Source organism: Xiphias gladius, chromosome 21, assembly GCF_016859285.1.
Source record: "Xiphias gladius isolate SHS-SW01 ecotype Sanya breed wild chromosome 21, ASM1685928v1, whole genome shotgun sequence".
Taxonomy (NCBI): Eukaryota; Metazoa; Chordata; class Actinopteri; order Istiophoriformes; family Xiphiidae; genus Xiphias; species Xiphias gladius.
In genome coordinates, this window is record NC_053420.1 from 24,560,523 (window position 1) to 24,704,092 (window position 143,570).

General features: G+C 41.3%; 4 protein-coding genes, 6 non-coding genes and 1 pseudogene across 18 annotated transcripts; 7 read left to right on the forward strand and 4 right to left on the reverse strand.

Annotated features, from left to right (window-relative positions):
• The first annotated feature begins 19,326 nt into the window (after window positions 1–19,326).
• On the forward strand, window positions 19,327–29,360 carry LOC120783373 (protein kinase C delta type-like). Of its 3 annotated transcripts, none has more exons than XM_040116330.1 (16): window positions 19,327–19,452; window positions 19,696–19,968; window positions 22,527–22,695; window positions 23,743–23,774; window positions 23,879–23,964; window positions 24,248–24,377; window positions 24,522–24,622; window positions 24,768–24,852; window positions 25,073–25,200; window positions 26,129–26,302; window positions 26,515–26,606; window positions 26,739–26,801; window positions 26,977–27,115; window positions 27,441–27,629; window positions 27,805–27,933; window positions 28,082–29,360. In XM_040116330.1, the coding sequence occupies exons 1-16, from the start codon at window positions 19,344–19,346 to the stop codon at window positions 28,238–28,240; spliced, it is 2,058 nt and encodes a 685-aa protein (XP_039972264.1). In that variant the 5' UTR covers window positions 19,327–19,343; the 3' UTR covers window positions 28,241–29,360. The 3 variants fall into 3 exon arrangements, with proteins under 3 accessions (XP_039972264.1, XP_039972265.1, XP_039972266.1); XM_040116331.1 differs by having other exon boundaries at window positions 22,530–22,695; XM_040116332.1 differs by having other exon boundaries at window positions 27,535–27,629; window positions 28,082–28,197.
• Window positions 20,393–20,464, reverse strand: trnae-cuc. The gene has a single exon. It is a non-coding gene; the product is annotated as a tRNA-Glu (tRNA).
• Window positions 29,361–31,247: 1,887 nt separating the features above from the next.
• sfmbt1 (Scm like with four mbt domains 1) lies at window positions 31,248–50,546 on the forward strand. 3 transcript variants are annotated; one of them, XM_040116188.1, is made up of 21 exons: window positions 31,248–31,426; window positions 35,608–35,665; window positions 35,811–35,905; window positions 36,417–36,660; window positions 37,389–37,477; window positions 38,578–38,830; window positions 40,046–40,143; window positions 40,334–40,435; window positions 40,787–40,946; window positions 41,151–41,233; window positions 42,173–42,299; window positions 42,766–42,879; window positions 43,088–43,130; window positions 43,234–43,301; window positions 43,403–43,542; window positions 44,171–44,280; window positions 44,703–44,878; window positions 45,645–45,823; window positions 45,968–46,192; window positions 48,270–48,398; window positions 48,590–50,546. In XM_040116188.1, exons 2-21 carry the CDS (start codon window positions 35,641–35,643, stop codon window positions 48,728–48,730), a joined length of 2,601 nt encoding a protein of 866 aa, XP_039972122.1. In that variant the 5' UTR covers window positions 31,248–31,426; window positions 35,608–35,640; the 3' UTR covers window positions 48,731–50,546. The 3 variants fall into 3 exon arrangements, with proteins under 3 accessions (XP_039972122.1, XP_039972125.1, XP_039972124.1); XM_040116191.1 differs by having other exon boundaries at window positions 43,237–43,301; XM_040116190.1 differs by lacking the exon at window positions 31,248–31,426 and adding an exon at window positions 31,507–31,873.
• A 114-nt stretch (window positions 50,547–50,660) lies between these two features.
• LOC120783300 (store-operated calcium entry regulator STIMATE-like) lies at window positions 50,661–72,146 on the forward strand. Of its 2 annotated transcripts, XM_040116193.1 has the most exons (10): window positions 50,661–51,701; window positions 54,165–54,213; window positions 54,304–54,399; window positions 54,594–54,715; window positions 54,967–55,079; window positions 57,611–57,688; window positions 57,910–58,053; window positions 64,603–64,710; window positions 69,000–69,123; window positions 71,659–72,146. In XM_040116193.1, the coding sequence occupies exons 1-10, from the start codon at window positions 51,476–51,478 to the stop codon at window positions 71,772–71,774; spliced, it is 1,176 nt and encodes a 391-aa protein (XP_039972127.1). In that variant the 5' UTR covers window positions 50,661–51,475; the 3' UTR covers window positions 71,775–72,146. The 2 variants fall into 2 exon arrangements, with proteins under 2 accessions (XP_039972127.1, XP_039972126.1); XM_040116192.1 differs by lacking the exons at window positions 50,661–51,701; window positions 54,165–54,213; window positions 54,304–54,399; ... (3 more) ...; window positions 57,910–58,053; window positions 64,603–64,710 and adding an exon at window positions 68,728–68,863.
• Window positions 61,889–61,960, reverse strand: trnae-cuc. Its single transcript has one exon. It is a non-coding gene; the product is annotated as a tRNA-Glu (tRNA).
• On the forward strand, window positions 63,098–63,170 carry trnar-acg. Its single transcript has one exon. It is a non-coding gene; the product is annotated as a tRNA-Arg (tRNA).
• Window positions 63,959–64,031, forward strand: trnar-acg. Its single transcript has one exon. It is a non-coding gene; the product is annotated as a tRNA-Arg (tRNA).
• On the reverse strand, window positions 66,660–66,731 carry trnae-cuc. The gene has a single exon. It is a non-coding gene; the product is annotated as a tRNA-Glu (tRNA).
• trnae-cuc lies at window positions 69,856–69,927 on the reverse strand. The gene has a single exon. It is a non-coding gene; the product is annotated as a tRNA-Glu (tRNA).
• A 2,536-nt stretch (window positions 72,147–74,682) lies between the features above and the next one.
• Window positions 74,683–83,160, forward strand: LOC120783297 (inter-alpha-trypsin inhibitor heavy chain H3-like). Of its 4 annotated transcripts, none has more exons than XM_040116184.1 (23): window positions 74,683–74,755; window positions 74,858–75,023; window positions 75,385–75,459; window positions 75,753–75,776; window positions 76,608–76,762; window positions 76,953–77,057; window positions 77,214–77,376; window positions 77,578–77,688; window positions 77,786–77,914; window positions 78,114–78,230; window positions 78,312–78,480; window positions 78,602–78,727; window positions 78,856–79,037; window positions 79,478–79,663; window positions 79,782–79,921; window positions 80,140–80,300; window positions 80,550–80,576; window positions 80,682–80,753; window positions 81,204–81,317; window positions 81,511–81,712; window positions 81,812–81,984; window positions 82,214–82,325; window positions 82,470–83,160. In XM_040116184.1, the coding sequence occupies exons 2-23, from the start codon at window positions 74,910–74,912 to the stop codon at window positions 82,606–82,608; spliced, it is 2,796 nt and encodes a 931-aa protein (XP_039972118.1). In that variant the 5' UTR covers window positions 74,683–74,755; window positions 74,858–74,909; the 3' UTR covers window positions 82,609–83,160. The 4 variants fall into 4 exon arrangements, with proteins under 4 accessions (XP_039972118.1, XP_039972120.1, XP_039972119.1 ...); XM_040116186.1 differs by having other exon boundaries at window positions 75,385–75,414; XM_040116185.1 differs by lacking the exon at window positions 74,683–74,755 and having other exon boundaries at window positions 74,800–75,023.
• Window positions 83,161–88,345: 5,185 nt separating this feature from the next.
• Window positions 88,346–93,027, forward strand: LOC120807283 (annotated as a pseudogene).
• The last annotated feature ends 50,543 nt before the right edge of the window (window positions 93,028–143,570 follow it).

Below are 143,570 nucleotides of genomic sequence, written 5' to 3' on the forward strand. Positions count from 1 at the left end.
GTCAACCAGTTCTGAAGTGCCAATTGATTTCTTCCAGTTGAATGCAGTGCAACTTGCAATGGATGATGAATGTGCCTGAAATCAAGTTGTACTCCTCATTTGTCTTTATGTTATCACAGTACTGTACTACTGTAATGTCTCCACAAGAGACCATGATAACATTTGCTTTTTATCTAGTCTTATATACACCGATCAGCCACAACATAAAAACCACCTGCCTAATACTGTGTTGGTCCCTCTCGTGCCGCCAAAAAAGCTCTGATCTGTTGCATGGACCCTCCAGGTCTTCTGAAGGTGTCCTCTGTATCAGGCACCAAGACATTAGCATCAGATCCTTTAAGTCCAGTAAGTTGTGAGGTGGGGCCTCCATGGATCGCACATGTTTTTCCAGCACATCCCGCAGATGCTTGAACGAAATGAGATCTGGGGAATTAGGAGGCCAAGGCAACACCTTGAACTCTTGTTCATGTTCCTCAAACCATTCCTGAACAATTTTTGCAGTGTGGCAGGGCACATTATCCTGCAGAAAGAGGCCGCTGCCATCAGGGAATACCGATGCATTGAATGGGGTGTACTTGATCTGCAACAATGTTTGGGTAGATGGTACGTGTCAAAGTAACATCCACAGACTGCCACAAACCAAAGCTTTCTCGGCAGAACATAGCCCAGAAGATCACACTGCCTGCCTTCTTCCCATTGTACATCCTGCTGCCGTCTCTTCCCCAGGTAGACAACACACATGCACCCGGCTGTCCACACAAAGTAAAAGCAAACGTGACCCATCAGACCAGGCCACCCTTTTCCAGTGATCCCTGGTCCAGTTCTGACGCTCACATGCCCATTTTCGGTTGCTTTCAGCGATGGACAGGGGTTAACATCTGCACTCTGACCGGTCTACAGTTCTGCAGCCCCATACGCAGCAAGCTGCGATGTACTGGTTGTTCTGACAGCCTTCTGTCATAGCCAGCATTAAGGTTTTCAGCATTTTGTGCTGTTGCTCTTCTGGGGGATTGGACCACACGGGCCAGCCTTCAAGGTGCACACATATCAATGAGCCTTAGGTGCCCATGACCCTGTTGCCAGTTCACCGGTTGTCCTTCCTTGGACCACTTTTGGTAGGTACTGACCACTGCACACCGGGAACACCGAACAAGACCTGCAGTTTTGGAAATGCTCTGACCCAGTCCTCTAGCCGTCACAATTTGTCCCTTGTCAAAGTCTCTCAGACCCTTTCGCTTGTCCAGTTTTCCAGCTTCCAATGCATCAATTTCAAGAAGTGATTGTTCTCTTGCTGCCTAATATATTTCACCGCTTGACAGGTGCCTTTGTGAAAAGGTAATCAGTGTTATTCACTTCACCTCTTGGTGGTTTTAACGTGGTGGCTGATCGGTACTTTAACCTTCTAGTATTTTGAACAGTTCAGTTACTATTCAGTAACATAAGAATATACTCTTGTGCCATTTCTATTAATGCCTTTTCCATGCTGTATATACACTGCTGGATGTAATTACAATTTAATCACTTGGACATAATGGAAACTGCTGAAAAAAAGCCCCTGTCGAACTACCTATAACCTTTCGTTGTTAGAGTCATCTGAGCCGCTCGTGTCTTCAGCAGTAGGAAAGACAATGAAGTTTCTCTCCTCGCCACTGTTTCTAACATAATCAGACATCCATAGTTTCTCTTAAATAACCCACCTACAGGAATGATTTTCTCCATTCAGAATGCAGCTGTACTACATGTGATCCTTCACTCCGTCAAACTGCATTGTTTCTGAAGCACACCATTGTTCATCAAGTACTGTTCAGCTTTTCTACCTGTTTCTTATGGGCCATACCTATAGTGTTATTATGGATTGTACCTATTGCATATAGTGCATTGTAAATGTTTATGTATATAGTTACATATAAAAATAAACTCCTTTAAAACGTTTATTTAATGTGCTTTCATAGTGTGGTGCACTGACAGTTTTTACACACGAATCTGTTTCTTTATCATAAGTTTAAAAATATTAACTGGTTGGGCCCAATAACACGAACATCTGTATAATAATACCCGTTCCAATGCAGTAGTCCATGTATAAATACTGCCTTTGTGAAGCAAAATGTTCCTTTTTTGTTGAAAATATGTTGACCTGTATGGTACATTTAAGTCTTTATACTCATGCGCAATTTAATGAAAGGTTCATATGAATTTCATATTATTCTGTCTCCCTGTCTGACCCCTGTTTTCTGCTTGTATAAGGAGTGATCAAAATATCTAAACATCTTTATATTGATGGAGTCTAGTACAACCACACATTTGAATCAAATCCTGACTGATTTTATCTCAGTAACAATACTTATGAGCCTCGCAAATACATTACCTATTGAATCCTTGTTGCTATGCATCATATTGCTTTGAACGGGTGTTCATGTTGCGCTTATGCTCTGCTGGTGATGAATACTGGTTTGTTGGTGGAATAAGTACATGCCGTACCCATGTGTGTCCATTGTGATATCGGCAACAGCAGTTTGGTTGAATGTCTCTTTTATCCAGCAGTGGGCAGCAGTACACCATGCGAAATAGATCTCATTTTGAACTGAATCAGACATGCTGATGACTGAAAACTTCAGAGTTTCTCTTGCATGTCTGTTTGTTCACCAGAATGTAATTGGTGTTTGATTTTACAGAGTTCAGAGCAGATGAATAAGATACAACAAACAATTACAAAAGTTGAATCTACACTAGCAAATTTATTTGTGCATGGCATGTATTCAGGGGGGGGCTTTTTCAAAAAAAATGTATTTTCATTTTTAATTGAAAATTTGTAGAAACCTGAAATACCAGTATTGTATTGAAAACAGTTATTGCTTTATACAGAAAACTAAAACAGGACAGAGAGAGAGAAGGAAAGACTACAATATCATTATTTGCTAAGGAGTTTGATCATCTACCAGGGATCCCTCTTTATGCCACAGGTATACTAAGAACCTCTACAGACATACACTTAACAGATGATTAAGATATCTTAGGCTAAATCATAATTTTTTTCCTCCATACTGTGAATAGTTTTGCCTGCTGGGAATAACTTCAGTGAAGGTAAGAACGTCATTTCAAAGCGTAGTGCCGATGCACGCTGTGCCAACCACCACTTCACACTTTTCTAAGACTCTACTCGGGAACACCTTTACTCTTTTTTTTTTTCCCTTACTCACTTTTTTTGATGGTGTGATGAGGTTATCTAGTGGAAAAGTTAAGGCTTCAAGCAATCAGAAATTCCCAGTTTACATCCTGCTACAATCACTTTTGTGTCAATTAACAGCCACATGCCCTTGGCGTACATCATCCACTAAGAGTGTCAGCCAAACATGACTGCGATGTCCTGAGGTCTCGGAGTTTCCTGTCAGCATCTATATATATTATTTCAAAGTACTAAAAGGCCCCAACTAAAAACAAGAAATATTTGTATAGCCTCTTCGAGTACATCAGTCATGCTACATCAGAAATTGGCAGTACTGCCCTTCAATCAATTTTCACTACACAGATTGATCCCAAGGGAGACACTCTAATTTTAGGTCAGATTAAAGTGACATATTTGTCTAGCCGAGAGGGAATACCCATAATTATTGTTAAATGTGGCTTTACTGTAGATGTAATTTGGTCAGTAAAATACACATCCCCATTCCACTGCCAGTACAGTCTATAATCAGCATTTCTTTTTCCCAGACTTTTCACTTCCCAGCCCCAGCCAGGCTGTAGGGTAATACACGTCCTCCCAGCTAAGCTAGTTATGCCAAAGAATCCCACGGAGCCAAAACAACCAAGTCAGACAGCGGTGAACCACGACCAGGAAAGCAGCGGCTAGCATAAATATTTAAAGACAAAGAAACAGCAAAAAAAATTTTGGCCTATTTCTTTTTCATCATCTGCAATATTAATGACTGCAAGTTAACCAGAGCAAGCCCAGTGTGAGACAAAAAGGATGTGGCTTTAATCTATCGGCCAGCACAATGCTTTGATAATTCAAAACTGCCATTTGATATGCTCATTAATAATTTTAAAAGGCTGTGTTACAGACAGTAAGGAAAGAGGGAACGGAGAGTGTTTGCTGAGAGCGCTGGTACTGGATACAGAGATCAAGACCAAAAGATCATTTCCAATTAGATGATTAAAGATGAAGTGATTGTATGTCAGTCAGAAAGTAGGCAGAACAGAAAATAGGAAGATTGGGGTTGCTCTAGATACATGATCCCAGGAGTGCCAGTGACCCAATACTTACTTGAAATAACAAATGAGAGAGAGAGAGAAGTGAAAAAAGCATTGAAAGCAGGGAAAGTTGTTCAATTGCTTTGAGCACCTTAAAGTTATAGACACCTTGCTCCACTTCTCGTTTTTACGGGAGCATGAACTCAGTCACATGCTCTTTCACACACATACAAACACATTCACAAAACCTTTCGCTTAGTAGCCGGGGAACCAGAGATGCAGAAAGTGATTAGGTAACTGCCTGCATGCTTGAATCAATAGCCCTCAGTTTCTGTGGTCTCTGCACATTGTAAGAAAAGGACAACTAAAAATAGTATAAAGGACAGCTTCTCCTTGTACACACTCGAAAAGTCTCAAATCCTCATCGGGGAGGCCAATAATAAGTCAAAAATTCAACAGAGGGACCCTGTAAAGCATTGCCAAAACAACAATCTTTTGCAGGCAAAAAGGTTCGGATTCAAAAACAGAGAAGACCTTTAATTGGTGTAAAAAGCTGGAGAATAAGTTGATATATAATTGAAAAAAACAGACCAGTGTTGTAATTATGTTTGAAGATCAGACCGTGACGTATGTTGGAATACCAAAGAGACTGGCTGAGTAGCTTGCATTGACACCAGTATAAACCAGCAAATTTTCCATGCTGTAATCTGAAAATCTTGTTCCAATGCAATACTGTAGACATACCTGACGAAACTTTGAAGTAAGGACTTTTTGAAGAGGAAACGTTCCATCTGGTCTAATGCTCCTGTTCACAAGAGTATTAATATAGAACATGTTACACAATAGAGGCTAAGTATGAATGACGGTATAAAGTCAGCAGCTGAGCGAATGTACACGACAGAATGTATCAAAGCCGGCTTGATATTCAGGCTGTGTGTCATCCGCTGCGGTGACTTGTACAAGATTTTAAACCAGAAAACAACATAAGCACTTGTAGATGTGCTTCTGGTGTTCTTATTACAGTTTGAGAGGGAAGTCACTTCAGCAGTGGTAAAAACAGGAAAGCAAGGTTACGGTGCTTTTAGAGATAATCCAACCTCTAACGCAATGTTTTACCAACCACGTGTTTCATGTCGCCATGGATGGGCTCAGACAGCCTTATTTCTTTTTAAAAACTGGTTTGGTTTACCTCAAGGCCATTTGAATGAAGCAACAGTTGAACTCTGCTTTGTCTACAAATATGCAGCGCTCAGCCTTAAAGCATGAAATAGGCGTAAAGCAAAGAAGAGGGGACGAGAGACCGTGTAAGGCAAAGAACTGAGAAGCTGAAGAGAGTCACATTGAGAAGGAAAAGCGGACAGATAGATTAAGGCAGATTTAGTCTGTGGCATGTCTCTTGATGAAAGGACCATTTCTCTCCTTTTTTAGGGATTGTTTTTTCATTCCTCCCTGCCTCCCCCTCTCCCTCCCTCTGTCTGTTCCTCTTATTACTCACTCTCATGTTTGCCCTTGCACTCCTGGGATGGCAGAAATGGCCATCACAACAGGCATCGTCTTGGTCCCCTGCCCCAGACATAAGTCTAACCTCACACTGCAGATATGATGCCGGTACTTTCATACAATACATAATGTGTCATGTCATATTATTAGCGTTTTTAATCCTAAAATTACATAACCCACAGAGACCCAACAACAGTCAGGTTTATCCCTTTTGAAGTGTACAAACCAGTAAAACTTTAACACGATGCTGTGTTAAAGCTGCAAGGGGCCCCCGGTCGTTAGCAAGACATTAACTTCATGACCAACCCTCATGGCAGCCCTCTGACCCACACTGCTTTCGTCAGAGGGTGGTGATGGTGAGAAAAAATGTTTTGCCTGCGGGTGTCGAGGAGCAAATCTTGCTTCCCCAATTTGATGTTGTTCCTGTTGTACCAGAACGCTGGCCCGGGCAAAACACAGAGAGGGATCACTCAAATGCATGTCCACTGGATATCAGTTGGGAAAGCCAGAGGAAGGCCTTATTTAATGGGAGGGGCAGGCAAAGGTGACTGATCAAAAGTCTGTGCTGGTTTTATTGGGGGGAAATTACTTTTTATGACCACTAGTGCAGCATGAGGTCATCGATGAAGATAGATAGTCTTGCAGAAAGTGAAAGAAATGGAAAAAGTCACGTTTCCCTGCCTTAGGACTTTGCGTTTTTACGGTTGTTGCCTTGTGTTAAAGAAGATTTCAGTGACTACACCGGACAGCCGGCGACCATGATGAACCTCTGAAATTAGTGAGGTTATTTTCTTCATCACAACCACAAATTATAGTTTAGAGAGATTTTACTAAATTGAAATATGGGCTTGGCGGCAAATTTGTGTCCAGGTGCCAATGTTCTCTGTGTGTTGTAGATATTTTTTTGTTTTGAAAACTACTGTCCTGCATTCCAGGTGTTTGTGGTTGTGATGAGTAACTCCAGGCTTACTCAGTAATCTCTATCAGCATTCAGCCCTGGTTACCTATTCAATACATCATTGTTATATCCTTTTTAGAGCTACAAATACCCCCTCTAGGAGCTGAGACAGGCTGTCTAAATTTACCAGCCCATTTTCTCTTATACTCATACAGTATTGGTGGGTGGGGGTTGATGACTCAGCACCACGTGGATCTCTGTGCTTTGTGTAGGAGAGGAGGAGTGGGAGTGTGGACTTGCTGTGGGCAGGGCCAATATGGAAATTCATGGCTGTTTGGATCGGCCCATAAACTGTATTCTCTCTAAACCTGTTTTGTGTGTGTGTGTGTGTGTGTGTGTGTGTGTGTATGTGTTTGTGTGCGCGGGAGTGCTTGTGTGTGCGTGGGTGTGTGTGTGTGTGTGTGTGTGTGTAACAGAGACGGATGGAAAGAGAGATAGACCAGACCAGTTGTGTATCTGAGCATACACATTGCTTTGATTTCCTGATTTGATGGTTCTCCTGCCAAATTCACATTTTTCACTGGAGGGAAAAAATTGTTGGGGGACATTAACATTAACGACAAAACTTCTCACTCACTTCCTTGTTTTGCTTTTCAACACTGATGTTTTTGTGATACAGTGTCGGGCTCAGGGCAAGGCGGTACAAGAAAAACGGAGTCCTGAGAAGACACTGCCTCACTCCTGATACAGCGGCTGGGGGAGGCAGATCTCCCAATGTAAAAATGTCAGGTTTCCGGTGTTGTCGGTCCAGTTCTGCCAGTGCCAAAGCCTGAAGTGTAAATACGGAGCATGTAACAATAACCCTCGACCCCATTGTATAACTGCACGACTTGTGCGTTTACCGCACGCACGCACGCACCGCGCGGCCATGTAGTCTCACTTCTGCGTGCGCGTGACTTTGGGAATTCACCTGGTTGACGTCACACATTGACTGCTTCTGCACCGCGCGCTGCCACAGAGAGCCTCAGTACAGTGCCGGGCAGCCCGAGAAGCAGAGGCAGCCCCCGGAACGAGCAGCAGCCGACTCGAACACTTCCTTAAACCCCGCTCAAGAGTTTGAAGCGGGACCTCGAAAGAAAACCGCGCTCCCGGCGCCCAACTCGCCACGAACGAGACTTTTTTTTTTTTTTTTTTTTGCAGCTCAGCGGAAGAGGTAGGTCACAGTTTCACGTGAAGTTGGTTGTGGCTGGGGAAAAAAACAAAAAACAAAACTTGAGCTCGGTGTGTGACAGCTGGGACAACAGCACTTGCTTTGCGGGCTTTGCAGGGTACTGGGTGTCAAGAGTCGACCGTCTTTGCTTTGACTCCCCGGCTTTGGCTCGTGTTTTTGTCTCACAGTGAAACGCACAGCTCGACTTGCAAACTCCGGCTGACATCAGGAGGAGTAGTAAAGGGACTGTCTGGCTTTGGGAATGAGAGGAGTTGCTGTCGCGGAATGTCTCCCTCTCTCGCCCTGTTCACCGTTGTAGTTACGTTAGTTAAGTTGAGCCATGTTTTAGTGCTTTCGGGTCCAGTCAGTGTGACAAAACTTGACACGTCTCCGCTGATACCGGAGAAACAAGCGTCCAATACACCGGGGGGACAGAAATTCCTCCGGCGAGGTGTTGTATCCTATGGCAACAGAGGAGTCTGCTCCGGCCGTCTGGCTAGCTAACTTGGTGGAAAAATAAAAGCGGAGCTAGGTTAAACGGTGGAGTTTAGGTTGATACTGGTGCTAACAACCACAAATATGACCCACAGCCGGAAAAGCATCAATTAAAGCGCTTTAAACAAGTACACGACGGTTTTTGTCTCATAGTAGTAGATTAGGGGACATACTTCCCTTTAAAAAAAAAAACCTTAATTGCCCCTTTTAACAGTTGGCTGACAGAAGCAACATACATTTTTTTTTACATGTTAACTTTTATTATATTAAGGCTTAAAGTTGTTTTCATCCCATAAAGTGACTTATTTCAGTGCTTTTAAGTACATCAAGGGGTTGATTTAGTGAATCTAAATAGTAACTAATACAGTCCATATACACTGTTATATTCTGCAGATTGCGTACACTCAGCAACTATGCTGTATATTCTATCTAGGTTATACCAAAATGATTCATAGTGCATCAATCGCAAAATGTGGATATATACCCTAAGTCCTTCAAGTACAAGGCTGGATTAGAGGAGTTTTGGTGGACTGTACTTCCATTAAATCCCAGATTCCTCTTTGGTTTCTGGTCTGGTTTGACAGAGAGCTGCTAGTGTCATGGTCATTGAGAAGACAAAACAGACAATGAACAGCACTTGGATCATTGTGGTCTAACTTGTACTGGAGCCAGTTTGCATTGCGCAGTTGAGACTGAAGTCCACGAGCCTGAAATGTCCAAGCTCTTTCTCTCATTGCCCTCGATTTAGCAACTGGAGTTGCATTCAGTCAGCATCCTACTAACATTTTTAGTTCTTTTTGTTTTGTTTTTTTGTATGCCACAAGTACATTGTCCCCATTGTGTCGTACATGTGGCCTGTTTCTCAACAGTTGACTTCAGCCAGAAAAGATGGTGAAGGATGGTAAGGGAGTTATGCGATGGCAGTGTTTAGTTTAAGGGAAAGGTCTGTGTGGAGATTACCCAGCACCCATGTGGCTGTAAACAACTCGGCCTTCTGAATCCAAAGTAGCTGACATTACTTGCCAGCTCCATAGGTTCACTAAACACATTGGCCTCTTTTGAAATACTCCTTCCGTTGTTTAAGTCTTGTGTCACACACTATAACACAATGCAGAATTTGTGGCAAGACTCTGTATCCTTTTGTTATCTTCTGGAGGCAGTGCAGCTTTGTGAGCGCAGGTAACACTATCTGCCTGCAGTTACAGGTGTTTCAATATTGGCTTGTGGCATCATGAGCTGCTCAGAGGACACGGCTAGGACATCTACTCAGTCAAGAGTTGCCCATGCAGTGCTAATGCCTCAGTAGTACAGGACACACATAAACATATCACTGACTCATTCAAATCATATTTTGAATTATATCAAACTGTTTATGTACGTATGAATTATTAATTTGGATACAGGATGGCGGAGTCGGATAAGCTTGAATAGGTGCATCAAATGAAAAGTCAAAAACCATCAACTAGTCACTTACAGCAGCATATTGAACCAGTATACTTTTTAAGTACCAACTAATGTGTGCCGGAAACACCCAGCATCAGAGCAGTAAAGTACGGAAAGTTGACATCAGTAATTAGTCTAGTTTATCTATTTTAATGAGATAATATCTGATTTAAATCATAATTTTCTTAATTTTCTGATTTACCCTTTAGAAGGCAAAGTTGTACTGCTCTCTGTGATATAAAAAGTACATTTTTGTATCACTATGAAACTCCGATATCATTGTGGCAATAATATAACAAAATTGACAACATTATCTAGCTTCAATATCATCAAAACCGTGTGTACACTTTGTTTTATGTACCATAGAATATGAAACGAGGCCTACATGCCACCAGTATCTGCACTACAACACTTTATCATGATGAACAGTATAAGACATGAATCTGCTTAAGAGAACACCTGCTGTTATGTATTATACACAACCATTCAAACACACACACAAACAAATTTGACACAAGTTTGCCAAATAAGCATGGGTTGATGATAGTTTTGCTCATTACTTGCCCTTGGTCTCGTCACTACTCTCTCTGTCCAACACACACACACACACACACACACACACACACACACACACACACAACACACACACACACACACACACACACACACGCTCACACATGCACTACACATCATGGTATCCTGCTTGGTTCTCTTTGCCTGGATTCTACCTGTCTGTCTTCACCGAGGCTTTGTGAACTGTGAGCGGGGCAGAAATGGACACCGCTCTTAATGCGTGTGTAGACACACACACTCTCACTCATACACACACACACACACACACACACACACACACACACACACACACACAGTGGCAGGATTCATTCCATGCCGGTATAGCAGGTTTGACGCCGTGCCAAAGAGCTCAGGTGATACTCAGGAAGAAGGGAGAGGAAATCAGAAAAGGTTATCACTCCATAACAGTTACGCTGAAGTTTGTGTACATCCTTACATCCAAGAGGCTTGTAATAACAACTTGTGTTGATTGGTCTAGGGTCACTTCAAGGCACAAAGTGAAATTTTAACAGTCAGCATCACTAGAATAAATGTATCACAACACCCAGTCATTGACTTTGACCTCGAACCAGCAACCTCAGCTCTGGTCTCATTCTTCTTCAAACCTCACTCGCTTTTCTTTCCTGTCCTACTTTGACGTAATCGCTGTGTGTCTGTGTGTGTCTGTGTGTGTGTGTGTGTGTGTGTGTGTGTGTGTGTGTGTGTGTGTGTGTGTGTGTGTGTGTGTGTGTCTGTCATAGGCTACTTTTGGGGATTTCAGACTAAAGACCTGTTAATTGGGGACAGCTTGTTCAATTGAGGACAAAAGCCATGTCCCTAGTTGAGAAAAAGCAGATTTTTGGGTCAGTGGTTAAGGTTAGGTTGAGGTTTAGGTTGAGGTTTAGGTTGAGGTTAGGGTTGGGGTAAGTGTCCAGGAAATGAATGCAAGTCTTTGTAATTTCCCCAAAATTGACTTAAATCAACAGGTGTGTGAATGTGAGTGAAAGAGAGAGAGAGACGGAGAATTTAACATCACAGAAAGGAAGTTAAATGCATTTTCATGCTTTTTGCCTTAGGGTGTTGGCATCTCCCCAGACAGCATCTGTAGCATGTCTGTTGACATAACCTCTGTGTGTGTGTGTGTGTGTGTGTGTGTGTGTGTGTGTGTGTGTGTGTGTGTGTGTGTGTGTGTGTGTGTGTGTGTGTGTGTGTGTGTGTGTGTGTGTGTGTGTGTGTGTGTGTGAGACTGAGTGTGTGAGACTGAGTGTGTGTGTGTGTGTGTGTGTGTGTGTGTGTGTGTGACTGAGTGTGTGTGTGTGTGTGTGTGTGTGTATGACTGAGTGTGTGTGAGTGTGTGACTGAGTGAGTGTGTGAGCGCGCGTGTGTGGTTGGTTAAAGAGGTGTTAGACATCAACCTTGGTTAGTGAAAGAAAGGAAGGCTTTGATTCTTTCAAGCCAGTCTCCACTGAAATTCATTAAAGGCTGCTTTGTTCAAGGTTATTAGAGTGTGTGTGCACACAAGTACACTTATGTGCTTTTGTGACAGGGTTAATGCGGTAATAATACATGCCTCGATGAAAGACTTGTGGATTAAGGAAAGTTTTGTGAGAATTACGCTGTTTTGCATGAATTTTTCTGTCAAAACTGGGAGTAAAAAAGAAATTCTGGTGACTGATTGGGCTCAACAGTTACCCTATCTCATGTTATTATCTCCACTAAGGAGGTTATATTTTTGTCCTTTGTGTCCCTACATATTTGTATAGGTAGCTTGTTTTCAACAAATATAAAATATGTTACATATTTGGTTGACTTCAAAAGAAAAGTAATTAAATTATTATTTTGATATTCCATACCATTTCTGGTATGGAATATCAGTAGCTGGTTGCTGAATTCTTGTAGACATGGGCAATATGACTTTTTTGCTACAGTTCTTATAGGCATTGTGCACTTGTAAAGCACTTATGAAGCCATGTGCACATCAGTTCCACTCCTGCAAAATTTAGTTGCTAAAGGACTAAAGCAATGTCATTATTTGAAATGATCTAATCTCAGCAGTCTTGATTCCGACTCACATTATATTGTGCACAGTTCACCCGAACAAAGCCCTAATATTCACAGGATTTAGGTATTATCCAAAAATCTGCATTATTATTTTTCACTGTGTGTATTTGGATGCAGATCTGGATCCATATGAAAGTGGAAAACTTTTAAAAGAGTTCTGTCATTGAAAGAGCAAATTTAGATGATTGTGTAGACTTGGCAGAGGTACAGTCTGTAATCTCGGAGTTCTTTCTAGTTAATGTATGGGAAGCTAGGAAAACAATATGCAAGCAGCAGTTGCCTACTGTACAATCAACAGTGATATCACAGTTAGGAACAGCCTTTTTCCATGGTCACTGTTTAATTTCCAATGTGGAGGGACTGTTTTTCATTGAGCTATCATAACGAGCAGTTTCATGATGCAATAGATCTTTACACACACCACCACACACCAAATTATTAGCTTTAGGCGCGAGTGTGGACTGCCTGACTCTGACCGTGCTTGTTCAGGTTCATTATAATCGTGTGGAGCATGTTTGTTCAGCTCTAATTTGCTAGGCCACCGACTGGCCCAGGTTTATCCAGCCAAGCTATTCCAGGTCTGTTGTGGACTTTGGTGTCACTCACTCAGCTTTGCACTCTCCCCGTCTCTGGCTGTAATTATGTGTTCACAGCATGATCTCTTGAAGTAACTGTAGAAGGAAAGTGGGAGGACAGGGAGACAAAAGTTTGCTTTATTCTTTAACTAAAAAATGTTTTGATCATGTGGGATGAAAGCATGGGCCACATTTCCTTAACTTTCTTCCTTCACATTTTACAGTTTTTCCTACAAAATATAGTATGGTATACAATACAGGAATGTGTCAGATACTTCCTGTTTTTGCTTGACAGCACCTACAGGGCAGCAACATCCAAACCTGATTTTCTCTCACAGTGGTTTGTTTGATATCAACTGACAGCTCTATTTTAGCGATGTTAGGTAATTTTGAAATTGCTTTGACATGTATTTGTTAAGTCTTGCAAGCCTTTCAGAACAGGTTCATCTCCGACCTGTGTCCTACTTCATCTTCTGGCATTATTTACCATCCTGTCACTGAGGCTGACATAATTATCATCTACTACAAGAATTAAGTTCATTGAAATAGAGCAACTTGAATATAGCTTTTGCATATTGTGTTTTCAGAATTAAATATTTCAGTGCAATAAATGAATTGGTATTAAATTTCAACACTAATTATTCGTAGTAATTGAATTTCAAAATTTGGTGTTCAGTTGCTCTTATAATTGAAATTATAATGGCAGTGCTTTGCTTTCATACTCTCACAGCACCATTTCACCCTTTCTTAGTAGACAAACACAAGCTAACTCAGTACTAATGTACTAATGTACTGAAAATATATTTTATAATATAAAATATTCAGTCAGTCAGGTCAAAAAATATCAAAATACTAAGTCAAAGGATACTGGATGAACTACTGGTCTTGAAGACATTTCTCATCCAAGTGAGTTTAATCAGTTGTACCGGCCTTTTTCACTTCAGACTTTTTGACATGTCATAGTAGAAAAAAAGCACAGGTGTAATTAACAATATCACTAATGGCTACATTACATTTAGCTGGGACAGTTTCAGGGTCCTGGTGATGTGCACGCAGGCTCACTAGAATAGCTTAATGACATTTATTGTAGCTGAGTTATCGTAATAGCTGTTAGTAACAACAGTGCATTTCCTGCTATGACAAGTTAATATGCCTTGTTGCCCATGTTTGGGTTTAAGTGAATTTAATCTTAAATGGCTTTAATATTTGAAAAAAGAGCACTGTTGCCTTTGTTGGCCTAGTATTTCAACAACCACGAACAATGTTGGAACTGTAGCCCTTTTAATACATACTCTCTCAATTTGAGGGGACAGAATTTAATTAAATAAGTTACCATAAACTTAATGGAAGTCATCAAATTTTATATCTATTTCCTTTGCAATCAGTGACTGAAGTCTACAACCCATAGACATAGACAATGGCAGATACTTGGGATGCTTCATATTCACTTCTTGCTTCTTTGGAGGTTTTTTGCCTCCAGTCTGGAAGTGAAACACATTTTCAGTGGGCTCGAGGTCAGTTAACTGACTTCAGTGTCCAGACAAGAACATTCCACTGTTTGGCCATAATAAAAAAAAGAAAAAAGAAAAAACTATTTGGTTGTCTTGTCTACCTGTTCAGAGATCTGTGTTATGTTGCATTGTACTAAAATTGTGGGACTATGTATAGTATAAAAACTTCAAGTCTTACATTGTTAAATAAATAAATGTGGATGTAAACACCCACAATGCACGCTCATTTTGATGTAAACAAATCTTCCCCTGTGGAAAAGGGGTGGCCCAGTAGTTTGAGTAAAGTTTAACCGTTCATCGTTGCTGTGTCGTCAAACATTTGCACTGTAGAATTAATGTATCTTAGTATAAGACTCTGAATCCCTTTCTGCTGTTCTTCAGGTGGCTCCATGGTTGACAAATAGAAAGAATATTAGGAAGGTTATTTTATAATTTCTAGATGGCAATGATTCTTGTTTATTACCTGAAGGAAACTCTGTTGTTGTCATTATCCGCATATTTGTGCCCGTCACTATTCAGACATGACATGATGAAAGGCTGACAAACAGGAGCTCCATAACCTGCTAGACCTGTCTGATCACTCCTTCCACGAAATGACATCTCCTCTAAGCCAGTGCATACCAAACCTTTGGCTTGTTTTTGTCGCATCCATTAGTATGACATGATTGTCTGTCTGTCCTAGACACTGCACCACTGTATTGTGTTTGATGCATGTATTGTAATGGAAGATTTGTTTTACATCATTACAACTAAAGGTTCATTCCTTTGTTGTATGTTAATACACATTTCAACTATTTGTCTTTTTTTAATAGGAGCACTTAATAGGAGCACTCCTTAAACTTTCTCAGAGCTGATATGATGGACAACAAAAATTTCCGTGTCAAGTCGAGTGGCATTTAATGGCATGCTGTAGTTACTTATTTCTTGTTGTTGTCGTGTTTTCCGCATACTTTGCCATCTTCCAGTTAGTGTATGATTTATCAATTATTTGGTGTTGTACAAAGTTAACACACATTTAAGCTCTTTGCGGACCTTTCAGTCGAGGATAAAAGCTTAAGACACACTTAAGATTAACTCAATAGCTCTTTGAGGCCACACACATGTGCATGAACACTATTCATCTCACTAGAAACTGGCTTCATTGTGGCTGGATCTAGTGAAGGCAAATCTGGTTCTGTCATTGAGTCTGATTTCTCCTCATGACCACTGGCCTGCCTTACAGTGTGTTGTCTGTCTTTTTTTTCTTTCCTTCTCTCTGGCTCTTTTCCTCTACCCACCCCTTCCCCAATTGAATGTGCTCATTTTTTCCGCTTTCTCTGGGGAAATAGGCTCTCTTTTCTATGTAGCAGCGTCTGTGTGTGTGTACATAAAAGAGTGTGTGTGTGTAAAGCAGAGAAAACACTGGAAACTTGCTGCAAAAATGTATATATTTTTTAGTATGTCTTCGCATATGTCAAACTCAGTTGCATTGAGTAATATTGTTTTTGTATGCGTGTGTGTGTGTCTGTCTATGTGCATGTATGTGCAGTATTATGAGAGCTCCAACAGTTTCTCGACCCTCCTGACCTCACACAGAAATAGTGGCTTGTTTAGAACCTCTTTAGACCCTGGACAGGCTCGCAGGGTCACACAAAGCTTCCAGCAGCAGCAACTGTTAAGTGTTATTCTCAGCCCAGTGGATACAGTGCTCCGGAGGACAGCTTGAAATACACATCCAAAATATACATGTAGCATATAAAGATGTAAGAGATTCAGCTCTCATATGTATTTTCAATTACTGTAGCTACGCAGTGCAAAACACATCTACATGTCTAGACAGTTTTTATTAATGCATATGGAACTTCACATTATGTACTGTATATTTGCTGAATATTTGTCTCATATCTGCATTTTGTATCACACATTATCAATGCATACATTTATTTTGTGTGTATGGATCATCTTCTAACTATTATGTGATTTTAATCGGCTTTGTTTTCAAACATACTGTTCATGTGAAAACAATGTCTTAACCTCAGGTTATGATAACATGGTCCTCGTTGGTGCTGGTTCTTTTTTACTCTGCGGTAACCTATGGTCTAAAGACAGCTGTAGTGATCCTGCAAATATCCTTAAAGTTTTTTTGTATCATCCAGCTTGATCCCACTTTAACCTGGGCAGGCATGAATGATTTGGGAATAATACAAGACAGGATGATGGCATCTGTTTTCTCATTCTGAGAGTGTATTTTTGTTTCACAAACTAAAGTGTAAAAGTCCATGTTGTGTTTCTTAGCTGCATTCAGCAAGTACTAAGTTGCTGTAATAAAAAATGTAAGTCAAAAAGTGGTTCACATGCTATTTTGGTAGCCAGTTAACTTAAATTTAAAACCAAACTGTTGATATTTTCTTAAGTGTGCTTGCTACTGAGTAACCTCTGGCTTTTGGAGCAGTTAGGGGTTAAGAGTCCTGTTCAAAGCGCACCTTAGTGATGGCTACTGAGATGTCACTGTTTGTCATTCACTTCCCATCCCAGATTTTTCTTGCTTGTCAAGCCTGCCTCTGTATGGCTCTGCTGCCTCCTACGCACTATAGATCCCGAGTGAGTCAGTTTATCAAGAATTATGTACAGCTGCACACCATTAGATACATGAAACTATTCACACCTGAGACCTGCTTAGTGCAGGTACAGTAATGGGTTTAATTGTTAAGCAGCTCCCAAACTCTTCAACTACAGCAAGAAAATGTTTCAGAGCCCAATGCTTCCTCTCTAAAATTCGGCATTTAGGGTGTTATTCAGCAGACAAACTAAAAGGGGATCTGGATACAATGAGAGCTCAAAATAGCATCTAGTCTACATTTATAGGCTAAGCAGAATGGATGTACATATCACATCAGGCACATACTGGTTCAGTCACTCAGGACCTCATAATGCATGACATTCAGCAACATGAAAAGCATCAAGAATCAAGAACACAAACAAAACTTGTCTCCTTATGATTATTCGAGCAGAAACAAGGAGGCTACAGTACATTCCTGTCCACAAGTTTCATCTACATAGTCATGCTTAAGCTCAAGAGGGGGACAGGTCTCTGTGTATTTGCTTTTAGAGATTACTGGCCAGAAATATAATTCCATAGAGCGGCTAAACATCATTGTGAATTTAAAATAAGATGCTGTTTGCCTCGAACTACAGGTGTGCCATGTCTCTGAAATAACTATTAAACCAAGACTCTGTTAATGGGGCAAAAAACTAAAGTTAAGGAACTTAAAAGCTCGCAAAAAGTGCTGTGTGGAAATTCTTGGAGGAATTCTGTGGGATTTTATTGCTGCTTTGGGAATTAGGAAGTAGGCTAATATGCCCTCTGCGTCCTGCTAGTCTGTGATGAAACATTTGTGTGACTCTGATGTGAAACAGTCTGATAACATCAAAGGTTCAGACAAGTGTTTGTTAGTACAGTTCCTTTGTACAACACGCGGACTGACTGGCTGCCCCCTAGGTTTAGTAATTTCACCCTTTGTAATCTCTGTTATGACAAGGCTCCTTGAAGGGAAATGTCACTAGTTTTAGCTATTCTTTTTACAATAAGACAGTTTACCATTCAAGAACACTTGATTTACTGAACGCTGTCCCAAAACCGAAAAAACAGGACAAGTGTCCGTCCTCCTGGTAGCTTAAGGTTAGCGCTGTGGTGTTTTCCTGATACTGACTGCTCCTTCAGAAAACATGTATGTCTTTCAACTGACTATTCTTTGGGACCATTGTATATTTTCTGCATTAAATTTGATACATTCATTATTTTTAAAGTTCATAGTAGAATTTCAGGCTGTATTTGGAGGTAAGACAAAGCAGGAATGTTACTTGACCTTTGTCACATTTTTGGGGGGTTGTATGTATGTATGCATATACATGTGTATGTATTTACTTATTATTTTTTTTACGCTTTAAAATAGAGATAATTGTATCTTTGAGGATTAACACAATGTTTTATACTCAGACTCTACCACACTACTTTGTAAATATTGTGTTAACACATATAGAAGGGACCTGTTCAGCTGGATAGTAGAGGTAGTATAGGAGGAAGTATATGGGACACGTGGAAGGCAGTGCTGAACAAATCTGTCAATGGAGCAATTAAGCCTAAATGAAGCAAGCGGATGGACACTTTTGTAAGCTGTATCTTCTCTTTCAGTTTTTTTCATTTGTAATGAAGTGTAGAATTTTCACTCTGATAGGACAGTGTAATTTTCAAGGGATGGAAAAAATCACAACAAATATATAAAAATAGGGTCTATACCTTAAAACATGACTTAAAGTAGGTATTTTGCCTTGTCAGCATAATGTCACTTTTTCAGATGTGGCATTCAGAGAGCTTAAAGCAAGTCCAAAGTATAGTCAGACATTTACAGCAGCACTAGATAGAAAAGATTTTGGCAGGACATTATGCTGAAATACAGAAAAAAGGATACTTGATTGGTCACTGAGGTCCAACATAACAATGCAATAGAAAGAGAAAAATATATACAGCCAACTAAAGTTGCATAGAAACTCAACTGCTTATCTGTTAACATCTGTTTTTCCTTTTCCCTAGCACTGTGGCTTTCTGTTTCTTTTAGAAATTTGATCTTTTCAGTTTATCTGTCACTTTTTCTCATTCCCTCATCTTGCTCTCAGTTCAGAATTACTGTTCTGTTCCCTCTTCCCTCATTACTGGCAGGTATTTTTGAAAGTTGTGTCTTGAGTTGGAAGCTTCTGCTTCCTCTGTAGTTCCCATATGTGAACACTGACTTTTAGCTACTGACTCTCATCCTTTTTTTAAGTGCAGACCATGAGCACTGCAAGTACAAGACAAGTGTGTATGTGTGTGGATATGGGATGTTCTAACTGTCAATCTATGTCTCCATTCTAGGAGGCTTAGGTGAGTGGTCATCATGGCACCCTTTCTGCGCATCACCCTCAATGCTTATGACGTGGGTGCTCTGCCTCCTCTGACTGACCCTCCCGTCTGTGCCATCAAAATGAAGGAGTCGGTCAACACAGGTATGTACAGATGTACACATGCATGTGTGCAATCATAATTTCATTTAGAAGGGAGTGGCACAGTGAATAGAGAGACCAGACGTCCCCAGTTTAATGGTCTTAACAGTCACCATCTGCTGTCCATAAGCAAACTGTCTCTCTACCAACTCTAGATACTTAGTGTTTAAGCCACTCCTGTGCTGTGAACGAGAAAGCAAAGACAAGCATTTTCTTCCAAAGGATGATCCCAATGTTCTTTCACAGAGCGAGGAAAGACCTTGGTCCAGAAGAAGCCAACCATGTATCCAGCCTGGAAGTCCCCTTTCGATGCTCACATCTATGAGGGGCGGGTCCTAGAAGTGGTCCTTATGCAGAGCCCTGAGGAGCCATTGGCCAAGGCCACAGTGGGCGTGTCTGTACTGGCAGAACGCTGTAAGAAGTCCAAAAACAACGGTCGTACTGAGTTCTGGGTGGACCTTCATCCTTCGGGGAAGGTCCAGATGGCTGTACAGTTCTTCCTGGAGGACAGTGATGCGGGTAAAACTTCTACATCTTAAAGCCCCTGAACATTTTGTTTCAAATTTTAAGTGTTTTTATTTTATAATATTCAGAACATAATATTATTTATTAAGAGTTGAACACTCAAAAAGATAATCTGCTTCATCAGGACTCTGTGAGTATGTTTCAATCAGATTTCATTGACAGTGGCCTAGAAACAGCAAGCAACCCCACAACTGTCATCACGTTTAGATTTAAGTATTTTTAAATTGGTACTTGAAAATATGTTATTTCAGCTAATTCCAACTGAACCCAGCCCATTTGAAATCAGCAAACAGAATGCAGACATAAATCACTCATGTGAAACAATCAAAACTTTCCCATCTTTGGCAGAAAATGTGTTCTTGCCGGACCCCATGACTTAAAGTAAGTAGGTGATATACACTGGGCTTTTAAAACAGTTTTCCCTGACCGGGAATCGAACCCGGGCCGCGGCGGTGAGAGCGCCGAATCCTAACCACTAGACCACCAGGGATTGGTACTTGCCATGAAGGAAGATAGTCTGCTGGCCAGTGGAAACAACCCCCTCCCCCTCTCCTTTTTACCTCCCCTTCTCTTCACTCTTTCTCCTGTAGATCCACAAAAAAATCCCTCTCCTGCAGTGCTGATATGTAATGCCCTCTACTGGCAGAAAGGATCCTCATTTGATGTTCATTTCCCTGCACTTTCTACACACAACAACACAGCTTAACATTTTAGTCACTGTAAAACCCTCTGAGGAGAGTGGAGCTTTCATCCTCCGGACCAACTGCCCTAAAACTGTCTACCTCGTGCTGTCAATGGTTAATCTGCGTGCTGGTGACATATCTCACATTGAGCTTGTCAGGTGACTAAAGGTGTGGCCATTTACCCAGTCTACTGTAACAGTTCTTCAAGGTCATGTAGGAATCTCGTCTTTATCCTGGCTTTACTATGAGTAAGTAGTCAATAATAAATATATATATATATATAATATATATACATATACATACATATACATACATATATACATATATATATATATATATATATATATATATATATATATATATATATATATATATATATATATATATATATATATATATATATATATATATATATATATATATGAGACAAGAAGTGTAAACATATTTTTCTCGATACAATATACTGGGACTCAACATGAGTTCACTAGGACTTGGTTAAGCAAACACATACAGTATATAGTCTATTTTATCCTGTGTTATGCTTTCAGTGTAGAGATGTAGATATCTTTGGTCTAAAACCTAATTTTAAATGGTTTTCTATCCTCTCAGAAATGAAAGGAAAACATTGAAACATTTTGGGGGGGGGTTACATAAAAAGGCCACTTAAACATATTGAATAGCAGCACAAATTATCGACCATTGTAGCCTGAGTTCAAAATCTCATTTCTGTTTTATTATTAGCCTCCAAAGGCCTCCTTCAGTTTCGCTACAGCTGTCTGAAGCAGTAGTGAAACAGAGCGGTACTGGCTGGCAAATGCTGTATTTAGCTGCCAGCTTAGTACCCCAGACTGGGAACCCAGCCTATGGTAGTTACTGCCAGCACGGAGGGGACTGGGTGAGATCTACAAACTGGTTCTGTGTATGGGGGAGTTTCTTGAACGGGAGTAACACAGTCTGGGTTCACTGTTCAGGGTTGGAGAGGGACATGAAAGGGGGGTGTGCTTACTGTTATGAAAGAGCTCCCTCCTCCATCAGCTCCCTCCTACACACTCCACAGGTTTCCTGAAAAGCAGCCCAGAGTATTTTTAGGCTTGTGTGAACAGCCCTCAATGCTGTCTGCCTCCTACGTCAGTCTTTCTATTGCCCTCTCTCTCACCCCCACTTTCTTAGCTCGGCCCACTGAAGCGCTGTCCAAACATAAACATCTGTCAGTAGGAAATTAGTTTATCTCCCTCACCTCGTCATTCTTCCTACTTTTCCCTGTCTATCATTTGTCTCTTTAAGGCTACACCTTTTTTGAATTATTCCTCTTTCTCACCCCTCCCTCCCTCCCATCCACCCACCCACTCTCCCTATCTCTTTCAGAGTTTCTGCTTTCTTTGTTTATCTCTCACGCCTTTTTTCACTGTCTTCACTGGGTGACTTTTGACCCCACCCTGTTGACTTGCGTCAACTGGAGCCTCTAATCCAAGAGGGCATTTTTCTATGTTTGTCCTTCATTTACCAGCAGATCCTGTGGCCTCTTTCTCTAGCTAATAGGGCTTTCTGAATAAATACCCCTTGGCTGTTATAGCCGATGACTGATTTATGATATTGCCCACTGTGATGTCATTTAAAGACCATCAATAAAGCGAATCAGATAGATTATAAAAAAATAGGATGGTTAACTAAATAAATAAAAAGGCTCCCACCTCACTGCATTCCTGATGTAATTTTATTTGCCTTTGGAAATCATTAACAAGTGGATTTTGATAACCCCTTCACTGTAAAGTTGTTTGACAAACGAGTTTCCCCTGTACTCTTTGTTTGTAGATTCGAACAGAAATACATTAGTTTGATTTGTAAATTCCTGTGAATCTCTCCCCTCAGCAGCGTTTAAGCCATCAGTGAAGGTTCCTCCTGAGGATGGAGTCACAACCCTCAACAGGAGGAGAGGAGCTTTCAAGCAGCCAAAGGTTCACTTAATCAAGAGCCATGAGTTCACCGCCACTTTCTTCGGCCAGCCCACCTTCTGCTCTGTCTGCAGAGAGTTCCTCTGGTGAGATGCCAAGCTCTGCCTTTGTTACATGACAGCTGTCACTACTATGTAACTATTATGTTTGTGTACCCCAGCTGGTTAGCATATCAAATACTTCTTTCACTTTGGCTGCAAATATGTTTGAATTCCAGGGAGAGAACATGGCAGTAATGCTACTCTGTTTGGACATGACTTATCCAGAAGCAGATAATTTCCCTGTCAGCCTGTTTTTCTACAGTTTTATTACAATCAGCACTGTATTTTGCCACTTGTACAGCTTTAATAATTCAAGACCATTTGTGCCATCGCCTACTGTATATTCTCTGGGTACCGAATGAGACAAAAACATAATTTTTGAAATAAGAAAAGTCCAGCCCCCCGCCGAGAGTGTTTCTCAAAAGACCAACTAGTAGAGGTTCTGGTTTCCTAAATGGAGCGGGGGGGGGGGGTTAGTAATGATAGAAACAACAGCAGAGCTGCTATTGTGAGAATGAGTCACTGTCTAGGGAAATCCCACAAGGATGTCATGTTGTGTTCCAACTGTGTCAGCAGCACTAACCCGTGAGCCAAACTCCTTCCGTCTGTCACACTACAGTATTATCTGTCCCCTTTAGAGACAGGCACAACAAAATCTGATGGTTTTTTTTAGTCTGTGCACATGTGTGTGTGTGACTCTGTGGCCACTTATCTGAGCATTTGAATTCGTACAGTTTTTAATCTCCAGATCTAAGATGTGAAAGATATCGTCCAGTTCTGCTGATAACAATGTAAAACCCCTTGAGTCATTGCTTTGCCAACTCTGATAACAGGTCTCCCAAGGTTTTCTCAGGGTTTATTTTTTGTACTTAAACCTTTTGAGAAAAGTTTGCAGACGGTTAAAATGTAGTTTAGTAGCTGTTGCATAAAGGAGACAGTAAACTTTTACTTTTATGCTGATAATTAACTAGTAATGAAAAACATCCTGAGTATATTGCTCTGATATCAGCACACATATTTTTATGTCTTCAATTTTTTGCTTTGTTTCTCACATTACAAGCATTTAATTCCATTCCTCTTTTCCCCATTTAGGGGACTCAATAAGCAAGGCTACAAGTGCAGACGTGAGTGTTGTTGTTTGTTTAAATGCTCTCTGCATTTTTATGACATTTTATCCTTTTCTTATTTTCCGGACTTATCACAATATTTTCTCATTTATTTCACCCAGAGTGCAATGCGGCAATCCACAAGAAATGCATCGAAAAAATCATTGGCAGGTGCACTGGAACAGCAGCCAACAGTCGTGACACTATGGTAAGCAAAGTTAATGTTCTTCAGCATGAATGCAAAACCTCACCTCAGATCTTAAACTGACAACCAAAACAGGGCCAGGCCTAAGTGTAAAGACAACAACGATATTAAATTCAGTATTAAAATCAATGGGGACAACTGCTCAAACAGTGGCTGTGGGATTTTGTTCTGATTTTTACTTGTCACTCAAGGAACTAAAAATAGCAAAATATAGTCCCACATTTGTCTGATTTAATTATCAGATGGCAGATATCTGTTGGTTTAATAGGTTTCTGTGTGTTTGTAGTTCCAGAAAGAGCGCTTCAAGATTGATATGCCGCATCGCTTCAAATACTATAACTACAAGAGCCCCACTTTCTGTGACCACTGTGGCAGTCTGCTGTGGGGTCTCTACAGACAGGGCCTTAAATGTGAAGGTTAGTCCAAAGTGTTTGACTGTGTGTTTGTCTCAAGTGTTATATCTGCTCTTCTCCTGGGCTCTGCCATGCATCTGACACTTTTCTCTCTCACTATATTCCCTTTCATCACTTGACTTATCCATTTTTTGCACCTCTGACCAGACTGTGGCATGAACGTACATAGTTACTGTCAATCGAAAGTGGCCAATCTGTGCGGAATCAACCAGAAACTACTGTCAGAGGCTCTGTCTCAAGTCACCCAGGTTAGCACAGGAACAAAACGTGTATTTAAGTTTCTGTTGACTATGTATACATTTTATGCCAGTCAGTGTTGAAAATTTAAGACCAAATTACTGACCGTGGATGTACGATGCCATGAATCTTTCACCAAACGCTTGTCCTCCTTAGAAATCTATGAAGAAGTCTGATAACAGCAATGCAGCAGATATTGGGATCTACCAAGACATCCAAAGTGCAACAGTAGACCCTAGTGGTAAGATGTGTTCATTGTAGCACACACTGTAGTGCAAAGTTGTTTGATTTAAAGAAGGTTTTATCTTTAAGGCTAAAATAAGTGTGATGTTGTTGCTGATAGTCTGTTTCACTTAATTTACGTTCTCAAATCTTTATTCACTGAAATATGAGTTTGCATATATCTTTGCATTCAGGTTTGCATATGTATTTACTCTGTGCGTACGAATGTGTATTTATAGCAGATGGCAGTGGCAAGGCAGATGAGGGCTTGGGCCCGGCCCCAGCAGCACCTATAGTTCCCCGGATACGCCTCACCATGAACCACCTGGTGTTCCACAAGGTGCTGGGCAAAGGCAGCTTTGGCAAGGTATTCCCAATGGTCCCCATCGCTTTCCTAAATTAAAATGAATTGATTGTTTAGACACAAATATAGAAGAGACTGTAAACTTAAAACATTGCACAAACTTCTGCATGCCAATGTCGTCACACATACATAGTAAGAACATCGTATTCATCCTGAAACTGTCTACATGTGAATATTAACTTTGTAGATGAACACAACCTAACAAATATAACCATGAAAATAGGCAATAAGAAGGACAGAAAAAGTCTAAATCTGCATGTTGCAGGCAGTTTGGAGCCGTTAGAAGTGACATTACTAAGAAAAACAAGTATGTGAAGATGTTTGAAATGATGAAAGCTGAATTTTAATACAGGTTTGCTCTGAGGAGCACACATCTTCAAGAGACGCTGTGATCACATAACCATGTCTTAGTGTCCTCTGTCCTTCTTGAGCCATATTATTTTAAAATTAATTTAATTTTATAATTTATTACCAACTCAGCTGTAGTTTATCCCATTTTTTGATAGACTGGGCCAGCAATACCTTAATAAGGCAATACATCCCCCCACTGCCTGTTAAATGACTTGCCTCACACAGTGGAGTGGGAGATGGTTTTCAGATGAGAAACAAACTATGTTACTCCATCGCTATAGATCCCAGGCATCATTTGACAAATCGTACAGCCTATGAAGGTTGACCTAATTGAGGAAAAGAGAGAGGCCAAGTATAGAGGGTTAATTTATATCCAGGCCCATTGTAGCCTGGAGGCAGTGCAGTGTCCACCCAGTGTCTTCACTGAGATGCATTGACATAGAGCATGTAAGAACCCCAAAAAAAGGAGGAGATATAAATAACTTCTTAATTTTGATTTTGTTTTGCTATGATTGTACTCCATGAAACTGCTGTGATCACACTGATGAAGTACTCACCCTAAGTGACTCTGACACCCCAGGTGCTGCTGGCAGAGCTGAAGGGGCAGGGTCAATACTTTGCCGTCAAGGTTCTGAAGAAGGATGTAGTTCTTATGGATGACGATGTGGAGTGTACCATGGTGGAGAAGAGAGTCCTGGCCCTTGCTTGGGAGAACCCCTTCCTCACACACCTCTACTCCACATTCCAGTCTAAAGTAAGCACACACATACTGAAGATCTCACTAGTAAAAACTTCAAAAGCATGTTCTCTGACAGGGAATGAATCCGAGCCGCAATGGAAAGAGCAACAATTCCCAGTTGTTGATAAGCGCCCACTCTCCCTTATCTGAATCCATTCTCTATCACATTCTCTTCAAGTCTCATTTGTCTGCGATAGTGAGCTGACAATAATGTGTTGTTTGCACAGGAGCACCTCTTCTTTGTAATGGAGTACCTGAATGGAGGCGACTTAATGTTCCATATCCAAGACAAAGGCCGCTTTGATCTCAACAGAGCCACGTGAGTACAGTGGGATACCATGTAAAGAACTATGCAGCAGTTTTCATTTTCCGCAACTGAAGAACTTTAACTAGAGCTCGTAATCACAGTAAAGCTGTGTTTAATGGTTGTTTTGCACATTTCAACCTTCAGATTCTATGCTGCTGAGATAATAGTGGGACTGCAGTTCCTCCACTCAAAAGGAATTATCTACAGGTAAGACCCAACAACCACTATGCACTGGTGACTGCCATCTCTATATTGCATCTGTGACTACAACAGAGTAGTCTGGAACTGAATCTCTTTTGGGATTTTTGACTACTTCAAACAGAATATACTGTAGCAGAACTGCTTGTACATTGTATATATCTCTTTCTGTGTCTTTCTGCAGAGATCTGAAGCTGGACAATGTAATGCTGGACAAGGATGGACACATTAAGATAGCGGACTTCGGCATGTGCAAAGAGAATGTGTTTGGAGCGGCCCGAGCCACAACATTTTGCGGAACACCAGACTATATTGCACCAGAGGTTAGTGTTAAGGCCTGGCTTTTAGTTTAATACACTACGTCTCCGTCAAAATCTTTAAAACATATTTATTCTGGAATTATGTTTAGAATTATTGTTTTAAAATGTGAGTGCCCGTGCAGTCCCTCATTGTTTCACTATATATATATATATATATATATATATATATATATATATATATATATGCCGCCTTGTGGCCATTACGAGGCATGACAGTGTTTACAGATAACATCAAATCAGCGGGATTTACAGTCTCCTAACGATCCTTTATGTCCTTATTCTCCTTATGTGCTTCTGATGCATTTTGTGAAACGGTCTCTCATTTTAGATCCTGTTAGGTCAGAAGTACACCTTCTCAGTGGACTGGTGGTCTTTCGGTGTGCTTGTGTATGAGATGCTGATTGGTCAGTCACCTTTCCAAGGTGACGACGAGGACGAGCTGTTTGAATCCATCAGGTCGGACATCCCTCACTATCCTCGGTGGATCACCAAGGAGGCCAAGAACCTGCTTGAACTGGTGAATGATTAGCGTTATTAGGCATACGTTGTCCCATATAGGCTAACACAGCATTTACATCATACACATGAATGGATGTCATGGCATGTTTTTCTCATTTTCACAATCCACTATTACCAGGGTTTGTTTTGTGTCGTTTCTGTAATTAAATGGTTGTCTCTTGTCATTAATTCAGTTGTTTGAGCGAGATCCCACTCGCAGGTTGGGTGTGGTGGGAGACATCCGGGTTCACCCCTTCTTCAAAACCATCAACTGGCTAGCACTGGAGAAGAGAGAAGTGGAGCCCCCTTTCAAGCCCAAAGTGGTATGAGCCTATGATTTAGTTTCTGAACGAACTATGTGGCACCAGAAATTCATTTGTGTAAATATATTTGCATGCATCTAGGCCACTGATTACCTCAGTGTGCTTTGTTACATTTATCTAATTGAAATCCCTGACCTGCCACCCATAGAAATCCCCCAGTGACTGCAGCAACTTTGACCGGGAGTTCCTGAGTGAGAAGCCTCGCCTCTCCCACGCAGACAAGAACCTCATCGACTCCATGGACCAGGCAGCGTTTGCTGGTTTTTCCTTTGTCAACCCCAGACTAGAACAAATGATAAGCAAATGAAAAATCAAAATGGCTGCCCTGGGAAGACAGTCTTAGCCCAGCACTCCACAATAGGCTCCTATCCTATTCTCTTTACCTTATCAACTGGATGGATAACAAGAACATGAAAAGATTTGGGACTTGACTATGACTTATTGTATTCCTCCATCAGAGGATGAAATAAAATACTAGGATGTTTGCTGGCATCTGAAGCAATAATCTTGTCTCAGCTGTCAAACTGTATAGGTGTATAAAAGAGTATAAAGCTCCAGGAAGTTAAGGGAGATCCTTAATTGCATTTTGTTTTTTCTTACTTTTCTATCATTTTTTTCCTTGTGATCACATCTTGAATCTGTAAAAATCATCTAATGTACTGTATCGCAAAATCACAGGTACAACCATGAGCTCCTTATTTAGTAATACCAATATGTACACCCGGTCATTACAATTCAGTGGTACATACAGTATTCACTCTCACCCTGTGTGCTTAGCCTACTGTATGCCTCCTAGCACATCCCATCAGTGTGTGTTTGTGTGTCACCACATGCTTACAAGTGTGGGGGTGTGTGCAGGTATTTTCTTAGATGCAAATGGTGCTACTGTACTTTTTAACATTGTTTGTTGCTTTATTCAGGAGTCATAGAAAGAATTGTACCATAAGGATTGATGTAATTCATATCTGTCTGAATGAAGTAAGGTTATTGTGGAGTTTTCCTGACTGCACTGTCTTAAGAAAGTCCTGAGTCTCACACATCCTCAAAATGGTTAACCTGATTTTTTTTTTTTTTTTTTTTAAATTTAGCACACACTTCTACATGGCATTCTTCTTGTCTTTTGTGTGCCACTGGTGACAAACCTGATGCTGTACATCAAACTAAAGCATATTAATCATTCAGTACGTCATGTTCATTTTCTGGGCTGTCAGCAGACTTACTGGAAAGAATTGCAGCAATGGTGTGGTACTATACATCTAGCTGTGTTGTAGGATGTGTTATTTTATGTGGTAGGGACAGGCCTTTCACTGGAAACATAGGGTCTTTGAAATGTGTTATATTACTTGAATGTAGGAATTTTTAATACGAAAATAATATTGCTGTGTAAGGAAAACTAATATGTATGTAAAAATGAGCTGTCTGAGCTAAGGGTGTACTTTTTTTACTCTCCTTGTCTTTTACATCTGATTATAAATAAATATACTAAAAACTCAAAATTCTTGTTGGCTAGTTTCCACTTGAATTCATTTTGTATTTCCTGTACATTTATTGTAGTAGACTTGAATGTCACAAGGCAAGGTAATTATGTATCTAAAAAAAAACAAAACAGAAGTCTGAGAAATCCTTTTCTGTGGCATAGCTTCTGCTGCAGCTCACCCAAGAAAACATCTCCCAAGTACCAGAGAGATGTTACGTTGGTATGAGAGAGACCTGCCGGGCTTTACTGCCATCTAGTGGCCAGGTGTCACAGTTGCACCCCCGTTTAGTGTGTGGACGAAAGGCATTCCTGCAGTGCGCACGGCTTTATGACCTGTCCTCGTCCTCCGTCCCCAGCAGTAATCCACCGCCTGCTGCAGGATATGGACACTGAACAAATAGCAAACATGAGGCAAGACACAGCAGCCTGCACCGAGGGGAAAAACCTGCGCAAGTTGTTGGGAAAATCTGCCTTCATGCAAACAGCCACAAGCCCAATGCAGCATTCAAGTTGTAGACCTTTTAAAATAAAACGACCGAACAAAATTGTCCGATTAAAAAAGCATGATATAAGAAGCGAAAGAACACAATTAAAAACATTTCTTGATTTTTAATATTATGTTTATTTGCTAAACCTAATTTCCTTATACTAGTATTATGGTCCTCTGTATGAAAGCTTATAGAGAGAGCACCTCTACACTTAAATAAAATGACTCAATGAATTTGGGAGGAAATGCCTGCCCCCCTTTTGATTTATTCATGGCTCTCCGATTGTTTCGACTGTTCATGCAAGATCCGATCGCTTTTCTGTAGCCCACATTTCTTGTGCTGTTTCCACCTCAACGAATACAAAACGCGGATATATATATATATATATTTTTTTTTTTTTTTTTTTTTCTTTTGTTATAAATGGCATCCGAAGGGTTGGTCTATTGTGGAGGATTATCTGAGGCAGTAGCCTATATATGGCCCAAGTGAGCGGCAAAACCTCTTTCAGACAACAGATTAGGCTTGTAGGCTCCTGGAACCGATTTCCGAAACGAGAGATACACTTGTTTTATGAAGAAAGCACATTTATAATACAGGATAGGTGGACTTGGAGCATTGCACTCACAGTGTCAACGCATATTTCCAGCAGTTTCTCCCGCCCTCTCCTCCAAAAAAAAAAAATCCGACTTGAGATCCCTGTGCAGCACAAGTACCGTACCAGCAGTGACACACAGAATTTCTATCCAGTCATTATGACCGGGGGTTATTGTGATTTATTTAAAAAGTAGCGGTCCGCTCAGCCTCTCGTGGCGCATCGCGGGGCATTCCGTGTACTCAACAAATATCACACTGAAGGGAAATTAAACAACTCGGGGTCGTTTTCGGCAACATACTATGTGTGCAACTTGATTACAGGACGAACGGCTTTTTCGTGGCAAAGCAAACACTCCACTTATCGAAAGTGGGTCGATTATATGTGCAATTAATTCCAGCACAACCATTAACTAAGTGTTGATTCCGCTGGGGATAAAAGCCTTTAACGACTGATCAGTTTCACCCGCCGTTTATAAGAAATTCATGCTAGCAGAGCTACATCCTGTTTTTTGTTTTTTGTTTTTCTTTTCTTTTGTCCGTCTTTCAGATATTTGTGTTGATTCTGGTTGTGTGATATTTTATTGTGTGTGTGAAGATGGAAGTCAGTGTGATGTAGCCGGGCTCAGAGGCATATAGGCGGCAGAACATGCGCAGTGGCCATTTGTGCCATATTGGAATGAGGTCGTGAACGAGAACTGCGTCAAGTTAGTGCGACGCCGCCAGAGCGACACCGGAAGTATCGCGATTTTATCCGCAACAGAAAAAGCCCCGCTGTTGCCCGGCCGACAGTAGTAACGGCCGGCCCTTTGACCGTTTTATTTTGAAACGTTCAACCGGGGCTCTCGGTTTTCAGCCGCGTTAGCTTCACGTTGCTGCGAACGAGCAGGCGGAGAGGAGCAGCATCTAAAAACCGACTTGGAAAAACTACTTAGCGGTAAGAGGCGAATTTTGCGACTAAATATTCACGTACCCTGTGTTGTTTGTCACAAATTCCTAGCGGTGTTTTGTATTGTGGTGGCGCATTCGTCTTTTTTCCCGTCTCTCAAAAAGACGAGTCGGGTTCGGTCGAGTGTAAGCGCCCTTATTGCTCGCCAGCCTGCTCTTATTGCTCAAGCCGTGACGTTCAGTAACTTGACTCGGACACAGGCGATTTTACCATGTGTCCGGGGAGTCCCACACGGCCGTTGTGCATTTGGGACCGCATGTTTATTTACTAGACGGCAATGTGACCGTTTTCTTAATCGCTGTTTTTCCAGTGTTCTCCTCAGTGTGAAAGTTAGACCGTCGGCGCTGTAGTCCCTCTCTGCAAAGCCATTGCGTTAATGGCCCATCTCTGTTTCTGAATGCTGCGGTTGGTCCGTACAAGCAGTGCAACCTCAAGGTAGTTACACTTCAAGGATTGTGTGGAAATTTCCAGCGGTTCGCCCTTGAATAACTCAGTGTTTTTTAAAATGTCGAAGTCTTACATAATGAAGGTTGCACGACCTCCGCCGATTTGTGTTTCTGCGTAGCTCTCACCAAATAGGCTAAATAAACTCGTCTGTGAAATGTTTCTCGGCTTAGTTTGCTTTTACTTTTGCTTGCGAGGGCTGGCGACCAGGAGGATGCTCCGGCTGTCATTTCCTTGTCCTAGTCCACGCTGACTTATTGCAACCTATTTTTCCTCAGGCGCTTAACTTCCCCATTGTGCAACTTGAGTGATCCGCTGGCAGCGCTGCTCCGGTTGACGTGCCGCTATGCAATGGCAACCGGCAGCATTATTGCGACTCAAAGGAGCAGTTGAACGAAATGGCGTGGTTATTAATGCGTGCTGCGTGGAAGAAATGTGGATTGTTTTTTGTTGTTGTTGTTGTTGTTTTCCTTGCTGCATCCTGTTTGGTCTCAAGTTATAGCAGGGTGGGCAGAGCTGGTGGACCACCACTGAGCAGGCCAACTCTTATTTGTTGGGTTTCAGAGCAGCCCCTTTGTTGCCAACCACACTGTCGGTAGTAATGCATTCAAAGTTATTTAAATCACTTTGGCAGGTGACTGGGAAACCTGATGGCAGCCTGCTCTGTGCTGCATCATAATTTGGTTCTCAAATGTACCATGTGATTTCCAGGAGCGACGTGGAGTTTAAACCTATTTCAGGTTTATTTACCAACCTTTTTAGGAATCATTTCACCCAAATTACCAAAAAAAAAACAAAACAAAAAAAACAAAAAACAAAAAAAGCAAACAAACAAAAAACAAACCCAGACTTTCCCATGTATCTATAGTGCCATTGACCCATCAGCCTGATGAGCAGCTGAATGAAATTTGCTTTGTGGTCCGTACAGTGTTGGAAAATTCAGCAGCAGCACCTCTTTCTACACACAAATTCCCCGTTGATCTGGATAAACAACAGTTTTTATCGGAGCTACTTTCTACTGGAGAAAGAGTTCATCTGAAAACTGTTCACAGCGTGGTCTGTTGATTATTTAGATTACAGTGGACAGAGATTCTGGAAAGACACAAGGCGGCTGAATATTGTAAGACGTGATTTTCAATGCCGTGAGCGCCACATACAAAATGCCATTCACTTCCCTTGTATTGTGGTGAAGGTACATTCAGAGACTGACATCTCGAAAACTAGAACCATAAAACCAACAATTCAGTAGCACAGTTCCACGGCACTACAGGTAGGGGAGAAAGTATGTTTTTGTAATGTGGAAGAAACCGTCTCTTTAAGTCTTTTTGTGCTACAAATTCATATCACCCTTCACAGTAACAGTTGAAATAATATCAAAAAAAACAAATAAGTTCTTTTCTGAAAATAGGTTTTGAATATATTAGAGTGTGGATGCTAACAGCAGGATGTAGTAATTTTCCGCTACATTACTGCTTGTAATGTAAAGTCATCCACTGGTTATCTAACAGATGGCATTAAATAGTGTTAGGGGAAATGTTTCAGCAGATAATTTCATTTTATTTATTTCCTGGAGAAGCCGAACAGTGTGTTTGAATGTATATTTTTTCAGATTGCATTTCCTGCCCAGGGACCTCAGAGGTTCAGGAAGGCTTGTTTAGAAATGCTCTGTCGCATGCTAAGTGCTGATGAGAATATGATTCAGTAAGTGCACATATAGAGTATGCAGTGTGGATCAGGTCGGAAAGGAGCAATGTTTTCTGTGTGTGTGTGTGTGTGTGTGTGTGTGTGTGTGTGTGAGGCCCTTTCTCTTTCAGATTCAGTCAGAATCTTGGGTGGTGCAGAGAGATTCAGGTCGACTGCTGATAGCTTTGGTCCACACAGACCACTTACTGTATGTGAAACAGGGGAAGTTGCTTTTCTTCCTGTGCTGTTCTAAAAAGTTAAGCTCCGCTGAAACCTACAGCTTCGGCGGTTAAAAAAGTCAGAGCAAACGTGAAAGCTTTATTTAGTTCTTTCAATGGTTGTCAGAAATTTTGCAATCGGTCTGTCACTTAGAGGCTTTACTCAAACACAGACACAATTTCCCTCTTTTGAGAAGGACTGATTCAGTTAAATTGCATCAAAAACCTCCACAAACATAGAGAAACCATGAAACCGATTGTACAAGAAGTTCCCATGAACCTGTAGGCAGAAATATCGGAAGTAGAAACAGAAACTTAAAATCTTACCATGAATTCATAAATGATCTAATCTGTAAAAATATCGCTATCAGATGTTAGAATATAGCCTCTTAACTTTAGCTCTGTATTTCTACTCCTGTCTCCACTGCTCTTTTTTTTTTTTTCTTTTTTTTTTCTCTTCTACTCTTATGCTAGGATTGTGACCCCCAGGGACAATGAGGCCCGCTGGTGTGTGTGTGTATGTGTCGGAGGGAGGGGGAGAAAGACAGAGGGAGTCTGGGGCAGGGTCGAGGGGTGAAAGGCGGCGCTGATCCCGACAGAGCACGGGGGTCGCAGCGGCAGTCCAGTGGTCGGGGGGGTGGGGTGTGGGGGGTTGGATTCTGATGGCGGCCGTGGTTTTAATAGAGACGTCAGACATGACAAAGACGGGCCTGACAGGCCGGCTGAATGGAGCTGCTGTGACAGAGCAGCTATCCTCAGCATCCCATCCACCTCTCTCTCCAGTGTTGTCACGCCCAGCGCTCCCTTCTTTCTCATTCATGCCATCTCTCTTGTTGTATTAACTTATTTCATCAGCTTTTCACAATGTTGCGGGTCAGTTTGATGTGTCAGAGTTAGATGTGTGTGTCCACATTCCTGTCAAGGCACTGTTTGAATCTTTACGTCGGGGCAGGAAAAGGTATTAGATTACGGTTTCTAAAAGATGAGCCCTAATGAGTTTCCCAAGTAGAGGTGAGGCTGGGTGAGATTTGCATAGTTTAATATAATTCCAAATCACATACCATCTGGTGTGTTAGTTAGGTGGTAGCCTGTGCTGCCCTAATGAATAGCAAATACGCAGCCTGTAATCTGTGATTTTATTCACCACTTGTGCTGTTTTGTATTGATTAAGACCAGGACCAGATAGAAGCACTTGAATAATGATGTTGTAATTCAACCAAAGATTTGGTATCTGAACAGCTTTATTATCAAGACCGGGCAGTCCTTGATTTTCGAATGGCTGAGGAATCCAAATAAAAGCACATTCTTGTCTATTTGGCCTTGAAGCAGTGTTTTCAAGATAGAACTGAATTTTGTCTTTCTTGAGTCTGAAGCTTGGCTTTAATGTTGTTGTTTTTCCTGCTACTCAGTGTCATGACTGTTGGTTTATGAATTTATTTGAATCTTGACTTGAAATATTTTAATTATCTGTAGCAACATGTTGTTAGCTGATAGATGTGGTGTACTGTAGGTATGGTAGCCAGCTACACTAAGTCTTGATCATGGTTTCCAGTTGTTTGTGTAACATTTTGCTGATACAGTTTGGCTTGTGAAGTGCTGAGCGGGCTGTTACATGCCAGCGGTACCACCTGTCTCATTAATCTTATACTTGTTGAAAACAGTAGTGAGGTCAGAGATTAATGATAAATGTTGAGATCTACAGCTATGACTGTGAGCAGGGTGTTTCTTTTCAATGTTTTCCTCTCTGCGTTACCAAAGTTTTGGACCAGTGCTCATTCATTTACGCTCACAGCATAATAATAATCCTCCTCTGTTCCTCCTCAGAGCTCCTTGTCTTGGCCTTGAGGGGGCACCAGCATGAGTCAGGAGTCACTGGAGTCCGGTAAGAACTACTCTGTGAACGGCTGCGTGAAATGAGTGAGATAAAATGTTGGATAGCAGGTCGGAAAGGAGCAATGTTTTCTGTGTCTGTGTGTCTGTGTGTCTGTGTCTGTGTCTGTGTCTGTGTGTGTGTCTGTGCACTCCAGATGGAGACTCTGCTCAGGATGTGTGTGACTTCAACTGGGATGACTACCTGGAGGAGACTGGAACCGTGTCTGTGCCCCATCACGCCTTCAAACATGTGGGTGCTGACGCCATTCACAGCTAACACACATCTCTGGATAAGCTTGTATCAGCTACTCATAATCAATTATTAAGCTTCAGTGTAAATTGCTCACTAGGTTTCAAGTAACTGCTAGTTAGTTTCAAACTGTGTAGTAAATGTGAGAGCATGGCTCAAATGCACAGAATGAGTCAGTGAGTGAAGCCCTTTATGTAAGTTGGTTCCTGAAAAATGGCTTTAACAGCATCCAATCAGAAAGCAATCAACAGCATAGACACACAAGTCACAGCAGCATCACCAGCAAAACGTCTACAATTAGCAGTTTTAACACCTGATACTCAAACTGGCAGGTTGGTTTAAATTAAAACAAAAGCTAATTGTCGCATAAAATAAAAGTCTTTTCTTTGTGTACTTTTGTTAGTTGTTTTTTGTGTAAAACGGAAATTACACAAAGGAAAATGTGGTTTAACTGCAACTTTTCAATGGGATTAACGCTCCACGTTTCTCCATTCTTCTGTCCCCGTCTCAGGTGGACCAGGGTCTACAGACAGGACTGACTCCAGGCATGAAGCTGGAGGTGTGCATGCGCTCAGAGGCCGACAACCCCTACTGGGTGGCCAACATCATCACCACATGTGGCCAGCTGCTGCTGCTACGCTACGAAGGATACCAGGATGACCGGCGTGCCGATTTCTGGTGTGACATCATGACAGCAGACCTCCACCCGCTGGGCTGGAGCCGCCAGCATGGCAAGACCATGAGGGCCCCTGAGGGTGAGGCATGGCTGGGGTCAGCAGGAAGTGTTTTTTTTTTTTTTTTTTTTTTGTTTTTGTGAGATGTAATGTTTAAACTGCAATCCACCTATGGTTACTCAAAAGGCGGCATGGTGTCTTTTTTGTAGAGCTGAGGGATTACATTAAAAAATGCAGAGGCTTAACAAGCATCAGCCATGAAAAGCTGGTCTGGTCTTTTTCTGAGATCTTCAGGGACAGATGAGCAGCGGAGAAGGCACATGGTTCCAAATGCTATTTAATGGTGGAACTCAACTAAGTGATTGTACCATTGTTAAGCATAGCAAGGAGTAATGAATATTTCTGTTCTTCCGATATGCTGCTGCCATAGCTGCTCCCAGGTGAAAACGCTTGTGTTTCCCTTCTGATGTTCTGGTTTCATGTGAAATACTTTTACCTGGAAAGTTGGAAAGGGATTCAGTTTTTGATGCCAAGTGCTAAAGCAATGTTGCTTGATTAGGTTGATTATTAATTAATGCCACCCAAATTAGCACTTGATACCTGGATATGTTAATGTTTAAATAAAGATTCACGTTGTTCACAGTATGATATAATAACCTGTTACATATGAAGAATTCCTTTAGTTTTTATTTTAAAGTTGATGCTGCGATTCATGGTGACTGAGTGAGAAAGCTCAGAGTGGGGTGAGTGAGCCCATGTGGTTGTTTGGTCAATAAACTAAACGCTTGTATGTACATGTTCCACCTCAGGTGTGCGTGAGAAGCACCAGGACTGGGAAGCTCTGCTGGAAAGGGCCCTGGCTGAGGAGTGCAGCGTGCCTGCCAACCTGCTGGAATTGGTAAGGCTTGGGATCCGAGCAGGTGTCTTTCCTTACATTACACCACACCCAGGTTGGGGCATGAGCTGTTGTCTTTGTCTCTGTCCGTGCCAAGAACAGTCTCCTCTGATGGTACTGACGATTTGACCACTTTAAGAACACGATGCTGTAAATAAAACAGTGGAGGCTTCACAATAAAGTGGTGAGGCAAGTTCGGTAAATACAGTTGACATAAGAAAAACACTAAGTTGACAGTTTTTACCCTCAGGTGATCAGAAATGTGACTCTGCAGTCTTGAGATACACACACACACACACACACACGCACGCACACACACACACAAACACACACATATATCTTTGTGGGGACACTCATGAAGATAATGCATTCCCTAGCCCCTTATGTTAACCATCACAACAAAATGCCTAACCCCTAAACCTAATTCTAACCTGAACCCTAAAACCAAGTCTTAACCCTCAAACAGCCCTTTTGAAGTTTTGAGGACCAGTAAAAATGCCCTCACTTCCCCAATATGTCTTCACTCGGTAAGGTCTATAACTCAAACTGGTCCTAACAAAGATAGAAGTACAGGTATACACACACACTCACACACACATATACCTCACAGCTGTCATGTTTTATTTTACTGTTGTTTACTTCTTGTTTTCTATCATCTTTATAGTTTAGACTTAAATCTCCAAGCATTTAGAGTGTTTGTAATTCCCATTTTGAAAGGGCAAAAAGACAGGGCCAAACCTGACATTTAAAATGTCCCTTGGAATAAATCTGAACTTGTACTGAACATGATTTTATATCTGCTTTGAAGTCTTGCATGCATAGCCAGCCTGAAGCCCCAAGTCTACAAAAAACAAGGCTCTGAGGTTTTGTTTACGGCATCAAGACTGTGCTGCTGAAAGCAAATTTGCCGTAGGAAAAGCCTGTGAAATTCTTTAGAGCCATTAGTTAACTTTCAGTGACGGTGGTTCAGTTCTGCTATTTGGTCATGCAGTGCATTCTCTCCCAGTAGAAATTCTTTGCCTTGCCTAGGCGTGTGTTCATTTGTGTTTGTGTAAGTGTGTGTGCTACTAGCTTCTCACCCCGCCCCCCCAATTCCCCAACAGCCCCAGCGTGGCAGAGACCCAGTGGAGCTCCTGTGTGCAGGCTCCTATGTGGAGCTCCAGGACAGTGTTGACTCTGGGCTGGCCTGGGCTGCTGAGGTGGAGGAGAATGTCGGAGGGCGGCTGAAGCTGCGCCTGGTAGGCACCGAGGGCCTCCCAGACACACCCGCAACTGTCTGGCTCTTTTACCTACACCCACGCCTCCACCCACCTGGATGGGCCAAAGAGCGTGGCTGCACCCTGAGGCCTCCCTCAGGTCAGTGGCACTGACATGGGTCAGATTTTATATTTAGAAACAAAAGGAAGAAAGGAAAAATGATGTCTAGATCTTGAGGTTTACTGTCAAAGCAGGCATGAGTAATAGTTTCTGATGAAAGGACACAAAGAAAATTCACATGGCAATCATGGAGTGGTTACATGTCTAATTACATAGTATAACCCTTGTATTACCTATTACGCCGTGTCATTTATATAGAAATCCTGCATCACATCTGATGTGATATTACTAATATTACTAATTATTGGTAAAAGTCTTATTATCTCATGTTATTCCTAGGTGCTCAATCAGATCTGTTGTTTTATTGTATGTATTCACATTATGTGACATATATTAACATTTTCAAATACTTTGACAAGTGCATAGTGATGAAATAGAAGAGACTTACATTCAAAACGGAATGGTATCCCACTAGACCTTGAAATTGATTTTCCATGCAGGATTAGACAGATCATTGTTTTCAGGGCCACGATCTGCTAATACTCTTCAAGTGTACGAAGTTTTATTAATATGCAAGATGTGAGAAGCACTGGAGGCTGTATCTCTCTCCTAACAGCTGATCTTCCTTCTGGTGCAACTACAGCTAAAGCCTTATTGATATTTAATACCAGGCTTTTCTAAAATGGGGGGGGGGGTTACCTGGATACCAATCTTTTGCAAGGTAATAAAAGAATGTAGAAATCATAGTATTAAAGGTATACCTTTAGGCAAGCCTTTTATATTGTATTATCTCATTTCATAAAATAATGGGGAAAATATGATTCATTTTTATATCTAATGGAAGGTAAAAACCGAAGTTCAGCCTCATTAATTCTGCATGTTGTCTTGTCTAGGAGGCTGCCTGGAACCTAGTGGCCTGAGATAAGAAGTTTGTGTGTTTTGTGGTTGTGAAATTGTGGAGGACAACATTGACTGTTGTTTTTCGCTTGTTTAATTAATTGCGGGGACCTTTTTAGAGGGGTAGATAAGAACAAGCTGACATGCAGATATAAACCCAGATATACAGGTTTGGGTCATTCAAATAAGACAGTATGCAGAATGAAATTCAGTCAGGTGGATGTTTTACCTTTTTTTTAAAAAAAAAAAATATATATATATGTGTGATAATGAAATGAACCCCCAGTCATCAGGGCGTCAGGTTTTGCTCTTCAGCACCTGATTTGTGTGTACTTGTACTTGCACTTGATGTTTCAGATCTGTTGGCACTGCGGTCAGAGGAAGAGTGGGAGGAGGTGAGACAGAGGATCAATGATCTGCCTCAGGATGAAGCCCTGACTGCAGAGTTCAGTAAGGTACTACCAACCATGCTCTTATTTGTACTTCCTGATGCAAACTTTTTTTCTGTTTATTCATCAGTTAAGATTGAATAACTACGCATTAAGCAAAGAGTGGTGACATTCTCCAAACTGGCTGCTGAAACATTTCTTAAGAGCTAAGCTTTTGAAAGTGACTGTCTATGTATGTGTATGTTGTTTGTCTCAGGATCAGCCTTCCATCGCTGCTCATTGTTTCAAGGAAGGGATGAAACTGGAGGCTGTTGACCCGACTGCTCCTATTTCCATCAGGCCTGCCACTGTCACCAAGGTAACAGGCTTTCCTATCAAATCTGTCTCTGCTATGCTGCAATGTTTTTTCTCTTGTTTGCTATTTATTTGCCTTAGATATTTATACTTTCTGTCTTTAGTACCAAACTGTATTTACTCTGTCGCTAAGAAATTATCACCCCACATGCTTCAACACGGCTGGAACGCTGCTTATTTGAATTGTGGTTAAATTTTGCTATTTAACCACTCAGACCAACCGATCTCTTTGACTTTGCAATCAGCTCAACACAGTCTTTAGTGTTGCCCAGAAACAAAACAGATGGTGAAAACTTCACAGCTGTCAATTGAGAATGTGTGGAAGTGTTCCAATCTCACCTCCTCTCTTCTTCAGGTGTACAGTGAGCATTACTTCCTAGTGACAATGGACGACCTTTGTGGTATTGAGGAGTCAGAAGGCTCGGGCCGGTCCTTCCTGTGTCACAGAGACAGTCCAGGGATCTTCCCTGCTCAGTGGAGCCTCAAAAACGGGCTCCCTCTCAGCCCCCCACCAGGTCTGCTCTGTCAAACATAGTCCCTCGACAGCCACTTACTTTATCAATTATCTGTGATATCAGAAAGTAAGGAATGGCAGTGATTAGATCACTCATGCTGTATTTGCCTCTCTCTCTCTCCCTGGCTTTATTTGGTTCCTTTATCTGGACTTGCTTATCTCTTTCTGTTCGTTCTTCCTTCCTTCTTTATATCATCATGTGCAGGATATCAGGGTCCAGACTTTGACTGGGCAGATTACCTGAAACAGTGTGAGGCCGAGGCTGCTCCTCAGCACTGCTTCCCAGCTGTAAGTCAACCTGCGTTTTTCCCATGTCCCACAAAGTTCACATTGGTCAGGCTTATCAGATTCTGTCTAGACTCACGTGTAACTTGGGCTGTACAGTCATTTTGGTCTATCTATTTATTTATTTACTTATTTTGCATGAATATAATTATATTGCTGTTGTGTGAAGGCTGCAGTGGGCATCCAGAAATTGATTTAATTTTTAATAACCATTAGTAACCTGTCAGAGCTAAAACCTCCTTGCCATTACTTGGATTGCATTATCCAAGCAGCATTGTAGACCACTAAAGAGATATTTTTTTAATGAAACAAAATAAAATCTGTATTAGTTGGTTCAGCTTGAATGTGATGTAATGTAAAGAGCAGGACCAATGACCAGATAATTCAAAATTTAAAAAAAAAGAGATTTTACCAATATTCCTCTAAAAGAATTGCAGCAGCCTTAAAATGTTGATATCTACCATGTTCTTGTGTAAACAGCTTGGTACATGCACATTGCAGATCACTAGGTTCGGTGCAGTAAGAGTTCAGGACTGATCAGCCTCATGTTGGGAAACATGGCTGAGCACAGCTCAGTTCACTGCTGTGATTCATAGTTTTTCAACAGCAGACATGTTCTCTTTGCAACCTTGGAGAAAATATCTGTTGTACACTGCACTCCCAGGCCATGAGAAATGTCTTTTACGGTAACATTTGCCTGATAAGAGACAAAACGTCAGTCAAATTTTCCATTTGACTAACAGATTCATCAAATGCTAGTGTTGAGACCATGTGTCTGCAAGTGTGATGGGTTGCAAACCCGCTGCAAACTTTTCTCCCCTTTATCAGAGAGCGAATATGTGGCAATTTCATAGTGGATAAAAATCACCGGACACACAAACATCCACTGCTGTGAAATAGCTCTCACAAGGATTTTTTTCCCCTCTCTGTTTCCCCCACCAGGAGCAGTGTGACCATGGCTTCAAAGAGGCCATGAAACTGGAGGCTGTTAACCCGCTGTCACCAGAGAACATTCACGTGGCAACAGTCACCAGGGTCAAAGAGCAATACATTTGGCTCAGCCTGGAAGGTGAGATGAGATACTGAAAGAATCACTGTTTTTGAGAACATATAGTTTCATAGCGATGCACAAATAAGTAACACACCTCTCAGTCACAGCATGTTGATATTCAGCTTCTCATTTCAAAGATGTAAATAGGTAACTTTCCTGAAAGTAAATAAGAGTTTCAAACAAAGCATTTGTAAGAGTTGCAGTCAAAACCTTGATCAGATTAGATTGACGGTTCCATCTCCCTGGCAACATAGTACATCTCTGACACTAAGAAGCTGATTAAGAAAATAGGTTTTGGGGGCCTTCAAGAGGTGTACACACCGTTAAGCCATTGAAATGGACGTGAGTGTTGACAGCACTTTGGAGTGTCTGAGCTGAATTTGGCATCCCCACCAGATTAAGAATGTAGTCTGTGGTATTTTTACCACTTGTCACTGTGTATTGAACGGGATTTCCTAGTGACTCTGTGTGTCTGTTTGCCCAGGACTCAAACAGCCCATGCCAGAGCTGATAGTTCATGTGGACTCCCTTGACATCTTCCCTGTCAGCTGGTGTGAGACAAATGGCTATCCACTTGTCTATCCCATCAAACCCTCAGGTATACAACATGCGGAATGGGTCATCATAGTGGAGTCTAATGGTCTTTACAAATATGCAACAACAAGACTGTTACTAATGCTGTGATAAACAAAATACAGTACAGTTTTTCTTTTGTTTGTTTTTTTGTTTTTTTACCCTGACCTCCAAATTAGTAACATATTGTAATAATGTGACTGGGAACACATTAGTCTTTCCTTGTTTTTCAGTTGAGAAAGAGAGGAAGATTGCTGTGGTGCAGCCAGAGAAACAGTGAGTATAAGAGGAAGGGTGGGGGCAGTGATTGGTTTATTGGTTTGAGTGGATCGAGTCAAACCACCTTTCAACATCTGACTCAGTTTTCATCACTTCACAGCAGAACTCCACCGAAATCTTCGTCACCTGACACTGTCAAGCAGCAGATGGCCAGCCAGTCAGAAACAGGTGAGTGGTATGTCTCAGGTCTCACTGGGGGATGCCATACTGTGATATATTATATCTACTGACTGTCCGTGGTTGTTCCTTCATTTTGCATCCGCGTGCAGGACAGGGGAACGGGAAATACTGCTGTCCCAAGATCTACTTCAACCACCGCTGTTTCTCGGGACCTTACCTTAACAAGGGACGCATCGCCGAGCTGCCTCAGTTCATCGGCCCTGGAAACTGCGTCCTCGTGCTCAAAGAGGTGAGAGGGCAAGGCTAGCTGTTTACTGTATGAAAACCAAAAAAAATCCTTCCCCTCAATCCTATAAGACAAGCAGTATGGTTGATGGTGATGTGTTCAGCATTATTAAGTGGCATGACACTATGGATGGCGAAGTCGTTGGGTCAGTCCATCACTTTGGTCCAGGCTGAAATACCTCAGCAATTATTGGATGGATTGCCATGAAACTATTATGCCGATGTCAGAAAGCTACTAGACTGGAGAATCGTATTGTTCTTCCACTAGTTTTGATTCCATTGAATATTCACTTGAAACAAAAGAAATCATCATCTACCATGTGCCATTATACAGATGGATTTAGTTAACTTTAATTGAATCAAGAGCTCTCCCTCTGGTTTGGTTTCTACCATAAAATAATGTTAACAATTAATAACCAATGGCACACAATGTGGAGACCAGTAAAGGCTGCTAATCTACTACTATCAACACTTTCATTGGTTTGAGGTATGAAAGTCTGGTCTCAAAATGAATATGGTGAGTTTTTGATCTTAAAATGCTACATAGAGCCCCATTAAAGAATAAATGACCCGGCCCTCCAACCCGTAGATAACCTGTGACTGTTGCATTTCTGTGCATGTCTTGTATCCAGGTATTGACTCTGCTGATAAACTCGGCATACAAGCCCAGCCGTGTGTTGAGGGAGCTGCAGCTGGACCAGGAGAGCCGCTGGCAAGGCCATGGAGAGACACTCAAAGCCAAGTGAGTGGAAATACCATTTAGTCCTCAGATGAAAATTGTCCGCTCTTTAGAAAACCTGCAGGAATAGTATAAGTGTTCACAGCTGGCCTATTTTAGGACACATGCTAAATTAGAAATGTAATTAAATACGTGAGTGGGAATAAATATCTAGACACTGCAACCTGGAACAAGTTCCTGATACTACATTGAAGCAGTGATTTAGCCGACAGCACATGGTTTACTTTAAAGAGATCTTGTTGGTCGTAGCAACCTTGTTTGATCAAACATAACCATAATGGGAGCTTAAGTGAGTGGGAAGAGTCAGATAAATTTGCCTTTGCTTTTGAAGGCCTACCCATCATTTTTTCAATTTTGTATTCTGGTGAAATATGAAAAATTTATCACAATTTGTTCACTGCTCATTGGTTTTCCGCAAATATCAGGTACAAGGGAAAGAGTTACCGGGCCACTGTGGAAATCGTGCGCACTGCAGACCGTGTGGCAGACTTCTGCAGGAAAACCTGCATCAAGCTAGAGTGCTGCCCGAACCTGTTTGGACCTCGTATGGTTCTGGAGCGCTGCTCTGAGAACTGCTCTGTCCTTACCAAGACCAAATACAGTAGGTGGTTTACACAACTACAGACAGCTGATTGTTGAGCCTTTAAATGGTTTATCAGATTCTCAATGAAGACAGTGAACATAACAGCTAATGACTGATTATCAGGAGTGGATTAAAAATATGAATACATGCATGTCAATTGTGACCTTAATTATAAACATTATTCAGACTAACTCTCACTCAGCCAAAAGCTCATTAATTTTTTTTCTTGTTTGGAGATATTCAGTTCTTTTCACTTGTGCTGCTCGTGAATACAAACTAACAATGGGTACGTTAGTGCTAAATAAAAATTCAGGGAAGCAGAGGGATGGAACTTGAAATGGAAATAACCTTCAATAAACAAAGAATAAGAGGTATAGTTTGCAGAAAATACATATGTATATCTGTGTGTCAGAATTGATATCTGATCTATTTGTCACCACAAAGTCACAGATGTGTTGACAGGTTTACTGCAGCTGCACCACAGTGTTGGGGTTAAGAAGCTGATGCAATTTGATAGCAACATACAAATGATTACTCTTTCTTTTTTGTCTATGAAGTTTTCATATCAATTCAGACACCACATGCTCTCTACAGACCCACTTTAACAGCCTATTTAACAATACTTTTCACGTAGAGAATACATGTATTAATGAATACACGTATTAAAATCAGTTTGATTGATTTAATTTGACCCCACTGCAAAATTCCCGCCTCTCTCAATAAAATATTAAAATATTTCAGACATGTCAGATTTAACACAATAAACCCATTGTCTTGTCTCCAGCGTATTACTATGGTAAGAAGAAGAGTAAACGCGTTGGCCGTCCACCCGGGGGCCACTCCAACCTGGAGGGTGGAGTGAAGAGAAGAGGGAGGAGGAGGAAGAGGAGGAAGCAGCTCTTTGTCCATAAGAAGAGACGCTCTTCAGCCTCCGTGGACAACACGCCTGCTGGCTCTCCACAGGTAACACACACACATATTTTCTTCATTAAATATTACATTAAAGAGTGCATAAATTGCATCGTTTTTAAACTAACATCTTACTTTAATCAGTGCTAATATACAATTTAATTATTTATTTATTTCATTATTATCTTTGGCTTGCAGGGCAGTGGAGAGGAAGAAGATTTAGATGAAGATGACTCCCTGAGTGAAGACTCTGGCTCAGAGCTGCAGGACGATCTCCAGGATGATTCTGAACAATCTGTCGGGAAGTCTCAGCCCACCACGCCGTCCCCCTCCCCACCAGCGACACCCAGGCCCACACGCCGACGCCGGAAACCCCGCTCACCATCTTTTTCTGACGACGAGAACCGCCCACCCTCACCAAAGGTAATGAAAATGAATGAAGAAAAGGCGACTTCCATGCAGTATTCCATGCCCTAACAGTAAATTCTAAAAACATTTCAAAATATTTATCTTCTGTATTTTTATAGCATTGTTTCCAAACAGTAATGAATACCTTAAAAATTCCAGCTAGTAATAAATCTTTTTACTTTTTTCATTAAATATAACTACCTCGCTCTACCTAACTTGACCCTCTCAATAACATTTGGAATGATGTTTCCACCACATTATAATCCCATTATCCAGCTTCGAGGAAACAAAATGCTCTCTAACTGCAATTTCACTGTGACCTAGGCCCTGTTTCAGCGTTCAGTTTCAGAGTTTGTTAACCATGAGATGAGGGGAAACTCTGGGTTTTCCGTTTCAGAAACTGAGATGGCTTTAACTCTGAGTCATTTACCATGGTAACTTACACTTTGAACCTAATCTGCGCATTGGCAGCTTTTCTTCAACAAACCCTGAGTTTCTCTGGGTTCTCTGTCTCCTCCCCTCCTGCCAAGCCTGGACAAGCTTTCTGACATGGCACTTCATTTCCTCATTCATAGAGTCGATATCAAAGCGCATATGGGAGTACATTCATTCGTAGAACTTTACACTGGGAGAAGATTAAAATCCCGATTGGACATTAGCTTGCTACCCAAGACCTATTTTATGTTACCACTTTTATGATCAGTCAGTCACCACTAAGGACAGAGACAGCGATCTCTTACATTCAGATATTACACATCGTGGCTTCATCCCCAGCTCAGAATAAAATCTACACACACTCTTTCTAACACCGTGACTCTGGACATTAAAGAAAACTGTCAGGTTGTCAGTCAGTTTCTTTGCACTGAAACATTTACCGTGCATTAATCACTGTAAATTAAAAAAAAAAATAAAAAAATCTGTGGGAAGCTTTAGATGCACAAGACTCTGATCTATGAATAATCCTTTCTCATGGTGTAATTGATCGCACCGATGGGACATTCCACATCATAGTTATCGTATCATATTGTAGATTATGTGATATTTCCGAGTGAGGGTGATTGTAGTGTGGCTGAAAAGATAACATTTAAAAACTAAACTACACGTAGTTTAAAAGTGAGTTTATGAATAGAGGCTGCATACAGTCTGAACTTGTTTTAACAGCATTTCAGTCACTATATTCAAATGTACATGTCGAAAATATATTCATTAAATGATGTTGAGCAAGAGTTTTAAATGGGAAATAGACATCGGCAAATTTACATCAGTTTTAATCTAGATGATTTTTGCAACAGCAAAAACCAAAATCATCAGGCTATTACTGGGTCAACGTCTTACCTGTTTGATGTATATTTTCATCTTCTGCTGCCAGCAGCACTTTTTTCTCCGTCAGGTTACAGCTGAATAAATATATTTCAAATTTTAATGTAACAAACAGTAGGATTTCAGCTCTCTAACATCCATTAAGGAAATTAAAGTCTGCTAAATACTTTGGTCTAGTTGATTACTCTGAATAAAATGTAATAGCGTTTGCCTTTTGACTCTTTTCTTCAACTCAGGCTCTTTTACTGCTGCTGTTTTGTTTTTTTTTTTTAAGATAAATGTGCATTGCAAAACAGTAATCTTTCTAGCTCCACTGGATTAAAATAGAAGCTCAGCTCTTTATTTATCCGTTGCCATGGTGAATCACAGTATCAGAACTCCATTGATGATTACTTTTTTCCATTAACCAGACACGCGCTTAACTCAGAGTCAACATACTCTGAACATAATTAGATTGAACTACCTCAGGTCAGCTGTTCTGGAACCGAAAACTCAAAAGTTTCACATCTCAGGGTTCATCAACTACGAGTTCAGGGTTAGACTCGGAGTTTGGTAAACATGCTTTCCGAAACAGGCCCCAGAAATCACTCTAAACTGCTTATGTGGAAATCAACACGACTCAGACAGCCAGGGATTCTTTTATGAATTGTTTCAGTCTGATGGCCCTCATTTCAGAATCAGTTGTAAGGGTTAAAATAAGCTGTGAGAGTTTCCGCTTTGGCTGGGAGATATCTCAGTCTCTGTCTGACTCACTCTGTCTGTGTCTCTATAGACCTCAAAGACTGAGCCTCCTCAGAAGTTGTGTTTGGACACCAGCCCCCTGGAGTGGAGCGTTACTGATGTGGTTCGCTTCATCAGAACAACTGACTGTGCACCTCTTGCAAGGATTTTCTTGGATCAGGTAGGAGATACTCAAAGACTTAATGGCCACTCAGGATGAGAGCTCACGCCACTCTACTGCAATAAGTGCATTATACATTTGTATTGTATCCATGGGCACACATCAAAACATTTTAGACGCTATAGAAAGTTGAGCCAAAAACAAACTATATATAGAAAATGCATCTCCTATAAACTTAAATGTGTTTGTAGGAGATTGACGGACAAGCGCTGCTCCTGCTGAACCTCCCGACAGTGCAGGAGTGCATGGACCTGAAGCTGGGACCGGCCATCAAGCTGTGCCACCACATTGAGAGGGTCAAGCTGGCATTTTATCAACAGTTTGCTACGTAGCTGACGGGGAATGAGGATTGGACATAATTACATTCTGTTCTGTGTATTAATCCTGTGAAAACACTGTATTTTCCCATTTTAACATTTCTTACACTGGACATCCTTTAGAATCCTGCATATACCACATCATGTCAGACAAGCATGGACATATGACGGATGAAGCGACGTCCTTAGGAGAAGGAGAAGAGATACATTGGGTCAAAAACAGTTCAGGTGCTCTTTAGGAGAGCATAGAAAAGAGGAGGACTCAAAGAGAATAATTCAAGGCACTTCCATGCCATAAATAAATGTAAAAGCCTTTATTAAATCCAGCACATTGACTTTAATCTAATCCATCATCACCGAGATGATTTTAAGATGAAAGAAGTTGGTTTCTAGACATGATCTAATAAGATGAAACTAATAGTTTCTAAAAAGGCCTTTTTACTTACTTCCTTCTGAATGCCTTGGATTCTCCTCTTTTATTTCCTCTTTCTTTCTTTTTAGGAAGATTGACTGAGGGCCAGTGCCACAACTCCATTGGTCTACACTATCCTTTCATGACTTCCAGCCTGTCTTGCTCTCTCTAAAACGAAATAGCACTGAATCATAGCTTTTATTTTTCATACTATGCCCTAGAATATTTGGTATCTGCCAGTCAACATTTGCTGTTGTCTGCTGGTGTCAGAAATTCGGTGATTCTGTTTGGTTTTTTTTGTTTTGTTTTTTTTTTGTTTTGTTTTTTTTTCTTATTTTTAAAGTTGAAGTATAATTAATTGAAAAGATAAGTGCAACCTTTTTAGAGCAGATGAAGGGTACACACAGGATATGAGAGCCCAGTTACACTGAAGCACTTAAAACCAAACATTGTTTTTCACAAAATTCGTTTCACTACAAAAGCTCCAGGCTGTATCTTGAAGTACTGGTATCCATATGGTTTTCTACTTTCGAGAGATCATTTGGCCCATTAGTTAAAAAAAGACAGAAATAATTGTTTGCACACAGATAAAACTACAAGTTGCATAAAATGAATTCAGTTTGTAAGTTTCTTGAAATCCAGATGTAATGTTAAATTAACCTCTGATTATAGTAAATTTGAAAGAACAGTCATAGTGAGTCATTGCAAGACAAGGAATTTAATTTTAGTGTGAACACCACACACATATACTGTACTGACACGTCTGCTTAACAGATGTAAAAGGGGCCTTCATCTCAAGAGATCAAATTGCTTTCTTGTTCAAGCTTCTATATAAGACAAGTTTACAGTGCAAGGATTCTGTAATGCAAGCACAAGCAAAACCATGTACTGTTGGGTGGTATGCAAATATGATGGTGCATGTTTGTATATAGTGTATATATAATCAAATATCTTTTAGTGCAACAGGGTGATTAGAGAGAAAATCTATTGAGCAATTAACTTTCTGCATAACCAATGAACAAATGCCCTAAATATACAGTAGGCTATATTTGCACAGAATAGGCCTAAACCACCTCATATGGGGAGTACGGTTCAAACAAACTCAGCTACAGTTGATTATTTGAGCCATTTCATAACATTGACTAGTCATTATTTTTAACACGTTAACTTAATGGGCATTTTTAAAGCAAGAAGATATTCAAAAAATGCTTTTGTAAATCAGTTATTCCTCTTTTTACCCATTCCTGTAGTGTGATTTATTGTATTGTGCTTCATTTTGTGTGAGAAAAAGCTACGTGGGCTCTTTGTTTACTCATTTGCTTGTAGTTACAGCAGTACTCAAAGCAATGGAACATATTTTTATCTCATGTTTAAATATTATTGCTATTTAAAGAGAACACTGCAATAAAAACTGCGAACAAGAAATTCGGGACGTCTCCTGGCATTTGTCCTACACTTCCCAGCATCCAGTTTGTGGCAACGTAGGTCACATGACTGCGTCTGTCAACATGAGTGGACACTGCTGGGCAGGGAAGCAGCTGGATATGCGCGAACCGTGACCGGCAATTATTCATCATATTAATTTTTTAATAAAAGGGGAGCTGTTTATACAAGCGTTAAAGTCACTAGAGACTAGTGCACGGGTTGTTTTTTTTAATGTCTGAGAAAAAATATAAGTTTGCTAGCCTGGCATTAGCTTCACGTAACTGAGGAGTTAGCCTGGAAGCTAGCTAAGTAGGTGATGATAGCAGCGTCTCAGCCGCTGGAGCTCCTTTTTTTTTTTAAGCTATTGTTATAGACGTTTGTCAGTCGGCAAAAATTCACTTCTGACCGGTTGACCCGCACTGAACAACACGTGTAAGATAAGTTATTACCCTGGCTTTGTCTGTTCCAGTAGTTATGTGACATAGATGTAGCTGGCGTGTCTGTCACTAATGTTAGCTCGCAGATCAGAGGAATCCAGGTCGAGTCAGGAAGGGGTTCTCTTCTGCACGGACCTTCTAAACCAGATATTGTTTTCTTTAGTGTTCCAGCTCGGTTTTAAAGTTTTTGGACGGGGCAGCTGGAGCTACGCAGTACGTTATTGCAACTTCTAGTAAGCCGTTTGAGCGATGGTTTTACATCTCTAATGACGAAAACAGCCGTGTCTTCATGGATGTCTGAAGTAGGAGAATGAGTGCGCGCTTGCGAGGGACAGGATGCTGCCATCTTTCACCGAAGACTGTCCTGCTTAATATATCGATTAGCTGACCATCAACTGCTGGAGAGGACTGGGGAGCCCACAGAGGCTCTGCATGAGAAGCTACTGCCCCCGGCTTTATTAATTAGTCTATCAGCTCTTCTGTCCCATGGCTGCTGTTATTGGGGTCAACATGCTGCCCCAGCTCGGAGACGCAGCACTTGCAGGTCCAGGGGGAGCAGGGCTGCCCGCCGTGTCCCTCACCAACACGTCGGTGTCTTCCAGCCCTACGCCAGGTACCGATAACCGGGGGTGCGAGAATGGCGCCTTGATGGACTCGTTTGGGATTTTCCTGCAAGGACTTCTGGCCGTGATGGCTTTCAGCACGCTGATGTGTGAGTACGGCCGGAGCTCTGCTGTGTGTCAGATATCTGACAGCAGCTGGTGATGTAACCGGGCAGTTATCCAATAGCATCTCTCGGTTAATCAAATGCGATATTGATCACAGCTGGGAGGATCACCTCCGACTCTAGAACAGAGGTGGACAAACAAAAGTAAGGTAGAAATGCTTTATCTCCTCTTTAAAACTAAATGCAGGAGGTTTAGCTCAGTGTAACAGTACACCTGGTAACTTCCCCTCTTGATGATTGTGGGAATAAAAGCCGCTTACCCTCCACACTTCCTGGCACATGTTTGACCTTTCCTGCTACATAATATCTGTTTGCCCCTCTCAGGTTAAAACTCAACCATAAAAAAATCCTCATAGGAAACAGCAAAGGTTTTCACAAAGGGGTTTTTGTTTTGCGGGTGGCAGAATTTGTAAGGAAAAAAAAAAAAACCCATGAAGTTAAGGGAGCAGTGGCAAGGGAAAAGAAATGGTGTCGCTTACATTGATTATGTGTGTTGGAAGTTCACTCAAATTGCGATAAGTGCCTGCAGCATCGATTCACTTGTGCAGTATGCAAAAAACTGTACCAGTGTAGCTTTTGCTAAGTAAGGTACAATACCTCAAGTGACTGTTATTCAATATACCCTGCAGCTGCTTCATAGTAAAAGTCATTATCATTTCTCTTTACTGAGATTGTTTTGTAGGAACTAGTATATGTGCATTTTAAAAACACACTACAGTGCTCAAACTGATTTTTCACAATTATTGTCTGCTAAGTTCTCTCCTGTTTGATTTCTCCCCGTGAATCATCGTCACTTTTTTTTTTTGGTTGTTTTTTTTTCCTCCCATCTATGGCTGAGGTGGCTTTACGTTAGAGTTGGCAGCCTAACTTATAATTAGGTAGACGGGGAAACATTGGCATAGGGGAAAAAAATGCACTTATGATTTAGCCGGGGCTCTGTTCAGTCAGTGTTTGGCACTTCACTGACAGCTGTGTGACCTAATGAGAGCAACCTCAGTTTTGTGTGTCCCACAGCAGTGTGGAATGTTCAGCGTTTTATAGCTTCTTTTTTTTTCCTCTCGAGGCAGCTCTCTGAGGCTGAGGCCTCCGCCTGTGTTCACACCAAATCCAGCTGCATGCAGGGTGTGTTCAGTCTAAAGTCACACTTGCATACAGAGCAAAAACTGAGGTCATAGCTTGCAGCATAACTTGCCTGCATGAAAACACAAAAAGCCCTCTGTAAATGTTTGGGCAACTCTATAGCATTTAGTGCAAGTTTAGAGAAATGAGATTCTTTGATGAAGGAGGTCCCTGTCCAGCTTAGTTATCACAGCTTCGAACAATGCATCTAATGTAGGAGTCCATGTCTGATGATAGAAAAGTAAATCAGTGCTGTCGTAACATTGAAGCTCCCCTGTCATCATCCAGCTGTGTGTCATAGCAGTTAAAAGAAGAGGGTAGTGAGGTTGTCATGGAAAACAAGCCTCTATTGTGAAGAACAGCAAGAGCTTTATTTGTGTTGAACGTTTCAATGCTTTCAGTTATGGGCTTTCTTGCCTAAAACCCCTCAGATTCCCTTACACACAGGGATTAATTAAAGTGGCGTCTTCTAAAAAGTCCATAACCTAAACACCCCATACGTACTTACAGATGTATTTAGTAGTTGCACAGTTTGTTACCTGGGGAACAGTGGGTGCACACACCAGCATACTGTAAACCACTTCCATGCAATGTAAGTTTTATTTGTTGTCAGTTTGATTCTGGACAAACAGCTTGTTCTTCATCACTTTATGACCACTACGTCGCTTGAAAGTGCCAGGGTAGATGTACAGTTTTGATTACCAATCACTGAAGAATTAGAGCTTGATCCACTTCTCTATTTTGGGGATCTTGAAAAAAACATTTTTTGTTTCATGTTAACTCAGCAGTGAGCTGAAAATAAGGGTATCCGATTAATCATTTCACAGCTGCTGCACATGATATTAGGTCAGGTTTTTGGTCTTTTATGGTCTGGGCCACTAGTTCTGCTTCCTCTGTGACCAACAACATATTGCCCTAGCTCAGTTCTCATTCTGCCTCAACAAACTGTCCACACATCGATTTAGCTTGTATCATGCACTCCGTCCCATTTCAGCTCAAATAGCTACTATTCACTTTCCTGTAGGCTAGATGAGCAGTTGTGAGCCTGCTTGTTTGATAGTTTAGCTGCTCAAAAAGGACACATCAACCTTCATTCCCAAATCTTAAATATGTTAGTACAAGACTAGATTTTCAGATGGACTAAGTAATTGCTCTACTGTAAAAGCAATAATATGCTCATTGGACATTTGACAACTCAAAGGAGAGTTGTAACTTGGTTAAATGAAAACCAAAAAGAATCTGTTTGATTGATTCTGTGTACCTCTGCTTTTGTATGAGTGATCTGTAGTAAATTCCTACTATCTGTGTGGCACACTCTTTCCTCCACAGTGAAACGCTTTAGGGAGCCCAAACATGAGAGGAGACCCTGGAGGATCTGGTAAGGCAGCTGAGCCAGCTTAAATTCATTTCTCTGAAAAGGCATTAAATGCAGTCGCTCAGAAGCATATCAACTGTCCTGTGTCTGCAGGTTCCTGGATACCTCAAAACAGGCCATAGGGATGTTGTTCATCCACTTTGCTAATGTCTACTTGTCAGACCTCACAGAGGAGGATCCGTGTTCACTGTGAGTTAATTCTGTTTTTGACTGTTCTTAAAACTTTCTTTTTCCGCATGTTACTGATACATCACCCAGGAACTGTCAAAATGAAGATTGCGTAGCCTTGTAGAGATGAAGTGTTGAATCCTAACCACCAGGTTGTCCAATAGGAAAGCTCTGACTGCAGATTCGGATTCCAAGCACTTTCCTTTTTCTCCCAGATACCTCATTAACTTCCTGTTAGATGCTTCTCTGGGCATGTTGTTGATCTATGCTGGGGTGAGGGCTGTCAGCGCTATTGTAGAGTGGAGGCAGTGGGATTCTCTGCGCTTTGGAGAATACGGTAAGGAGCTCCAGCACATTCCTAAATTGCCTGTCACGCCCAATGGAGGGCAGTAGCTGCCCTCACTACTGCAATGCTGCAATGTCATTTCTTACACTGCTAGTGTTTTCTTTTTGTCCAAATACAGTTGGTTTATCACTGAAGCAGTGAAATCTAATAATGATCTGTGCTACATAGCTTCACACCTAAGCAAAATTTTGATCTGTTCTAAACTGTTGTGTCTCTTTCTTCCCATGTGTGTTTGTGTACAGGAGAACCAGTGCAGTGCACAGCGTGGTTGGGCCAGTGTATTCTCTACATCCTCATCATGATGTTTGAGAAAGTACTTATCATGCTGGTCCTCCTCATTCCGCAGTGGAAAAAGGTCAGAAAAACAGATTAATGATTTGAAAAGATAGCAGGTGAAATTAGAGATGAATCCTCAGTATTTAAAAGGGTAGCAGCACTTTCAAGAGCTATTATTAACCCGCTTTTAAATCCTGACAGGTTAAAAAGTCTAGGAAAATAACCTTAATTGTTCTTAAGATGACAACACATGGACTGTACATAAGGGCTAAACATTGACAGTTACAAAAAGTAGCCCTGCCTCTCACTCAGCATTGCTGCTCTGTCAGCTCTTGTCTCTTGTCTTGTTTGCATCCTTCGAAAATATTTAGCGGGTTCTGTGTTAGCTTGGTAAAGATGCAAAGTATTGTTGCAGATTTGATTAACAAAGAAAACGACAGGAGTGCTTTACTAAATAATGTAGAGCCCCGCTCAATGATTCAGAGTCCTATACAAAAGGAGGAGAAATTGCAATAGTGATCAGAATACCAGGTCGAACTGATTACAGAAACCTTTGATGAATTTGTCAAAACTCAACTGCAGCCTTGAACTAACATACTTATGTTTTGGTGTTTGATTTCACACAGTGAGCAGCTTTCATGCGTGCATGTATACATGCTCCTTGAGTTCTTAGATTCTGTAAGTGCTTAAACACTGTGTGCACTACAGCGTGCCCAAGACTCATAAAGAGGTGTTCCTTGACCAGGAATCAAATCCAGGAGGCGGCAGTAGGAGCGCCAAATCCTAACCACTAGACTACCACGGATGTCCAGCATGCTCTCTGGAATTGCCATAGTACTTCTGAATGTGAAGCTTTGTCAATATTAGTGTCCTGCAGGAAAGATACATTCATTTTTCCTCATGCACAACTGATGAGGTAGTCCTTTTTTATGCTTTGGTCCATAACCCTAATTTAAAAAATGCAGGGTTGTATAGTTTGTATACTGGGTCGTTAACATGGCAGTTAAACAGTCAAGCCATCTTTTATGAGACCTGAAAGCTATCGCCCCTTTTATAAAGCCCGTTCAAGGCGGGAATGTTGTGGCCCTCATTCTGCCACCCCGTTCTGTATAAAAGGTACAAACACGGATTGTGGGGGGCGTCGTTGTTCCACCATTGAGCTGGTGGAAAAACAACGGAGGAGGTAGTCACAGAGCCGGATTGATATCCATGTGAAAGGGGGAACCGGCATGGCGGACAGATGCCGACACTGTCATGTTACATGTCACTCCTCTCATGGCATGCTATCTAAAATCACACATGGGGGTGACATTATGTCGTCTTTGTTTGGTTCAGTGGTTCAGTCTTCTTAATAGAAACCTTTGGGGTCTCTGTTTAAAAGGGGCTTATGATTTAGCACAGAATTATCGAGCAAACCAACTAATCATGCGTCATGAAACAGGCCCTTGATTTCTCACAGAAATCTGGATTCTTGCATCCCTTCCTTGTGGAGTATAAGACCTCTAGTAACGCTATACTTTTTTGTCTATCTCATGCATACATAAGAAGACACACATGCACGTGGGTGACTTGATACATAGACTTGCCACTGGTGTCATTCTAGTCCACTGATCTAGAGATGGCGGTACCATGACGAGAAATGCTGCAATGCACTGACAAAAGCAGGGAGGAAGAACACCACAAGCTTGTAATATGGAAGTAAACAATGCTGGATTTAAAATACCTTAAATATTGGCTTTTGAAACGTTTTATGAGGAAGGAAATGCATATGACATGTTTGTTAGACCTCAGGGATACACAGTGTGATTTTCTGGGCGACACTGAATGTACACATCACTTTTGTTTCTAATCTTAAAGTCTAGTCGACTGAAAGAGACAAAAATAAGATGTTCCTAGACCAGGACTCAAACCCAGGCTACAGCGATGAGAGCACCAAATCCTAACCACCAGACCACCAGGGATGACTGTTCAGCCTTTCAAGGGACGTTGTCTGGAATTCCTATATTACTGTGCTGCTGTGCATCATATTGTCTGTCTTTTGACAGCAGACAGTTATGGTAATGCTGCAAACCTGCCTGTAGTAGTGGTAGTTGTCCACAGATACATAAGAAGGAACACTAACATTGACTATGAGTGTTTTATCACAGTTGTTATTCTTATCTTTATAATAGATGTTCATGGTCAAGTACAGCACCTACAAGCCGGTTGCAGAAATCTTTGACATATGAGGTGAATAAACAAGGAAAGGCAAGGGGTTTCAAGTCCATATGCATGTAGCCTGCAGTGCAGATTCATTCTGAAACAAATATCATTTGCTTTAAAAGGTGCAGTCTAAAGCTTTCATAATTCCTTCAACTTTCATAATTCCTTCAGGAAAATAATTACGTACGTTAAACACTGCTTTAGATTACTTTCTGATGATGTCTGATACTTTCTTGCAAATTCCAAGTTGTGGTGTTTGCTCCAGTGAACTCGCCTTCCATGTAAATAGATACGGACTACCCTCTACTGCCATTTGGACTTTAAAAAGAATGGGTGTGCTTACTGTGCGGGTGTGTTTGCTTATGTCTGTGCTTGTATGCTTGTTTTGTATCTTTGTGTGTGTCGCAGCTGGCTCTCCTCAACCCCATAGAGAATCCTGACCTGGAACTGGCCATCGTCATGCTCATCGTTCCGTTCTTCATTAACGTAAGTCTGTTGTTCCTATGTGTCTTTCCTGCAACACAGTACTACACCTGTCTTGTGTAATTTCATGATTCCTAACCTAAATCATACCTATTTGTTCATACCATGGCCATTGTCTTGTGTGTGTATGAATGTAAGGAAATCTTCCCAGTTTTAGTGAATAATCTAAAAATCCCCACATGGGGGAACATCATTCACCACAGTTTTCTCTGTGTCTACTTTAGGCCCTCATGTTCTGGGTGGTAGATAATTTTCTAATGAAGAAGCACAGGACAAAAGCGAAGCTGGAGGAGAGAGAGGAGGAATCTCGGGGGAACAGCAAGGTGCGCTACAGACGAGCTCTGTCCCATGATGACTCAGAGTCAGAGGTAAGTCTCACTTTAATAATATTGCTTAAGGACACACCAGACTAAAGAAAATATCACTCGCTAGACATCGTCAACTTTTATTAATTAAACAGACATAGTCGAAGACGAATGCCCATTGGCACAAAAGTTGCACATAGCCTCTCACCTTGCTTTCTTCACCCCAAAAGCCCTCTTATGAGCTTCTGAAACTCTCTCACTATGAAATAGTCTTTTGACTATCAGTTGTTCCTGGTCTGCTGTACTGATTGGTACCCTGTCATCAACAAACTTACTTGGTTCTAACTCAACACACCCTCAATCTGAAGAGCAGCTTGCCCTTGAGCTGTTACAGTTGCCTAGATCATAGTTCCTAGTTACTTTAAAAGCTTGTGAAGCAAAAGAGCCCAACAAAGCACTCTCCTCACACAGCATTCATACACCCACACTGCATGAAGTCATAACACCAGTCCGGCATAAACACATTTTCAAGAATATTTAACAGCAAATGCACTTAGGGAGAATTTCTCACAGTATTCTGGTTTCTTGTGTACAAACATGCATGCAGCCCATGAAGTCTAAATCATCACACCATTTGCAATCCAGCTTTCGTTGCCACACATTAAGACATCCCCGGACCGGGAATCGAACCCTGGCTTTAGCGGTGAGACTGCCGAATTTTAACCAGTAGACCACCATGAACTGGCTGTGGGGAGTAAGGCATGTCTCTGCAATCTGTGGCCTTTGAAAAAGGACAGTGGTTACAGTAGCACAGCCTGTCTCTTGTGGTAGTAGCAGGGCACAGAATGACGTAGTGTTCCTGTGGAACCATGAATGTGATAGCAAAGTTGTTACTATGAACCTTGACAGTAGATCATTGTTGTCCTGTACAACACCTTAAAGTCTCTTGCAGAAATAACTGCCATTTTGCAAAGGTGGAAGGACAGTATCAAATTATTAAACTACACCTTATATCATGCTAATGGGTTTCAACCACTATTTTGCATTCATTAGAGTCAGTCTTACTCTAGTCTGACTCACCAGATGTAGGCTGCAGGTATAAGCCTGCCATTGGCAATGTGTCTGAGCCGGCATTCTCCTCCTCTTCCACTTCTGGCCTGTTTCAAAATCCCCTTTGCTAAGGGAAACAACAACAACATCTGTGCTTCCCACCAACATGCTGAAAATGGCAAGTTTTGATGAAGATTTGGATTGTTCAATCACACAGTCGATATATGTCTTTTACTGTTTTTTGTGGCATTTTCTTTGCGAGAAATTAGTTTTTTCAATGACAGTGATCACCTCGCCACCTGCAAATGTTCCACCAAAACATGTTCCCCCCAACACTATTTTGCAGGGGCAAAGTCACTGAGTCCTGGGAATCCTCACCCAAGACGATTGTGATGGTTTCAAGAAATACTAACAAGCCAGAGTGTTTTTTTTGCCCCCCCCAATAACATAATGATAATTGGTGCAGCAAGACCATTCTCCAATGCTGACACAGCACTGTCGAGATAGGTCTGGCTATGCGAGACATGCGAGTCTTACCGAGACTTTTTTTTATTACTCTGATAAGGACAAAAGAACTACTGTTTTCATTACATTACTGTTTTTGCACAGTAACCACTGTAACTTAATCAGTGTGCTCATTCTCAAACCAATTTCATTCAGTTTAAATGGCCTGGTTTAAAACTTTCATATTCCCTTCAACAAATGCCTTCAGCCAAGTGTCATGTATGATTAACACCCCTTTAGATTACTATTTCTTTGCAGAAAATGTTTACTCTTTCTGCGCATCCTTACCTGCATGGCTTTTGTTAGTGTCTGGCAGATTTTAAGTTGTGGTAGTTACTCTGGAGGGCTATAATTGTGTCATTGAAACAATCTTTGATTGATTTAATACAAGTGGGTACTTCTGGTTACTTGACTGTGGAGCAAAAGCCCACCATTAAAATTACTGTTTTATCATTAAGTGATCAATTAACCCTCTGGAGTCTTAGGCCTGTCAGCCACTTTTGAGGTAATTTTACATGTCTTGACAGTTTTATATATTTCACCTATCTAAACTAGACTAGGTCAAGACCGAGTATTTGGCTGGACCACCCTTTATCTGTTTGCTTCTCTCCTACTCTCTTTGCTCACATATACAGTAAGTTAATACAGCTGAATTCCCCATAAAGCTGTTCTCATTTACATGTTTTTCTGTATTGTTGTCAGACAACAGAATAAGTATGAAATAGTGACTGAAACGCGGCCCCTTAACACTACATGCTAACCAACCAGTCACTTCCAAGCCATTTCCAAGCTGCTGTTCTGCACTGCTAAATTCCTGATTTTTAATGTCGTCTGACAAAACCACCTTACACATAAGTTAAAGATAATGGCTGTGCTGGGATTTTGGACATATTAACTTGTAAAATGATAACATAGAGGGAAAGTTAGAAGCTCATTCATGTCTATGTCAGCTCCTGTGTGGTCAATTGAATGAATCGCATACAGAAGTGTGCCTGCAGAGGGAAAGCCCAACCTCATACTCATGGGGCATTACTGGTGACTCTCTTCTACGAAAAGTAGATAAGTTTTGTCCAGAAAGTCGCTAGATTTGTCATTAGGTGCTTTTGTGATGTAAATTCGCTAAAAGGGTGTTAAAAGTCGGTAAATCTAGCGACAAAGGCGCTAAATTGGCAACACTGCCTGTAAACACCCGCCTGATGATGCAATAAAAACTGTTTGCACCAATTAATTTTCCTCCTTAAACCCAAATAATATTGGCATATCCCAAATGTCTTAATCAGAAAAGGCTAAATAAGGCCAAATTTGGATTATCCAAACGTAATATGCTGTTTACGTGACCCGTATCAAATTCAGAATATTGTTATGTTCACAATAATAGTAGAATATTAGTGTTCATTAGACAAATGTCAGTCACCAATTTGTCAAAATGACTTTCTTCTAACCGGGATTCAAACCCTGGCCTGACTGGTGAGAGCGCTGAATCCAAACTAATAGGCCACCATGGAAAACTGTTTGTGCGGTGGAGGCATGTTCTCTGGAATCTCTGGCCTTTAAAAAGGACAGTGGTTACAGTACCACAAATTTACCTCTATTGGTGATAGCAGGGCACAGAAACACTAGTAGTGTTCCTGTGGAAATATGAATTTGATAGCATAATGAGTCTCATGTGTTCGGTATGGGTGTGCCGAACACTACTAGTGTAAATGGTGACTGAAATTTGTCTGATAAAAGGTTTTATTCAATCATTGTGGTTGTGTTCCTCAGCCTTTTGTTGCGGATTCACTTCAAATGGCAATAACTTCTTCAAGAGGCTTGTAGGTGCTGTACTGGACCATAATAGTTCACTGTCAAGTATAAATTTACAACTGTGATTATCACAATCAGGACGTTTAAATGCACACTGAACAGTATAATATTCCACTATTATTCTGAATTTGATATGGGTCATGTAAACAGCATAGTCCGTTTGGATATTCCAAATTCGTCCTTATTTAGCATTTTCTGACTAAGACATGTGGGATTTGGCCATATTATTCAGGTTTTAGGAACATTCTTTGGACATGTAAGATGTGCATTCAGAATTATGCGTCCCAAGTGGGGTTTTTATGGCAGTTTGCATCACCTGGCCTCTTTAGGGTCAGCTCTGTGCATTGTACACAATCTAACAATTTGCGGGGAGCAGAACATTTCTGCTCCCCGCAAATTGTTTTTTATTCATAATTTGTGTTTCAAAGTGAGTTTTCTCAATTTCAACACTTCAAGAGTGATCTCTCTTTAGTTTCTTTTGTGTTGGTACCTTGTTTGCATTCCTGTGTATGTAGAGATACACAAGAAGTTGTTGTTGTTCCCTGACCGGGAATCGAACCCGGGCCGCGGCGGTGAGAGCGCCGAATCCTAACCACTAGACCACCAGGGAACTCAATTGCCAAGCTGTTGTTGAAAACCAAGTTAGAGTGGCCGTGTGAGACATAGGACTACACGGTTAAAGTAACAACAGTGAAGCAGTCTGATGTGTTTAACCAAGTAGCCAACAGTAACCAGAATATTTTGGCTGTTGTACTGCTTTTCCAACCCACCCAGGCAGTCAGCTTCTGCCGGGCTTTTTCTCAAATCAGTTTGAGCTTATTTATGTCTAAAGAGCTGGCAGTTTTAATGAAAGTGAAAACAGGCTGCATAACATGTGATATTGTTCTTCCTGTGGTTGGATAATGAGGGAGAAATGAGAAGTGTAGGTCAATGAGAATTCAAGAGGAAGTAATCAGGTATGCAGGTTTGGGTTTTTGGCTGCAGTTTGGGTGCATTCTGTGGGCCAGTGGTGCCATGAATAACGCGCCTTACAACAATCAGAAGGTTTTAGGTTTGACTCCTGGCTGGCTCGTGAATGTCTTTTTTGAAATTTTTGTGTTCATCCATTGAACCATTCAGATCACCTGCAAACGTAGGTTTACCCTGCATCACTGTGTTGGTCTGAAGTGGGTTTATCTGACACAAGCCAGACACAAGCCAAAAACTGCCCAAGACCAGACCTGGGTTAAACTGTTTTACTCGGCAGAGTTCAGATTGGTCCAATGAATGCCACAATCAAAGCAAGATTACGGCCTTCGGTCCTGTTCCTGCAGGCTGTCCTTAAATAGCGGATTTTACATCTCCTGTTTTGGTTACTTTCAGCTTTTAGGTCTAACAACACCAAGATCAATTTGTGCCAAAGGTTGTCATTTTTGCGCATTTTTTTATTTATTAAGGTCTTGAAAAAAGTCATTAAGTTCAATATCACATTGGGGGAAGTGGAAACCCGCGTTTGGTTTTTTATTTTGCTAACGGACAACTTGTATTTAAGAATATGTAGGTGCTGTTTTGACTTTATTTCTGAAAGCAGGTCCTGCTCACATCAATTGTGCAGACAAAAGCCAGCTTCATGGCTTGTTTCACTTCCTACGTGTGGCAGCAGCTGCCCTGAGAGTGCATGCTTTCAGCAGACAGCTGAGCTGTGGGGGATGGGCTTAGCCGTGCTGACACACTTGTATTGGTTTCAGCGGCACAGCACATGCACAGCGGGCCAGTGGCGCAATGGATAACGCGTCTGACTACGGATCAGAAGATTCTAGGTTCGACTCCTGGCTGGCTCGTTCCTTTTTCTAGACACTCACCATATTCTAGAGGGAATGACTGTGATTTGCGGCAAATGCAGCAATAACTGTAGCTGAATATGAAAAATATAATTATCACTCTGAATATCAGAGTATTATGGTGAGAGGAAAACAGTCATGGTGCCAAGTTACTTTCCCTTACCGACTTATATGTTACAATTACAGAATTTCCTTGTGTACAGAGATACTACAATAGATACTATGAAAACATTTGTATGATGTCTTCTGTGGCTCTGGAAGAGTTTTCCGAAGTCTGAGAAAATAAGGCTGATGACTTCAGATTTTTAACCGAAAGCTTGCATTTCAAACTGGGGGTGCGGGGTTTGAAAACAGTGGGCATTAACCAGGAAAGGAGATTCTAAAGAAAGATGCTATCCAGCTGTATTATGGGAAAAAATACTGTATAGGATCCAGTGTTTTTGGAGCTTGACCAATTTTAGGGACTAAAGAACAGGATACCCCAGCCTCTGCTGCCTCAATATTTTACAATTCTTATTTTAATCCGTCTCTTATGTGAAATACTACATTGTTGGACACCTTTTATTAGTCACAGAGAGAAATATATATATGATTTCCAATGCATTTTAACATTATCAATGGTCAAAGCAGTGCAAACAAAACCCAGCTTCATGGCTTGTTTCACTTCCTACATGTGGCAGCAGCTGCCCTGAAAGAGCATGCTTTCAGCAGACAGCCGAGCTGTGGGGGATGGGCTTAGCCGTGCTGACACAGTTGTATTGGTTTCAGCGGCAGAGCACATGCACAGCGGGCCAGTGGCGCAATGGATAACGCGTCTGACTACGGATCAGAAGATTCTAGGTTCGACTCCTGGCTGGCTCGTTCCTTTTTCTAGACACTCACCATATTCTAGAGGAAAGACTGTGATTTGCGGCAAATGCAGCAATAACTGTAGCTGAATATGAAAAATATAATTATCACTCTGAATACCAGACTATTATGGTGAGAGGAAAACAATCATGGTGCCAAGTTACTTTCCCTTACCGACTTATATGTTACAATTACAGAATTTCATACTGGAGTTGTGGGGTTTGAAAGAAGTGGGCATTAATCAGGCAAGGAGGTTCTAAAGAAAGATGCTATCCAGCTGTATTATATGTGAAATACGAAATTGCTGTCCTGGAGTCTTACATCGTATCCTCAGGGGAAATGGACAAAATCAGCCAATGTATAGTCTTTAAAAATTTCAGTCTGAGAATGTATGTATGATTCATGTTACAACATTAAGCCAAGCTTAATATTTTTTCTATATACCCAGTATACTAAAAGGTGGGGCAGATTTCTGATCAGGTGTGAGAGACTGCAGTATGTCCTAAATAATTTTACGTTGAACCTTTTTCGCAATAAACCATTCAGTCCTAATATTTCTCTGTCTCTCTTTCCTGTTTCTTAGATCCTTTTCTCAGCAGATGATGAAATGGATGAGTCAGATGAAGACGATGTTCGTCGGTTAACTGGCCTGAAGACGGTGAAGAAGAAGAAGCTTCGCATGGGGATCCCTGTTTGACCTGTGTTGTCCTAGCTAAACTGCTACGTTCAAATTTCCTCGGGTAGCTCTTCACCACACAGGCCCACATACATCCTTCGTACCTCCACAGATTCTGATATCAACCTCTTTTCAAACATAGGATGCCCGTTGATGACAGAAGAATATACTTTAATTGAATTCCCTTCACTGTTGACTCCTGGAGGACTCCTGCATAAACTGTCTAACTTGAGATTTAATTTAACGCGCTAGGAGATATTTTTTGCAGTTAACCTGATACTTTGGATCGCTGTTGCATTTTGACATCACCACTCCTGTGGGGACTGTGGTGTTTAAAGACACTGTTTGGGAAAAGGAACTCTACTATGAAGAAACATAATAATGTTAAATCCTAAATGTGAGTGAAGTAGGAAAAGGGTAACACTGGTTTAATACGGTTGGACTTCAATGGCAGGGTGTGTGGTATTGTGGTGCAGTGGTCCAGAATCAGGGTTTGTTGGACAAATCTAAATGGCCACAACAGAACCAACGGAGTAAATTACATCTGATACTCCAACTTGTCCTCAAAAGTGATTGTATTCCTGATGTAAATTCGATGTAAGCTTTGTGCTTTTGTTTTATCACATAGACGTACCACCATGGCCTGTGGGGTGTGTGTGTGTGTGTGTGTGTGTGTGTGTGTGTGTGTGAGACTGTGTGTGAGACTGTGTGTGAGACTGTGTGTGTGACTGTGTGTGAAGGTGCATACAGTCGGACTAACCTTAAATTTAGAGGGAGCGTTACGTCAGAGTGTTTGAATCACCGTATTGATTTGACTCTAACACTTTAGAGCACAATTACACACTTTACTACTGTATACTTTGTATGTAATGTTACTCATGCCAGAGGGAGCACATTAATGCTTGCAGCAACCTTCCATTTTTATCTTCTGGTGGAGTCATTTCCACTGTTAAACCTATAGGACTGCAAGGACCGCGCTGCAACATCCTGATATCAGCTCAGTCAGTGTTGTCTGTCTGTAGATGCAAGACTGCAGTTTGTTTTTTGGTTGTGTTCTACTGATGCGCTCTGACTGTGTGTTCTTTGTCTTCAAATATGTTTCTTCTCATTATCGGTTTTGAGTGTTATTTCTGGGCCAAAAAGGAGACTATGCTTGTTCCAAAAGTGTTCTTTATTCCTTCACCTAAACAGGGAGAGTAGATATATGGGAACCATTTCTTGCACAATTTCCCATTTATCATAGCTTTCATCTTTCCTTGTGTTTCGTGTAATTTGTTGTTTGTTTGTTTTTTGTTACAATAATGTGCCTGAGTGAAATTACCAGCAGGTGTTTTGTTCTTGTTTTTTTGTTTTTTGTTTCCTTTTTTGATTTGTTTTTTGAGCTCCAGATCCTTAGGCATAAAGCACCATTCAGCAGGCTCTGATGTTAAGAATGTGACATGCATAGACCTCTAAACTGTTACATGAGTGTGGGCCAGACAGACGAGAGAAGGGTGGGTGTATGTGTTTGTGTGTGTTTCTTTTGTGTGTGCATGTCAGTATATATACACAGTATACCTGTATGCACTGGCTTGTGCTGGATGCATGTGTGCAAGGTTGGTGTGCCTGCTGGTTCTGTTTAAAGTTACTGGGGGAGTGACATAAACTGTGACTGCGATGACTGTACGGTGCTGCTGATGGTCTCATTATGATGTTTTTGGCATGTTGGTAGGGAATAAATGAGTGTGCATTTTAAAGGAGGAAATTGCAGCATCTTGCAGCAGTTATGGTAATTCAGCTCAACCAGGATCAAGGGGACTTTTAGTATTTTGCAAAGTGAAATACCTAGATGTTTAAAAAGGCAAGTGATGGAGGTAAATTATCACTATAACTGCTTTTCGAATAAAGAATGTGATACACTATGCTATATCATTTCTGCTGTAGTGTTAATCTGTCAATACTGTACGAAGTTGACTGAAAAGTAGTTCCCTGACCGGGAATCGAACCCGGGCCGCGGCGGTGAGAGCGCCGAATCCTAACCACTAGACCACCAGGGAGATGGTAGACGAGGTGCATCGGTAGATTAAAAAAATTAGCAACACCAATTCTTCATGGGGAGCATGGGAGCAAGAGGACGCGGGTATTGCTCGTGGTTTACCACTAGATGTAGCGCTTTGACATACTGACCAGACTGACCAAGCGGTTGAGTCGTGCTTGGAGCTGCCGGACCGACAGACATGATTGCGAGTCCAGAAATAGATCCGGCCCGTACTGCTAGCTTCCTACAAATGCTTAAGGAAATACACAGACGCAAAATTAGCGTCAGGAGTCATTTATCCTTCAGAAGCACTGAAAGCAATATGTAACGTCCTGGCTCATGAGCTCCAGTTAAGGACACAAACGGCAATTTTCCATGTGTCACTTTCACTGTGACTTACTCGCTTACGCCACGACTTCATCCCCTGCTTGACACAAGCATATCATTTGTAGTGTTTGTTGTTTCGGGTTTGTCTCTCCCCCCTCCATCCCTAGTAACACAAAGTGTCATGGTTTTAAAAGCCCCGGTGAAGAGAGAGATATTTAACTGCTCAGTTAAAAACAGACACACATGCGCAAAGGCATGCTCTTTACCTTAACCCTCGTTCTTGAAAAGGTCCAAGAGGCGTTTGAACAAACGTGCGCCTTCCTGGGACCGATACAGGACAAGGCTAGTGTAGTAACTCTGGCGAGATTGAGCAGAAACAATCACATACAGACGAGGAGCGAGACTATGTTCCTGTAAATTAATAAACCTCTGTTAGGCAGAGGTTTTAGTTAGATTGTGTTTCAGGATCTTTCTGCATTCCCCCTGTGTCACAGAGTTTGTCATTTTTAAAACCGTGAGTAGGTTGGTCCATCATCACACAGTTAACACCCCGGTTTCAGATTATGATGCCAAGTCCTCTGACTATTATCAGTCTGCTGACTGCCCCCCAACTGTTTGCTTACTTGTTCCAGCCTAAATTACACTCTGTCATAATGAGAATCCAATAAATGAAAACCTTGGAAAACGTAAACAAAAGAACATCATGAAATGGAGTGTCACTTGCATTATCACAATGTACATAAAATAAACCTAGAAAATAATATTATACATAAATATTATAAATATATCCAAACAAAATGTTGTGTATAATAATTTACCCACTGGGAATTTGCCAGCTCTGAATTTTCTCCTTCAGCGCATTAATATCGCTAGAAAAGACTCTGTTCACCCACCCAGGGACTTGGTTTGCTATGACTTTCAGCACTAAGAAGCTGTTGCAGGAGCAAAATTTCAACACCAAGGTACACTTCAGTTTCTTTGTCTAAATGTAGACCTGCCTGTGCAAACGTTTTGTGTGCCCATTTTCTAGATATATATTTGTGTTCGTTAAACACCTGATGATTGCTGCCGGTGCTGTAAATCTATAGGCAAAGGTGTAATTGCTATATATATTATATTATAGCTGCTTTACACAGTAATAGAGGATTTTGCATGGGTCCAGATTGGACCTGAAGACTGCATGGTGCCTCTTACTCAAATCAGAAATTCAAAAAAGGCCTTCCTGTGACTCAAACAAGACACTTGTACAATTTTCGTAGTTGTCTTCTTGGTTCAGCCCTAATTTTGTTGGTTCGTGTGTTAACTGTCTTGAAATACTTTTTTACAAGACCCTAAAAGATATTCCCCCTTAAATCAAGTTGTAGCAATGGGCAGGCAGGGTCCCGACCCCTGGAGCTGCAGAGAGGTGCTGCCGGTCGGTGGACGCTCTCAGTAGCCCTTTTAGTGCCAAGTCCCACACCAGCGTTTAAAAAAAACAGGGTATCTCTGCTAGGTTGGACCGGGGAGGGGGAGGAGACAGACAGACAGCCATAGGTGTTGTGTGCCGAATAATCAGCTGTCGGCCTGTGAACTTATCGTAACAGATGGGACACCCATTCCAGCTGTTCCATCCCTCACGTCACACCTAATAATACACACTGACAACAGGCAGAGTTGGGCAGAGGGTAGTGGGTCTGACTGACTCACTGGGTCTGGACCAGGACTATATATAATGACAGGCTTGCTGGTAGACAAAGGCAAACGCTGGAAAAATAGCTGCGACTCTGTCACACTGGAAAGAGTGTCTATTGAATCAGTACGCCAACTTCAGTCAGTATGTCACAGGTAAGTTTGGTCAAGTCAAATACGTTGTTTTGATTATTTACCTAAATGTCTCACATTGCTCATCACCTCGCTTTACTTTCTTTCTTTCCGCCCTTGACATTCGTCATTTTTTCCTTCTTTCTCGACTTAACGCCAGCCAGGCGAGGTGAAGAAGAAGAAGCGTCCCCCGATGAAGGAGGAGGACCTGAAAGGAGCCCGCAGTAAACTGGGACTAAAGGGCGAGGTCAAGAGTAAGACCTATGAGGTCATGGTGGAGTGCGGTGAGTAAAGTCTTTTATTAATGTTGTTTCCTCTGACAAGTGACGTACCATGTCATATGTGAACGCTAACATCTGTAAAGATTTTTTTTTTTTCTGTTCTTTCTAATATAATTGAGAAATTGCTTGTTTTATTCCCGCCTGGCCTGTGAGCTCAGATATCAGTTTAATATAACTTAACTATCCGAGTCAACAACTTAAACATAGAAGACTGAGTAATGTGACATAGTGGATACGCCTCTGTTTCAGAATGCTGTGTTTTTCGAACTCTTTTGTAGAAAACAAAAATCACTTAACAATGAATAAATAAATAAATACACGAATGAATGCTGAAATAAACACAAAAATTAATACGTTTTTGAATGAATAAATAAAATGAAAATAAATTGTTCGAAACAGAAATTAATATATAAATAAGTAATTAAACATATAATTAAATTAATACATTTCTTGTTTTGATGTATTAATTTATACATATATATATATATGTATATATTTATGTATTTATGTATTAACGAATAAGCAATAATTTATCCCCCACAGTCTGTTGTTGCAAAGCAGGACTGTTTACTGTCCGTCAGAGTAACAACGTTGTACACACATAACGATATCCTTAGAAAAAGGGCAATCAAGTCACGGACGCTGTGATAAAAGTAGTAATGTGATACATTATGCTATATCATTTCTTCTGTACTGTGAATCTGTCAATACTGTATGAAGTTGACAGAAAAGTAGTTCCCTGACCGGGAATCGAACCCGGGCCGCGGCGGTGAGAGCGCCGAATCCTAACCACTAGACCACCAGGGATGCCTGAGAGCAAAAAATTCCGATTTCCTTTATATAACCGGCGACTCCGCTCGACCCCCCCCCCCCCCTCCCCATACACACTTTTTTTTTCAAATACAGACCTGTTCAGTTTCGATTTTTGATTGGCTGTGAGCGAGGCGACTTTACACCCAGTTGAGTCTGTCGAGGTGAGCTACTCGTTTGTGCTGATTCTTTTTACACAGCCTCGTTGTCCTATGGAAGAAGTGCCAGCCAGCTAACGTTACGCGCGTCCAGTTTCACATGTGGCCGCTGCCGTGGAAATTTACATGAGCCCTGCGACAGGAGGCGCGATGTGTCGATTCTTAGCTGGCCTGTACAACCTTAGACCCAGTAATTACAACTGAAATTTTAAATCGCATACATAAGTAAATAAGACAAAAAGAGGACATTTCTGGCCGACTTAAATTTGATACTTTGAATACATTTTGCTTATAATACTTAAATAATATAGAATACTTAAAGTACTTTTACTACAGCAAATTTTGAAACTATGGCTTTTACTTGTGGTGGAGTACTTTTAGTATTTATTTTAGCCTTTCTACTTTTACATGCTGTAAATAAATGATCTGAGTCCCTCTTCCACCACTGTATACCTGGCTCTCCAAACTCTGTGACCCCTCAGGATCAGACTCAGTATGGTTGAAGAGTGGTGGGTTGACCAAATATGTGAGGTGTTGAGACAAATACGTGACCCCTTTCTAAAGACTATGGGATGATACAGTGTCGCTATTGTGTACAATGCAATAGTACAGTATTGTATACAGTGTATTTATAACATTGTTTAAATATTCCACATTATGGTTTCATTGCAGCTTAGATATCAGCCGGTTGCTGAATGATTAGTAGGTCTGGTGGGATTTGATGTTGCTGTGGTCACGCTGTCATGCCTGCTGTGGGTTCTGCCAAATTAAGACAAATTTAGTTGGAAACACAGCAAGCATTTTTCACACACACCCAAATACTTATTCACTAGCAGACTTCAAATTAATTGTTGCCCATATAATAATATTTTATCCTTTTTTAATTAACTTCTTGCTCATTGTTCAAATGCTGAATAACCTGCGGCCTGCCTTTAATATTTGCCCTTGCTTGCAGTAACTAACACAAAACCTCACACACCCATGCTGCACTTGCATAACTCCCACCCACTGTTTGAAAGTATAAACATGTTGTCCCCAGGTTTGCTTTTATGGCCTTTTGGATTTTACCTACCAGCACAAATACAGTCTATATTTGTGTATGTAGTAAGAATCAAATAAAAAGCCAGCCTTCACCTCCCGTAACTCACGAAGTCAAACATGCCTTTTGAATGAATCCCTAGGATAATGTGATTTCATATGTTTACTTATGTATCCTTTTCCCAACTTAAGAGATAATTCACAAAATTGAAAAATACTGATCAGTTGAATGATTAAAAGACATCATGTGAGCTCTAACTGACAGGCACTGTTTACTGTTAAGACCTGAAAATCCCATTTCTTCAACTGAGAATCCGACTAGAGCCAGAAGTCGACAGTGCTGAATGCGAAACACAAGACCAGCACGAATATGAGATGAAACAGAAACAGCTGTTGCAAATATTTTTCTTCTCACATACTTCCCTCAAAGACACCTGGGTGGAATTCTTATAACTTGTTGAGGATGAGAAGTCACCCGGTTAAAGCATCTTTTTCTCTGACAATACATATCTGTGTCTCTTTCTATGTTCAGAACGTATGGGCAAAGTGGCTCCGTCTGTGTTCAGCGGCGTGAGGACGGGGACGGAGACGGCCCTGGACAAGCCTGCTGCAGCCAAAGCGCCTGGAGCCAGTGTGTTCAGCAAGTAGACACACTGCAGGATAAAACAGAAAGCACTGAAGAAGCACACACTGTAGTCTTTAAGTTTTTGAGTCAATGGTTTGACTGCATAATATGAATTGCTAAGTGTGTGTGTGTTTTGTTTTTTTTCATATTTTGAATTAAAAGTCAGTGGAGTTTAGGAGAGATAATGGGTTTTTTTTGTGCTAGTAGTGTGTGTTAACATTACTGCTATGTAAGCAGTTATTGTACTTTGTAGTTTGGACAGTGACTCAGACTTGAAGAATGACTCAGCTTTTTAAATGTGGCTGATGAGCCGTAAATGAGTTATAACATTTATTTATCAGTGGTGACAAAGCATTTTTTTTAACACATTAGCTTATTTGTTCAGTTTTGTACCTGACCATTTTCCCTAATAAATATTTATTGAAATTTAATGGGGTGTTTTTTTTTTTGTTTTTTTCAATTAGTTGGTAGTAAACCAAAAAAAAGATTGTAGTTATATTTGGGCCTTGAAATAAACGCTTGGCAAAACACAGAATGCAGGTAAACAGTAATTGTGGCAGGTAACCTCACAAAGTAAATTTGTCAACTTGAAGACCTCTATTTCAACAGCGCAATCACAATGATCAACATAAATTGCTAAGTTCTGCTGCATGTGTGCAAGCACAGGACATCAGAAGAAGCACATAGCTTCTGTTTGCAGTTATGTACAAAGTTGTTGAGTGAGGCAGAATAGGATTAACAGACAGGGGATGAATAATTATTGTCTTATCGGTAGTGTACGTTTGAATATCAACATGAGTTGTTTGTACCTCTAAATGATTCAAAATTTCAAGTTGTAAAAGTTTTCCTGTGTTTTGACCTCAAAGAAATTGTTAAAAAAGAGAGTTCACTTGATTATTATTCACTCTCTCTTTACATTTACAGTAGTTGTACATGTATCTCTGACTTTATAGTATCATGATTCCGCTTAAAATTTTAAATCAGTATTTATTAAGTCTTCAGTAAATAAAGATCATTTTGTCAGCATTTAATTATTTTTGAACATAAGTGAGAAACCTGAGACCAAGACTGGATTACTATTCAGGCAAAACAGGCAGCTACCCCCAGGCCCCAGACCCTCAGCCGCACAAAGACTCCAGGTTCACTATGTGGAAACTTCTATGTTTCCTTGGTAATTTAAAGCTGCTATAATCAGTATATTTACATGAATAATGGATAACACCGACTGCATGTCTGTGACAGGGGTCACTGGTAGTGACAAAGCCCAAGAGAATCATCACTTGACCCTCCAGTCCCCCTCAGCTTTCAGGGAGTGAAGGAGTGCAAGTTGAAAAATGTGCCTCACTTTCTGTCTGTACACACCTCTAGATTCATGCACGACTCCAAATGAAAACTAGTGTTGCCCTGTTTCTGCCAGATGTGTAAATAGGCAACTCCTTGCTAACACCACTGCTATATCAACAGAAAAGGTGATAATATGTCGCCTTGTTAGCACTGCCACCAAGTGGCCAAAGAATTTGTTATTGCAGGTTTAAGTAACTGCAAATTTGTTATTACTATATGCACCACTAAATTGTCTTAAGGCCTCATCGTATTAAAATATAGTTTCAAGGCATTTATTGTTTCAGTATATGTATTGTGACTACATGGTGCATAGTGCTGAATAAAAGTTTGATTAATCAAGTTATCACAAACTACTTATCACTAACCGATACATACACAATTCACAGACAGATTGGGCCAGTGGGGCCACACAGCACATCTTTGCCCTGGGACCCCTATTGAGTTAACCCAACCCTGGCTGAGATTGTTAAAATATTTCAGCCAATACACAAAACACGAAACCCGGCTAACAACAAAGCCCCAGATAGCCCACTCTGCTGGGTAAGGGGATGAGCACTGAATATAGTGCCTGAATCTATTGCTGTCACTAAGGTTTACTATCAAGTCAAAGAAATTCAATGTAAAAAGATTGGCTCGTTTTTGCACAGCACTGGTTTCATACGCCATGATGACTCACCAAATGGAGTGCAGAGTAATAGCCCAGCTTGTCCCGGTAGGAAAATAATATTGTTTGTTCTCAAGGTTGAGAGTGGCGTCGCTACAAATATGCAGCCAAACGTTGTCTATTAAAGTTTAATCTACATTTGTCATTCGTGGAAATACTGAGTCTGGTCACCATGTTTTTTTTTGGTTTTTTTTAAAGTAATCATGGACTAATTTACTGTCAAAGACACCTTGTAGTCAGGTTTATTTATGTAGCGTCATGTCCCAGTAGTCTGATTCATCTACCTGCACTAATCAGCTTTTTTTTTTTTTTTTGATAAATTCACTAAAAAAAAAAAAAAACATACAAAAAAGTCTTTCTGGTTTGCTTAAAGTAGTCTACTGTTTGCTCCCAAATGGGAAATGATGTAAACACACACATCAAGTGAAGCCGCACAAGCTGTTGAGTGAAAGAATCCAGCAGGAGGAGGAAGAAGGCTCCGACTGAGAGGCCAACACAGGAAACTTATCTGATGTTGATGAATAAATATGAACAAATTAATTGTTTTATTTTTTTACATCTTGTCATTATTCAGAAACAATAAACAACGGCTAAAAAGCTGCTGATACATGTGTAACCAAACGCCTTGCAGTAACTGACAGAACAAATGCTGCACGCGACAGATTGTTGGCCTCATATCTATTTAAATATATAGAAGCCGTTTACTGTACAGCTGTTTATGAGCTGACACAACGAACTGTCGTTGGATAAGGCATTATCTCCTACACTAAATAATAATTTTGGTGTTACTAATTGGTGCTTTTATGATATTTTTTACATTGGACGTGAGGCTCTGGGTGTCAGGCTTGTCATGTAAGCAACATCTAATTAGGTGTAAGTTTAGTATCAGTCCTAAAAACGGTCACACACTTGGAGCCTGAGCACAGACATGTTCTTTGAGCTTTACAAGCATTGGCGTTTCTCAGTGGCTCAGTGCCTCCTACCCATTGAGCTCAGGTCTGTTGGTCAATACTGCAGGGCAACACACACACACACACACACACACACACACACATACGCACACACACTCTCACACTTCATGTCCCTCCTCCTGGACAGAGAGCTTTTTTCTCAGCAGTGAAGTCAGCCAGTGTTCAGTGGAAGTTTGGTCATGTCTGGACTGCTGGGTGTTCGACCGTTGCTGCTGTGGGGCTGCGCCTGCCTCTGGCTGCCCAGCCTGGCCCGTGGGGCTCTGGTCGTCTCCGGGAACCATGAAGCTCCACAGGTAACCTCACACACTTACCTTTTCGTACCTTTTGATTTTAATTTTAAATCACTTCGCTTTGCAGTTGGAGTTTAATTTTGCCAGAATTCATTTTATTTAGTAGTTCCTGATTTAGCCAAGACTGATTTCTTATGAATAATCTCTTTGACCCAAACTTTGCTCCTTCAGTACTAGTTTGCACTTAAATCCTGTTCAGTTTTATAATCATTTTACTCCTACTAACTTCTCCTCTGTATGTGTATGTGTGACACACAATTATTTCTTAAGAGTTACTTTATGTTAAGGCGGTGTTTGTTTGTTTTTGTTTTTTTTTCAAATATCTGGCACCATGTTGGTTCACCCTGCTGTATTCGTATTTCAGGAGACAACTGGAACTGCCAGATCACTGCAGGTACTTGGCAGGAAAACTATTCACAGGCAGTCTCCCCATGTTACGGTGAAACTAACTTGTTTGAAATTTGCATCTTTCTGTTTATCCATATTCACCAAAGTTTTGGTGCTTTTTAATTATCAGTACTAGGTACTGAATCATGATTACATGACTTAAACCTCAACATAAAAAAAGTATCTATTTTTAAAGATCTTTAAAGAGATACATAGATAATTCATATTATTAAATAGCATAAATCAACAGTCACAGTTGAAATTGCCAGCTTTGTGCGGGCTTAAATGTTGATTTTTCAGATCTAACAAGAATATCATCTCTTTTTTCTTTGTCTTTTGTCACAGAAAAGAAGTACAAATGAGGCCAAGGTAAGGAAATAATCTATTTGTATTTTTTTTATGATTATGATAGGAACTTGATTTATTTTGTAAGAGTAATTGTATGCAGCAGCATCAAATTCACCAAACTAACAATTAAAAAGCCTATAAGCTTACATGTGTGGAATTGCCAGCAATAAAAACATAAATAAATGCATATAAAATTATAAGAAAACAGATAGCAGAGGGGAATAAATGGTGACATGAGAGCAATGACAATTCACACATTATTCACTCAAGTAGCTTCAATATGCTCATTGATTTCCTCACGATTTGTTGGTCACACAAAGAACTCAGGCCCCCATGTTTGACTCCAGTAATCCTTGAACAGATCTGCACAACATCGTTCAGGCTGCTTCCGTCCTTCACTGACAGGCTGTGCAACCAGCAAATAAAAGAAAAGGTCAACAGACTCAAAAAAAGATCAATTAAAACAATTACTGAGAATAACTGAACTGACTGAAAAAGAGTTTTGTTTTTAAATATCCACACTATCCCTGCTCAGAGCCCCCAGCACCCAGGTTGGCTCACCCAAACAAGCCTCATCACAACACTCCCAAAGTGGAATCAGTGATATAATGCCTTTTAAAACATTTTTTCAAGCTGTTAGAATTTTCTTTGGCACGAGTCAGGACAGCACAGTGTGGGCTTGACCCAGCTGCAAAAAAAAAAGAAAAAAGAATTCAGTTTAAGATGACATAAGAATAGCAGATCTTATAGTAATTCACTGTATAAAAGTGCTATATGTGAAGTGCTTGTGATACGATTTCCATATTCATCAGTGTTTCTATCTTTTCATCTCACCCTTTCTCTCTGTCTCAGGTGGAAGTGTACAGTGTGAAAGTGGACTGCAGGGTGACATCTCGTTTCGCCCACACCGTCATGACCTCCCAGGCCCTGAACAAGGCAAACTCCTCTCAGGAAATCTTCTTTGAAGTGGACCTGCCCAAGACCGCCTTCATCACCAACTTCAGCATGTCAGTCTTTCTCCACTCCCATTTCCACTCTGTCCACATTCCTGCATGAGTTATGACCATCTGTGTACAGGTCAATGATTATCCCTGCTTCCTTTCACATTTGTGCTCTGAAGCAGATTTTCCGAAATGATACAGTTAATTTACTTTGCTTAAGCTGCATCGTGTCATTCTCCATCTCTGCGCCTCACAGGGAAATTGACGGTCATGTGTACGTTGGGCAGGTGAAGGAGAAAGAGAAAGCTAAGAAAGTGTACGAGAAGGCTGTTTCCTCTGGACAGACTGCTGGACTGGTCAAGTGAGTCAGTCGAGAAGAAAAATACTTAAACCCAGTATGCAAACACAAAAATAAACATTTAAAGCAACCTCTACGTTTTGATGGACTTGGTGTGAAGATCCTAAATTGACCATTATAACCATAAAATCTCACAATTATGTCTGTGTTTTATTACAGGGCATCTGGGAGGAAGATGGAGAAGTTTTCAGTGTCTGTCAACATTGCGGCCAAAAAAAGCGTGACTTTCATTCTGACCTACGAGGAGCTCCTTCAGAGGAAACTGGGCCAATATGAGATTTCAACCCGAGTTAAACCCAAGTCACTGGTCCACGAGTTTGAAGTGAATCCATGCTCCTGATTAAATTCTGCCTTAGGGTGATTTCATTAATCCTAAAAGAGTGTTTTCCCTTACAAATGATCTCTGTCTCTGTTTGCGCGCGCGTGTGTGTGTGTGTGTTTGTGTGTGTGTGTGTGTGTGTGTGTGTGTGTGTGTGTGTGTGTGTGTGTGTGTGTGTGTGTGTGTGCGTCTGTGTGGAGACAGATTGTGACAAACATCTATGAGCCACAGGGCATTGCTTTTGTTGATGCCCATGCAACCTTCCTCTCCAATGACCTGCTCCCCCTGGTGGAGAAAACTGTCACAGACAAAAAGGTATTCAAAATTCAAAATGATTTCAAAAAATAATAAACAAATTTCTGTCCCAAGAATTAAGAATGAGCTAAACTGAATGTATTTATCCCCTTGTCAGGCACACATCTCTTTCTCACCAACTATGGAGCAGCAGAGGAAGTGTCCGGGTTGTGATGGAACATTCATCGATGGAGATTTTATCATCAAGTATGACATAAACCGAGCGAAGAGCCTCGGGGACATTCAGGTCAGCTGTCGATAATTGCTATAGCTCAGTATCTGCTGCACACACATTTCAATTATGCTTCACATGTAAAACCATACAGAGTCACTTTAACATTCTTTGTCTGGATGTTATGTTGTGAGAGAAAAATGGATGAATCTGTGATTAGATTGTGTCATTCTTTCATGTATATTACTGTTCATTACGATTCTCTTCCCTTCAGATTGTGAATGGATACTTTGTGCACTTCTTTGCTCCCCCTGACCTGCAAAGAGTCCCGAAGAATGTGGTGTTTGTGATTGACAAGAGCGGATCTATGAGTGGAAGAAAGATTGTACAGGTGAGAGGCTGTTGATGTGGTTCCAATATACCGATGCCCACGTGCACTCATTTTGACCTCTGACCTTCTAACTCTTTGTAGACGCGAGAGGCATTGATGGCCATCCTCAAAGACATCAACGAGGAGGACCACTTTGCCCTTATCCAGTTTGATGACAAAATCGAGTCCTGGAGAGACTCACTTAGCAAAGCAACTAAGGAAAATGTGGCTGAAGCCATGATCTACGTGTCACAAATAAGGGATCTGGGAGGTTAATAGAAATACAAGTGACACCAGCTGTTATGTCAAATGCCAAATGTCGTCTTTACTCTTTCAATGATAGGAATACCTTCTGATATTATAGATTTTACTGTTGTGTGTTTTCTTTTTAGGAACCAATATCAATGATGCAGTGTTGAGAGGTGTGGAAATGCTGATCAAAGAAAGGCAGGAAAACAGGCTCCCTCTGAGGAGCATTGATATGATTATTTTACTGACTGATGGAATGCCAAATTATGGTGAGCATCTAGAGTGTGTGCATACTGTAGGATATACTGTATATACTATATTTGTGTGAATGCACATTTGATCAATGTACTTTATATTTAGCGTTAAATCGGTGTATGTTGAATCTGTGGGTTTGAAGGAGTGTCTAACCCCCGGATGATCCAGGAGAATGTGCATTCTGCTATTGGAGGAAACATGTCTCTGTTCTGTCTTGGATTTGGAAATGATGTGGATTACTCCTTCCTGGATGTGATGAGCAGACAAAACAAGGGATTGGCCCGCAGAATATTTGAGGGTTCAGATGCAACACTTCAACTTAAGGTGGCAGGTTTAGGCTATGAATACATTTCTGAGCCAATAGTTAGATTTTTGTAAATTTAAATTTAAATAATACCAGCTACAGACAGGTGACGAATTAAAGGAAAAATCAACATAAATTGTCGCAGTCAGGTGTTGGGCCACCACGAACCACCAGATAAGCTTCAATGCACCTTGGAATTGATTCTACAAGCCTCTGGATCTCTACCGGAGTGCTGGACAACATTCTTCCAAAAGATCTTCCCTCATTTGGTGTTTTAGATGGTGGTGGTGGAGAGCGCTGTATTACACGTCGGTCCAATTTTTCAGATTTTTCCTTTAATTTGACAACCGTCTATATGTCATTTTCATCCACAATACTGTTATCACTATTTTTGATAAAACTATAGTAAAAGCTATATATATAGCAAATTCTGTACAAATATATATGCTATTAATTTCAGGGTTTCTATGACGAAGTTTCCAGCCCTTTGCTCTCTGAGGTGGACCTGCGTTATCCTGACAATGCTGTCGACTTCCTGACCACCAACCACTTCAGCCAGCTGTTTAATGGCTCCGAGATCGTGGTGGCTGGTCGGCTGACAGACAACAACCTGGACAACTTCCCGGTGGAGGTGGTCGGCCAGGGGGTAAGGAGAAGGAGATGGCAGAAATTTAGAGATAATGCTGAGGTGGAGAGAAGACTATTATGTCTGTTATTACTCTGTTTATTAGACAGCATTTTTTCTTATTTTCTCTTCCCTGTAGTTTGAGGATAACTTCATGGTGCAGGGCCAGGCCAGTGCTGTGAACTGGGACGTCCTGTACCCAGATGAGGAGTACATCTTTGGGGATTACATTGAGCGTCTGTGGGCCTATCTCACCATCCAGCAGCTACTGGAGAAGAGGTCAGTTTGAGTCATGTCACTCAAGGTGACACCTGAATTGCTTTAGCTTGAAAATTAATATTTCCCACAAGTCTCAGGAAAATCTCTGTTAATGATACTCATAGGCCGTCATCTGAGAGCCCAGAATAAACCTTGTAATATTCATTTATAGATTCCATAGTGGTTTTCTGAATGCCAGTGTCATATGTGGCAACTTCAGTATATTTTCCCTCTTGCAGCAAGATTGGTTCCCCGGAAGAGAAAGTCAATGCCACAGCCAAGGCGCTGGACATGTCTCTGCAATACAACTTCGTCACCCCTCTCACTTCCATGGTGGTCACCAAGCCTGAAACTGAGGAAGGAACAGAAAGGCCTCTCATTGCAGACAAGCTGACTGAAGGTAAGGGAGGAAAGAGAGGGTTTAAAAAGTGATACAGGGCAGACTTTTCATGGCATGGCTACAGTCAAGCTTTTTCGCTGCAAAAAAAACTTCTCTGTAGTACAGTCACAAGCAACTCTGGCTACTGAATTCATATTTTCAACATATAATTGCTCTTTACTCAACTATATCAATAGAGGCTGGTTCTCCAGTGTGAACTGTGGCATGTACCAAGTTGTTCTTGTTCATCTGTTTTTTTTTTTTTGACAGAGCAAAGACAACAGGCAGAAAGAGGGAGTAAGACAGTATTGTTTTCTTTTTTTACCATAAGCATAAAACAGATTTATAGATTTAAGTCAATTCACTGAAATGGTTATAACTTGGTTTTCATTGTTCTTGTAGTACATGTAGCACATCAATCTCCCGGCCCTACGTTGAACAAACATTCTTACCAGTCACCACCAACATATTTTGGTAAGTTCATTTTTAGCAATGCCAGCTGCATGACTCTAGGGATGGCAATGTCAGTTTGTCAGTCAGTTGCTCTGTCAGTCCATCACCGCAACTATTAGATAGCTTGCAGAGAAATTTTGTACGGACATTCATGGTCCTCAGAGGATTTGCATAGCAACAAATGTTAGAGAATTCAGATGCTAAACTAAAATGGTGAACATGGTAAACATTACATGCAAAACATCAGCTTGTTAGCATTTTCACTGTGAGCATGTTAGGATGCTGGTGTTAGATTTTAGCCCAAAGCAAACACAGCTGTGCCTTAGCACTGCCTTACATAGCTCTTAGCATGGCTTTGGACTCTTAGGGTTAGTGACATGTTGTCATCAGCATGGTGAGCCAATACTAAATCAAAAACAAAATCATATTGATTTCGTTTAAACACTCATTGTACTCTGGTATCACCTGCAGTGGACGGAGATCCTCATTTCATGATAGAGCTGCCAGACAGAAACGACGCTCTGTGCTTCAACATCAACGCCAAACCAGGAATCATTTTCACTCTGGTCAAAGACCCAGAATCAGGTCAGTCCTGAGTCCTGATTATCATCATGACTTTCTTACTAGCTTACAAGTGCAAAATGTGGTCCCTGGTGTCCTTCCTATAGACCAATATGTAGAACAAATGTTAATTTTTTTTTCTCACTTTGTACACTTATGTGCTAGTAAATCATATGATGCAGTTAAAGAGTGAGTAACTCCAACAATGTTTCCTCAGGTATTTTGGTCAATGGACAGATAATTGGAGACAAGAAAATTCCCCCCAATGGTAAAATTAATACCTACTTCTGGCGGTTTGGCATCGTCCACCAGACTCTGGGGGTGAGGCTGGAGGTGAGCACTCATGACATCTCAGTGTTCCAGGACGGCAAATGGGTCAAGCTGCTGTGGTCTGATACAGCCTCTCTCAAAGGACCCAAGTGAGTGGCTGCACCGTCTACATGTATAATATGAAATGTAAAGTCCAGTTCTGGACAATTAATTATCATCTTCTTTCCCTCCATTTCTTTCTCCCCCAGTGTGGATCTTTTCGTGACCAAGGGTCGCAGCCTAATGGTAACTTTAAAAGATTCAGTCAAGTTTGTGATACTGCTACACAAAGTGTGGGAGAAGCATCCATACCACCCGGACTACTTGGGTTTCTACACCCTGGACAGCCACCTCCTCTCCCATTCTGTTCACGGCCTACTAGGTAGAACATGACACACTTACCAGGAAGTAAATTGCATGGTTTAAGTTTTATAGCAGGTCAAGAGAAGTGATATGGATTTCTTTTCAGAATTTAGAGTGGTTTCTCTTTGAAGCAGACAAAACGGAATAAGATAATTATTTTTGCTTAAGTTGGCAAGGTGGACAGATTCAGAGCAAGAATAATTATATTTTAAGATGATATTTACTGTAAATCTCGGGTCGTCTTCCAGGTCAGTTCTACCACGGGATTGAATATGAGGTGACAGACCTGCGTCCAGGAGAGGTTCCAGAGAAACCAGATGCCACTATGTATGTGAAAGGACAGGAGCTCAATGTGACCAGGTACACTACTTGCTTCAGATAAGTGTGTCCCATCTCAGTGTGGAAGAGTTTGCATGTAATCTGTATCCTACATGAATAAATGTGCTCTTTTCTTCGTAAATATCATTTGTAAACATCACATGATATTTTTGTCTCGGTCCACAGAGGGTGGCAGAGAGACTTCAGGAGGGATGTGAAGAATGGAGAAAATGTGCCCTGCTGGTTCATTCACAGTAATGGAACAGGCCTCATTGATGGAGATGCAAGAGACTACATTGTGTCAGGACTTTTTAAAACTGTTTAAAAACATGTTACACATCAATGTCTACCACAGATCATCAAAATCATAAAATAAATATTAAAATCTGCCTGCGTTTACCGCATGAATAATATAACATCGTATGCCCAAAGGCAAACAGGCTGCATTATGAGTGTATTTCCTGAAATTATAAGAACTGGAAATAACACTATTCCAAAAGAGTGAGAAGTACTGGGAGACATATTCAACAATAATTTGTATTCAAATACATGGGACACAGTTCTTAAAGATGGACTTAAGCTAGAATTACTCATTTTAGACTGTTTAGTCAGTGTTTATAATGTCTTTACTTTGGTTATTCCTCTGTTTTCCTTAAAGACATGACTTTAGCTTGCTAATTTCAAACCTTTGTGTGATGACACCTGACACAACCTGCTTTTCCCAGTTTAAGTGTTGCTAATGTCAGGAGCTGACAGGATGTAAAATGGGATCCAAACTGTTTCCAAGCAGTGAAACTCTGATGAAATGGTCTGTTACAGTTCATGTGAAGTCTACTGTACAATTCCTAAACAACATGAGACCTAATAAATTTTATCTTGATGGTGACAAATTGATAAAACATTTCTTCTTGGTCAAAAAGTCAGAAAGAAATACTCCTCCATGTACCAAATGACTCTGAGTAAAGTTTTACTATAGGAAATATCTGCACTTAACAGTAATTAAAGGTGCTATATGTGAGATTTTGCGATCGGTACATAGCCAACGTTAGCATTAACAGCTGTTTACTTACTAAGAGCTTCAGCCATCATTGCGTTTACAAATCAAAAGGTTAGGAGGGCAGTGCTACTTCTCTTGTTGGACTGATGGCAAACTGTCTGCTAAAGTTACTCACTATTACACAATGGTGTTACAAGACGGGACAGGCCCTGGGCTAGCTGGTTAGCATGCTAACTTCAGTAGAATAAAAGAAGTGATAGAAATAGACGCAAAAGGATTTACCATTGGTGTTGCTTTCCACCGCTGGAGATAGCTCCTGGCGAGTAAAAGAATGAAGTTTGATGCTGAACTCGCAACGTTTTTCCTAGACAGCTAAGTACAAAGCTGTTATTGCTAATGTTGGCTGGGTAGCAATAGCAAAAACTTACAGTTAGGTGCATAAGGACACAATTTCTGTAATTTTGCCTCTGTACACAACCATATTGGATTTTAAATTAACAAAACAAGATGTGATTGAAGTTTAGACTTTGAGGTTTAATTCAAAGGGTTTCACAAAAATATTGCGTTAACCGTTTAGGTATTAAAGCCATTTTTATATGTATTCCCTCATTTTCAGAGGCCCAGAAGTAATAGGACAACTGACTGACAATCAGTTTATGGCCAGGTGTGGCCTGTTCCCTCGTTATTTCATGAAAGATTAAGCGGATAAAAGGTCTGGAGTTGATTCCAAGGGCTGAATTTGCATTTGGTAGTTGTTCATGGGAACTCTCAATCTGCGGTCATAAGAGTTGTCAATGCAAGTGAAAAAAGGCCATTATTAGGCTGAAAAAACAAAACAAACCCATCAGACAGATAGCAGAAACTTCACGAGTGGCCAAATCAACACTCTACATTTTTAAAAAGAAGGAATGCACTGGCGAGCTCAGCAACACCAAAAGGCCTGGAGGACCACGGAAGACAACTGAAGTGGATGATGGCAGAATTCTTTCTGTGGTGAAGAAAACCCCTTTACAACAACTAGCCTGGTCAAGAACAATCTCGAGGAGGTAGATGTATCACTGTAGAAGTCTACATTCAAGAGACGCTTTCATCTATGTAAATACAGAGGGTTTACCACAAGGTGCAAACCACTGGTAACACTCAAGAACAGGAAGGCCAGATTAGACTTTACCAGAAAACATCTAAAACAGGCTTCCCAGTTCTGGAGCAAGATTCTGTGGACAGATGAAACCACGATTAATTTGTACCACAATGACGGGAAGACAAGAGTATGGAGAAAGAAAGGAGCGGCTCATGACCCAAAGCACACAACATCACTGTCAAACACGGTGGAGGCAGTGTTATGGCATGGGGCATGGCTGCCAAGGGAGCTGGGTCACTGGTGTTTATTGATGATGTGGCTTCTGATAGAAGTAGAAGGATGAATTCTGAAGTGTATAGGGCTGTACTATCTGCTCAGATTCAGACAAATGCTGCAAAACTGATAGGACGGTGCTCCACAGTACAGATGGATAATGACCCAAGACATACCATGAAAGCAACCCAAGAGCTTCTTAAGACAAAGAATTGGGATATTCTTCAATGGCAAAGTCAGTCACCCGACCTCAAGCTAACTGAGCCTGACTTAAGGGCAAAAAAGACCGGCAAACAAGCATGCAAATGAGGTGGCTGCATTAAAGGCCTGGCAAAGCATCTCAAGGGAGGAAACTCAGTATTTGGTGATTTCCATGGGTTCCAGACTTCAGGCAGTCATTGCATACAAAGGGTTTTCATCCAAGTATTAAAAATAATCCCGATTTTTTTGATTATGTTGGTTTGTCGAATTACTTTTGAGCCTCTGAAAATAAGTGCCTATGTGAAAATGGCTGTAATTCAGTTAACGCAATATTTTTGTTACAGCCCTCAAGTTAAAGCTGAAAGTCTACACTACTAATACCCACATTCTTGCATGCAGTAAATGCACAAGTACAGACTTGAAATTGAGTATTGGACAGGCAACTCAGGAATGGATGGTCCCTCCTGCTGCAGCACAGAGCGTGGGTGGAGTATAACTTTTACTGGAAGACTTGATCCACACATGCCTCGAATTCACTCCACACTTGTTTTCAGCAATTCTGGGGGAAAGGCCCTTCTGTTTCTCAGGCATGACTGCAATGTGGAGATACCTGCTGCTGCGGGTTTGGATTCCAGCTCAGGCCCGACGAGCTCTGGTCATTTCCAGGAGAGATGCTGTGACACAGGTATTTAACATAAACTATGTGTGCAGTAGTCTCGTGTGAACAAATGCCTGGTTTGTTATTTTCTATGTTAGCTGATACCTCATTGATGACAAGTATAAACACCATTTATGAAAGCATATCTTTCCCATGAAGAATCCTCAGGCATGCAGGAAGTGATGTGCTTTGCATGGCTGGCAGCAGCCTTTTGTTTTCTGAAAAAGAATAAAAGAACATCTGTTTAGAGGGCACAAATAACAAGGCTACATAGAAAAACAGAAGAGCGCCACAGAAAATCAAATAAAAAAGATGCCAAAGAAGTAGTGATCCGGTCATCCAGTCCTCTCCGGGAACACTAGAGCATGGATAGCTTACAGGAAAAAATGCTTTAAAACTGCTAAAAAAACCAAAAAGAAAACAGCTAAATATCAGTGACCTGGGTTGCATTTTAAGTCAATATTGTTGTTTGCAGGTGTGATTTTACTTTGTACCTGTATGCACAATGGAGCATCATAGAAAGTAAATCCTCAGCAGACCAAAACATTAAATGTAGGCTAAGCTGCAAGCAGAGCTGTTTATGAGTCTTTTGATGAATGTCCAAGTCAAGTCTCGAGTCTGTTAGTGCACGTCCAAAGGTCCCAAGTCCTTGAGTGCAAGTCAATGTCAGTCATTATAAGCAAATTACAAGTCGGGTCTTTTAAGCATCAAAATGCTGACCATTAAAATGAAGTGGAATTTGAACATTTTCTTTCCAAAGCTGTATTAATAGCGATTTAAACATATACAGGCTTATTAATTTAAGGTGCGGACTGCTTTTTACTGTTTCAAGATTTTTACCAGGTCAAACGTTGAGACCTCATTTTTCTCAGCTTGTCCTAAGTCAAGCCTAGTCTTCAGGGGGTAGACTCACAGCAGTCAAGTCCAAGTCAATTCTCAAGATCTCATTTTTGTAAACAAAGCCCCTTTGCATTGTGCATTAACAGTGATCTCATGTCACAATGTGTGAGATGGGTCTAGTAAAACATTGTACAAGATCAACTTTTTAGGAATGTCTGACACAATAAATTCCTGGGTCTATGACTAAAAATATTAAATATATTATATATTATTAATAAAAATATTTTGACACTTTTTCAGTCACAATGTTAGAATTTGGTCCTAAATTTTGACGCAGACTATCTTTGGTCAGATCTAATACCACTGTTAGCCTAAAACAGTTTAGGTTAACATCTAAAAGTTCTGTTTTTGTCATGATTGTGAAATTTTGTCTGGGACAAGCGAAACATTACGCACAAAAGATGCATGATTCAAGTTCAAATTTCAAGTCTACAGCTTTGTTTATCTCAGAATCAGAGTAGTAAGTCAGAACATTTTACTGAAGATACCATTTTGCGCCAAAGTTCAACAACAATACATGAAAAAATCCATTTGAGAAGAAGCAGGGACAGGGATGTTTTTTCTACTGCACTTGGGGTCAATAAACCAGAATGCAATGCAGCTGCACTTTGACCAAGTAGGACATGTGCCGTTGTGATGACGGCTCTGTCCTCCTCTGTCTTCTGTTCCTCCTCTTCTACTCACCAATGCAATAGTTTGTTTAAGTAACCTATCATTTCAGACCTTGTCATGCTTCACCTGTCCATTAGTTACGATTCCTACCAGTCTTCCCTGTCCGCTTCCTGCTACTTGTCTACTCTGTTGTGTGACCTTTACATCCAAGAGTCTATGCCCACACCTGTTTTAAGTCTTTTGTCTGTTTCTGCATCCACAAATTGCTTCCTGGACATGCTGCTGCAGTGCTTACTTAATATTCTTGAAAAATCGACTCTTAAAGACACTTTGGGATACACAGAGGAGGCAACTTTAGTGCACGTGATGAAGAGTATCATAAGCATGGATACCTCAAGAAGGGATTTTGGATTGTAAGAAAATCAGCATTTTTCAAGGCAGCGTGTAACTAATGATAAACATTCAGGGAAATTTCAAGTGCAGTCATTCTATGTTCTATTCCAGGAGACAAGAGAAGCTATGGGCACCAGGTCAATAAATGTATTCAGCTTAAAATACTTACTAACAAAAGTTTAAACTACAATTTTGCTGATCTTTCTTTCTCTGCTGTGCTTATATGTCACTTATTTTTGTCTCTTTTTTCTTCTATAGAAAAGATGCAAAAACTCTGCAAATTCAAAGGAACTCATTTTGATTAATATTTATTAATATAAAATTTTAAAATCAAACTGGGGGTACGAACTTTCCTAACAGCAAAACCTTAATACATGTTAATGTATTGTTGTCAAAGTAATTCAAAACTGAATACGATAATTGAATACACATGAGACCATGGTCAAGATGACTGGTGGCTTCTATCTCACAGTAGTGGTATTGTTATTGTTTGTAGAATGTAGTCCACATTTCCCATAAACCACATTGCTTCCAGATGCCACTTGTTCCGCTCTTCCCTCCCCTGTGTCCAGTGGCATGCATTTATTTTCTCTTTGCTTTACTGGAGACGATATACATGCTGGAAGTGATTTGTCCATCTGTGTTTTATTCCTTACTTCATTTGCTAGTATGAGAAACTCTAAGTTTCGTTTACATTGTGTTTACAGAAAAGTGACTTCTTTCTGTTTTGTGACAAGAATCATTTTGGGACATTCCTCCTGACATCTGATATTTCAGTAGAGAATTCAGTAGAGAGACTGCCACTTCTCTAGCCCATCGGTCTTGCTTGATTCCTGTAATGTGACGGGATAATTTGTGTAGTAATGATTTACTGATACTGAAGCCCTACAGACACAACATTTTAGTCTACAAGCATGCCAAATTTACCTCTCCGTCCATCCTTTCAAATGGTGGAGGTGTACGGTGGCGGAGTCACCTGCAGGGTGACATCTCGTTTTGCCCACACCATCTTGACCTCCAAGGCTCTGAACAGAGCCATCTCCTCTCAGGAAATTTTCTTTGAAGTGGAGCTGCCCAAGACTGCCTTAATCACCAACTTCAGCCTGTCAGTCAAAACTCGAAACCTTTGACATTGAGCCTAGGTTATGGGTTTTTCTACCTTTTGACAAATGTCCTTGTCCCTCACAGGGAAATTGAAGGTCAGGTGTTTGTTGGGGAGGTGAAAGAAAAAGGGAAAGCCAAGAAACAATATGAGAAGGCTGTTTCCTCTGGGCAGACTGCTTTACTGGTCAAGTACGTTGGACTGAAAAACATTACAGCATGGTTTGAACACGTGGAAGTGGTGTGAACATCACGGTAAAGTAAGAGATGGCTATCATTACAGGACATCTGGGAGGAAGATGGAGAAGTTTTCAGTGTCTGTCAGCATTGCGGCCAAAAGTAACGTGATTTTCATTCTGACCTACGAGGAGCTCCTTAAGGGAAACTGGGCCAATATGAGATTCTAACTCTAGTTAAACCCAAACAACCGGTGCAGGAGTTTCAGGTTCTACTTACTCTCCTCTTTTAGTTTTCTATATAATACGAATGCAAAGTGTGAGGAATTTGTCTCAGCATTAATGAGACTTTACATCACGAACTCGATCTGCTTCAGTGATTATGTGTGCATGTTTTTGTGTGTGTGTGTGTGTGTGTGTGTGTGTGTGTGTGTGTGTGTGTGTGTGTGTGTGTGTGTAGAGACAGACTGTGGCAGACATCTTTGAGCCTTATGCACATACCTTGAGCCTTGCTTATGTTGAGGCCACTGCAGCTTTCCTCACCAATAAACTGCTTCCCCTTGTGGAGGAAACTGTCACAGACACAAAGGTAAAAGGTTAAAAAAGATTTCCACGTTTTTGATTATAGACTTATAGGAACTTTTGGAATATGTTTTTTAAAGCATAAAGGATGTGTCCAATAATGTCAACTGAAATAAATCCCTCTGTCTCTCAGGCACACATCTCTTTCTCACCAAAACTAGAGCAGCAGAGTGAGTGTCCAGGATGTGAAGGCACCATAATTGATGGCGATTTCCTCATCAAGTACGATGTGAAACGAGAAAAGGGCCTAGGGGAAGTTCAGGTCAGCTGCCAACAAAGACTCTCCAGCAGCACCTAAGAATCATATGTTAGTTTTAATCACATTCTTTACTTCCCTCCAGATTGTGAATGGATACTTTGTGCACTTCTTTGCTCCCCCTGACCTGCGCAGAGTCCCAAAGAATGTGGTGTTTGTGTTTGACAGGAGCAGATCTATGAGTGGAAGAAAGATAGCACGGGTAAAAGACACTGTGTGTGGGTAAGCTCCATACTGCATGCATCACTGAATGTGCATCTTCATATGTTAAACTGTGAACCTTTGCAGACCCGAGACGCATTGGCTGCCATTCTGAAAGACCTCCATGAGGAGGACCACTTTGCCCTCATCCTGTTTGATTCCGCCATTATCACCTGGAAGGACTCTCTTAGCAAAGCAACAAAGGAAAACGTGGCCAATGCCAAGGCCTATTTCAGGAAACTAAGAGAAAATGGAGGTATAAGGAATAGACAGGATAGACTCCTGCTTTTACTCTCTGTTCTTTATTTAATAAATAGGGAAAGAAAAGTTACTGGTGAAGAGAGATGTCAACAGAGTGTGTGAATTATAGATGAACAGAGAGTAAATCAAAAAAAGTTCCGTTCCAAAGAAAGTTCAATGAGAATATTGAAACCACTCTTCTATCTGTCTGTTCAAAATGAAGCAAATGTGATGAGCAGACAAAACAAGAGCCTGGCCCGAAGAATATTTGAGGGTTCAGAAGCAGCTGTTCAACTCAAGGTAGGTTAGGACAAGAAAACAGTGATTAACAGCAAAGGGAATGTCCACTTAAATTTGGTGATGTTTGTTTGCCACTCCAAGGGCATTGTGGTGTGTCTTTGTTCCAGGGTTTCTATGATGAGGTGTCCAGCCCTCTACTCTTGGAGGTGGACCTGCGTTACCCTGACAGTACAGTGGACTTCTTGACGAAAAACCACTTCAGCCAGTTGTTTAATGGTTCAGAGATTGTGGTGTCAGGTTGGATGAGCGACAACGACGCAAACACTTCTTGGTGGAAGTGTTTGCCCAGGGGGTGGGAAATGAACAGCAGAATGTCAATTACAACATGAATAACACTATATTTTCATTTTGGTAAATAGACAATATACAGTATCTACCTTTTCTCATATGAGACAGTTCCTCTAACTGATAACTGAATGCTAAGAGTGATACTGTGAATGAACTGAATTTAGCTAGATTGTCATGATCTAGCTATTTTTTACTCTCTTTTTGAGACACACTTTTTCCAGACTTTCTCAGGGCCTCAGGGAAGATCAAAACATTATTCCATGATGTTCTTGTCTTACTCTTTACTTTTTTTAGGATTGTTGGTCCAACAATTTGGTCCAGACCGAAAAATCTCAACAACTACCACCACTGTACATCCTGTACAGCCTTGCAGAGCTGCTAGCGTGGCTGTAAACTTTCAGTCTTGTTATCAGATTGTACCATGAATATCCTCTCCTGACATCTGTCATTGAAACTCTCCTCTTTCTATAGCCTGACAACGACTTCCAAGTGCTGGGAAAGGCCAGTGTCGTAAACTGGGAGGTGATCTACCCAGAAAAATAATACATCTTTGGGGATTTCACGAAGCGTTTGTGGGCCTACCTCACCATCCAGCAGGTTTGTTCATCCGTGAACTGGGACAGATAAGAAACTGCTCAGATGAGACTTTTTACTGCACATCATGTGCATTGTATGCCATTATTAAACCACCAACGATTCTCCTCATTCTTTTCTATTTCCCAGTGACATTGGTACTCAGCAAGATAAAGACATTGTGACAGCCAGGGCAACAGACATGTCCTTGCGGTACAGCTTCGTCACCCCTCTCACCTCCATGGTGGTCACCAAGTCTGAAACTGAGGATGGACCAGACAGCCCCCTCATTGCAGAAAAGCTGACTGAGGGTAAGGGAAATTTGAACGGTCATTTATAATTAGAATTAGCTGATTTATTTATTTATTTATTCTTTTAATTTGTAAGAATAGAAAAAAACTGATAAAGCAGGGGTTGGTTAACTCTCATTTTTTACTAGTGAACCAGAATATTCTTTCTTTGCAAATTTACATCACATTGTTCGATTATTAGAAACCTCTTGAATCAGTATGTGTACTCAGAACTTGCCAAAGGCATCCAACTAACTTACTGTATTTTGTGTTTTCTAATTGTTGCTGTGTTTTACAGACCAACGACAGGAAGCAGAGAGACACTGTGGTACGACAGTTTCTAATGACTTTTGTCAAGCTGCTGTGGCCTGATACAGCCTCTATCAGAGAAACCAAGTGAGTAACATTGCTTTGCAATTATTATCTAAAGTTATTGGACAACAACATGTTTTAAACTGACATGATAAAATAACTCACATAGGTATTTTGTTAATCATCAACATGTCAGGTTAAGAAATGCATTTAAAAGTGAATGGAGAGACATTTTTTCATGTTGATTACACAATAAATTACCTTAAGTTCAATTGTTATACTTTAAAGATACCACTACTACAGCCTATTACAAATATGAATAAGCAAAATATGAGTACGTTATCTAATGAAAACTAAACAATAAATAGGATCAGTAAAAACTACAAAACCGAATTTAAACTATCACTCTCACACTGACTTAAACTTGAACCACACTGACAAATAAATCTTCACTTTGCTCCACTTGGCTCCTGTGAATCACAAAGAAACAAAATAATTCAACTTTGCTTTCTTTCTGTCAGCCAGTTGGTCAAATGAAATTCTTCTTTGTTCACATCCAGCTCACAGATTCTTTGTCTCTCCTCCAGTATGGATCTCAAGTTAACAAAGAACTGCAGCCTGACGGTGACACTGAGGCACTCCATTAAATTTATGGTCATCAAACACACAAAGGTTTGGAAGAGACGCCATAATCAACAAGACTACCTGGGTTTCTACACCCTGGACAGCCACCACTTGTCTGCTTCAGTTCATGGCCTGCTAGGTAGGAACAGAAAGAGCTGAGAGAAAATTTTGCATAATATGATGCACTATATAGCTATTTCATGTTTCCTTATTCCTGATTTTAAATAAATCAATATTAAGTAAGCTATTTTGCTTCAGGTCAGTTCTACCATGGGGTTGAGTTTGAGGTGACAGACCTGCCTCCAGGTGAAGACCAGGAGAAATTAGATGCCACCATGTATGTGAAGGGACAAACAGTCCACTTGACCAGGTGCACATGATCATAATATTTAAACACACACACACACACACACACACACACACACACACACACACACACACACACACACACACACACACACACACACACACACACACACAGAATGCATGTGACGGGAAAGTGTGTGCATGTATACACATCTCATCATCAGTTTTCTCTCCCTCACAGACACTCGCAGAAGGACTTTAGCAGGGATGTGAAGGATGCGGAAAACATTCCCTGCTGGTTTGTTAACAATGATGGAACAGGCCTCATTGATGGAAGAGCCTCAGACTACATTGTCTCAGGGCTTTTTAAGACCATTTGAATCTTGGAAATTGAAAGTCTCAGTGGGATTGCACTGGGGCCACAATTACAGTGTTCTGTGGTGAGAGATAGCCAATTATAACGACTCGCAGTGTGTCACCATTCGAAAATTACACGCAAGCAGAAGCAAAGAAAACGATTTGGATAATGACATTTTTATGTCTATGATGATGATTCCAACTGGTGCAAGGTATGTGCTATTTTAAGTTAACTGCTCAGTTATGTCAGAGCAGCATTATCACCTCTTTACTTTAAATCTCATAGCTGGACATTACTTACAGTACTAGACATTACACATAATTTAATGGTATTAGCGAGGTAACTCTGTGACTTGTGCAAAAAATACCAATGACAATGTGTACAATTTTTAAAGGTTAGAATACAAGGTAAAGTGGGTTTCATATAGTTTAGATAGATTTACTAATCACATCAATAATACAGTCAGTAAGTCTTTCAAATATTAGTCTGTCATAGTACCTCACATACCATATTAACTTCTTTACACTTCTTTGCAATCAAATAATTATTTTTCAGTAAAAAATGTTTTGCTCCTGTAACTGCAATAGAGACCCTGGATGTACCTCATTAAGGCCAGCATATTTGGGTGTCAGAGATTAATGTATTTGAACTGTGGGTGCAAAACCTGGTGGGATCCCACAGCGTAGCATGTCACATTCTGTCAGATTTAGGGTTGTGCTGGCTGTGAAAGTTCAGTAAGTAGTTTCTTAGTTATTTTTCATAACAGCATGGCTCATTGTAGATTATCACTGCATAACATTACAGGCAATTTCAAAGTGTCAAACATTCGATGTAATAATGATAATTTAATCACAAACAAATGTTTATGTCAAAAGCTGATGTAAAGAAAAGCTGGACCTATGCATAATGTGCTTTGCCACAGGTACCGGCCACAACATTACCAAATGTGTTGCCTTATATAGACTGCAAAGTGTCCCCTGAAGAAACTGGAACCTCTAGATTAGACTGTACTAAACTGGATGACTGAGAGCCAAAGCTGAGTTACAGGTCCTACTCATGTTAAATGTTGTACATGCTTTTAAATAATGATTGTTTTTACCTTGGTTCCTAATGTGCCTTAAATAAAGAAACACAAAGGCTGTGCTTGAGAATGTTGAGAATCAAATCGGACAAGAGATTCATCAAGCAAGGTGTCCAATAGTTAGTTTGTTTGAGGCCTTCAGGCTGATAACTCACGGAAGCAGCCTTTCAGGGCAGGAGGCACAAAGCCCAAACCCACAGTCCTGCCTCTCTTTCTGGATACAAGTACCTCTCTCTTTCTCAGACATTACTGAACTAGTCAGATTTCTTTTCTTCGAGCTTTGGAGCAGCACAGGGACTGAGTACTGAAGGTGGGGCTGAGTTTGGAGATTGTTCATTGTGAAAAAATCCAGTTGGTGAGGTCGATGTCACTGCAGGGATGTTTGAGTGAATAGAATATGGTGAGAGATGATACCCTTACAGGATGGAGCCTATGTTTGTCAGATAACACCAATGAACGTTTACTATAGAAAGTTTTAAATACTGTAATGGAATATGTTTACATTACTCCAGCTGTACATTTTTACAGTTATTTGTTGGGCATGTTTACCTTTGCCATGTAGTTAATGTAGCGAAAGGGCAGGTGTGAAGAGGAACATGTATGTTGTTTTTTGACCACAGGGGGCGCAGTAAGCTCATTGTGGCTTGTTGCGCTGGCAACCCAAGGTAAAGAAGATGCTGCCGTCAAAAATATAATTTGACAAACTAGGCAAAGGTGAGATTTGTGCTTTATTGGAATAATTTCCAAACACGATTTTTAACCTTTACAAACGGAATGACTATCAGGATGGAGACATTGGCAAACGTACCTCAGGTAAACTTCCTGACCTCCAAGAAAGAGCACCGCCAATCCGCTATGGTTAAGCAAAACTATCCCAAACATGCATTAGCTAACTTGTTAATCCCGCGCAAACTAGTTTTACATAAACTAGCTACTATGTGAAACTTCAACAAAAACGTAGGGCAAAATTTTAAAAAAGGAAAACAAATCATAATATTTGAGTTTGCTTGACACGTTGTGGTTGTAGTAGTATTGTAGGGACCTTAAATTAATCCATATATGGATATTGGTGTGTGGGTAACCCTATGTAAGCATCTTCATGGGTCAGTAGACTGTTGACAGGTTACTGCCCACTGAACCAGATCCACCTGCTCCTCGCCTGAAGAGAGACCAGAAACAGGTGACATGAAACTGACCCAATCCGCATTCAATGACATGTCTCTACTGTTGAATAAGGTACAGGAGGTATGTCATTTTTCCAAGTGCTAGAGATGTACTCATCATGAGCTCACTAACATGTATGTATATACAGTACAGTATACTTTATACTGCATAATGTACAGCACAGTAGTGTAGGACTATAGTAATTTCATCTGCAGTAAGTTTAATAATTAATCGTGCAACTGTCAATATTTATTAAACTTTTGTAATACACTAACGTTCCATTACAGGATTGTTTTACAAATTATTGACAAATTATTGAAGATGGAAAAATCATTATGACAGATTATCCAAAATTAAGTCAAATTCTGTTGTTATGTAAACCCATGTATGCAACTAATGACTCACTACTCATAAAAATATTAATTAAGTAGTTTTCTTTCAATAAATGTCATCTGGGTGCTGTGCCTCAAAAAAAAGTTTATATATATATATATATATAAATTTAGAAGAGAGATTGGCATAGAAAGGTGTCACTCCAGTGATTAAAAAAAAGGTACTATTTGTACTTTTGGTCATTTTATTCTCACCAACAAGCAACGATACTGCTGATGTATTTTAATAGAAAGCATTTTCTAAAAACCTGAACACCCATGGCACCCCCACACAGGGGATTTCACTTGACTGGCTGAATATTCTCTGGACTATATGGGCCTGTACAGTCTGTGGTTGATAGACCTTTTCACAGTAGTCATTTTAACTTGTCATAGGAGGACATTCACAGGTATTACTGATAGTATTAAAGGTGGCTTAAAATGAAAAACTGAAACATCACATTGACATAAGTATTCCGACCCTTTGCTGTGACATTAGAAATTTAGCTCAGGTTCCTCCCATTTCTCCTGATCATCTTTGAGATGTTTTTTACACCTTAATTGGAGTCCACCTGTGGTAAATTCAACTGATTGGACATGATTTGGAAAAGCACCTGTTTACATCAGGTCTCACAGCTGACAAAGCATATCAGGGCAAAAACCAAGCCATTAGGTTGAGGGAACTGGCCGCAGAGAAGGACAACAGTCAATGCAGCCCTCCACCGATCTGGGCCTGTATGGCAGAGTGGCCAGAGAGAAGCCTCTCCTCAGTGAAAGACACATGAAAGCTGTTTGGAGTTTTCAAAAAAGCACCTCAAATAATTCTCAGACTGTAAGAAACAAGATTCTCTGGTCTGATGAAGCCAAGGTTGAACTTTTTGGCCTCATCATGTCTGGAGGAAACCATGCACCACTCATTACCTGCCCAATACCATTCAAGCGATGAAGCACAGTGGTGGCAGCACCATACTGTGGGGGTGTTTTTCAGCAGAAGGGACAGTCAGGCTGTTCAGGGTTGAGGAAAAAAACTGAACAGAGCAAAGTACAGAGAGATCCTCAAGGAAAACCTGGTCCAGAGAGCTCAGGACCTGAAACTGGGCCAAAGGTTCACCTTCCAACGGGTCAGTGACCCCGAAAATGACTGTCCACCGACGTTCTTATCCAACAAGGCAGAGCTTGAGAGGATCTGCAGAGAAGAAAGGAAGAACATCCCCAAATCCAGGTGTGCAAAGCTTGTCGTGTCATACCAAAGACTAGCTCTAATTTAATTTCCCTTTTAAATAAATTTGCAAAAATTTGTTATTCTGTTTCACCCTTTGTCACTATGGGGTATCGAGTGTAGGTTGGGGGGGCGTTGTGTTTAGCATAAGACTGCAACAAACAAAAAGTGAAGGGGCCTGAATACTTTGAGTGCAATGTGTTTTCCTACTATGACATGTCAAAATGTCTTCCTTGAAAAATACTTATTGACATCTTCCTCACTCCCCATTTGCTTTGTTTACCCTGTTGGGGGGAAAAAATTCTTTATAGTACAAAGAGTATCGTGTCATATTGTAATTCCCTTCATAACTCTGCAACTTCAACCTGTGCAGAGGTCCAATCAGCCAGAATAAATGACAACACCTGTGAGGATGTGTGAGTTCACTCACTAAAGGGCACATCACGTAGTCAACAGTCAGAAAGTTCCCTGTTACACTGAAGGAATTGACGATTAACACATTATACATATACTGTACATGTCATAGGCTCATCATACCAGAATAATAAAAACATGAAAAAATAAGTAAGGAAATGTTCAGTCTGTGCTATTGTCACTATGAATGTAGTCAATGACTGGTGCGCTTTTACCTAATCTTCATAATTCACCAGCTTAGAACACAGTTTGTGTTGTATTTGCTCCTATGCAGTAAACTTCAGATGTATTGTGTGAGAACTTCTTGTACTGTAACAACTCACCAGCTCTTATTACATGGCTGTGGTGTGTGTGTGTGTGTGTGTGTGTGTGTGTGTGTGTGTGTGTGTGTGTGTGTGTGTGTGTGTGTACTAATAGATCCAGGGCAAGTGTGTTGACCCTAGTCATGTCGGAAGTTCAGGAGTTGAGAGGGATTTTCTTAAGGGGATCTTTGCAGAAGTGTTTGCCTGTGTGTGTCTGCCTCTCTGTATGTGTGTGTTTGTGTAGGTTTGCTGATTAACACCAGATGTGCGCGGCTCAGGGTGTCGGCAATAGTTTGAGAGGGCCCCACTGTACTCCATTCGGCCCCGTCTGTAGAAAATGCTCAAGCGACTTCTTCACACATGGCTGACAGTAATAACTGTGCTGTTCACCCCCAGTCCCCACAAGGTTTGAAACATCAGGTCAGTCTGAGCTAAAGGAAATTTAATAAGGAGGATGTGCAGGTAAAGCAGGGAGTTAATGTTGGTGTCCTACTGCTCCACCAGAGGGCGGGAGAGAGCTATAAAACATCTGCAGAGTCGCTGAATTCAGGTCCCGCCATCAGGATTGACTACTGTATGTTAAAAGTTTTTTTTCCAAGGATCTTTACAATTTTTCTAGTTCACATAAAGCACAGGCACATTTTTTTTTTTTTTTTTTTTTTTTTTTTTTACTGTATTACTGTGTTTTATATTTTAAAGAGAAATAGTTTACCTAAAAGGTTCTACATAGAAAATACTGCAATATTTTAAAGAAGTGACTGAATTAAAGTTGGGATTAGTGCTGCAACTAAGTATCAATTTTATTATTATTATAAGATTATTGATAATCTTTTGAATATGCTTAATATCTATTTATTATTTAGTCTATATATTGTCAGAAAATGGGGAAAAACACCCATCACAAGTTTCCAGAGCCCAAAGTGACATTGTGAAACTCATTGTCCAATCTCTGTCCAACCAACAGTCTGCAATCATGCAAAAGAGAGAAGAGCAGCAAATCCTGATGTTTGAGAAGGTAGAATCTTTTCTTTATATGACTTAAAAAATCATTCAGTTATTAAAATTGGTGACGATTAATTTACTGTAGGTCAACTAATTGATTCATTGTTTCTGCTCTAGTGATGAATCTGCAATAGATTAGATTAAAGTAAAAGTAGCTGTAAATTCTTCTCAGAGAAGGCTGTTTATTGCCAATGACAGTTTTCTGATTATTTTGACAGTTTTTTCATCATAGCAAATCTCAAAATTACTGCTGCATTTTGAAACAACTGACCCAGATGATTATGGATTTTTCTCCATAGCTTTCATACCGCTGTGCAGTGAGACGTTTGTTTGAACACTCCAATTTGTCAAAAGTTATACTTTCACGTCACTCCCTCCATTTCAGCCCCACTTTCTCGAACCCTTTTTGCCGTCCTCACCGCCCAGGTCTCCCTCCTCCCTTGCCCTTCTCTCTACCTTTTGTCCCTGTTTGAATATTTCACATTGCTGCTGCCGCTGGTGCATGATGCGAGGGACTGAGCACTCATTGTGTGTACACAGTGTGGGTGCTGCGGTATGTGGCTCCTCGGCGTGTGGTGTATCGTGACAGGCGTGTGGCTGCTGACGCCAGCCAGCCGCCTGCCTGTCTTTCTGTCTGTTCAGTTACACCTGACTAGCGCTGACAACGCCATGCCCTCACACACACACACACACACACACACACACACACACACAGACTGCACAACTGGACATGGTGCCCAAAGTCAAATTAAGGGTTACCAACTCCCTGCAACTGTTTTCTGCCCACTCGTCCCTTCAGTACAGGAGGTTGGCATAAGGCTTTGGTGTTGTCTGTGATGATCTGGTTTCCTTGGTGTGAGTTCATGGGTGCTACCAAATGTAATCAAAATGTAGTTTGCAAGTAATCTGACTGAAGAAAATGTAACCTGCATAAACTTTATTACAGCAATTGCTTTTCCAGCACATGCATTCATATTCTATGTTGAATATACACCGACCAGCCACAACATCAAAACCACTTACTGGTTTTCATGTTAATGTTTATACCAAGTGTGTCTAACCCTGTGCCAACAACACATTGTTCTGTCATTTACTTTATACTGAAAGTGCATTATTGAATTTTGTGGTTTTGAATTCTGCCTTGTTGGTCTGTTCTGAAATGCAGTGGAAGGCTATGTGATATTGCAGCGCACCGAGGTGTAATCCGTGGTATTTGGTGTGTTCTCTCAGGCTGCTGAGGTGAAAAGTTGAACCTGGTGTTGACCTTCTCTTGAGAGAGGGCTTAGCTCTGAAGTCAGGCAAAGGCCAAAGGCAGAGGGAGGATATTCTCAAGTTCCTCTTTCCCTCCCTCACGTGAACTGCTCCTCTACACAGCCACCCTCTCCTCCCACACGGAAACAATTAACATTTGTGATAAGATGTTGTACATATTTCCATCATTTTATCTCGTCTGTATTGTTTGTTTGTTTTTCCATCATGACGAAAGTCTTGTGTCCTCTTGTCACGGCGCTGTTAATCACAATTACATCTCATCTAGGTGCAAGGAGTTGGAGAGAGAAAGAGGGAGAAAGAGACTGAGAGGGGCCTAATGTTTACCACAGCAGGGAGTTGAATACCAGATGGAGAGATAATGAAGAAAACAAGCAAACAATTATACAAAAATAGACAAAGTGGAGGAAAAAAGAACGAGCAGACTGACAGACGACAGGAATGATGTTTGGGGTAAAGTGGACAAGTTTTTATTTGTACTCCCAAAAGGCCAGTTTAAGAAAAGTCTGCACTGAATAACACTAGAGCTTTGTATTCTGTTTAAGTAGATATCTGTGATCATCATGAAACCTTACAACCAAAACAAATGCTTTAGAAAAAGCTTTGTCCTTGATGAGACCTTGTCTTAGTGTGCATCAGCTTGGGTTTACAGTATTTTATATACAGTATTTAGGCCCCTGATATTGATGCCAACTCAAAAAGGTGGGTGACTTTGGTCTGTGCTACTTACAGGACAAGGAAAGTGAACTTGTTTAGTGTGTGTATTTATGATTATACTCTCTGCTACAATTATATGAAAAAATATCTGTGTGATCATAATGATAGGCAAAGACTCAAACTTTGAACATGGTGTGTGTGGGGGCTTTATTTTGCATCTTTAGTCGTTTCTGTCACATTCGTCCCCTTAAGGGACAGAGAGCCTTAACCACTGTGTAAGATTTACACATCTTATCATGTGTCGAATCATGCGCTTAGGACTCGCTGATCCTCACACTATTTTGTTAAAGCAACATGACCCAGAACTCAAAACCAAAACTAAGTCTGACATTCTTCCAGTCCAGTGGAGCAGGAGAATACATGGCCTAAAGATATGAGTCCAACAGTAGATGTTGAGTCGTGCTGCACTCCATTCTCCATCTGTTTTAGTTTTGGAGTGGTTGTGATAACCTCAGCCTGACCCCTGATTGGTCTAATCTCACCCTCATCTTCTCTCCCTGGTCAGCTGACAGAAGGCCGCACTGCAATTGGTGGGTGCACCGCTGAGGAAGAAGAATTTGTTTAGCATTGTGTTGGGGTAACAGTTGGTCAGTGAGAAGTTTAGTCTACTGTCTAAACCACGGCAAAGCCTCAAAACACAGAAACAGAAGGAATGTTTAGGGTGAGAATTCAAAGAACCAAACATGGTGGCTTTCCCAGGCGCTAGCCTAAAAAAAAAATCCTCATACTGTTCCCTCTCGATGTGCACAAGCATGACTGGATGTCAGTAAATATAAACACATGTATTTACTGCACTGCTTACAGTAATAGTGCCCTGTGTCTTCAGTCTCCAGTATTTAGAAGTCCGGGTTTAACTCCTGGTCAATGCAGGGAATATCGCAACTAACCCCCAGTGCTCCCATTGTACTCATGTGAATGATTTTCATTCCATTTTATCTGTTAACTCACAATGGAAAGATACTGTAAAATGAAGTTACTGTAGTTACAGTGCATTTAAATTTCTGTAAGGGACAGGACAAGCTGACGTTCAGGGTAGTCGCTGCTTCAAGCGGTCTGTTTGGAGGGATTTAGTCCAGGCAGATTAGATCAGAGGACCACTCTGTTTGTTTGTTTTGATTTGGGAGGGGCCGAGCTCCTGAGGGATACCCCCCCCCCCCAACTACCACTCTACTATCGCTCCCCAGGATTCCCCCTCAGGGCACAGTCAACTGGAGCCCTGCTGACCCCTCTGTCACCCCTTCCCAACACACATTAGCCAAGGCATTCTGGGAACAAAAAAGAAAACGCAGGAAGAGTCTTCTGTGCCTTAGTGTCCAATGAACCAAATCACAACCAGACCCCTTCATCTGGGGGTGTAGGCAGTGCCACCCATGCAGGCGGCCCCTCTAGCCCTGGTCAGCCTTAGAAGAGGTTCATCCCAGCAGGTTGACCTCTCGTTCATCTGCTTGTGGGTCTGAGGTGATCTCTCGCACCCAGTAGTGCAGCAAGGGCAAGGTATTAGCTAGGTGAAGAGGTTGGCTGACAGCTGTTGGAACTGCAGCCTTACTCCTTTGTGTGTTGTTATATAACCGTCATCATAACTACTTGTTAAATTGCTGTCAAAATTTGCTTAGCTTTGAATTTGAGGCAGTACCAGTATGGATAGAGTCCAAATTATATATATTTTTTTTCTGCCATTGTGAATTTGTCAGTGGCCTGAGTATAGAGCCAAATATATCCTGTAAAAGTAGCCAATTTGGCATCTTTTTCACATGATTTTCTGCTACTGTTTGCGCTCCGTTGTGTAGCTTTCTGGGTCCCATGACTGCAATACACTCGTCTCTCTTTCCACCTATTCCCATGTCTTTCTATTGACACACTTTTCCCATTTCTCTGCCTTTCCATCTAAGTGTCTTTAAAGGGGCAATGAACAGCATTAGCCAAGGGCGTACACCTTCACGTGCACATACACACACCCCCCCAAACCCACCACCACCTCTCCTGACCTCTTCTTCATCTCCCACAAGGCCTTGGGGTGAGGCAGCATGGCACCAGACAGTTATTCAGACCCTCAGGCAGCTTCACAACAGGTCAGAGACAGAAGCAGAGAAAGCTGAAGAGAGAGGTAGTGAAAGAGAGAGAGATAGAGAGAGAGAGCAGCTGATTATTTACTGATTAACTTGTGTCCTAACTTCAGATTGGGGGATGTGGACTACTGCTTTTTAATAGAAAGAAATGAGAATTTGTGAAGTCTTTTTGGATAATATTCAGTGATTGTTGTGCATTGTTTGTTGGACTTGCATCAAAAAATTCCTTTAGAAAACACAAAATAAATTTTGAAGTTTAAGAAACTAATTTGTTTCTTTGACTATTATTATGTCCTTTGTAGATTCCTTCTCAGTATTTAAACCCATCCCTTTAAAACAGAAAAATAAGTTATTCAGCCATAAATTAATTTAGTTTTTTATTATGTTTTATTTAATTTTAATCCCATGAAACAGGAAATAAAAGCAGGGGGATGCTGTGGTTGGATTAAAGTCGTCTTTGTAAACATTGTGACCCATGTCTTTGACATGGCTCCTTTCTCCTCTTGAAGAAAGTCTCTTCATAACAGGAACGCAAAAAGATGAAGGTCTCTTTTTAAAAGAGGACATGGGATTGGGAGGCAGACTTTGGAGTCTTTGTGAGGCACGTGGGCCTGTGTTTTGTGTCGGTTTTGTTCTTCTAAATCCTCCTTGGTTTGTGTTTGTCTCCGAGCTCTGCTTTGAGCGATTAGGGATGAGGGTTTGAACAGCTTGGTTAAATGAAGACATAATTTCAGCCCTTTATTGTAGCTTTGAAAAGTCCTCCTTTATATCAATAAATGACACTGGTTTGAATATTAGATAAATTGAAGGTTTGTTCTTTAAAGAGAAATAGCCTAAAGTGTTTGCAAAATTTTTCTGTCACATTAGACTTCAGGCTGGCTTGCTCCTTATGGGATGTGAGTATATAGTACTGGACAAGTGATGTCAGTAAACCATGCCACTAGAGATGAGCCATATCACAAGAGGCATCGCTAGAAATCTGAGTTGTGCCATTAGACAGAGAGAAAGGCGGTATCTTGAGAGAGAGAGAGAAGAAGGGGAGAGACACAGAACGGATTGTTCCACAACAGACTGACGGACCTTTTAGCCTTATCTTCCTGAGCTACTCTTACAGAAAACCAAGGAGAGAAGGGAAAAGAATGCCCTGCTCTTTCTCTCCCTCCCATTTCCCATTCTCTCATTTCTCCTGTCTGTCTCTCCCTTCCTTCTTCATTTCTTCTTCTTCTTTTGTCCATCAGTCTTTACCCAGCATTTCCTAAAAATCCTCTTAACCCGTGCACACCTTCCATTGTCCCCTCTCCTCAATATCTTACCTTGATGTTTTAATATCTTGTTTCTCTCCTCACCCTCTACTATCTTATCCGTCTTCAGCTCTTTGGAGCACTCTCAGAGCTCATTGCCCCTAAAGATTATTAAAAGGTTGATTTGTAAGCCGCCTCAGAGTCTCAGCTGCAGTTGGCTGTTAGCGTTACATTCTGTAAAATAGACCCCTCTCTCTATCTCAGGCTCGCACTGTATGCGTGACAGCTTTTCAGGAGGGGTGCCATACAAACGTGGGCCCAGTTTTCTTTGCAAGAACATCATATTTGCATTTGTTTACATGTGCCACTCTCTGCACATTTGGATTTGCTGCATGTCATGCTGTTTTGGTGCAGCCCCTTGCCCAGATCCTGATACACATAGACACGCACACACGCAACAGTATTTGCTTGTGATGACACTGTGAGTCGTCTCTCTCCTCCCTCTCTGACAGAATGAAACGGATGGATAATTAGATATCAAAGGGAGGCAGGCAGGGTGTGGCGAGGCGCGCGGGCCCCTACGATGGTAAAGCACTTATTAATGAGATAGGCCTTATCTGCTCTCCTCCCAGGAATTCTGCCTTTGATCGGCCCGACTCTGGACTTAATACATTTTTGATTGATAGGCCGAGATGACAGAGAGAGGCGGCGTGGATGGGGTAGGTGGGTGGAGGGGTGTGTGTATGTGCGCATAGAAGGAGTGGGGCAATGCTCAAATGCATCTGTAACGATGCCCTTCACATGATTAAATAACTTATGACAATAGTGTTTCACCTTATGGGATAGGATACATTAAGATGAGCATACACAACTTGCCTGCTTGCTAATTAAATCTCAGTTACAGACATACACATACTGTATAAATATGCATACGTGCACCCTCGCATACCTCTGCCCAAACAGACGTAGATTCACAAAGACAACCCAAATAGACAGGCGTATTCAGTCCCCTTAACCCCAACTATAACTCACACTCCAGGGCACCAGACAATCTTTTCCCTAAGACAGAGCAGTCGAGGGGCAGGCCTGTGAAGGGGGGACTGAGATAAGGCCCTTTCCCCATCTGGAGATGAATTATAGCCCACCCAGGAGGAGGTGGCTAGCAACGACCCACCCGGACACTCTGCTCGGCTTGCTGGGATTGGTAGGGCTGGTGTACTCCTGTTAGTGAGGCAGCGGGTGACCTCATGGACAGAGATAACAGCCCCACTCTCAATAACACCTTGACCAAAGGGAGGACAGGCAACATCGAATCACTGAGCCTGTACACACACATCCACGCACACAAACCCCCAAAATCCACACATATCATACAACTCCACCCACACTCCCTTTCTCCACCCGACAAGGGGTGACTGAGCGTAACCATTATAACGCCGTGTCACCTTGTTATGAGTCTCTGTCAGTGTAAGGTGTTGGGTAAATTAAAGAAGCCACAACAGCTGCTCTGTCAACAGTCTGTCACCCCTCATTTATTACCATGCCAACGGGCGGAGGGATAACCCCCCCCCCATCAAGTGGACAGATCGATCAATGTGACAGGCACATTTCAGGTCTCCAAATCAATCACACTACCAAAGTCAGGTGAAAGAAGAGGTGTTTGTTGATTTTTTTTTTTTTTTTAAAGAGGACTAAAACTGTGTTCCTGGATGATTCAGGAAAAAAAGCCTGAACATGCCCTCTGTTGTCCTAAACCAAAGACTCCAACTTTATCTAACTTCCAGTACAGTGGGTCAGTGCATGGATCTCTCTCCCGTTTTTGGTTTGACTGCAGTGTCTCTATTATTCTGGCTAGTGTTGTTTCTTGATCACACAATTGTTTTGCAGTTTTAATTCAGATGGTACGTGGAGCCGGATAATTTATTGCGGAAGGTGCTGTGTCAGTGGTCACAGAACCATAGAACCATAGGCATATTTTAAACTCAAATATCAAAGTTTTGATTTAGCATATAGAACAGGCTGTAATGCTGGACACAGCGTGAGAGTACGGCAGCATAGGATACGTGATGAAACGGAGGCAGTGCTGAACAGAGATGGGGCGGGAAGCGAGACAGCGAAAGGAGGGGGTTAGATGATAAGAGTGGGAAGAACTGATAGAGTGGAAGAAACCGTGTAGAGAAAGAAAATGATTAAAAACAGCAATCATCCGTCGAAGACTGATAAACCAACCAGTCGTTAATTGGAAGCGTGCAACTCGTTGGGATATGGTTGGATTAGGTTCACTTCTTCCCTTTGCTTTCTGACTTTTCTTCCCCTCCTCTCTTTCTTCCTTCTTCCTCAGTGGACTTAAATGTGTGGGAGACACGTCCCATTATCAGCAGTTAAAATGATTACAATTAATGTAATATTTCTTTTTTCACATTTTGTCCAACCAAGGGGGAGAAATTGACACTTTTAGAGCTCTTCCTCTGCTACTGTACATCTGAAACAAACTTAGGAAGACAAAATGCCATATGTTAGAGAGGAAAATGAAAAAGGAAGAGAGTCAGAGATGGAGAGACAAAGAGCAGTGAAATAGTAGCTATTTTTGAGTGATCTAGGCTTTTGGGGCATATAGGAGATGGGAGATGGGTGGTGGTCCATAAACAAAGGGCTGACAGCCTACCCATCACCCCGGCAGGTCTGGCTTGTGCTGCCTAGATAAAGCAGGGCTGCTGCCTCCTGTATCAACACCATCCATCATCCATCTTTGCCTGCCTGCCTGCATGCTCATTCGCCCTCACATCAACCCTCTCGCTCCGTACACCTGCCCCTCTGCCAACTGTGGCCCCCATTACCATCCGACCTTTCTCAAAACTTTGAATACAACAACCACAACTATCTGCATTTCTGTTTTCCACTGTCCCTTTTTATATATTGGCTTAGTTTTTTGAACTTTTCCAGTTAACTCAAACCATATGTACAGTATATAATGTGGGATCCAAAAGTCTGAGGCCACTAGCCCATTCATCACGTAAGGGCTTTTGATGAAGCTGAAGTTTCTTGGACTGTGAACTGTTTGTCCACTATTTTGATGTGACATGGTGGGTTTTGTTCTTTAGTAAATGATGCATCTCGAACTCAACTTTAGGAGGATGAACATTAATCATTGATATGTCCACCATCCTCTAAGCCTCTCTGTTGCTGCTCATTTTTGGCTTGCAGCAATGTCAGCTGACACTGACAAGTGAAATAAAAGGCATTGTTCATTTTTTTCCTTTTTTGATTGTGTGAACTATTCAAATTTATTGTATTTTTCTCGTCCGATCAGACAAAGCAGCAATCTGACTGAGCTTTGGCAAAATAGCGTTTTCCAAAACTGGCCTGACAAAATATTAAACCATGATTTAGGATATTTACGGTCCCTCAAAATGACCCCTCAGGACACCATTGTTCCCTTGTCAATTTGGGTTTTGTATGAGCATCTCGTTCCTTTCTTTGTTGCTTGTGGGGAATGGAAATTATGCAAATGGAGATGGGCATACTGAAGTAAAAATGTTGACATCCCCCATCCTTGCTGCCCCCTAAATACACACACATCATGCACACACCATTCAAGAATTCTCTTTTGGCCCAATTTGGTGGGTCTCTCTCTTTTGGCTGTCTCTCAAGTGCACTTTAACAATTGCAGCCACATTGCCTGTGCCCCATCCTTTCTTCTATCCATTTGGGTCCATTTGCTTCAGACTGGACAGGTGCTGAGACAGGAAGACAGAATGCTGTCAGCCATTGTAACAAACAATATTGGGTTATCTAACTTTAGAAGAAAGAAAACAGGAGGTAAGCATTGTCTTGAGTTTGAAGAAAAATATGCTTTGATTAGCTGCCTTCATCAATGCCACCACTCCATATACATTCATTTTAAACATTGTGTTGCAGTACGGAATGAATGAGATTTTTTGCTTCAAAGACAGACAATTTAGTGATGGTTTGGTGCAGAGGAAACTTTGTACATGCAGTTTTTTATTCCTGTGTGCTTTTCAGTGCTTCATTCAGTTCCATTAATCAGAGGGGAATTAAGAGATAGAGACCAGGAGACTGAGCAGAGCAGGGCGGCTGGGGAAATGGCTGAACCACAGGATGAATTAAAATGAATAAAAGCCAAGAAATGGGAATATAGGCTATCACTTGTGCAGCGTAATGTACAAAGTGCAGATATCACTGTCTTTCTGTGCCGCGGGGCTAGAGGCTCAATGTTCTCACACTAGTAGAACAAATGAGAGCAAACTGAGCCAGAAAGCATAATGATTGTCCATTAGTCTGTCCCTAAACTCTGCTTCCTGTCGTAGCTTTAGGGAAGCAGAATTTCCGTGCTGTGGGAACCTATCACGTGACCTCAGTCCACCCTTTGAATACCCCCAGCCTGCCCTAATGGGCTGACAAACAACTTCTAGTGTATCCACTGAGAGTTGAACACTAAGTCGGGGTTCACTGAGAGGTTCAAAGACTCTCTGCATGTCTGGAATCCGACTAAAATACAAAGTGGTTGAAATAATAAGAATCTGGCACTTTGATGAAGGTTATATAATGAAAGGTATTGTAATGATAGAGATGATAGAGATTTGTCATTAGATGTCAGAGATATACGCCGATCAGCCACAACATTAAAACCACTTACCAGTTTTCATGTTGTGGTTGATCATTGTATATTGTTTTAAAGAGGAAGCTATTTCTTTAGATCTCTAATTCCTTTCAAAGACTTGTCTTTTATTACATTTGATTTTATTGATTCTGTACTTTCAAAAGCTTGTCAGTTTCAATGGCAATAATGGATTTACGGCATTTTTGTGTCAGTGTGACTAAGTACCTTGTTTTGTCACATGTAATTCAGGGAATCAGCCAAAAGCATCTGTTTATTTTACCTATAAACGGTTATAAACTCAACTATTATCTTTGAAAGAAAACAGCATTCTCTATAAATACAGAATGCTGACAACAGCCTGATGTATTTCACAACCTGACCTTTTTCTTGAGTGAATTAGTTATTTATGTTCATAGACATGACAAATGAGCACCATCATCTGTTCATGATGACCTCATAGTTACATCCCATCAGCTCTAATGATGATGATGATCTTCAGTCACGCGTGTCCGAAGAAAGAGAGCTCTGAGTTTAAGACCCCTGCACTCGCCATCGTCTCCATTAACCCCAATGACTCGGCTGTTGACACTAACCCCACCCCAGTCTAATGTTCACACATCAAACAGCCATGTGCGACACTCTCACTCTATGTGGTTGGACTGACATAATCGGATATGACATAAGCAGACTGTGAGTGGGCAAGTGTGGTGTGTGATTGTGTGTATGAGAAAAAGGGAAAGGAGAAGGGCTTCATGATATTAGTGTTGAGGAATGTGATGTGTTGCAGGTCATGTGAAACACCGCTGGCACTCTGAATAACCTTCAGGAAGGCTATCAAGACATGACCCGGAAATAGTCAGGTCATGTGTCAGGGCAAAAGGCTCGTCTCTGTTGACAGCACCCTTTCCAGTCTATACACAATTCTCACTCCTCAACCTCCTGGGAACCACACTCCTTGCCTGCTCAGTTTAAAGCGCTCTGTCCACAAAGGAAGAAACACGTTAACATGACTGACCAAAGCATAGAGCGCCATTGTTGGCAGTTATGATATCAAGGAGCTGTTCTCTACGGTTGTGAGCTGAGAGGAAAACGTCCCCCAGGAATTGCTGTGGTGGACTAATCAAAACCACATCTTGTTGTATCTCACAAATCAACCCCTTTGGTTTACCATTTTAATCCCAGACAGGGAAAGGTGTCCATGGCTTGAACCACGTGGACCACATTGATCACTGTCTTGGGGTCTAAGAATAGAGAGAGATGGAGAAGGGGAGTTGATGGGTGGAGGGAGGGTTGACATAAATGTCAGAGAGTTCAAGTTGCATGTTAAACAATCAATAGTGACTTTTGAATGGCTGCAGCCTGGAGGTTTGTGCAAGTTAAGTAAATTAGTGTAAATTTGCAGAAGTAACCTAATTTTTAGAGAAAACAAATGGTGGAATTTTAATTGAACAGAATAGTGGTCAACTCACCAGGCGGAGTGGGGAGAATAAAGCAAGAATGATGGAAAGACGAATGGTTTGTGTAGGTTGCTGCCTATCATTGCCCTTCATTAGAGAGGGCGGAGTAAACTCAATAAAATGGTTTTGTGAAGTGGAGATCATAAGGAAGAGTGTAGTAGCCCACTGTTATTTCTGGTTAGTGTCTGAAAATAATGTATGGTAGTATATTCAAATAAATACGCAAAATATGATAAAAGATGATAAAATGATGGCAGATGGCTCCCCTTTGTTTTCAGAGCAGATAGGGTACTCTCTGCACACCCTGGATGGGACTCATTCTTTAACTTGTGAATGATGAACTAGGTGGCTATCTGTTTAATAAACGATAAATTGATATATACATTTGATTTCAATTAAGAAGGCCATCTTGGTATTTACAAAGCCATTCTCAAAATTGATCAAGATCATCTTTAGTGAACAGCATTTTCACCATGATATGCACCCAGACCTTGGCAGAATCTGTTGAACAACTACATACGTTTTTTGCAGTTTGCCAAAATGGCATATGAATGATGTAATGTACAGTAGTCATATTTACTGAGACTGATTCCATTTATTGCTGAAACAATCTACAAGTTGATTAACTGATAAATGAAACAGCAGAAAATGAATCAACATTTCACATTTAATGATAATCGATGTATCAATTATCAAGTGTGAAGGTCATTTATCAATCAAAAATGTTTAACATTCCCTGCTTCCTCCTTCTCATATATGAGTATTTAATGCTTTTTCTGTTTAATAATATTAGTATGGAAGCCCTGAGAGGCAAGTGATGAAAAAAATATTCTGTTGATCCATTTTCTAAGTCTGATCTAAATTTTTTTCTCTCTTGTGTTTATGACTTAAGAACATGTGAAAAAAAAAGGTTTTGTCAGTATGATCTTTCTGAAGTTCCTTATTTTTTTGTCACTTGTGAAAACAGGTGAAAAAAACTTGGAGGAAAAAACTGAAAATAATTTAAAGTAAAAAAACTAAAACAGGATGTGAACCCCAGCCTCCAGGGTGAGAGTCCTGTGATTGACTCATGCATCCACCACAACCTGCTCAATATGACTTTGTCGCTCTTTGTCAGCGGTGCATCTGGTTTTCAGTCAGCCTAAAAGTGCATGTCATTCCTCTGCTCGTCAATTCTGCCGAATCAAATTCTAGTTAATAATGCTTTCCTACAGAGTGACTTCTGGGCCTGCACCCATCTCCTTGAACTCAGTCATACAGGCTTATGCTCCTTCTCAGCCACTGCATTCCTCCAAGGAACATCGTCTGGCATTGCCATCCCTGCACACTAGGCAATCACAGCCAGGCTGTTCTCGTTTATGGTTCCCTTTTTGGTGGCACAAGCTATCAAATGTTATCAGAGCAGGGGTGTCCCTTTCTAACTTTAAGAATCTCTTGTAGACTAAACTCTTCCGAGAACACCGCCTCTCCTCTAAAACCTCTAACACACCCAAGTAGCACTTCCTGTGCGTTTTTGGTGCACTTCGTCACCTAATCTCCACAACCTTTGTCCTATTGAACAGACCTGGTACTTAGTACTTACTACAGTAAGTCCCTTACTGTAGTGAAGCTTTAGTGTTTTCCCTCACTTATAAGTTGCTTTGGATAGAAGTGTCTGCCAAATGAGTACATGTAAATGTAATGTAGTAATTTTACAAGCTAATACAGCCAAAATCACAGCACAGCTGTTGTCTTTAACTTATGTGTAAGGTGATTTTGTCAGAGGACAGTTATAAAATCCGGATTTTAGCAGAGCAGAGTAGCAGCTTGGAAATAGCTTGGAAGTGACTGCTGGTTAACATGTAGTCTTAATGGGCCATGTGTCGGTCACACTTTTTTACTTGTTCCGGTGTCTGCCAACAGAAACAGAAAAACATGTAAATGAGAAAAGTTTTATTGGGAATTTGGCTGCATTAAAATACCGTATATGTGAGCACAGAGAGTAGGAGAGAAGCAAACATAAAGGGGTTAAACCGTCTGACACTAGGCAGAATGCAAATACGGTTTGATGACGTTATGAATATGCTAATTGGTGCATTACATCATCTAGCTTTAGCTTCTTTCCATTGGACCACGTATGGTCAATTTTGCACTTTGACCATGCACAGTCCAGCCATATAATAGGTTTTGACCTAGTCTTGTTATTTTAGACATGGTCATTATTGATTTATCAGTAATGAAAATAATTGTCAGTTGCAGCCCCTCTCCAATTGCTACATTAATTGTTTGGATTGATTATTGAGAGACTTTAGTATTCAGTAATTGTAACCGTAATAACAGTTAATTTGATGTTTGTCTTGTCACTTTAATAGTATAGTTACATCATGACTACATTAATAACATTCTCATTTACAAGAAAGCTAAATAATAGGTAGTGTAATTTTATTCTTTCTAAACTAAATGAGTAAATCAGTTAACTTGAAACCATTAACATTTTAGGATGAAAGCTTAATAAATCATGTTATTAATGTGTATGTCATGTTATGAAACCAAAAACAACCTAAATGTATGTGTGTTTAGTGTACTCTTTTCTTGTTTCCTTGATAATAGAAAAGGAGAAGCCTTATTTAAACAAATCCACTGCATGTCAGTTGCAAAGCTTTTTAGTAAGGTCAGAATAGCTCAACTTGTCAGTGTGTTCACATCTGTGTGCCGCATGTGTGTGTGTGTGCATGCACTCTAATGTGTGTTTTAATGATTTAACATATGCAACCCCTTATAAACAGTGTTTTATGCAAACAGTGGCAGCACTCCCATCAGATAAGGCTCCAGAACAGGAGAAGGAGACTGTCTTGTGAAGCAGAGAGGGGTGGAGGAGAGACAGAATGAGTGAGGGGTGAAAGCGGAGGCAATGTGAGAAATGAGCACAAAACATTGTGGCCAAGAAAACGTCTCTTTTGAATGTTTTGAGACAGCTAAATAAATAGCCAAACATTAGTTTGAGGAACTTTTTGTCTGATCTTTCAACATTTTAGCATAAAATTTCTGTGACCTTGTTCCAGTATTTTAGCTACAACTGATAGCAGCTGATAGCAAATCAAAAACATGTCAACCCAATTTACAATTTGTTTGCTGTACAGAAAGAGCACCGTGTAGCTGTAGCCCTTCACACTGGTTTTTATTTTGGTAAATAACACATTTTTCTGGGATGCTGAGCTGTGGAGGTGATATCAGCTGTCCACTGCAGTCCAGAGTGTATCAGTGTTTCAGGGTTTTCTTTTGACATAATCTGCTGTGTTGTGTGTGTGTGTGTATCTGATGGTAGGACATGGCATGGCATTGGTCACTTTATCATTTCGAATGTAATCTCTTGCTTTCCTCTACTTCCTCTACCAACACAACTTAAAAGACTGTTGCCTGATAGAGAAAAATATAACACAACAACTTGGCCTAGTCTCTCAAGCCATGTACCTCTCTATCTCCTATCACTATCTTTCTTTACCTTACTCTCTTTTACTTTTCAGCAGAGGAGAGTAAAAATGTTTCCAGTCCCCTCTGAGTTTTGATGTGTCTCGTCTTCCATTTTAACTTTCTCAGCATTTCTTCTTTCTGTATTATGATTTTCCTCTGTTTTTGAAGATTGAGGAAGCACTGTGGTGTTGACTGAACTACCACTCTGCCCTAGATCAGCTAAATCTCTCATTTTGAACACCCCCCGCCAATTTCTGTCACTCCAGGAGACAAATGTGCATCGCTGAGTTCATTCCCCCCTCTCCCTGTGCCCACTGGCTCCCTGAAACTCAGTTCCTTGCGCCTTTGAAGTGCTGCGTGCAGAATGGAGATTCTTTGCATGGTAAATTCGCCCAGTTGCCCGCAGCGTATCCATTACACAAGTTTAAAGAATGCTTCGGAGTCGTTTTGGAAGGGCCCTTTTTTCTCACTTCACAACCAATTTCTCTGTGTTTTGAACCTCGGTAGTCATGAGCCATGTAATCTGCAAATTGGGCCCTTTCTTCCAAGCTTGCGCTCCACCATCGAGCAGCGTTTGATGTGCAATTATTTTGCTCATTACAAGTTAATTTTATTGTTATAGTTTGCAAATGTTTCTCGGGGTCATGATGTTAAAAGTTTCTGAAGAAGTGAGAAAGAGGGAGAATTAGCGAGTCGAGCGTATGTCACGGCGGCGTGGAGAGCTCATTTGAGATGCCAGAGCTGGCTATCTCTCTGCTCACTTTCAAGCCTTTGAGAAACAACCTGCTGGGTGGTTTGAATAGCTAAGGAGAAGATGATCTCGGATTTAGTGTGGAAAAGGGATCCAAGGCCCTTTATCTGCTGTAAAAGGTTGGGAAAATGGAGATTTGTCGTGTTTGTTAGAACGGAGCCATAATCTCTTCCACAGAGAAATCTTAGCAGTATGGGAATCATACATCCTATTTATTTAGCTTTTTGTCCCCATTCTCTCTCCACACATCTTGGCAACCTGGTGTGATTATGTATGTTTGCCGCCACACTGTTGATATGAAAAGGGAGGGATGGTGAAGAACAATATCTGTCCTTTTTTCAGAAATACTGGATTTGAGTGGTTTGCTAATTTCATATAGAAGAGGATCAACACATTAATTATGTCTGGCTCATGAACAAAGCTATTTTTTGGAGCTGCTAAATGTCATTGTTAGTGCTTGGCAGTACAAGTCTGAACATCATATAACCATTCCGCTAAGCATTAAATTCATGTTACTGAATTATGCTGTCATGCTTTCTTCATTTTATTTCAATAGCTGCTAAATCCATTGATGGAAATAAGATTGGATTTTACAGTGACATTTTCCTTTAGAATTATTTCTTTCTTTTTTTTTTATAATCCCAAATCATTTGGTAAAATACTGTTATTGTTTTGTCTTTCTTGGCTTAAATAAAGACAGCTGGGTTAGTTTTATTGCTGTTTTATGTTTGATCCAGTCACCATACCTCAAATAAATGTATAATTAGCCTTTAGCTGTGGGACAGAATAACACACGTGCCCAAATTGTTTGTAGACTCTCCTTTTCATCTGAGCAAGAGATAGCGCTCCATGCTCTTTCTTTTACTTCTCTTTCATTTCTCCCCGTCTCATGGCAAAGGCAAATTCTGTGGGACTGTGTTCTTTAATACCTTTTACACAAAATAAACTTTGCTGACAACAAATAGCTACTGGCAAAGCGCCTCCACAAATAAAGGAGAGCCAACAGGTTCAAAGGCAATGCATCACTCTGCTTCTGACTCTTCATTATTCATCCCTCTGTCTTTACCTCTCATCCTCCATTCTCCTCTGTGTGTGAGTGTGTGTGTGTGTGTGTGTGTGTGTGTGTGTGTGTGTTTTCTTTGTGGCTCTTTGTCTGTTAAACTGCTACATGGTCTGGATACTGAGGCTTATTAGCTGTTGAGTTTAATTAAAAAAGGCCATTCATATGAAAATGGGAGTCTGATAGCGATTGCTGTCCCCAGCAGCTTTCTCCTGTTACTTTTAATTAGACACTCACTTGATTGACATCAAGCCTACTGGCTGGCTGAAGCCTAGTGTGTGTGTGTGTGTATGAAAGTGTGAGAGAAAGAGAGAGAGAGAGTGCGTGTGCACATTTGTGAGTGTCTGTGTAGATCTGCAGTCATTTTCTACACAAACCTATACACAGACATGCACAAATACCAGCTCTAAGGTCATTAAAGAATTACAGTGGGAGACTGTACATCAAAGTTCACTGTCGTCATGAGGTAATTATCCACACAGTAGCACAGTGCCCGGCTGCCCACCTTGTCACTCATGTCTGCCAGGTCACGTTGAACAGTGAACAGTAACCTTGTGATTATGAACAGGGCCGCAGTGTTACCGTTTTCAGTCACACCAGCACCACCCGCCATGCTGATGTAAAAGGTGATGAGCTACTTTTCTCTTTCTATTTGTCCTCTCTTTCCTCATTCTCTCTCTATCTCCCTCTGTCTCTGGAGAGAAGTGGCTCTCTTCATCTGTTTTCAGTGCACGCTCCAGCTCGCGCTACCTTATTATTATACTGTCAACGGCACGTGCCTGGCTGATAGATGTTCCTCTCAACTGTTTACAACAAGCAGATGAATTAACTAAGGCTTTCTGTTCAACTTGACCTCTTCTCTTTTCTTTTTCTGAAACAAGATGACTTCATCTGTTGTTTACAACGACTCCATTTTATGAGAGCAGGCAGGGAAATAAGCTAGCTATATGGCTGATGGGATAGGGTGTGTGTCTGTGTGTTTTAAGATGAAGTTATTTGTGTGTGTGTTACAGTGAAATACAAGAGGTACATGTATGTATGTAATTTCTCCAACACATCTCTGTTATCACAGGGCACATTGCGTGCAGTGAAGACTCCTTTTGTGCAATTTTTATTTCCAAAGACAACAGCTCATGCGTGTTGGAGTAACAGTGCACTGATACCTCCACTGGCTCTAGCAGAATGTAGCCCAGAGTAACAGCCTGTTTCATGTTAAGGGCTAAATAAGGCCCACCTTCACACAGACTGGAGTCTCCAGCAGAAATGGCCCATCAGAAGTTACTGCTCTGTAAAGTTGTGTTCCTTTCCTCGTGTTTTGTTTTGATTTGCCGGACGTTTGGGAATGATTTGGGAGAAGGGCCTGATGGCGGCAGGGATACTAGAGCGAGACGTGCACAGTGGACCTGAAATGTTGTTCCAATTACCGCCTTCATTATGGATTTGTCATCCGCTGTTTAGACGCACAGCGGCCTATATTTCGTGCTGTGACAGGAGAGGCCGCTTGTTGGTTTTTTTCATGTAGTCATATATCCATTGGAGGCAAATACATCTCAGTGTGGAAACAGTCACCAATCGGGGGCACTTCAGGTAAAAATGAGTGAATTGAAAGTAGCAACGGACAAAATGAAATGGCTTTGATATTTATGCCTGTTTGGGTGTTATTTTTGGTCTGTTTACAGTATTTGAAATCTTAGGCCTTCATTATCATGTTTTAGATGGAAATTTAATATGCATTATCGTAGCCTTACATTTCATGCATCTTTGAAAGAAAAAATTACCAAGTTGTTTACTTTTGCCTCAGATGAGCTCCATTTAATGGCCCACAAGCCTCTCTATTTTGTTACTCTGTTACACAGTGTTCTCTCCTTCCTCTCAGACAGATTAAATCACTTGTGTTACTCGGAAACGCTCCAAGCAATAAGGCAGGATGGAGCACGTACAAAAGAGCCTAACATGGTTTGAAAGAGCAAGACAGAGAGTGAGATGGAGGGGAGTGTGTTGATGTAACATATCATTGTGGCGACTCCTCTGAGTTAACACCATTAGCCAACCAGTGTGAGAGTCCAGCTGTCTCCCTGAGCTGCCGAGGTGAGTTACCTGGGCTGACTTACCTGGCCTACCAGTGCCCTCCAGGATACAGTATTTCAGCCAGGCCTCGTGTCCTCCCCTCTCCACAGCACTTAGCAGTGATTAACCCCGGATTCGGCCGGCCCACCTGCCATCTGACTACCATTACAGCCCTGCTTATCTGCCTCTCCATCTCCCTACAATAGGGCTGGGGCCTGGGCTAGGCTGGGGGATCAGGCTGGGGAGGGCTGCCTGCTCTGTTTAATAATAAATCATTAGCTAAATACTTTTGTCCATTTGTGTCATGTTACATGTACTTCAATTTTCTGCTCTGTCTCTGTCCATCACCCCCCTCCCGCTCTTTTCCTTCCCTCTTCATCACCACCGCCGTCTGCTGCCACCGTTCATCCACAGTCACTGCCCGTGTCTGTCCACCAGACTTCTCCTTGCTGTTTTTTTTGCTTTTTCTCTCTCCGTGTCAAAGAGTCCTGAATGACATCTATTTGATTCATATCACAGCAAAAGTTGATAAGTTGATTTTGAGGTCAAAATCGATTTTCCACCTTGGGCTGATCATTCCATTATTTTTAGTGTCAGTCCAAGGGGATGTGCCGCTTCATGTATTCGAGCCTGTTTCTCAGAATGGTCACATTCTGAATGGCACCATCTGAATTGGGGTGTTTTGGCTGCTATGTTAAAGCCACCCATTCAGGCATATCACTAACATTTATGCTCCACTGTACTTTTTTTGTTCAGTTCACCGTAAAAAGACACCAAAGAGGTATGATAACTGCAGAGGATTTGTGTCAGGGAGGTTTCACAACACACACACACATGCTTGACACCAGCGGCATAGGCAATCTGGACAGCGAGAAGGAGATAAGTCTTTTTGTTCATCTAACTTGTATAAAGTGATTATGGACATACTGAGCCCTCCATATTTAGACTTCTTGACGCCCCCCTCCTCAGTCACCCCCTGGTTCGACTGTTGTAATCTAATTTTCCGCTGACAGAGGCCGTGGAGATCCTTGGGTCACGGTGCGAGTCCCTCCAGCCCACCCCTGCTCCCCACCCTCCCCATCCCTACCCTGTGCCCTGATGCTGTAACTAAGAGGTCGCCGTGCAGGAGACAGCACACATTAGATCTGTCTACCACTACGCCGGCTAAACAACCCAGTCCATACTCCTGCACTGCCTCGGTAATCAGAGAGAGAGATTAGAGAAAGGGAAGACAGAAAGGAATTGCATTTATCCTCGTATCCACTTTTTGTTGTTCCTATCATTGTTCAGCACCTTACAATACCTTTCAGAGTCCCTGTCAGCCTGAAAGATGAACTGTATATTGCATATTATTTTAAAACTGTCAGATCCTTTAGGAGGATAAAAAGGGGAGTGAAGAAAGTGTGGAAGGGTGCCGGCCGTGTTAGAGCTGAGAGAAGAGGCCACACCTGGAGGGGTCACTCTCCTTGTTGACCTCTCGAGTCAAGTCGGTTACACACTGACCCTACTCTCCATCGGTTTCACAATACATCACTATGCCTGTCAACACTTGCATATGGCCGCCACTGCTACCGTTATCTGCAGTGCGTCACATGCCAGGGGGATAGTTTTGTCAATGGAGAGCAGTTGGGCTCTTTAACTTGATTCGCCCGTTGAGAGATTAATCCAATCGTTTGACTGTTGCAGTAAAACGCTGTTGTCAATATCTGGCATACACAACTAGCAGGAAATGTTTAATTCCTGAGAGTTTTCTCAACCTGATGCGGCCTTCAAAAATTCAGGCTGGTGTAGATTTTTTTGTTTTTGTTTCTGTCTTTAGTGTTCAATTACTTTTTTTCAGATTTTTATGTTGATGTTGACTACTTTTTCATTCAGCATCTTGTATTGTAGTCTCTTTCCCTCTGTCTCTCTCTTTATATCACTCACTCCCTCCCTCTCTCCTCCAGGCCATAGCATAGCCAGTAGCTGATAGGCATCTCCTCTGGAGTCTGCTGTAGTCTGCCCCGGCTTCAGACAAAGTGCCTCCATCAGACCAGTGAGGCTCCCTGGGAACCTAGCAGCAGACCCCCTGGCCCCACCACCAGTCTATGTGTGTGTGTGTTTGTGTGCGTGTGTGTGTGTGTTTGGATGGATGGATGACGAGGGCTCAGACTGGAACCTTTGTGTTCCAGTCTCTGTGCTGTAAATGGGTTTTGTAAACTGGATGATTTTGTGATGTGTAGCGTCCATGATATGTAGGCCACGGCATGAATGCCTGGTTTATTCTGAACGTTCATTTGGAAGCAGCACGTTCATTCTGTTACTGACTATTCATCATATGGATGTTTGTATTCATGCAGTCGTGTCGTAGTCCATGTGAAGGAGCCATATCAAAATTGACTGTTTCTCAAACCCTGAGCCACTGAAGCATACTCCTACTGCACACACACACATACATACCAAACACACACTTCATGAGTCATGCTCCCAATTCAAATCTGCATTTGGCATCAGGGAACACTTGGGAACTCTTGGCTTTTTGACTTTCATCATAACTAGAAAGAGAGGGACCAAATGGACAAAAACAAAATCCAAAGGAGGAAATCAGAAGAAGTGCTTTTATCAGGGGCCCAGTGTTTAGGGCCTGACACACTCATGTACACTCAGACGGACACACACATACTCTTCCTGTACGTGACCCCCATGTGACCCCTATATCTTTCCAACATTTAAAAATGCAGTCAAGGAGCCTATTCTCCCATTGGAGTTTATCCGTGTGTGTGTGTGTGTGTGTGTGTGTGTGTGTGTGTGTGTGTGTGTGTGTGTGTGTGTGTGTGTGTGTGTGTGTGTACTTGTAGTTGTACTTCTATCTTTGTTAGGACTAGAGCTTTAGACATTGGGAGTGAGGACATTTTGGCCAGTCCTCACAACTTCAAAGGGCTATTCGAGGGTTAAGACTTGGTTTTTGGGTTCAGGTTAGAATCAGGTTTAGATTAGGGTAGGGTAAGGGTTGGGGTTAGGCATTCAGGATAGATTAAGGGGCTTGGGAATGCATTATGTTCATGAGTGTCCTCACAAAGATATAAGTACAAGTGTGTGTGCGTGTGCGTGCATTCCTCCTGCGCTATCGCCGCCATCACTTGACAAGAATTATATAATTGCAGCTTGTGATCTCATTTTCCTCAAAGAGCATTTTGAAGTTTCCTTTCCTCTTTTGCTCTTTTTGTTTCCTCTGTCTCCCACTTGTTTTAATGTTAAAATGACGCACATTAAATCAGCCGGGTCTCCCCCACTCCGTAATGCCATTCTGCAACACATTAGCTCTCTGCACACTGTTGGTGGAAACTTTTATAGGTTAAGAGAGTGTGTTTGAATCGGAGTATTTTTATTGTGTAGATGTGTTTGTGCTTGTATAAGGTAAAAAACAAAAAAACAAAAAAACCCAAAAAACGACGATGGAATGGAAGAAAAGGCATTCACTTTTTATCGGTCAGCAATAGTAAGGAAAACTAGAAATGGAAACAGAAATTCATTTTCTAATACAAGAAACAAAAATGCAGTGGGTGATCACTTCAATATTTTGGCTCCGTATTCTTTCGAACTACATGAACGTGAGTCCACCCAATTAAAATTTTCATTGTAATACATGGTAGTTTTTAGAATTTCAATTTTAAATACAGAATTTGTGATAAATTAACAGAGTTTAAAACAAGTTCATATTTTAATTTATTTTAGTTATTACATTATTATTATCATTATCATTATTATTATTATTATTATTATTATTGTTATTATTGTTATTATTATTATTACATCAATCAATTATTTTATCTCTGTCCTGAAAGTTTTCATTTCTGTCACGCTAGTGACATTTTCAATATGTAAATCTTAAATTCAAATAACGGTGATGACATTATATCTGAAATACCCTAATTTTGTGATAATAGATTTAAATGCTTATGACTCAGATGATTTCCGTTTTGCCCTTCCTGTTCCTCTTTTACCATGCTCCCACTAACACTTGTCCATTACTAACTAAGCAGCTAATGACTTTGCACTCTGACTCTGTGAATACTACATATACAGCCATGTTAAATGGAAAGTTAATCATTGTTTTAATACCATCGTGTAACTCCCTATTTCTGCAGCTGCTGTCCCATTCACAGTCAATAGAGGGCAGAAGTGATCTACAGAGGCTTGTCTTCATATGAAGGGAGACAGAGACATACAGAGACTGTTTATCTGAGTACAAATGTGTGTGTGTGTGTGTGTGTGTGTGTGTGTGTGTGTGTCTGTGTGTGTGTGTGTGTGTGTGTGGCCATGTCATCGTGAATGTGTGCTCATCTGCCTGTGTATTTAGGTTTTGATATGTTTGCTTGTTTATGCCTTTGATTAATGTCTGTATATCACTGATCCAGCTGTTTGGACTGGACAGTAAAGTTTGACCAATCGTTAACAGAAGCAATATTAACCCACAATGATATACTGTACAAGTAGAACAGCAAAAAAATAGTAATAATGAGTATTAAGACCATATGGGGCTATAATTGGAATTATTGTGCCACTGTCAGAGATTTAACCACCACAAGGCCTAACTAATTATTAAATACTCACAAAGACCCACAGTATGTCTCTGTTGGCATATTCTGGCTGTATTGCAGAGATTTTAATTAAAGGGTTTACTATTACTATTCCCCATTTCCTCTTGAAATCTTGCATTTAAAAGCTACGCAACTCTATGCGATTTGTTAAGGTAACGCTTCTACCGAGCACACTGACTGTCCTTGTCATGTCTTTCTTTTCTTTAACGGTTTAATGGAAAAGAAAATGGCTGTCTTTCTTTCTATTCCCATAAATCAAATAGCTTTGAATGTATGGGAGAGTTAAAGAGCAGCGCTCCCCTCCTGTGGTTTGGTGGCTTTATTGTCACACAGGCCTTATCTCCGATTGACACCTCTGGAAATGTCCCAGGAGAGGGACAGATTTGCTGCAGGATTAAACTAATTTACCAGATGATTGAATGTGAGTCCAAAGCCATTCTTTTGGAAAAAATGCAAAAGGGGCTCATGGCCACCCCTCCAGTAGACATGATACGTGAATGACTTGGCAGTCATGCTTACTGTGTGTACATGTGAGTGTGTGTTGTATGTAAATCTGCACTATGTCTTCCCTCATAAGATGAACAGATTTATTTAGGTTATTTCTGCAGAGGAAAAATTCACAGTGTATTCCAGCACATTGTAGTTTTGCCTTGTTGGGCACATGCTTTTGATAGTACTTTGAAATGCTGTTACTCTGTTAAGGTTTTGAAGATGTTCATTTAAAAGGAGGCAGCGTGACACCCAACCCAACCACCATCTCTGGATTTGCAGCATTAGCAGCAGACGTGAATCATCGTCGGGATATAGAGCAGATGGAGACAGGGAGAGATGGCTTTGGGAATGACAGTTAGGGAGACGGGGGCTACTTTGTAAGACTCCACAGAAACCAAACATCTTTTCAACACTTGTATGGCATGTAAACTCTGTATTTTGTTCACGTTCTTCATGTTCTCCCAAATATGTAAAAATATGGGAACACTTTGAGTGTGTCCAAACCAATGTGTGCCTGCGGGATGTTTCTTAATTGGAACACATTCAAGAGAACACTTACACGCTCCCGAGTGGTGTACAAAATATTACATTAATTAACATGCAAAACAGTTCCGCTCGGCTCATGCACACATACACACTCACAATGCAGGCATGCAAAGAGATTGCAGCGACAGCACAAAACAGACGTAGGTCATGAGGAAATAAGGGCAAAGAATAGGAAGGAAATTTGCTCGAAAATTTAACTGTAAGCCTGCTGAAGATCTTATTACATAGGCTGAAGATAGAGATCTCAGCTGGAATAATACTTAGCACATGCTGCCCTTTTAATTAAGCAGTAATATCTGCAGAGAGGGGTGGAGAGCAAAATCTCTCTGTTTCTGTCTTCATCTTCCTCGCTCACTCTCTTCCATATCGTGGTTCCCCATCTTTACCCTCTGCTCCTCTCTCTCTCCCAGTAATCTCCTATGAAAAGGATGGGCCGAGGTGTGGGATGGGGGGAGGAGCAGGGGACACACTCCTCTGTGAAGTGAGTGTCTTCTTTAAGGCCTTACACATGTTTCTGTGTTTCTGCCTCAACGGGGCTGTCTGCGCGCCCCGCCGATGGCCCTCAGGCTCTTACTTTGAGGTGCCTTAAGTGTGTATGTGTGCAAGAGCAAGCAGACATGCGTGTATCCACTGTTTATGCGCACAAATTCTGCTCCTCTGTGTAGCTGAGGACCACCTCGAAAGCCGGTGGGTGGTACGTGGGCACCTCTCTACCAGCGTGTTAGCACTGGGGCCCGGCCTCTGTGTGCCCTCGGGCTGTAGGGCCGTCCTCCTGTGGCTGCAATGCCTCATGAGTGTAGGATAGGAACCAGTTGTCCAAACAGGGTCGTCCAGTCTGGCAGGGTCTGAGTATCAGGATCTCTCACCATGGGGCAGATGTCAGGGACAGACCCTCGGCGTCAGGACCCCGGATCTCATTAAGTTTAGTCGCCAAAGTGTTTTGATGTCAAACTCAACAATATTAAAGTGTTCTTTGTTTAACCTACAGTGGTCACAATAGCTGTCACCTAGTATTAGTTTTTAGGTTTAAGTTGTGTGAAGGAAAGTGTGAAGTCGCTGCGTCATGAACTTGTGGCTGTGTTGGAAGTGATTCGATGTCACATTAGTAATATGACTGGCAGTAAATACAGTAGGTGAGCTGAATGCCTGATTGTTATACTGCATCACTGTTCTTAGGTGTAAAGCCTGTAATCCTCTGAGTATGTTATTTAACCTAGTGGCTGAGTGACGCCTCTGTGCACTTCCAGTTGTACAGCATGTAGCACATAAAGCCTTTATTCAGATGTGTTAACCATTGCTCGGTGCTCCATACAAGTGCAAATCGAGTTAACACTCTCTGTTAGCATGTGTCTACACACCCTATGCCCTTGTCATTACTCTGCTCACACTGGCAATGGAACTCATTCTGTAATTCTGCGCACACACACACACACACACACACACACACACACTACACACATGGGAGCTCCAAAAGGCCACATGTTAATCAGCTGTGAGTTAAACTTGCAGCGTAGAAAAGACAACAGATCAGCTCAATTAACACAAAAAAAGAAAGTGCTCACTGCACACACACGGCCTTAGCTATTGCACCTGCAGCTGAAGGGGCATTGTTCCAACAGCCCCCTCCTCACTCTCTCTCCCTGTGTGTGTGTGTGTGTGTGTGTCTCTCTCTCTCTCTCTCTCTCTCTCGGAAAGCTGTTTTGTGGCTGGTCTTTTCTCTTTTCTCTCAACTCTGGGCCTTGGCCTTTCCAAAGAGCACCCCTCCTTTTTCCCATTTCGCCGGGTCGCTACTCTCTTTCGGAGGTGCAGGGCGCCCCTCGCCTGCCTCACTGCAAACACAGCTGACAGAGGGCTGCTCACGTGCCGCTCCACAGGCCCCCAAAATCCCTTTGAGTGTGCGAGTGTTGAGAAGAAAGTGGGGGTTTGTGTGTTTGAGAAGGATCTGTGCTATTCATCCTATTTCTCTTGATGCTGCGGATGTCTGTTCATTTTCAATTGTCTGGTCGGATTGTTTGCTAAAATATCATGTAATCTAATCTTATCTTTGTTAGATGAGATACATTAAGTAGGAAGAGTAAAGTAGGCCTTTATGCTGCTGCCAGTGTTTTAGCTCATATTCTTCTAATTCAAGAACTTTATTATTGTATACTTTTAAAATTCATAGTATTACACTCCATGTAGCAAAAAAGCGGCACCTGTGCTACTGAAGAATTTCAGTTTCAGTGTTAAACAGCACCTCATAGATGACTAGAAACTGAAAAATATGAAATAGAACAAATGACTTATATCAGGAGGTTATTATTGACCTGTTCGTTCTAATAAAGTATGCTTTGTTTCCACTTCTCTTGGAAATTCATTCTGTCCTTGGCTCTAAAGCCGTTTTGCATCGCTCTCCTCTTTGGCTCTCTGTCCCATTTGTCAACGCAGCCCGTGTTGCTCATTCTCACTGATCATCCTTTCACAGTGCTATTTTTCATATTTCTCATATCCGCTCCCCTTATCTCTCTTTCAGTGCCTGGGCCAGACACGCAAAGCTAATACAGGCTCCCAATACGTGCACAGAATTCAGTGACCGAAGATCACAGCAGTGTGAATTACATATAGATTTCATACGTTATTCTGTGTTTGCTTGTAATAGAATTGGGCTTATCCCATTTCCAATAACTCAGGAGATAAAGTGAAAGTACACATCAATGTTGATCAATGAGAAAGTGGAGTTCCTAACAGGCCCTCAGACATGAATTTACGCAACCCACTCAAATTAGGGCAGTGGTAGAAATGACTAAAGTTGTAATTATTTGCTCACTGAGCACTCGACAGTCAATTTGTGCAACTACTTTCTAACCCACAGAAAAACACGGACGCGCAGAGATTATAAGGTTGTGTATGTGTGTGTCCCTGAGCAAAGTCGCATATAGAAGTCTGTGTATGTGTCGAGGCTGTGATGGATGAGCTGCTGTAACTGTTGGTTCAGTGGTGTAGCTGGTATTTTAACCATACTGCCTGTGTGTTTTACTGCCCTGCTGGGGTGCTCTTTCATAAAGACCCTGCCTGGCTGCATCTATCTCCCCAGGTTAAAACAAACACAAACGCCCACCACCACCATTCAGCCTCCCACCCCAGCCTGCTTGGCCTGCCCTCCTCCTTCCCTGGCTCCAACAGCCCTGTCCAGGGGGCAATAAACTCGTTATCTTCCCCTCTCAGATCCTAATCTGACGGCCCGCCGCCCTGCACGCTGCCAGGTGACCTGGGGTGGGGTAGGGTGGAGGGAGGTATAGAAGCTCCCTCTCCAGCTCTTACAGCTCCAACTTCAGCTCCCCTCCGCTCGCCTTTTAAATCCCTTCAGCTTTCCCTGCCTGTCAGCACCATCTTAACCCCCACCTTCTGAAACCCTCCCCTGCCTGGGGCTCTGACGACCTCCTACCTCCTCCTCCTCCTCCTCCTCCTCTCTCTCTTCCTCCTCCCCCCGCCCTTTCAGTAATTAATCCAGCTATTGATCACAGTGAAACTCTAAAGGCTGAGAGGCTGCAGGCAGACTGGCTGAGGTCTATTCAGGCCGGTGGCTGCACGGGGACACACTGATGAAGCCGGAGCATCACTGCCTTCTTTCCTGTTGTTCAGTTTTGTGGTTCTTTGGTATTATTTTATTTAAATTTCTGACTTAAATGTCTTTCTTAACAATATTGCAAACCTAAGCCTCTAAGGGTCTTTAAAAATAAATCTCCTAAATTGAAAACTTTAATGTTCTATGTTAAAAGGAGAATCAAATTTTTTTTTTAACTTCCATGTAGTACACGTGTAAGACCTGAGGGCTGAGTTTGCTGTATTACAGTACATTTGGTCTATGTAACAGTGAAGATGCGGGGCTTTTGACAGAGTGGAAGATTTTGGCAGAATTCCAGTCAGTCTTCAACTCTTTGGAGGAATGTTTTAAGATACTTCTCCACACTTTGCTTATTGTTCTTTGCATGGAGGGTCAGGAGACGCCCTCCAGCATTTTACAGTAAAGTAAAACCAGACAGATACACGTCGGCATGCTTTAGATATACTGTGACACTCCTTCGGTGTACAACACTTTAAAATACATTCATATTGTTGACATAACCTGACTACAGTTAGTGTAGCTCAGAAATTGTCCAGAGACTATTTCGTAAGCCAGACCACCACCTGTGATGGCTGCTCAAGAACAATACTAATGTATGTCAGGTCTGTGTGACTGCCCAAGGTCTAGCAAATGGAAAATTCCCCACGATTCACTCACTTCCTTGATGACTCATTATACAGGACTCGGGCTCTTCAGATCCTATTTATTAAGAGTCTGTTTGATGACAGTGTGGGTTTGTGTGTTTATCTTCTAGTATGTCTGCACAATAAGTGTGCTTCCATGTATGTGAGTATGAGTTAAATTCTTTGAATCTCTGCAATCTCCTTCACTGTAACACCAGATGTGGATGTGTAAAAATCTCAGGGGGGTTTCCACGGTGATCACAACTGCATTGGTGAACCACTGTGATTTTCCCTGGGTGGTTACACAGTCGCCCTCTGTGCTGCGTAGAGCTGAATCTGAGGCTGCAGTCCGGGTCCAGGTCTTTGATGTGAGGAGCAAGGCGAGATGTTTGGGTGTTTGGGCAGGAGCTGGGACAGATGGGGGCAGAGTGTGATGGAGTGATTACTCTCCTCGCTGCTCTCCTGTCTGCCCTGGCATGAATGCCCCTCTTCATCCACCCTAAAAGGCACATTATTGGCCCGAGGAGAGTGGGATATCCTGGCCACTGACCCCTGAGTAGGGGTCAAGGGGAACAGGGGGGCAGATGAAAGGGAGCATAATTATGGGCGAAAGACAAAAAGAAACCTTGTCTCCAAATAACTATTTTGGTGGGAAGGGGGGAGAAGGTCGGGTTGAAGGGGGTACAATTGAGATCAAGACGTTTTCCCTGGCAAGTTATGTCCTTATCGCGTTCCCTGTGCCCTCATGTGAAGCTGTGGACCGCTCTGATTGGCAGAGCCGTGGCTCTTATCTGATGACGATTGGCTGAGGCCCCCAGGCACAGGAAGTGACAGCATGGTTCCAACACCCCCACCCCTGTGAGAAACAGACTCTGATCAACTGGGGGAGTGATGACATCTATGTGTGTGTGTGTGGGGGGGGGGCATGTGTTTTCGGTTTCCATGCCCCCTCATATTTAAAAAAAAAAAAATCATCTTACTCAACTGCTCTGTTGTTTACAGTCTGAATTTTTACAATATGTGGGAGGGTTTTTCTGCAAACCACCGAGGCTTTCAGGCTTTGGCCTCTGACATCGTGGCAGCCTCAGGGTCTGTGTTTGTCTGACCCAGCTGGCCAATTGGCCATCTGACTTTGTTTTTTAAATTTATACTCCAGGGAACAATTTTTTTACTGAAAAAATCCTGTCGGGTCGTGACTTTGTTCAGGTTTTAGTAGGCTGTTGGTTGCTGACAAGGCTCGTTTGAGAAATTGTGAGTAAAAGAGAAATATTACTGTCAAAACTAATATTTGGGGCTTCTACTAGAAACGTATTTCACTCTGTCCAATCCCAAAATTAAAAAGCTTATTAAAAAGTTTTACAGTAGGGAACTCTGGTGGTTTAGTCCAGGTCAGAATACAGCTGGTATCACAGTTTGGTAAAATGTCTGTGAAGATTCTCGGTCATCCAGGACATGGTATTCTGTAAGTGCTATGCGAAGGCAACTGGACGTGCTTGAAGTTCTTGAAGACGTTTCACCTCTCATCCGAAAGGCTTCTTCAGTTCCGGTTCAGGTAATGTGAGGGCTTCTTTTAGAACCTTTGAGTCAGGGAAGTTCCCAGTTTTTGAAGAGTGACCAAGCATGTTGTCATGAGACATCAGGTACCATTTTGTGAGAATATCTCCTTTTATAGTAGTTTTTTAAAAGTGATTTGTGTGTGTGTGTGTGTGTGTGTGTGTGTGTGTGTGTGTGTGTGTGTGTGTGTGTGTGTGTGTGTGTGTGTTTTTGCATAGCTGTGTGTGTGTTTTCTTGTTTGTATGTGTATTTTTTGAAAGCCCATCTAGGGACAAACATTACAAACTATCTTACAAATGTGTGTTGTGTGACACTGGTTGATGCCTTGTGCACCCTTTAAAAATACGCCATAAAATAATGAAATTAATTTATCTCACCTAGATTTGTGGATTCTAGTAAAACCGTGGTAGTGTGTGTTTCATCAAGGCACTCTGTACTCTCCCAGGAAGTATATCGATTCTATGTGCTTCTGGTGTAATTTTAATTTGGCATCATTAGTTACATGACAGCACATTTTCGGAATCAGCAGCAGTATTTGTCACCTGGTGGAAGCGAGAGAGAGAGAGAGAGAGAGAGAGAGAGCAGTGGTGAGTTAAAAATGGTATGATGTCATGACAACAGGCGAAAAGGCTGTTTTCTGTTCTCTCACAGGCTGCATCACCGAGGGATTTTAAAACGTATTTTGCCGTTAAAACCTTAATTCATGACCATGGTCGAGGTGCTTGCACCCGCTTCTCAGAGAGAATCCACTGATACATTTCAGCATCAGTTTCATTAAACCGTATGAGAGAGCAAGTTTTGCGGTTTTATAATATCCGACAGTGTACAAGTATTGAATGACAGGACAATGGGACGTTTAAATCCTAAACATGCTGTATGTGAAGTGTTTACTGATTCATTCATTTAGTTGTCCACACAGTTGGCATGAATGAAAATAAAACTATAGGAGAGACTGTTGGTCATATTATTATAAAGATTAAGAAAATATATTTATTACAGCGATCTTAGAAAGTGGTAATGTTACAAGACGCACATTTAATCTCTCTTACTCGGCATGTTTAACCTTGTGCTGCTGCAGCCTTTGCATTAATCTGATGACATTCAATTTTAGACGTTTGAAAGTGATTCTGAAATGTTACTAGCTCCAACCTAGTAAGACTGCTGTTGTAACCTTTACAGAAAAATGACCAGGGTGATTATTCAGACATGAGAACGACATGTCAAATTGCTGTCAGACAGATGTGAAGGGGTGCATGTCTGAAAAGGGCTGTATTAGCATGGAACTGTAAATAAGTTGGCCAAATCTGAAAAGAATTTTAACATGTGAAAACACGGATTGACAACGAGGTTTTCAAATCTCTGTGGACAAACACCTTCATGAAAATGGTTGATTTTCTTCTTCCTCTTTTGTCAGTTTGAAAACTGCACAAGCCACCATCTGCTAAAGACAGTTACTCCGCTGAATCTCAGCTGGTTCAACTTTCATTCTGTCCCTTCCTGCTCTCTGTGATTACCTGTTTAGAGGGTGTTGTAATACAGCTGAACTCGCACTATAGCTGTCCTTATTCACATGTTTTTCTTTTGACAGACAAATTTAATAGTGATTCATAAATACTACCTGCAATTCAGGAAAAGTAACTCCTGTGCTAATGATCGGAGTTGGTAAGAGGCAACAGAAAGTTGTCTTCTTAACTTAACTGGCACATGGCCCAGGACAAGGCTTATATGATTGCTTTCAAAAAGCTGCTATTCACTCTTTTGCACTTTTCCTCAGTGACACAAAATTTAAGAAGATTGCAAGGAACACAAAGGGTGTATCATTCTTTATTTTCATAGAAATACTGTAGTATTGGGATTGAGTGACTGTTTATAATAAATTTTGAGATAAAGATTATGCAAAATTATGAAACTAGTGAAACCAGATCTGACTCTGGTTTTTCTATGAATTACATGCTGGGATAATCTGGGACCCACCCGTGGGCGCTCACCGAGATCCTCTTACTGTCGACCAAAAGATACTGCTTCTGCATGTAAAGGCATGCCTGGGCATTACGGGCCAAGTATCAGCACTTTTTGCGATAAATGTGTGTGTTTTGCTTGATTCATGGGACAATTCACATGGTGCTCTTGTGATCTTCATAAGATTTTTCTGAATTAATGGAAAACTGCCATTTTCACTGATATAAATGAGGAGTAGAAAAGGGATTTGGAATTGATACGCTCTAGGTGAATAGCTGACCACTTGACAAAATTATCTGACGGTTGACTGATTAGATGTTTGTGGGCTGTATGCTTGGAGCTGTTAGTGCATGTTTTAACACCTGTGGCTCTTGAACAAGTCAGATGCCAGGTGATGAGTTGGGTTTAGTGTGCGTGTTTGTGTGTGTCTATGTGTGGTTTGTAGTGTGTGTGTGAAGGCTGGTGCTGCATGCTGGCAGATGGATATAGGATCAAGTCAGTGAGAAGAGGCGAGTACTCCCCCCTGGCTGATGGATGGAGGTCAAGGAGGTGGGGGCTCTCCCGCCCACCGAGGGATGACTTTATTGGGGATAGGAGGAGTGCTGCCACAGGCTGCTTTACCAGCACAGGACTCAGATTCCTGGCCAAGATTCATGATCGCCCTTTACAGGAATGTGGTCAGGCAAAGGAAACTCTGTGTGTGTTTGTGTTTGTGTTTGTGTTTGTGTGTACTTGTACTTATATCTTTGTGAGGACCAGCTCGAGCTGTATACCTAAGGGAATGAGGACACTTTGTGAAAGTGATGACCCTCAAACCCTCAAAGGGCTGTTTGAGGGTTAAGATTTGGTTTTAGGGTTCAGGTTAGAATTAGGTTTGGTTTGGGGAACACATCATGTCAATGAATGCCCTCAAAAAGAGTGTATAACTGTGTGTGTGTGCCAAAGTTCAGAGGTGCGTTTGTGTGCACGTGAGTGCACACTGAATTTATGTGTTCATAATGTGTGTTGCAACACTCCAGGATGTATTTGTGTCAGACCGTGGATCTCCCAGTTCTCTTAAACCTGGATTGAGAGCTGACACTTGAGGATGACTAAGTGGGAGCAATGAAAGGCAGTAGGGGCTTGTCTTGTAAAATGTACAAATTTGTGATGAGGGAGAGACGAACCAGCATTAGGATAGGAACATTGGCCTGAGCAGCTTTATTACTGCCAGAGATTTACGCTCTTCTTTATTCCCAACTGTCACTCGTAAAACTAAAGGAGAGGAGATGAGAGGGAGGGGATGATGTACTAGCACAGCGCTATATGATAATCAAACCCAAACAGGAAATCAGTCATAGGACTTGGCAGGGAGGAGGATGTCATCATGCAGCTGGATGCTCTGATGGGGAACGATATTTCTGTTATTTCTCCTTTCACCTTCATTCAATCTGCCCCCGAGTCTTGTTTCTAACTAAACCTTTTTCTTTTTCAGTCTTTCATAGAAGGAAATACAATAAATAGCGTAATTAAAATGATACTGCCTTATGCAATGCCATATTGCCATAATGTCGCTGTATCATTATTAATTCCTTTCTAACATGAAAATCCTCTGTCACCCAAACACACATGCTAGTGTCATCTTCAGGGGATGTATCCTCGGGTGATCTCACCAAGAAAAAAAAAAAAACAAGAAATGCTTTGACGACTTCAGGAGGAATTTGAAGAACTGTCCTGAGGAGTGTTTCTGAGAAAACAGATAAGATAAACCGATGGAGGAGTTCAATGAGGTATTCAGAGAGATCAACCCCAATGATAAACTAAAAGATAGAGAGAGGAAAGGGGAGAGATAGTGCAGGTATGTGTGAGGTAGTCTGATTTAGGAGATGCAGTTGGCAGGTTTTGTGTACAAGATTATTGTAAGATTATGGTATCTTATTTGAGCAAGCTAGATACACGGAGGTGGTAAGAGACACTTTTGAGCAGTGCTTGAGCATGTGGAAGGGGATATGTGCTGTTGTTTAGCCACGCTTGGCTATACGGGCCCCTCTTTCGGACTGCATTGTAAAATCACATTGATCTGGCCTGACAAGGCGTTGAGTCTTATCCCCGCAGCGCAAGCTTAGGGGTTGACGCCACCGGCTGAGGAGGATAGCAGCAGCGGATAAGATGAGGGAGAGGCGAAGATCCTCTGCCTCATCGGCCGCATTAAGAGATGGGAGGAATCTAAAGTGTAAAATCGGCCTCTTTTGCGATCAGTTGGGATTTAGCGCTGGTTTGTGGCAGTCGGCGCCGGCGCTGAGTTTTCCCTCCTGACAGGGTAATCGCCCAGGGGCTTAGCGCCACAGGAAGAACAATACCTCCCACTTCCTCTCATCTCATCTCACGGATGATCTGGACAAAGTACACGTCCACATCGACCATATCTGCCGCAGTGAAGCAGCTGGGGAGAGACAGGAGGATGACAGGCCGAGGCCTGAGAGAACGCTTAGAAGTCCAACGTGCTGTCAGTGAGGGGCAGGGATGAAGGAAATGTTTGTGTTTGTCATAAGTGTGTGTTGTTGTGTGTCTGCATCCCTGCATCTCTAAATATACTGTGTTTGTGTTTCGGCGTCACCTTGTGAGTTGGTGTTCTTTTCTGTATGCTGTTTGTGTGCATGCAGCATTATTAGATTATATGTGTTTTTGTACATCGTAATCATGCATATGTGTGTGTGTGTATTTACAGTATTATGGGATGTGAGTGTGCACCTGCACACATAGATAATATGCTCATAAATGTATGTGAAGAAATAGCATGCAAGATCCAGGGGGGTCAGTGCTAATCTGCTTCAGGTTTTAGTATCTAGAATCCCTCCTGTTCCCATTAATAAGTGCCCTAAATAAAGCTGTATCTCTGACACATGCAAATGAACCGACGCAGCAGTAAAAAAGATCAAAAGATGAGAGAGGCTGCTATTACAGTAATCTACCTCGGCGGAGATGAGAGGCTTTTATCTGGCCTAAATTAACTGGCTGATCCGCAGTCCATCATCAGCCACGGGATCAGAAGGCGTCAGGTAGCGCAGCGCTGCGCAAATGTGTTTCCAACATAAAACACTAAAAAACAGCCGGTGGTTTGCTTTTATCAGCTCACAGAGTAATGCAGGACTGAACTCATTTTAAATCTTTCCATCTACATCTACCTTTTTTGAGCCATGTGACATATTTTCCAAAACTAGTATATTGCTCGCTTTTACATGATCTGCATATTGCTTGTATATTGTGTATTGCCCTCCCATACTGTGTACACTGTCTTTATATTGTCTGCATTGCTAGAGATTCTCAAATGACCGGAACCGCATTCCTTGTGTGTTTTAACATAAATGGCAGTTAAGTCTGATTCTGATTCTGAAAAGCTGCAAGAGGGGTTCATTGATCAACTGCTGAAATTGAAATGATCTGAATCCAAAAAAAAACAAAAAAACGGTTCAGATCAGTCTGCCCTCTCTCTAAAAGTTTTACCACTGTTGACCCGTCCAGGTTTTTCAGTATCCTCTGTATTTAGACTGGGTTGGCTGCGCTGTAACCTGAGATACCACTCTCCTCCCATCTTTCTCTCTGTCCAGGTGCTGGGCTTCACTGAGCGTCTAAATCTGTTACGTACAGTCTCAATCCTCTCTGTCTAGCCCCGTGATAAGGAGCAGAGTTTCCAGTCTCTACCTCACACATGCATTCTCATATAACCGAGCCATTACTTTGCATCATTGAGGTTTATTTTACCTGATAAGCACACTGAGGGGCCATTCTCTCTGCTGTGAGTCCCGTTTGGGAGAGGCTGCCCTGAAAAAGGTTTTAGCTATCTGAGGTATGGCAACCATTTTTATGACACCGCCTGTTGCACTTAGCAGCTTGTTGCCAGGTTCTCATGTCAGGCATGCGCACAACGGAAAAGTACCCCATTGTGTACATAAAAACAATCAAGGGTAATTATATGACCGTAAAAGGCCGGTCCTCAAAGCAGGGGAGCCATTAGAGAGAGAAAGACGGAGAGGGAGAGAGAGAGTCGTTTTTACATGCATAAATCACACACACAAACAACCATACACACACAGGCACATACCGTAGCCTTAGGGGTATGACCTCTGCCCTGAAGGAGCTGCTAATACAAGTGCCCAACAACTTGGAAACATCAAGTGGCTGACTGCTCAACAATAATGACATCTGCCTCAGACCATCCAATTAGCACCACGAATGGCTACAAGAGGTGCTGCCTGTATGTGTCACTGTGTATGTGTGCGTGATGCCCATTCATTTTCATACCTTTCTTTTTGCAAACTTTGTGAGCTTTTATGTATTTTAATTCCGGTAAATGTAGTCTTTGCTCTGTGTGGTGTGTGTGTGTGTGTTTGTGTTACCTGCCTCTTTTGGCTGGAAACTGTCACTGTCTCTGTCTAATCGGATTGGGAGAACACCAGCGGCTAATGCAGCCTGCTGCCATCAAGTCGTCCATTTAAAGCAGCACTGATCTGATTGCTGGAGTTTATTGGAAAATGGAGCGAGCAGGGGCAGGGCCGAGCTCCCCCGTGTTCCCTTCACTCCAGCTTTTTTTCACTGACTGAACACTGGGAAATGCTTCAGCCTTTACTTAGTTAGCACCCTTATCAGTCACTGCGAGTTTGGGGTCACTTTGTACAAGGACCTAAAGGGAGATGTTTAATGTAATTTCATTGACAGGAAATGGGACTTTGGATGCAATTAGGTACTTGCGGGACAGGTAGGGGAGAGGACAGAAGTGGTGTTTGGAGTTTGTTTAAAAGCCATTTGAATGTGCAGCTTGTAGCCCTCATATCACTCGTGGAATCAGAGCAAAAGCACTGCACTCGCTGCAAATTCAAAGTTGTATAGGCCACTTAACATCAACCTCTCTGTGGGATTAACAGGCTGCTCCACTACATCCGTTTGTTTCTAGAGTCAAAGGTGCTCTGTTGTCCCTCATTACGAATGTAGTGAGACACATTCTCATTCAGAAAACAAACAGATGGCGTGATTTTTTTGGTTCTGAGTGAGTGAAAATCGGTGCCATTTTTACGTGCTGCAACAGAAAGACAAAGATTACGCAGACTCAAAATGGAAATGTTTGGGTGAAAAAATAGCACTCCTCAGTGAATTGCATTAAAGTGTATGAATGTGTGTTCAAAACTCATTCTAAAGCCCACCTTCCCCCTTTTCTATGACTTCCTATGACCCCCCCCCGCCGCCGCTCCCGGCGACCACTCTCCCAGTCTCTGTCGCCCCGTGATCTTATCACACCTCTTCTGATTTCATTTGACCGTCGCCAGCTAATCAGAGGGCAACATCTGGATGGTTCCCATGGCAACGGCAGGACCAAATATTCCAGGCCTTAAAAGGTGGGTTGAGGTCTGTTGGGCTGCGGGTGGGAGGGAGAAGTAATGAGACATGCCCCGAGATTGACAGCTTTGATGGACAGAGCAGAACAGAGGCCTGAATGGTGCTACACTGCTACTGTGTTTTGTATGTGTGTGTGGGTGTGTATGTGTTACCTCATTTCCCCTGAGTCCACTGCCCATCCCATGGACCCAGTGGGAAAGGGTGGAGTGGAGGGCTGTTTGTTTGTGAGCCAGTGTGTGTGTGTGAGGCAGAGAGAGTGCAGGGATGTAGATGGAGCTATTTTCTAACTGTACCAAAGGGCTCCAAGCAGGGGCAGCGGCTACAGCTTATAAATACATTTATACGCACAATAGTGTTGCAGCAATAGTGGGAGAGAGGCAGTATATAGACCTCTGCTGCCTTCATGTTGAGTTACTAAGAGCTTTTCAGCATTAGAACAGCATTATTTAATTCATTTAATGTCATGGCTGCTGGTAGACGTTAGTACATTTGTTTGTTTCCTTGTCCTTAGGATGCAGCTTTGTCATTGATCATCTGAGAGACACAGATTCACATTTGATTGATCAGTGGATTGACTTATTACTTCACCTGTTAATTACTGTCACTGTCCTTCCTCCTCCTTCCATCTTTCACTGCACTGGTCTGCCTCTCTTCTTTAAGTATTCATTTGAAGGGGTCCATTAAAGCTGGGCTCCCCGGGGCAAGTAAAAACCTCATTTAGCACAGCCTGCTGAGCCAAGACGGGAAACGCCAGACCCCCTCAGCCCTAACTGGATTAGGAACCAGCCAACGGATGGGCCGCGGGACAGAACTCCCTGGCCCAACCACTTAAGACCACACCACACCAAAACAGACCCGGATTGGATGTGAGCAAACCAATAGGCAGTGGAAGGGGGAGGAGGATGTAAACTCATTTCCATAAAAGAAATCAGTATTGTACCATAACTTACCACCAACTCATACACCACTCCGGATTTCATGGAAGAACTCGGTATCTTATGGGACTTTTCGTAAAATTCCACTGGCACACAGTCAAAGTTGCTATATTAATTTTTTCGTTATCTATTTCATATATTTTGTCGTTCTTTTTTTTAAAAGAATTTTTAAAGTAAGGTGTGCTAGGACACCTTGTGTGCGATTGTGCAACAAGTAAATACTGACAAATACAGGAGAAAACCTAAATCCCCTGAAAACTTGGTTTCACTTGAGTTTTTCTCCTTTAACATTAATCATGTTAAATTCATGACTAAATGAACAACAATCAAAGGTAAAGTTAGAAAATAAAATTCTTATTCATTAATTATAATATGTTATGAGTTTAATGCACAATAATTCAGCTTCTGTGCTTCATCAGGACTGTGTGGTGTGTGTGTGTGTGTGTGTGTGTGTGTGTGTGTGTGTGTGTGTGTGTGTGTGTGTGTGTGTGTGTGTGTGTGTGTGTGTGTGTGTGTGTGTGTGTGTGTGTGTGTGTGTGTGTGTGTGTGTGTGTGTGGTTCAATAAAATTTGATGAACTGTGGAGTTCATCAGTGTCTGATTGAAATCTTAAATCCTGATTGGTGCACAGAGGTATGTGACATAATTCCAACTGAGCTGCACCCCCTTCAAACCAGTGAGAAGAGAAGAGAAAAAAAAAAAATCCAGAAATCTTTAACATGAAATAACCAAAACTGTTCCAAATCCGGCAGAAACATTGCTTGAATGACATATTACTCATTTACGAAGCTGATTGAGAAAACCGGTTTTGAAGGACTTCAAAAATGGTTTTTTTGTTGTTTTTTTGTGTAATCTACACATCTACTGACTGAACAGTGAAAGAAAGTGGTGCCAACAAATGAGACACGCACAAAAAAAAGTTGTGACATTGCTGGACAATGGAAAGTGATTTCTCGGAAGTGCAGTGCATATAACCCCACAGAAATGAACATTTGGCCCACATTCTTCTTCCTTACTGGCTAAATGTTATAAGAGAAAAATTATAAGAGAATTTTTAGTCATTTCAAGAAGGGTTTCTCTCTTAGCTGATAATATTTTTAGATAAAACATACAGGTTTATTTTGAAACGCGCAAAAAAAAAAAAGTGTGTGTAGATCAACATTGTACTTTTCTAAAGAGTATTCACATTTCAGTGTAACCTTGATCATTCTGTTAGTTTGTAATTTAAAAACTACAACGTTATTCCGTAGTGGCATGTGATGAAAACCGGAGTAATACATAAGGACTTTTAGTTATTCCACGGACTTTATTATTCATTACAAGTAGAATCGTACATTTTACATACAATACCAGACGGGTGTTACACAGGAGTAAAACCGTTTCAAAGTGGTGGGGTTAAGTTTTTGAAGGAACACTGTCATAAACAGAGTGGTATGTAAGCACTCCTCTCATTGTCCCAGCCCTCCCTCCCTGCTTTGCTTATCTGGCTCTCTTGTCTCACTTTTTAAGACTATTCTCTGATGATTTACATGTCTTTTCTAATCAGGCAGACAAAGATCACAGATCTCCCCGGCATAACCCCTAACACCATTATCTCCCTGTTAGATATTAGTCACATGGGACATTAATGTGTTTTATTACATGGAAAGAAACTTATTGCTCTTAATCATCTGAAACTGAGTCATGTGTGCTATTGGTTTCATACGAGGAGCAAATTTAAACCATCATGCTTTTTTCCTCGAAGTGTACCTGATGTTTTCCTTTTACTGTGCGAGCGACACAGTAAAAGCACTGCGGTTCTCTTATGATTGGCCTTTTTTCAAAAAAAGGGGGGAGCGGGAATTAAACCAAGGTCAGAGTAGCGCAGAAATTTAAGAATAAGGTTTAAGTTAAAGACAGAAACTTTTGAGGAGGTAAAGGTGGGGTTAAGAGTTTGAGACAGAGACAGGGTTGGATGTTCCTCAGAGATCACAGCATACCAATAGAGAGGAAGGCAGACATGGAGGGAGGGAGAGGGGAAGACAAGTTTTAGTCCTACACTGACAAAAATAGTGTTTGATCTGTCAGACGCAGTAATTCACAACAATAAAATTAAACACTGTTTCATCTCCCCCCCTTGCTTTTAGTTTGATCCCTAAATCAATCTCCCCATTTCCTTCTGGAGCTCTAACATTCTTTTACAGGTCAACAGTCTCTACATATACAGTATGTACAGTTTACATTAAGGTACCCTGAATGTTTCTATGAGGAAATTCAGATAATTTAATTTATGTTGCTGATTATTGAACTCACTTATCTTACATTGATATCATGGTTTAAACTGCTTAAAAATCAAGATAGTATGTGTGATATAATACTGCAACGTGATATGCCCAGATGTTAGATTCTATTATATGAATAATGTTATCTAATGTTGTTGTTTATTACCATGTAAAAGCAATATGGACCAGTACAACATTAAGCCTCAGTTGGCAGTTGTAGGTGTTTGCTCATTGTTGCCATGCACCATCGGTCAATTTCAATCATTTTGAAACAACACGTCATTGCACACCAAAATACAGTCCATCCACCATGTCAACACCAGACTGGCCTCACAAAAACTGCCGTTAGAGGTAATACCCCAGGGATCCCAGAGGACAGAGAGGCAGAGGGTGAGGGAAAGAATGGGGGGGGGGGTTGGCCAAAAAAAAGGGGAGAGAAAGTCATTGAGTATCAGGGGAGTTATATGGATCCGTTATGGTGTAGCTGTAATTAAGAGGGACAAACAGAATGTGTACAGGGAGTATAGCAGGGTGTTAATGCATTAGGGCCCCCTAACCACAGCCTGCTGGGATCAATAAGTCTCTATTCACATCAGGCTGGACAGGAGCTGTCCAGCTCTCTGAGTGCTGAGCCTCGCTTTCTACAGCAGCAAGTCCCACTCAGACTGAGACACCGGGGAGTCGGTGAAATTATAGAAAAATGTGTAAAGTATTATTTATTGAGATATCTCATACACTGTGCAGGCAGCTCTCTGAAGGAATTTCACATCAGCCACCTGTTGAAGGCAGCAATGAGTAGAGTAGAGTAGGAAAAGAACCAGCAGGGAAAGATTATAAAATAAGTGATCAGACAAGAGTGAAGGGAAACGGGAGCTCACATTGAGGAGATGATGACAGGCAGAGGGAGGAGCACTGATAACCTTGCTGGCTTAAAAGCTTCCTCCGGAGCCTAATCAGGCATCCCAATTACAAAGACCAGCTCGCAATGCCCCACCCAACCCCCCACCCGGTCCGAGCGCCTGATGTCCCCCCTGATAAACGGCATTATTAATTAAAAGGCTCCAATTGAATTTGTGTCTCATGGACAAGCCTTGGGACGATTTGGTACAAGACCTGGCAGAGGTTTTTTTTGCATGATGGAATATGTCGATAAAGGAAAGGAGGGAAGTCAACACACAAATACATTGTCATATATACTGAGAGGTGGACAAACATACTGACAAAGCACTCTTAAGTGAATGCTAGTTTTAATGGTATTTGTGATATCACGAATATCATCACTATCACACAAAAATAAGGAATTGAGGGAGTATCTATTTTCAGTTGTCGCCTCAGTGGCAGTTAAAGAAAGGTACTTTCAATTTTATTCTAAAGAGTATTTCTGCATTTTTTGCCTTCATTTGACAGCTGACAGCAGAGAAAGACAAGAAATGCATGGCCAGAGCACTTGTGCACTGCTCTATGTCAAGATCCACACCCTCCAAATGTCTCAAATCTTGCTTCATATTGTTCTTTTGTGCTGTTCTGTATTCGTTTTGTTGTTGAATTTTGTGTCTTTTAAAAGGTCCATCAGGGAAATGGCAAATTAGTGTAGGCTATACATGCTTTGGTTTGTGGCTTCAGTTCATGCTATGTTCTTGTCCCACTACAAGTAAATATTTAAAAAAAGACTAGGTCAAAACCTAGTATAGGGCCGGACAGCCCTTTATCTGTTTGCTTCTCTCCTACTCTCTGTGCTCTCATATACGATATTTTAATGCAGCCAAATTCCCAATAAAACTGTTCTCATTTACATGTTTTTTTGTTTCTGTTGTCAGACAGTGGATCAAGTACTAAGTTGTCTACTCATCTATACTTCAGAGGGAAATATTGTACTTTGTATTCCACTACATTGATCTGACAGTGTAGCTACAATTTAATTTGCAGATTAAGATTTCAGTACTATCATTTTATAAAATATGATATTATGATGATGAAGATTTAACAACACAAAAGCATGTAAAGTAGTTAAAACTGGCTCCACCACATTATATAATACTGACAAGGGACATTTTTCTGCTTAATGGCTACCTTTGCTTTGTTTTGTTAAAATACCTGCATACTTTTAATTAAGTAAGATTTGGATTGCAGGACTTTTAACAGAGTATTTTAAGATTTACATACTTCTTCCAGCACTGGGAATTATATTTATGATTTTTCCTCTTTTCCTCTTCATGGTATAAACAATCCTAAAACAGGTTTATCATGGTATTTTATGGTTATTAGACATAACTGGCTAATGGCTAATAGATTTTCAACATCATTTAAATGCCTCTTATGACCTTTATCACATATTATAGATCCTGTGTCCTAGTTTTACTCAACATCTTCACTTTATACCTTCTATTACATACATTCTCACACTTAGGTTTGCACCTCACTGATCGAAAGTTTGGCTGTAGCTGTTCATGGGGAGGTAGATAGACATGGCTTGGCTTGGCTTGGCTTGGCTGGGACGCCCCACCACCTCTACCCCTCCATCCTCCAGGGAGCCCTGAGGGATCAGATAAGACCGGGTTCCCAGATCAGGGTCAGATTGACAGTTGAGTGCCTGAGGAAGAGTGATGGGCTTGGGATTGAGATTGGGAGGAGGATCCGTTATACTGGAGGGCCCCTGAGGGACCGCCAAAGCCCACAAAATATGTTGACCATAATGATACCGATTACCTGATTAGGGAAAAATCACTCTGGTGATGATTCAATAGAAAAATGACATTATTATTGTTATTATTGTTATTATTATTATCATTATTATTATGATTATTATATCAGAATTTATTCAGTGGTTGGCTGAGTTTGGACTGGATTGTGGAGCTGAATTATAGGTTTTCTTTTGCTAATTAGTTTGATTGTATCCAGTTGGCTCAAGCTTGTGAAAGAGCAATAGGACATTTGTAGCTGATGAGATTGGAACTTGACAAGAAAACTGATTGTAATTAAAGCCTTCTGGGACCCTTCCTCTCCTCTTCCTCCTCCTCCTCCTGTTCCATGATACAACAAGATAGTCAAATAATGAGAGCTTTAGTTGCGGTTGATTCCCACATAGATACCAACCATAGATGCACCAACATGTTATAGGAAGGGTCAAAGGGTAGGTGCCAGGATTTTATTTAGAGAAAAACTTGTCACGTGAGAAGTGAAAATCTCCCCCAGGGAAAAATAATCAATGGCTGAATTATCTTCTTTTTTTTTTAAAAGATTGCAATTGTAGATTTTAATCAGCAATAAAATGTCCAGATTTAACAATTTGTCTTAAGTAAACCTGTCTCTTTGCTGGTTACAAGTTGCAGCTTTGTAATTAATTGGTTGTTTGTTAATTTGCTCAAAGTTGAAATTACTTGTTTTAGATAGTAAATTAGAGACAGAAGTAGCTTCAACCAACTTGCAAAATTCATTGGTATCTCATCTGAGAGGGGATTGTATTCTGTGTTAACATTTAAAAGAAAAAAAATGATATTCAGGATTGCTAGAAAAAGAGGCGATGCACTCTGAAGGCCACTGAGGACTCCTCCAGGGCTTCTGACTTAACCAGAGAAATAATGTTGCTGCAGACACAGACTGCATTATTGTCCTTAGCCTGAAGACAACTTGCACATATTTTCCCTTTCGGTCGCTGGAGCTTTGAGACTCCATGTCTCTGCTAGATACACATACACAGACACACACACACACACTCAGTTATATACACATGCCCTTTATAACCCTGAAATGACCTATTAACCCAATACACAGCACCATTTACATTAAGTCACACACACTCACATACGCTGATCAGTGTCAGCATTAAAACCAGTTACCAGTTTTATTTATATATATATAAATATATATATATATATATATATATAATGTATGTGTGTGTGTGTGTGTGTGTGTGTGTGTGTGTGTGTGTGTGTATAAAGTGTGTTACAATAATAATGAGAAATAATAATATACACGCACACAGAGAAACACACAGTTAGGTGCGTAATTATTTAGACAGTGACACAATTTTCATAATTTTGCCTCTGTACACCACCACAATAGATTTGAAACAAAACCATCAAGATGTGAATGAAGTGTAGACTTTCATCTTTAATTAAAGGAGTTTTACAAAAATATTGCATTAATCAAATTAAAGCCAATTTCATACCTAGTCCCTCATTTTCAGAGGCTCAAAAGTAATTGGACAAACCAACATAATTATAAATATCAGGGATCATTTCAATACTTGGATGAAAATCTTTTGCAGGCAATGACTGCTTGATGTCTGGAACCCATGGACATCACCAAAGGCTGAGTTCCCTCCACTGAGATGCTTTTCCAGACCTTTACTGCAGCCACCTTCAGTTGCTGCTTGTTTGTGGGTCTTTCT

What these genes read in the sequence shown, in the direction of transcription:
- sfmbt1 (XM_040116188.1), top strand. Translation starts at nt 35,641, where the DNA reads ATGAGTCAGGAGTCACTGGAGTCCG. An exon ending in GGCCAGCCAGTCAGAAACAG is followed by an intron (nt 43,302 to 43,402) that starts GTGAGTGGTATG and finishes ATCCGCGTGCAG; the next exon opens with GACAGGGGAACGGGAAATAC. An exon ending in ACCGCCCACCCTCACCAAAG is followed by an intron (nt 46,193 to 48,269) that starts GTAATGAAAATG and finishes GTGTCTCTATAG; the next exon opens with ACCTCAAAGACTGAGCCTCC.
- LOC120783297 (XM_040116184.1), top strand. Translation starts at nt 74,910, where the DNA reads ATGTCTGGACTGCTGGGTGTTCGACCGTTGCTGCTGTGGGGCTGCGCC. An exon ending in GTGGAAGAAAGATTGTACAG is followed by an intron (nt 78,231 to 78,311) that starts GTGAGAGGCTGT and finishes AACTCTTTGTAG; the next exon opens with ACGCGAGAGGCATTGATGGC. An exon ending in ACAAATAAGGGATCTGGGAG is followed by an intron (nt 78,481 to 78,601) that starts GTTAATAGAAAT and finishes TTTTCTTTTTAG; the next exon opens with GAACCAATATCAATGATGCA.
- LOC120783373 (XM_040116330.1), top strand. Translation starts at nt 19,344, where the DNA reads ATGGCACCCTTTCTGCGCATCACCCTCAATGCTTATGACGTGGGTGCT. An exon ending in GAAGGAGTCGGTCAACACAG is followed by an intron (nt 19,453 to 19,695) that starts GTATGTACAGAT and finishes GTTCTTTCACAG; the next exon opens with AGCGAGGAAAGACCTTGGTC. An exon ending in GCAAAGGCAGCTTTGGCAAG is followed by an intron (nt 25,201 to 26,128) that starts GTATTCCCAATG and finishes CTGACACCCCAG; the next exon opens with GTGCTGCTGGCAGAGCTGAA.
- LOC120783300 (XM_040116193.1), top strand. Translation starts at nt 51,476, where the DNA reads ATGGCTGCTGTTATTGGGGTCAACATGCTGCCCCAGCTCGGAGACGCA. An exon ending in GGCTTTCAGCACGCTGATGT is followed by an intron (nt 51,702 to 54,164) that starts GTGAGTACGGCC and finishes TTTCCTCCACAG; the next exon opens with TGAAACGCTTTAGGGAGCCC. An exon ending in TCATTCCGCAGTGGAAAAAG is followed by an intron (nt 55,080 to 57,610) that starts GTCAGAAAAACA and finishes TGTGTGTCGCAG; the next exon opens with CTGGCTCTCCTCAACCCCAT.